Below are 144,179 nucleotides of genomic sequence, written 5' to 3'. Positions count from 1 at the left end.
CTTCCAGTACATGAACCTTTGGGGGACACACTCAAATAGTATCAACACTTTAGCAGCCCCTGTTCAGGTGCCTCATCTGTTGTCATGGACGTGCATTCTGATGGAATGCAAGCCTGTATCACTCCGTAGTCCTATTTTTTTTTTTTCAAGGAAACATGAAAGTTTAATTATTTCTTATTGTGATAAAATATACATATTCCACTACATACTTCATTCCCTAGGATTTGAACTTGTCATTAGGTGATTGGTTTCTAAGACTGTAACTTAATATGTGCTGGCCTCTTTTAAAGGGGGATTTAAAAACTTGGGCACAGTTTGCCTACCATACGTGGGCTAAATTTTGGGGGAAAAAACAGATTACAGAACAAGAATAGTAATGTAAATAAAGATTGTGGACCATAAATAAGAATATCATGATTCCCTGATATATTTCTTCTTCCTGTTATAATTGATTTCTGATGCTTGACTATTTGGCCAATAGTTTCTTTAAATCCCCAGTATAAAGACTTTTTTCCCCTTAAAAATATATATAACAAAAAATTTATGATTTTAACTTTTTTTTTTTTTGTACCTGGGATTGAACCTGGGGTACTTGACCACTGAGCCACATCTCCAACCCTATTTTGTATTTTATTTAGAGAAAGTGTCTCACTGAGTTGCTTAGCACCTTGCCAGTTGCTGAGGCTGGTTTGAACTTGAGATCCTCAGTCTCCTGAACTGCTGGGATTATAGGCATGTGCCACCATGACTGGCTGCATTTTAACAATTTTAAGAGTATAATTGAGTGGCATTAAGGACATTGACACTGGCCTAAACACATCAATCAAAAGACATAAACTGCAGATTGGATTAAAAACAAAGACCCAACAATATGCTGACTTCAAGAGACTCATCTCATAGAAAAAGATACACACAGACTAAAGGTGAAAGGATGGGAAAAAACACACCACGCACACGGACTCAGTAAAGAAGCAGGGGTTTCCATCCTCATATCAGATAAAGCGGACTTCAAGCCAAAGTTAGTTAGAAGGGATAAAGAAGAATATTTCATACTGATTAAGGGAAGCATAAATCAGCAAGACATAACAATCATAAATATTTATGCTCTAAACAATGGCACATCCATGTACGTCAAACTTATCTTTCTCCATTCCAGGAACCAAACAGACCACAACACAATAATACTAGGTGACTTTAACACACCTGTCTCACCATTGGACAGATCTTCAAACAAAATTTGAACAAAAAAACCATAGAACTCAATAACATAATCAATAATTTAGACTTAACGGACATATATAGAATATTCCATCCATCAAGGAGCAGATACACTTTCTTCTCAGCAGCACATGGATCCTTCTCTAAAATAGACAATAGGTTATGCCACAAAGCAGCCAATAGTAAATCCAAAAACATAGAGATGCTACCTTGTATTCTATCAGATCATAATGGATCAGTATAAAATTAAAAATAGAATCTACTCCAACACCTGGAGACTAAATAATACGCTATTGAATGATATATGGATAACACAAGACATCAGGGAGGAGATAAAAAAAACTTTTAGAGGTAACCAGAACAATGATACAACATATCAAAATCTCTCCAATGTTAGGAAAGCAGTACTAAGAAGAAAATTCATTTCATGGAGCAGTTCAAAAAAAAGAGAAAAAGTCAACAAATAAATGACCTAACATTACACCTCAAAGCCCTAGAAAAAGAAGAACAAGTCAACACCAAAAGTAGCAGAAGACAGGAAATAATTAAAATCAGAACTGAAATCAATGAAATCGAAACAAAAGAAACAATTCAAAAAATTGACAAAACAAAAAGTCGGTTCCTTGAAAAAATAAACAAAATTGATAAACCCTAGCCACACTAATGAAGAGAAGGAGGGAGAAAACTCAAATTAGTAAAATTCATTATGAAAAAGGAAATATCATGACAGACACTATTGAAATACAAAACATAATTAGAAGCTATTTTGAAAATCTATACTCCAACAAAATAGAAAATCTTGAAGACATAAACAGGTACCTCTAGAGAAATATGATCCACCCAAACTGGATCTGGAGGACCTACACAATTTTAAACAGATCAGTTTCAAGCAATGAAATAGAAGACATCATCAAAAGCCTACCAACTAAGAAAAGTCTGGGACCAGATGGATTCTCAGGCGAGTATTCCATGAAATAGAAAAGGAGAGAACCCTCCCAAACTCATTCTATGAAGCTAGTATCACCCTGATACCAAAACCAGACAAAGACACATCAAGGACAGAAAACTTCAGACCAATATCCCTAATGAACATAGATGCAAAAATTCTTAAAATTTTAGTAAATTGCATACAAATCATATTAAAAAGATAGTGCACCATGATCAAGTGGCTTTCATCCCAGGGATGCAAGGTTGGTTCAACATCTGGAAATCAATAAATGTAATTCACCACATTAACAGAATCACATGATTATTTCAATAGATGCAGAAAAAGCATTTGATTAAAAAAAAAAAAAGCACCCTTTCATGCTCTAAACACTAAAAAAAAAGAAAAAAAAATAGGGATAGTAGGAACATACCTCAACATTGTAAAGGCTATCTATGCTAAGCCCACAGCCAACATCATTCTAAATGGAGAAAAACTGAAAGCATTTCCCCTAAAAACTGGAACAAGGCAGGGATGCCCTCTTTCACCACTTCTATTCAACACCATCCTTGAAACTCCAGTCAGAGCAACTAGACAGACCAAAGAAATTAAAGGGATAATGCACAGGAAAAGAACTCAAACTATCATTATATACCAATGACATGATTCTATATTTAGAAGATCCAAAAAATTCCACCAGAAAACTTCTAGAACTCATAAATGAATTCAGCATAGTAGGATATTAAATCAGCACTCATAAGTCTAATGCATTTTTATTCATAAGTGATGAATCCTCTGAAAGAAAAATTAGAAAAACTACCCCATTCACAATAGCCTCAAAAAAAAAAAAAAAAAAAAAAAAAAAAACTTGGGAATCAATCTAACAAAAGAGGTGAAAGACCTCTACAATGAAAACTACAGAACACTAAAGAAAGAAATTAAAGAAAACCTTAAAAGATGAAAGATCTCCCATGTTTTTGGATAGGCAGAATTAATATCGTCAAAATGGTCATACTAACAAAAGGACTCTACAAATTCAATGCAATATCAGTTAAAAATCCCAATGATGTACCTCAAAGAAATAGAGAAAGCAACCATGAAATTCATTTGGAAAAATAAGAGACCCAGAATAGCCAAAGCAATCCTTAGTAAGAAGAGCGAAGCAGGTGGTATCACAATACCAGATCTTCAACTATACTACAGAGTCATAGTAACAAAAACCACATGGTATTGGCACCAAAATAGACAGGTAGACCAATGACTCAGAATAGAGGACACAGAGACAAGCCCACATAAATACATTTATCTCATAATAGACAAAGGTACCAAAAACATACAATGGAGAAAAGATAGCCTCTTCAACAAATGGTGCTGGGAAAACTGGAAATCCAAATGCAACAAAATGAAACAACTCCTATCTCTCACCCTGCAGAAAACTCAACTCAAAATGTATCAAAGACCTAAGAATTAGATCAGAGACCCTTTGCCTAAGAGAAGAAAAAGGAGGTCCAAAAGTTCATCATGTCAGTTTAGGACCAGAATTCCTTAACATGACTCCCAAAGCACAAGAAATAAAAGCAAGAATCAAGAAATGGGATAGATTCAAACTAAAAAAAACCTTTTCTCAGCAAAGGAAACAATCAACAATGTGAAGAGAGAGTCTACAGAGGGGAGAAAATCTTTGCCACACACACACCTCTGATAGAGCACTCATTTCCAAAATTTATAAAGAACTCAAAAAACTGTACACCAAGATTACAAATAACCCAGTCAAAAAATGGGCTAAGGAAATGAGTAGACACTTCACAGAAGAAGATCTGCAAACAATCGATAGATATATGAAAAAATGTTCAACATCTCTAGTAAAAAGAAAAATGCAAATCAAAACTACCCTAAGATTTCATCTCACCCCAATTAGAATGTCTATTATCAAGAATACAAGCAACAATAGGTGTTGGCAAGGATGTAGAGAAAAAGGTACACTCATACATTGCTGGTGGGATTGCCAATTTCTGCAGCCATTCTGAAAAGCAGCATGGTGATTCCTCAGAAAATTGGAATGGAACTACCATTTGACCTAGCTATCCCACTCCTTACTATATATCCAAAGGACTTAAAATCAGCATAGTACATTGATGTGGCCACATCAATGTTTATAGTTACTCAATTCACAATAGCTGGATTGTGAAACCAACCTAGATGCCCTTCAATAGATGAATGGATAAAGAAACTGTGGTATATATAGACAATGGAATACTAGTCATAAAGAAGAATAAAATTATGGTATTTGCAGGTAAATGGATGGAATTGGAGAATATGCTAAGTGAAATAAGCCAATCCCCAAAAACCAAAGGCCCAGTGATTTCTCTGATAAATGGATGATGAGACATAATGGGGGATGCAAGAATGGAGGAAGGATGGATTTTATAGAGGAAAATGAGGGGTGGGGAGGGGGCGGGGGGAAAGAAAGATAGAAGAATGAGACAAACATCATTATCCTGTATACGTGTATGATTACACAAACGGTGTGACTCTACTTCGTGTACAACCAGAGAAACGAAAGTTGTACCCCATTTGTGTACAATGAATCTAAATTAAAACAAAAACAACAAAAAAGTACATTAACACTGTGGTGCAACCATCACTAATATCCACCTCCAGAACTTTTTCATCTTTCCTAACTGATACTCTTTACACATTAAACAGTAACTTCTCATTCTTCCTCCTTGGGCCAATAGTAACCACCAATCTACTTTCTGTTTCCATGAATTTGCCTCTTCTAAGAACCTCACATAAATTAAGTCATGGAATATCTATCTCTTAATGACTGACTTTTTTCACTTAGCATGTGTTCAAGGATCACATTTCAGAATTTTCTTTTTTAAAGCTAAATAATATTCTATTGTATGCATATACCACATTTTGTTTATCTATTGATAGACATGAGTTGCTTACACCTTCTGGCATTTGTGTATAATGCTGCTGTGAACATGGGTGTACTCATATCTGAGTCCCTGCTCTCAATTCTTGTGTGTATATATTGAGAAGTGGAATTTCCAATAATTGCCCATTTCAATTTTTTTTTTTTTTTTTTGGTACTGGGAATTGAACCCAGTGGTGCTTAACCACTGAACCATATCCCCAGCCCTTTTAATTTATTTATTTTTATTTTGAGATCAGGTCTCGCTAATTGCTTAGGGTCTTGCTAAATTTCTTAGGCCGACTTTGATAATTCTATTTTTAACTCCCAGTGACATTTTACATTCCCATCAATAATGCAGTATTCAAAGAGCTTCACATCTTTACAAATGTTATCTTTTATTTTTTGCTTTTGTTTTTGTTTTGTTTTTTCCTCTAATGATTAGTAATGTTGAGCATTTTTTCATGTGCTAATTGGCGATTTATGTATCCATTTTGGATATGTCTCTATAAGTGCTCTGTTCATTTTTTTTTACATTTTAAATTTTTTAATTTGCTCTTTTTAGATCATCTCTGCTCATTTTTAAATTGCGGTGTCTTTTGTTGTTGACTTGGTCCAGAAATCGGAATTTTGATAATGGTCTTTCCCGAATGTTAAATATTGGTTACTAATTAAAATTTTAAAAAATACAGTGGTGGAGAAACACTGGGGAAGTCAAACAAAGCACAACAGCTGGATTGCTCTGGCCTGAGTGCTGCCAGTTCACCCCATCTTTCTTAGGTACTGACGTGAGTTGTTCAGAAAAGCAAGCATGGTGGGACAGACCAATGATGGGTATTTGCACTGTGATCTTCCCTGTTTAACATCTGTGTCACTTTCTCATGTCCTATTTTCTTCCCCTTTAATATCAAAACCCAAATCCAAATACCTAAGCTGTGCTTTAGCAATGGAAGCAAATAACATATTTGGCTCTATTTAAGGGAGCGTGTCCCCTGGTAGCAGGGCTTCAGAGAAAACTTGAGAGATTTTGAGCCCTTTGCCCCCACTGTACAACTTTTCACCAAAGAGTATTCCTTTGCAAGACATCCATCGATTCACTCAACTTACAGGAAGAGAAAGTAACACACTGATGCAGAAGTATATTAACTAGATAATTCAAGGAGACAGCAACTGACCTTCACGCTGATCCCTTCCAGTTCTGTTGGGAAATGGGCTTCAAGTGGACACAGTGGAAACATCCTGATCGGAAGGGCCTAAGGTTGATTTCCTCCCCTGCTCCTATATTGCTGTGCAAAATTACTGCTCTGAGCTTTGTTTTATGTCCCATAAAATAGGTTTAATAATGCTTCCCTTGTGGGTGTTATGGCAGGAGTAAGATTTTCTTTTTCGATAGTGGAATGGGTTTTAAATGCAATGTTCTCTGCAGCATTGGTCAGCCCTAATTTTCACAGGTCCTCCTAGTCCTGGGGCAAACATGGGAGGTGACATTTGTAATGGAATTTGGTCTGAGTGTGAGTGTCATACTGAAACTCTGAGCTCCTCTCCCTCTGCCCTGATCTTGCCCTCTGAAGGCTGATGAAGCTTTTTCCCCCCTGCTCTAACCATTGTCCTTGACATCCTTCGCTTGGCAGCTTGTGCACCTCCTCCTGGTGCCTCAACCCACCCCTGGCATAGGGGCTCCTGTGGTTAGCCAGGGTGGCCCCTGTCCTTTGTGCTCCACACCACAGCAAGTCCAGTTCTTTCTCACAAAGTTCCTTTATGCACCTGTTCATGGTAAATGTGGGTATTTCCCACACCTGAGTCCTGTTCTCCAGGTCAGAGGCCCAGAAACTCAAGTAGAGGCTCTTTAAAGGAGAACATTATCACAGACCTTAAGAATATGTTTGAAGGTTTTCAGGAATCTTTGCATCCTAGCTTAGGGAATGGTGTTCATTCTAGAGCACTCTTCTGGATGTTCAGATCTTTGACAGCAAATAGATGGAGAAAAGTTCAAAGGGTAGGGTTATGAAGGCTTTCCCAGGTGCAAGCCAAAGCCTAAGGTGCAGCCTGAACATTCTTCCTCTCTGAGGTGCTCGGAACCATTCAAAGTCAGGCCATTTATTTTTCTGATTCTTGTGAGCCTGAAGATCTGTGTAGCACGGAGGTGTGAGCACCATGTTTGCTACCACATGTGTGTAACTGCCTGAAAATAAAGCTAACAGAAAAGTGAGGCTGAAAGAGAGAGGAGGAGAGAGGGAGAGAAAGCAGGGAAGGTTCAGGGAGAGAGAGAGAGAGAGAGAGAGAGAGAGAGAATCCTGACAATATTTTGCTCAGTTTCTGGAGGCAGGCAAGACTGGGTTTTTCAGTTACATTTTTCTCTTGAGCTGGCTGGGTTTCTGTTATTTGCAAATAAGAGAACTGAAAATCCACTGTCTTGTGGGCTGTCGGTGTCACTAGGTGAGGGCTGTACCTGTCTGTGCTTTGCATGGCTGGCACTTAGGACGATGCCTGCCACATCATAGATGCTTAATAAATATTTATTGGATAAACCCACCCACCACTCATGTTGATCCCATTTCTTCTCATCTCTTTGTTCCTATGTTTTAAGTCTCTCCCTTTCTCAGGTAACATAATTGCTCGAGTCCCTAAGAACAGAAACAAGTAAATGACAACAAAACGAAAATCTGTCCTTATGGCCATTCTTTCCAGCACCCTGTCCTACTTTCCCATCTTGTCTGATTTTTCAAAAGCATATTCTTAACCCACTGCCACTGGCTTTTGTCCCAACTCTTTCAACATTGTCGCTGTTTTCCTGACATGACTGGCATGAAAGCACATAGCACTCTCTGACAGCCACTGCTCTTACTATCTGTACCACTAACCCTTTTTCTCACAGGAGGCAGGATGCCCTTCAGAATTTTCCAGACTCTTGTCTCCCACCACCATATGGGGAATTGAACCCAGGGGTGCTCTGCCACTGAGCTACCTTTCCTGTCCTTTTTGCTTTTCATAATGAAATGGGGTCTCTAAGCTTTTCAGGCTGATCCTCCTGCCTCAGCTTCCTTAGCAGCTAGAATTACAGGTGTGTACCATTGCGCGAGCCCATAACTCTTCCTTTTATCTGAAAGTTCGGCTGAGAATTCTAGCCTTCCATTAACACAGGAATTCTTTGCCTGCATTGGGACTGCAGCAGCACAATACCCTCTCCTTGGCCTTGGTAATTTGTTAAGTGGAAAAGAAGACCAGTGTTATGATCTGGATATGAGGTGTCCCCCCAGAAGCTCACATGTGAGACAATGCAAGAAGGTTTGGAGGAGAAATGATTGGGTTATAACTTTAACCTAATCAGTGAATCAATCCCCTGATAGGAATTAACTGAGTGGTAACTGAAGTGGGATGGTGTGACTGGAGGAGGTGGGAAGTGGGGTGTGGCTTTGGGTATATATTTGTAACTGGCCAAAGTTACAAAGAGAGACTTTGTAAGTCTCTTCTCTGTTTCTCATCATGATGTGAGCTGCGTCCCTCTGCCACACTTTTCCGCCATGATGTTCTGCCTCACCTTGAGCACAGAGGAAAGGAGCCAGCCTTCTATGGACTAAGACCTCAGAACCCGAGAGCCCTCAAAAAACTTTTCCTCCCCTAAAATTGTTCTAGTCAGATCTTTTAGTCACAGCAGCAGAAAAGCTGACTAAAACAATCAGGCCTCCATCTACCATGTCTGTGGCCCTACAAATGTCAAGTTTTGCACATGCTAAGTTGAGGATGGCTGCTGTGGATCGGACTCCCCCAGAGTTGTTCACTTAGCTCCTCAGGTATCAGAGAGCAGTCTCTGAGGTTAGCTCAGAACTGGGAAAATTCTTTGCAGCATTCAAGATTAGGAGAGGTGGATTTCATTTTATCTGGGCCAAAGGCAACTTCAGGAATGGAACTGCAAATGGAGGTGACTTGTCACACTGATCCAAGAACTGCTCTGGGGATTACTCCTGGCTGACTCTGTTAAGTTGACAAGCAGCAGAGGATTCTAGGCATCTAAGCAGAAATTTAGAACCCCACCCATATAACAAATTGATGTGAATAAGTAACCAGAATTATTTAATTTGCAGAGGCTTTAGAGAGAAATGATCTCTGCTCATTCTGTTAGCTTTGGAAAACAAAAGAGTCCTCAAGTAGCTTTATTAATTGTATTTATATATTCAGCAAATATTTAGCAAGAATCTACAACCTGCAGTTTATTATCTACATAGGCACAAAAATCATGTAGATAAATAACTTTAATATAATGTGGTCATTAAATTCGAAATGGAATTTCTTCTGTTAAATAGCTGTATGGAGCCTTAAAAGTAAGAGTTAAGTCAACAAGCATGAAGTACACATTAACTCATAAGAAACCAGGTCATTTTATTCACCCATGGCCAAACCTGGTACATAGCAGAACCTAGAGCAGTAGTTTGGGGCAAACCCTGGAAATTAGACTTTCCGACAGTGTTCTTGAGTGATTCTGACGAGACCCTAGGTTTTGTCATTGATATAGCCATCCTTTGACTTCTCAATGCACTCCACACCTCATTGATGGCAAATGATGACTTCTCCTCCTTAAAAATGGGTCACATTGTGATTCTTTAACGGCATTTCTCCTGGTTCTCTCCTCTCTCTGGTTTTTCTCAGTCTCTTCCCCTGGCTACTCCTTTTCTTTCAGCCAGGTATTATTTTTCTATGGGTGCTCCAACACCCACATCTATCTGAAGTGTACAAGCATATTATCTTATAATTTGTGGGTTGGAGGGTCTCATAGGATAAGGTCAATGTGTTGTCAGGGTTGCATTCCTTCCTGGAGGCCTCTTTTCCAGCTTCTGGATGCTGCCCACTCTCTGGCTCATTCTCTGGCTCATCCTGTTCCATCCTCACAGACTATAATGGCCAGTTGAGTGTCTCTCACATGGCATGGCTCTGACCATCTTTCTCAGTCACATCTCTCTTTCCCCTTCTGCCTTCCTCCATTTTGAACACTGTGCCATTCCTCCGTGTTAAAAGCCAGCAGCCCTGGGCCCATCCCTCTTAGGCTGCACCATTCCCACCTCTCCAGTCTCCCTCATCTACTTTTATAGACTTTTGTGATGGTATGGGGTCCACCTGGGTAGCCTCCACCTTAAGGTCAGCTGAGGAGCAATTACAATTCCATCTGCTACCTTCATTTCCTTTTACCATTTATCATCAGCTATTTGCAGGTTCCAGGGATTTGGACATCTTTGTGGGCTATTCTGTTATGGCAGGTCTCTTTATTGTTGTTGCTTTCTAATCTTTGCAAATGCAGGCTGTCAGGGACCAAATAGTGTAAGACAGTGAAGCTGGACAGTAAGATGAAAGTCTTGAACTGGATGCTGCCTTTTAACGGTGCAGTGACTGATCAGTCCTGACCAATTGTTGCTATGTGAAGCTATGGGCCCAGTATTGACAGATTGTTGCTGGCTCTTTGCGGTTCCAAAATCCATGGATATTTGTCACTGCCTGCAGCAACAACTTGCACAGGTCTTATGGGTGGTGGAGTGGAAACTGAGGCATTTCTATCTTTCTCTTTAGTGCACTGCTTTCTTGCTTGTTTATAGAGGATAGAGGAAATGAGGTTTACTTGCTTTGAGAGGAGAGAGAGAGACCCTGCTTATCAGAGAGAAAGAAACTTTGCTTAAGAGAGAAACTTTGAAAGAAAGACAGGCTTTTCTCCGTTCCACGATCTGCCTTCCGCCGCTGCCCCTACTCGCTGCTGTGTTCTTTCTTCTGGCTTTTTTGCTAATGGCTGCCGTGGCGTGTCTTCTCTGGCTACTGCCGTGCCGCGTGTCTTCTGCTACTGCTTTTCTTCTGCTAATGGCTGCTGTCCGTGTTTTTCCCTCTGGCTGCTTCTAATGGCTGCTGTTGTGTGTGTCCCTACTAGCTACTGCCGTGTGTTTTTCCCTCTGGCTGCTGCCGCACGTGTGTCCTTCTTCTCCTGCTTTTCTGCTAATGGCTGCTACGCCTGTCTCGCTCCGCGAATGCTTATATCACCTCCAGGAGGCGGAGAGCAGGGCCATGCCTCTTACGCAAAGATTAGGCAAGTCGCTCTGAGCAGGCAATTAGTGCTCGAGAACACATGCGCATACATTGTGTGCGTGGACGAGAAAATCACCTGAGTGTGCTTATGTCAATTAACCTCCTTGCTGCCAATGTGATCAGGCGCCATCCCGGCGCTGTCAACATGGCACGGCCCCCAACAACAGATCACCTGAATATTTTCAAAAAAGCCAGAACTTCAGATTTTCTTTGAAACATGCTCCAACTTTTAAATGTTGGCAATGAAATTGAATATTTCAAAGAATTATGCAAGTCAAACCAAACATCTGCTGCTGTATTTGACCTGGGCTGTTCATTTTTAACCTCTGTTCTGTATATTCCCCCTTGAAAATGACCTCATTATGTCTGAGGAGTCCACTATTACCTGTGCATGATGACTTGAGAATATATCTGTCTGCTTCTCTCATGAGCTGAGAACAACATCCTCCACTGCACTCTGGACAGCTACACCACCTCATAATCTCCTCACACATATCTGGTTCTCAAGCCTGAAAGCTTCACTTTCTAATCCAGTAGTCATTCAGCCCTGCAATCTGTCCTCTCATATACACTTAATTTCAAGCATTGATCACCTCTTTCCTCAATTAGTATAACACTCATAACTCATCCTGAGGATCCATTCTTCTATCCTATGTCAGCCTGTCTCAATCAGTACAGGTGCTATCAAAAGATACCTTACTAGGTGACTTAAAAGTAATTAAAATTTATTTCTCATGGTTGTGGAAGCTGGAAGTCTGAGATCAGGGCGCCTGCATGTTTGGGTTCTGGTAAGGGCCCCCTTCCTGGTTGTGGACTTGCTGACATGTGGCAGAAGAGAGAGCCAGCAGGCTCTTAGGACATTCCTTATAAGGGAACTGCCTTTACAATCTACTCTCAAGGACCTGAATTCTAGATATCATCACATTGGAGTTTAAATTTGAACATATCAATTTTTGGGAAACACAAGCAATTCAGTCATAAAGAACCTAATCTCTAAAATGCAAAGTAGATCATTTCATGTCTCTCTTCTACACAACATACTTCAATGTTTCCAACAAACGACAGGATGAAGTCCAAAGTCTTTAGTATAACATTCCATGACCCTCATGATAAGAATCTGATTGAATTAAGTTCCAACCTCATTTCTTACACTTTCTCATTGCTATCTAGTTTTCCAGTTTTAAGAACATTAATTGTAGCTCCCTGTACACAATGGTGTTTAACAATTGTTCCCTCTGACTGGAATGCCCTTCCCTATTGGCATACATGGAAACCTACTGACCCTTAAACCAAAGTCCAGGTTTTACACTGCAAAATGTTCTCCAACTCCTTCCCCCTTGCCCCTCACAACCCTCCCAGATATCACTGTGCTTCACTTACGCATTTTCTTTAATTGCAGCTACCTCAATGACTAATTTTGTTCACAAGCATGTCTCCTCTCTTTTTTCATATCATATTTGTATCACAAGTACTTAGCACAGGGACCTTGCAAAATACACATGTAATGTTTCTGAATGAATAAATGAATGAATGAAGGAGTCAGGCTAGACAGATGGCATCTGTTCTATTTATGATTGAAATTACCCCAGGGAGGTGTAATTCTTTGATGAGTTTCTCATTCCTCTCCTCAAATAAGTTGCTATCTTCCGCCAGCTGCAGAAGCTCTTTGAATGGTTTAAAATGCAGAATTCAAAACTGGCTGCCAAGAAATACCACTTCATTTCCTTTCTAGAATAACGTGATTTTCCTCATGACCCAGATGAAACAATAACCCTTAGCTAAAGTTTCATAAAAAGGGGCTTTTCTCAGGGGCATAGAAGAGTTCACAGGAATGGAGTTTAGTTTTGCTTATTCCTTCTGTGTTCCCTAGGTATTCCCCAGGTCCTCCTGTGCAGATGTGACCACCCCTCTCCATAGTGCACAGGGGCAGGCCAGTCCAGGTTAGACTTTTAGTTTCATAGTGACGCCATCTCAGGAAGAGCCAGAACCCTGTGAAACTCTAGATCTGGGCAAGGACCACAATTTACAAAGCATTGCTCTCTCCGATGGAAAGAAGATTAGTCATCTTTCTAAAAATGGGGTAACAGACACAAAGGGGCACTTGTCTTCACAGGGAGCCAGGCTGGCAGAGCTTCTAGACCTACTGGAAGAGTTGGGCTGAAGATGGCCTCAAGAGCAATCCTACAGCCACTTACAGTCAGCCCAGCTGTAGGGCAGACACCAGGTGCAAAAAGTAATAATTTCTGGGCCCAGTTACCAAGCATCACTTTTGTGATGTGGGAGGTTTTCTCTTTGTGTCCCTAGGCACTCTGTCTATCTATCTTCCTTGAGGGAAAGAGTGTAGGGGAAAGAATGAACATCCACTGCATATCTAGCTTGAGCGAGGACATGTGTTCCATGATTTAGTTGCTTTTTCTTTTTAAACCTGCTCGAATTTTCTATGTATTTTTAAGCTCTATTTTACAAGTGAGAAGCCTGGGAGTCAGCAAGTCTAAGTCACTTGCTTAGTTCTATGCAACCAGTACATAATAGGACTGAAACATTACACTGAGTAGATGTTATTTTGAAATCCAGGCTTATTTTATTTATGCTGCTTCTGATACAGAAAAAAAATACTGTAAAATAATAATCTTTGTGTTAGTCCATCCATTTATGGCCAATAGGGCCAATGCATTCAATGCGTTCTCAGCCCAGCATTTGGGCAATCAATCAATACACACTATGTGAAGGGACTGCCAGGTTGGTACAGAGAGGCTTAAGATCCTGCCCCTGCCAGGACTACATTCTGTCTGGTGAGATGAAGCCAGTGAGGAATAATGCAGGAGCTGTATAAAAATACCATAGCTGTCTTGAGTAAGCATATCAGCAAGTCTGCACATGTCTACCATGACTCATATGATGGTGATGATCTTGTATGTGACACAGTCCCCTGGGAATTTGTGGGGACATAGCTGTCACTCTTTTGCCCTCTCACAAAAGTGTGTTAGAATACAAGTACTTGGGAGTCTGTTATAAAAAGAACTCAAATCTGCTCTAACGTTAAATCAAAATAAATCAATAGGGAGCTTTGATAGTTTAGTTTTTAGAGACTAAATACCAGCTGCTATCTTACAACAGATGATAGTTCATCCATGTGGTCAGAACGGTTGTGCCTGGGAATCACTGCATGGGGCAGCCAAATGTCTAGTGTGGACAAAAGCTGTTGCGATCTGAGAGGAGGTGGAACTTGAGGAGGCTAGAGTAGACGGGCATGTCTTGTGGGAAGGGGTGATGGCTAAGACCCGTGCCTTGCAGGGCCTGACATGGGGAGGAGTTTAACAAAAGAACTGAATTGAAAAAAATGTAAGGCATACATGGGCTTCCTGCCAAAGAGCAGCAGATGCTGGTCACTCATACCCAGAGTCCACCAGGAAAGACACTCTTTCCTCAGTATAATAAGCACCCCCTCCTTGCCCTACCTGTAGACGTATTATCTCAGGTGGAGAGTCACATGAAAAGGGTACTCTCTGAAATGCTTACTATTATCTAAAGTAATTGCTTGACTTATCAGACTTGATTATGCTTGACAATAGCATAAAAATAAATTATTTCCTCCCTTGACCAAATAGTCGAAGGTTTTCTGGGGGAGAAAACCAGATCAATAAGAGATAAAGGAGCATTATTTTTTACTGTGAGTAAAATAAGAGATTATTATTTTTTTCACTAAATTACATTTATTGTGCTATTTGCTGAATTTTAAACTTTAGGCATTATTTTATAATCTCATCCCTTTCTTGTTCTTTATCTTAATTCGTGATGGTTATTAATATTTTTGTTAGTTCTCCTGCTGATACCTCTGTGTTACTTTAAACTATATTTATGTAAATGCCTCTTTCTTGTTCAATCCACCTTCACATCTCAACAATGTCTCTGAGCTCTCGCTTTGCAAGATAAGGACACTCTTCCATCTGCTACTCCTTCCACATTAATGTTTATCTTCTTTTCTGTAATAAAATTTAGTCTTATTTTACGTTATATGTAGGTTGGCTCTAAAAAGTTGAGAACCAAAAATAAATTTATGCTATTTAATAGTGTGGAAATATTTTTCATGGCAGAGCCACATGTCGGTAATCTGACTCCTGCTTCCCTTGGTTTACAGTTGCTGCTGTAACAAATCACTACAGACTTACCGCCCTCAAATTGCACAAATCTGCTTTAGTTCTGGGAGTCATTATTCTGCCATGGGGTTCATTGGGCTAAAATCAAGGTGTTATGGTTTGGATATGAGGTGTCCCCCTAAATTTCACAGGTGAGACAATGCAAGAAGGTTCAGAGGAAAAATGATTGAGTTGTGAGAGTCTTAACCCAATCAGTGAATTAATCCCTGACAGTGTGGTAACAGGAGGCAGGTCAGGTGTGGCTGGACGAAGTGGTTCACTGAGGGCGTGGCTATGGGGTATATTTCTTATCTGGAGAGTAGGGCCTTTCCCTCTGCTTCCTGGTCATCATGTGAGCTGCTTCTTTCTGCCACATGCTCTGCCATGATGTTCAACCTCAACTTGAGCCCTGATGAATGGAGCCTGCTGTCCATGGACCGAGACCTCTGAAACAGTGAGCCCCCTGAATAAACATTTTTCTCCCCTAGGTTTGTTCTGGTCAGATCTTTTAGTCACAGCAGTGAAAAAGCTGACTAAAACACAAGGTGTTAGCAGATCTAATCCCTTCTGGTATTTCTAGGAGAGAATTTGTTTCCTTGCCTTTTTCAGCTACTAAAACTCACCTACATTTCTTTTCTCATGATCTCCTTATTCCATCTTCAAAATAAAAAGTATTGCATCCCTCTGACTCTTCTCCCATCATATCTTTCTGTTACCGTAGACTGGAAAGATTCTGTTATTTAGGACTCATGTGATTCAATTGGGCTACCTGGAAAATCCAGGATAATGTCCATCTCAGATTTTATAACCTTAACCACATCTGCATATTCCCTTTTGTAGTGTAAGGTAATATATTTATTCTCAGGTTCAAGGATTAGGGCAAGGGCATCTTTGAGGAGTCATTATTCTGCCTCCCATAAAAAATAAAATGTTCCTGGTACTGAGAAAGAAAAAAGGATTCTCCTTCTTATCAACTCAACTCAACTCAAAGAAGAGTTCACCAAGGAAAATTATAACCAAACTATCAAAAATCAAAGACAAATCCAAAAAAGAAAGGAGGAGGAGGAGGAAAGCAAAAGCAAGCAACAAGAGAAAATCATATCACATACAGGAGAACTCTAACAAAACTAACAACAGAATTCTTAGCAAAAAACTTGTAGGCCAGAAGAGAGTGGAATAATATAGTCAAAGTGCTAAAAGAAAAAACCTGTCACCCCAAAATACTTTGCCTAGCAAAACTGTCCTCCAGAATAAGATTTTGCCAGACAAACAAAAGCTGAAGGATTTTATTACCATTCAACCTGCCTTAAACCATAAACTTAAAATTTATGAATCAAAACAATCCACCAATAAAAATTTAAGATGAATAAAGCTCTGGAAGAAAATATTGTAATATGTATTATAATTAGCATAATAATTAGCATCACAATTAGTGAAATACATATTATAATAAGTATACAATTTTTGTATAGATTAATTTTCACTATACATAAAATAGCTCTAGCAAAAGACAACCTAAATATGAATTAGATAAAATAACTTCTACATTTCAAAGAAAAAATCTAAATGACAAATTTTAAAAAAAAGTTCAATTAGGAATCAGACTCAAGGAAATGTATGTGAATACAAAAGGATGAAACACTATGACGGTACTAATTTTTTGCTTAGTTGCTTTGGTGATTGGGGAAAAAATATGTTTGTGTGTGTGTGCACACAGTGAAGGAAAAAATGTTGGGAACAAATCCCAGGTGGAAACAGCAGCAGCAGTATTGAAAGCATTTTATACTATAAGTCTCAAGCTGTTTTCCACATTTTTCATTTCTCTTTGCTGTGTCTCAAGTTTTTCATTCAGTTCTTTTTGGCTATGTATAGGTTAATTTGCAATAGTCTTCTGTAACCTCCCAATAGTTACATGTTTTGTTTCTAAAGTTTCCATTTGTTTTTTTCCCAATCTTCCTATCCTCTTAAAATTTATTTTTCTGAGGACATTTTACTGCATTTTGCTGTTTTGTTTGATTACCCAAATTCTAGAAGTGCTGATTTCCTGGTTTGTTTTATTTGCTAAAGCTCTCTCAGAGCACTTGATTTACTTATAATTATAGTTACTTATTATAATTCACTTATAATTTTTTAACACCACTTTTTTTAGACTTTTTTTTCAGGGAAAAATACTGAGTTGTAGAAGTTTTGTCATCATATTGTTTTACAGTGACATCTAACATAGGAGTTTAGTCTCAGACAAGATTCTATGTCATTTTCTCTGTTTGAGGTCTCATGGAACACATTCAATCCTATGGTACATGTGAGTTCTAGGCTAGATGTGGTTTCTCAAAATGTTTTTTGTTTTCCTGCAAAATGACAAAGTTTCTTTCCTCTCAACTGGCAAGGATGGTGGTTGGAGTTTACCTAGTATCTTTTTCATAGATGTTTAGTGTTCAAGCTCTACGTTTAATGCAGAAGTACCTGTTACTCTCTGTGCATGTGCCTAAGGTCATATCTCCTGACTTTAGCAGGCAATATAGAAGTGAAAAGTTGTATCCCATTTGTGTTCAATGAATCAAACTGCAGTCCATAAATATAAAATTTGTTTTAAAAAATTAAAAAACAAAACAACAACAACAAAGAACTCCAAGGGCCAGTCCCGAGTTCTTGTAAATAAGTCCACTATTCTCCCAGTCACACATCTGTTGACTCCAGCTTTCACCATGGCTTTGAATTCACTTTTCATTTACACTTGAAATCTTTTAATTTTGTCTTGAAATCTGAGCTTTTGAGCTGTTGTTCTACTTTCCTCAGCATTTCTATGTGTTTATTGGGGAGAGAGGCATTTCTACATTGGCTTAGTCCAGAAGTGTCATTGCATAAATTTAATACGTATACTTGGTTAAGATTTTCCCAGAATACTTGCGATAGTTTTTACTGTTTTCACTAATTATTATGGAATAGTTAAGACATAGAAAAATGTATACAAATATAACGAACACTCATGTATGTGTCCTATGGATTAAGACAGAAAACCATTGATAATACAACAGAAGTTCCCTGAGTCCTTTTCCTGAGTTTCATCTCCATCCCTTTTCTCCCCCCACCCCCCAGGGGTAACCATTATTTTGAATTTGCCATTTGTCATTTCCATGAACTACTTTTAATTTTATTAATAATAATACTAGCCAAATGAGCCCTTACAATGTTTCAGGTACTTTTTTAAGGTCTTTAAAAGTTCTATATCTTTATAAAATCTTCCATGATATATTATTATCCTTATTTTGCCGATGAGGAAACTGAAGTGTAAAAAGGTTACCTGATTCTCCCACACACACATGGTTGGTGTGTATTTGTGTAATTTGAATCCAGTTGGTCTGGTTGCATAATATTTGCTAATAATCACTATGCGAACATATAAATATATACACATATATATATTTAGATTTATATTTAGTAATAGTAGTCTTATTTTACGTAATATTTAACTTTGTGTAAGTTGTATCATATTTAAAATGTTCTAAAATTATCCTTTTTCTACTCAGCATTATACTTCTGGGACTCATCCAGGTTGATTATTTGTTGCACTGATTCATTCCTCTCTCCTGCATAGGCTTTAATCACATGAATTTACCTCTATTTACTTATTCATTTTCATTTTGTTAGTATCTCAGTCTATTTTGTATTGCTACAACAAAATATTAGAAATTGAATAATTTATAAAGGGGTTTATTTGACTTGAAATTTAAGTTGCCAGAGTGTTCAGACAGCATGGTGCTGATATCCTGACAGGAACCCCTGGCTGCATCACAACATGGCAAAAAAGTGAAAAAGGAATTGGTTTTGTGCAGCAGGGCTAAGTGGGATAGCCTTGCTTTATAATAACTCATTATCATGAGAATCCCTTCTAAGAGACACCATCTAACTGTGAGAGCAGCATTAATCCATTCATAAGTGTGAATACCCTAGGACTTAATTACCTTTCACTAGGTCCCACCTATTCTTCCCATCAATTTTGCCATATAGGGAATAAAGTTTCCTATACACCAACCTTTGAAGATAAGCCACATCCAAACCAGAGCAGATGGATATTTAGATTGCTTCCAGATTTTTCTTATAACAAATACTTTTGCAACAATCATTATTTTTATGCAATGTCTCCCAACAAAAAAAAGAATATCTCTGTGGTTATACTCCTCTGAGTGAAACTGATGATCACAGGACATATACATTGACAATACACTAGATCTCTTTTAAAATGGTTGATCAATACACATGCCCATGGAATATTTGCTGAGAATGTTCTGTAGTGCCAGCTTTCTTTTTGTAAATTCTTTTAGCTTTTGTTTATCACGGAGGGATTTTTTTCCGTCGTCAAATCTGAAGGTAAGTTTTGCTGGGTATAAGATTCTTGGTTGGCAACCATTTTCTTTCAGAGTTTGAAAAATGTTGTTCCAGGCCCTTCTAGCTCTTAGGGTCTGGGTTGAAAAATCTGCTGATATCTGTATTGGTTTCTCCCTGAATGTAATTTGTTTTTTTTTCTCTCGCAGCCTTTAAAATTCTGTCTTTATTTTGTATGTTAGGTATTTTCATAATAATGTGCCTTGGTGTGGGTCTGTTGTAATTTTGTATATTTGGAGTCCTCAACCATAAAGAATAATAAAATTATGGCATTTGCAGGCAATGGATGAAATTGGAGAATATCATGTTAAGTGAGATAAGCCAATCTCAAAAAACCAAAGGACGAATAATCTTGCTGATAAGCAGATGGTGATACATAATGAGGGGTGGGAGGGAGGCAAGAATGGAGGAAGGAGGGACTGTATAGAGGGAACAGAGGGGTTCAAGGGGTGGCGGGGGGAGGAAAAAAATAACAGAATGAATCAAACACCATTACCCAATGTAAATGAATGATTACACAAATGGTACACCTCTACTTCATGTATAACCAGAGAAACAAGTTGTACCCCATTTGTTTACAATAAAAAAAATATGACTACCTTTGACCAACCAATTTCACTTCTGGGACTTTATTGTAAGAAAGCAGAAAACTATGTAATAATGTATGTACCAGGATGCTTACCAAAATTCTATTGTAATAGCAAAATGGAAAAAAAATAGGGATTGGTTAAATTAAAGTATACCAATACAAGTGGAAAAAAAAATACACATGCCCAATGAAAACTTCAATTGCTCCACATCTTTGCCATAATTAGATCATTAGGTTGTTCAGTTTTTCCTAGTTTATGTGTAGACAAAATAACCTTATTTTGATTTTACTCATTATATTCTTAACAGTTGGGCATTCTTGTTTCATTTGTCTAATGCTGCAGAAGAATTACCCCCAAATTTGTCCTGTTAAAACAATGAGTTTATTCTGAACTTTCATGGATCATGAATCCAAACAGGTAAGAGCAGAAATGTTTTATCTCTGCCCCTAGATGTCTGAGACCTCACCTAGAAACATTAAACATCTGTGAGTAAATGAAGGGAATGGATATCATCCAGGGGACTCTTTTCATATCTGGTGGATGATGTTGGCGATTGGCTCAGACCACAGATGAGGATGCTAATGCACGTATCCATCTGCAGCATGGCACCGCAGGTAAGTTGAACTTCTACGGTGGCCCAGGCCTCTAAGTTAGAACATCTCAGTAAAACAAGTTGAATCTGCATTGTTCTTTTGTGATCTAATGTTGGAGTTACACACTGACTTTTATACTGTACTATCAGTTAGGAGCAAATCACTATGGTAAGCACATGTTTAAGGAGAGGAAGAATGTAGACCTCATTTCTCAATGGGAGGAATGTCAAAGAATCTGTAGACAGGTTTAGAAATGCCATCATGTCCCACTGGCCTATTTGTTCTTTTTCCTTAATGTAGTTACCTGAGTGGTTTGTTTTGAATGATATCTTATATTAATTACATATTTTTGTTAAAGTTCACATTTTATATTTTAAAAAATGTCTCCAAGAATTAGACTAAATGATAATGGTAGTGATGAAAATGACAAAGTAAATACTTTACCTCATAATTTTTAAATCCTAAAAAATGAAGTGGATTCTATTGGGAATATTAATTATAAACTTATCTATTGGGAAAAATAAATATCTGAGTTTGATTATTTTCCTTGAGCAGAATAGTTACAGTGAGAGAGCCGGGCACAGTGGCACATACCCAGTGGCTTGGGAGGCTGAGGTAGGAGGATCATGAGTTCAAAGCCAGCCTCGGCAACTTAGCAAAATACTTAGCAACTCAGCGAGACCATGTCTCAAAATGAAATATAAAAAAGGGCTGAGGGTGTGGCTCAGTGGTTAAGCACCCCTGAGTTCAATCCTCAGCATAAAAAAAAAAAAAAAAAAAAAAAGCAAGAGAGAGGGAAAACCTCAAATCTTCCAATAAAGAATTCTGGAAGATTGGCCAATCATTTGTCCTTCTTGCCCATGATGTTGTTTATTAGGCTAATTTCTTAATAAGCAGTGGAGTTTCAGTGAAGTTTTACATTCATCACACAAGTAAACCCATACATCTTTTCTGGAACAATAGAAAATAATTTTTTATTGTATTTTTCTACACAAAATTATAGGGTTTTGTTTTTGACGACACAGTAGAGACTTTAGTGAACATCATCAGCTTCTTCCTGTCTGGCTGGCACATCTTTTTCTGGAGAATACTCCCCTCCCAACCCACACAGTTCTCTTTAGGCCATCAAACACGTTTCCGTGATCAGGTACAGAAGGAGTCCCGGACCCTGGCTGGGCAGACAGAGCTCCTTTTGGGGTGACAAAGTATAGACACCTCCTTCTCCTTTGGGGTGACAAAGTGTAGACACCTCCTTCTCCTTTGGGGTGACAAAGTGTAGACACCTCCTTCTCCTTTGGGGTGACAAAGTGTAGACACCTCCTTCTCCTTTGGGGTGACAAAGTGTAGACACCTCCTTCTCCTTTGGGGTGACAAAGTGTAGACACCTCCTTCTCCTTTGGGGTGACAAAGTGTAGACACCTCCTTCTCCTTTGTCTGGAGCCTCAACTCTTTTGAAAGTGTGGGCCTGGAGTGGCTGATGGCTTCATTTTCTGCCCAGGGAGAGTGTCCATCAAAGATGGCGTCAGTTGCACCTTGTTTCTTCTGCTCCTCTTTCTCCCTCTCAAGTCAAGAAACTAGAACCCTGCTACCCCCCAAAAAAACCAAACATAAAACCTAGAAATTATGAGCCGCCTTTCTGCGTACAAGCTGGCCATAAAGAAATTCTCTGCCCTATCTTGTCTGATAGTAGGTCATAGACACTCGTCCCGGGGGCTTTCCTCTATGCCCAGGAGGAAGACATGCTGCAGGGTCCTAGAAGCTCTGAACAGACAGGCCTTTCTAAGTTTCCCTTTTAGTCCAATAAAATCATACTCTTTTTGTTCAGTCACATTTTTTACACAGCTGTCCATTCTTTGCTGACTCTAAGCATAAAAGTGACAGTGTTTCTTGGTCTTTGGGTCTTCACTTCTGAAAACTCCCTCTTGTGACGTGTACAATTTTGATTAAATAAATATAACATTTTCTTCTGTTAAAAAACAAAAACAAAAACAAAAACAAAAAAACCAGAGTCAGTTGCAATGGAGTCCCCTGCCAAGAAGAGACAGAGAGCTCCTGAAATAAGTGGATCTTTTACATCTTGTTTTTTTTATAGAAGCCCTCCCTCAGACTTCCTGGTGATGTGAGTTGACTGCTTTCCTTTCCTTCTCTTGCTGAGGCCAGGTGTATGGTGGTCACTGGCTAGTGAGACCATCTTAACTTCCATCAATTCCGGGAAGTACAAAAGCCAGATTCCCTCTGTAGGGTGACAATTATAAAGAACACAAAGGATTCAGCAAAGTATGGAGGCGAAATAGCTTCAAATCCCATACCTTCAGTCACATTATTGCAATCTTCTCTGTGTACAGATAGAGACAGGAGGGTAGGGACAGATATGTTTTAGCAGAAAGTATTTAACTTAATTATACTATAAATTTCAATTACCCAGAAGAAACCAAAATGAAAATAAATGTAATTGAATTTAACGCAAGAAAAAAAAGCTGAAGTGAAAATGAAAATTGCTGGTAAGGTTTCCTTCCCCACAGAAGATTTACAGAATCATAAAAAAAGAGGTTAGAGTCACTATCTTAACCACATGCACTAATTTTAGACTTTATTAGTTGACTTCCTGCCATAATGAGTAAGGAAATTAGAAGGCTCCTATCTTCTCTTACTTCCTTCTTTCCGTACCTTCTAATTTTGTTAGTTACATTATTCTTAGTTGCCAAGGTTTGAAACACTCACATTTGCTTCTATAATTGTAATTACCACAGTTGTTTATAATTAGTACTTCATTTAGACAGACTCAGTGTTTACCATGGGCTTTATGTCACTATTTCTCCATTACTAAGTTCTTTATTTTGACTCAGGTCCAGCTGATGTGAAGAGCTATTAAATTTTCTATTCTGCTCTTTAGTTATTAAAAGAAATCTTTCTGTCTTGTGCCTTTAAATTAAATGCAACTTATCTGGGTATTATACTTTTGGCCCATCCTTTCCTTTCCTTAGACCTTTCTATAGCCATTGTCTAATTATCTTCTGGCATTGAATATTGTTGTGAAGGGTCTCAGCCTGATTTCCTCCTCCCTCCTCCTTACTTGGGGGAGGCTTGACTTTTTGCATACAATTTTAGTTGTTGGGATTTCAAAACCTTCAGGATATAGCTTGGTGTTGAAAGTTCTATGTCAATTTCTCCTGAAAAACAGTGTTCTTTCAACATGTAAATTTAGTTCTTCCTTCAGTTTAGGGAAAAGTTTTTGTATGACACATTTGAATACTTCTTCTATTTCATTCATTACTTTCTTAATTCAGGAATGTCTACAGTAGATCATCCTTGTTCTCAATATCCATTAACATCTCTGAAATTTTATTTAACCTCCTTATTTTTTCTTCTGTATTATAGTGTTCTCACTGCAAGAAAAATCTTCTCTGTATGTCAGTAAGTCTGGCTTCAGCCTTCATTTATCACTATGTATGTCTACTCTGTATCTGGTCTGGGGAGATGTTTATCTTGTTTTCAGTACAATGTATGTTCTTAAAGATATCTAAAAACACACGTCATCATTGATATGTGTTTAGGGAGAGATAGTGGAAAAAGAGAAGGTGGGCTCGTGTGTGTTTGATTCATCAACCTGTCCAGAATTCTCTTCTAACTTTTAAAAGTGCCTGGGACTAGAGATCCTGCACTTGGCAATGGAACAATAGTTATCTAGGCAAATGATGCTAAATAAAACCCAAAATTGAAAAGAAAACAAAAACAAAAAACAAAACACAACATCAAGAACTTTGAATACATTAGTTTTTTTAAAAAATTTTTAGACTTCTGGTGTTTCCTGTAAATAAGAAATGATTCTTTTGAAGATAATGCTTCACCCTCCCCTAGAAGCTAATTAGGACTTTGTTGCAGAAATTTTAAGAGGATACTTGTAGCTGTGTTTATGTGAGAATATATGTTTTTTTTTTAATCCTGCTTGGCAATTTATGGCAATTCTATGTAATTAGAAGACTTGAGTCTTTCTTCATCTCAGAGATACACCCTCTGGAAATTCTGTACTTCCTTTTCATTTTCTCTCATTCCTCCTCTTAGAACTATTGGATTGTTATCTTGTCTCTCAAAGTGAAACTCCCATTTTTTAAATTTTTTCTCTCGTACTTTTCTACCTTTAAGATATTCATTCTGAGAGATTTTCTAGTCCATACCCTCTAGTTTACTAATCTTCTATTATAAACGTATGTAGTCTAAAATTTATTTTCTTTTCAAAATTGCTTCTTTTAACCATTCTTACTGAGGTATGACGTGCTAATTTTAAGTGTACAATGAGTCCTGACAAATATGTACAACTAAGCATGCTTTTCAGATTATTCATGTTGTCACTTGTTTCCAAGCTTTGTCCTTTTCTCTTGGTGAAAAGTATTCCATTATGCAGATATGCTGCCATTTGTTGATCTGTTCACTGGTTGCCAGTCACTTGGATTGTTTTCAGAGTGGGGTTGTTTTAAAGCTCCTATGAACATTCATATGTTTGTATAGACACATGTTTTCATGACCTTGGGTAAATACCTAAAAGTAGAATGGTTGGACATATGGTAAGTGAATGTTTAACTTTAAGACAAACCACCAAACTGTTCCAAAGTGGTTGTCCCACTTTACATTCCCTTTAGCAATGCATGGAATTCTAGTTGATCTATGTCCTCACCAACACATGATATTGCAGTCTACTTTTAGCCTTTTGATTGAGTTCAGAGTGGCATTTAATTGTGGTTTTAATTCGCATTTTAGTGACTGTGGAGCGAGTTTGCTAATTACCAATCCCAAGGGAGGATTCCTGCTGCACTGAGGATCATCACTATGCTAGTCACCAGGAACTGGAGTCTAAACACTGCCCGCTGCATCTTGGACTGCAGTTTTACCAGTTGCCTGAATACAGCAAGACTGCACGTGCTCAAACACACACGAGTTATATGAAGCAGGTTTTTTTAATCTACAAATAAGCAGTAAAGTGCAGCAGTCTTGGATCCATTGTAAGTCAGTCACTCAAGACTAGAGAAAGCTGCTTGGGACAGATGAAGTCTCCACTGAGCATGCCACACTTGTGCTGCAGCTGAGAGATCATGGCAAGTAGCCCACACTGGGTTATATTCCCTGGGGGGCAACATAATGCACTGGCAAAGCTTTGAAGAACATCCTGCTTCCAGGGTTGGAGGACCAAGGTCTGGACCTCCTGAACCTGAGATATTACATTTTCCAGAAGGAATAGGAGTAAGGTCTGGGTTGTTTCAGGTAGTTCAAATTTACATCAAGATTTTGCATTCTCAGAATATTCTCTATTTATTCCAAGATCTGTATGCAGGAAAGGGCAGTGGGGAATGGGTCAGTCCAAGGCCACCTGGAAACATTTCCTGCACTGATGAATAGTGATGTTTATCATTTTTATGGTACCAGGAACTGACATTGTTACTTATTAAGTTTTATAACAATGTACTTGAATATTCACAGTATGCTAAGCATTATGCTTCAGAAAAATCTCAATTTAAGCCTTTTCTCTTTGAATTGTGAAAGATTGTCTATATTTCCATCTTTCAAATAATTGCATTTCTATCTAAACTAACAATATTAAGTGTAGTAGGCAGAATAATGCCTCCTTCCTTCCTCTAAGATGTCCATGTCCTAATCTAGAACCTGTGAATATGTTAGGTTATATTGCAAAGGAGAATTAAAGTAGCAGATGGAATTAAAATTTCTTATCAGCAGATTTTAAAATAGGGACATTTGCCTGGATTATTTAGGTGTACCTAATAAAATCACAAGGATCTTGAAAAGTGAGATAGAGAAACAGAAGAGGAGGTAAGATTGATACAGCATGAGGACCTGGCCCAGCGTTGCTGGCTTTGAGGATGGAGCAGTGGTGTCTCGAGTCAAGGAAAGTAGACCCTGGAAGCTGGCAAAGGCAAGGAACCAGAATCTGCTGAGCTTCCAGAAAGGTATGCAGCCCTGTGACATCCCAATCTTAATCCAGTGAGACTTATTGTGGATGTTACACTTCCAGAACTGTAATAATAAATTTGTTGGCTTAAGCCACTTAGTTTGTGGAGATTTGTTAGAGCAGCCTTAGAAAAGGTAATCATTTACTGTGAGCATTACTAACCACCAAAAACTCAGGATATGATGATCCAACTAGGGTTTCCTGGTCAACCTTTTATTCCCATTCCCACTTTCCTTTTGGTTATTTTGGTATCACCATTAATAGATAGTAGACTCCAAACTCAATGAACCTGGTGCTCAGTTTTATGTTGCATCACTACTTTGAGAGGACAACTTGGTGACAAGGGTCAGTCTGTCCAGGGGTTAGTTGCAGTTTGAGTTCCCCATGCTTTCTCCTATTCTCAATATCTCAGTAGCGGCTATGTACTGCTTCTTACTTGTGTTCCAGGACAGAATAGAAACAAGATAGCAGGTGCATTTGTAACCACACTGACAACATTTTCTTTTTTTGTGTGTGTGTGTTTTTTTTCCCTACTATAAATTAGTTCACTTTGGGGCAAGCATAAAGCACTTGAAGGAAGATTAATATAAGCTTCTCACCAGTTCTTTAAGACTCTCATAACAAAGCATGACAGATCGGGTGGCTTCAACAACTGAAATAAATTTTCTTGCAGTTCTGGAGGCTGGCAGTTAAGATATGCACAGTGGCCTGTCTCCTTGGCTTACAGAAGGGCATCTTCTCCCTAGTCATCATCTGGTCTTCCATTTGCCTGTGTACTCCTGTGTCCTAATCTCTTACGTTTTTAAGGGCACTCATCATTTTAGATGAGGGTCCACCTGTATGACCTCATTTTACCTTAATTACCTCTTTGAAGGCCCTACCTCCAACTATAATCACAGTTTGAGGCACTGGGAATTAGGACTTCAACATTTCAATTTTGTTCAAAACAAAAGTCACATTTCAGTCCCTAACAGTGGGCACAAAAGCTACTGAATAAACATACAGAAATTCTTCAGAAAAACTAACATGAAAATAATTAACTTCACATCCAATATTTGTGCATAAAGAGAAAACTAAATGGATTTTAAATGATGATAGTTCTGGAGTAAAGACATCCTTAGAGTTTTATAATTAGTTTTATAAGAAAATGAGAAAACTGGAATTTATATTAAGTCCTGATAATGATAAAATGAAGCAAGTGCTAGTATAAAAGGAGTACCATACTATGAAATGCATCAATATTTATAAATGTTTGCAATAACAATCTAACAAAATAAGCCATTAAAATAATTATCTGAAAATAATTTATTTCTTGAAGTAAAGGACAACTGGAGAAATGTATACTAATAAAATGGGAAGAGGTAGTGTGAAGCTCTAAAGCACTCCTAAAAAAATGTATAAGTTTTAGTTTGAATCCCTCCCATTTATTGATTCTTGATTTTACTTCTTGTGCTTTAGGACTCTTGTTAAGGAAGTTAGACCTTAAGCTGACATGGTGAAGATTTGGGCCTACTTTTTATTTCTATTAAGTACAGGGGTCTCTGGTCTAGTGCCTAAGTCTTTGATCTACTTTGAGTTCCTTGCAGGGTGAGAGATAGGGGTTTAAATCATTTTGTTACATGTGGATTTCCAATTTTTCCCAGCATCATTTATTAATTAGGCTATCTTTTCTCCAGTGAATATTTTCGGTGCCTTTGTCTAGTATGAGATAACTGTATTTATGTGAGTTTGTTTCTTGTGTCTTCTATTTTGTACCATTGGTCTCCATGTCTGCTTTGGTGCCAATACCATGCCACTTTTGTTATTATAGCTCTGCAAATCAAAACTAAGATTTCATCTCACCCCAGTCAGAATGGCAATTATCAAGAATACAAACAACAATAAATGTTGATGAGGATGTGGGGAAAAGGGTACACTCATACATTCCTGATGGGAATGCAAATTGGTGTAACCATCATGGAAAGTGGTATGGAGATTCCTCAGAAAACTTGGAGTGGAACCACCACTTGACCCAGCTATCCCACTTCTTGGCTTAAACTCAAAGGATTTAAAATCAGCATACTAGAGTGATTTGGCCACATCAATGTTTATAGAAGCCCAATTCACAATAGCCAAACTATGGAACTAACCTAGATGCCCTTCAATAAATGAATGGATATAAAAAGTTATATATATGTATACAACATATATATATATGATGGAATATTACTCAGCCTTGAAGAAGAATGAAACTATGGCATGTGCTGGTAAATGGATGGAGCTGGAGAATATCATGCTAAATGAAATAAGCCAACCGCCCTAAACCAACAGCCAAATATTTCCTCTGAAATGCAGATGCTAATTCACAATGGGGGTGGTGGCTAGGGAAGAACAGAGTCGCTTTATATTAGGTAGAGGTGAGTGAAGGAAGGGAGAGGACATGGAGATGGGAAGGGCAGTAGAATGAAGCAGACATTATTATCCAATGTACACATACAACTATACCACTGGTAGGATTCTATATCATGTATAGCCAGAAAAAGAAGAAATTATACTCCATTATATATGATGTATCAAAGTGCATTCTACTGTCATGTATAACTAGTTGAAACAAGTAAAATATACAAAAAATAAAAAAAGAACAAAATTGAAAAAAAGTATACATTTATGGTTCATTGTTTCAATACAAGGATGAGAGCTCATACAGTAGCTTATAAATCCTATAAATATGAACATTTCCAACACTGTGTTAGGAGTAATTTGAACCAGTATGAGAATATGAGGAAGAAATGGAAACACTTTTAGAAACTGTGGAATGAGTCTAGCAATTTCTTAGCAAAGATCTAGTTTGAACAGATTGGTGGATATTCCTCCTCCTATTGATCTGCTTCCACTACAAAAGTATCAACCCAAATATGAAATGATTTAGGAATCTTTAAGCATCTGTAATAGCAGCAGGACATAAATCAGAAGATAAGGACATTAAAATAGAACACAAGACTCAACAGTTTTATCCTTTGAAGATACTTTAATTTTGCAGTTATTGATTAATTAAAAAACACGGTTTTCAGCATTTCCTAGCTATGGTAGTGATAGGAAATTCCATTCTAAACGAAGAAGTAATTAATGAAATAACAATACACCTTTACATTTTACATTGATAGCTTACAGTTTACAAGGTGCTTTCACATACATTATTTCATTTGATTCTTACAACAAGCAGGAAAAAACAGTTAGTGGGAAAGAAAAATGATTTTTTTTTCCAGGCCTAAAATGAATATTTCCAGGCCAGTGAGCAGTCAGTACAAGAACATACCAAAAACAAGACAGCAATACCCATAAGCCACAGTATTTTTTTTTGGTAGTTGACAGTTTGATAGCAACTGTGTATTTAGCATTGGTGAATGATTAAGGAGTCATAAGGACATACACAAGGTTCTCATGATATTCAAATAATTGTAAGAATACTGTCAAAGATAAGAAGAAAGATGCCCAAAAGTACATCACCTTACTGAGACTTACTTGAAAGCATAATATCCCTTCAAAATATCAGGGAGAGGAAGAGGGAGAGGGAGAGGGAGAGGGAGAGGGAGAGGGAGAGGGAGAGGGAGAGGGAGAGAGAGGGAATATATATATCTTGTCATAACATGGCAAAATTAGAAGGGACCTCAGAAAGTACCTAATCCAATCCTCCTGTTCTACAGGTTGGAGAACAGAGACCAGGGTCATTCTGATAATTTTCTGGCCTCAAATACAGATGTCTTGACTTTAAGTTTAGGGCTCCTTCCTTTACAATGTCATCTCAATTATTCCCTGGATAAAAACACAATTTTTTTCTGTTCCACATAATGTAATTTTAGGCTAATTACTGTTTTTTTGACACTTTTTTTTTTTTTTTATTCAAGTGTATATCTTGTTCTTGGTTACATTGTGGCTGAAATTGAGAACTTTATATACTTTAAAAATATTTTAATTCAGTGTACTTGGTTGGTTAGAAATAGATTCCCATGACATATTTGACAGCTTGCTCATAGTTTTCAAATAGTAAAATGGAATGGCTGAATAGCCTTCAGAAACCAATGTATACCTAGGGGTCTTCTACTTGGGTAGATTCTATAGTTGGACACTAATAATTTCATAGAAAAAAATATTTTTAGAATTTATAGAAATCTTTTCGATTACTGAAAACTAAATTGTAATAATCAAAGCATCATCCCCATGATTTATTGAAATAATTTTACAATAATATACAACCAAGCTACCATAGAATTTGTAGCATATATATAGAATGCAATGATCAGCATGTTCTTGGTTCTAAATGAAATACAAAAAAATTAAAATATTTTATACAAATGATGTTTTAAATCTATTAACATGATGACATATCTTTGTTACATAAAACTTGCTATGGCAAAGTGTTTCAAATTTCACTTGCACATTTAAATATAGGTAAACCAACTGAAATCAGTATCAGCCTTATGTGACACTACCATGCAGAAACACTTGACACTGAAAAGACATACAGATTGGCGGAAAGAACATCTCAGACAGGATTGTTCACTGTCTTCAGAGGTTTTATGAGGGGCAGTGTAGAGGAGAAGCAATGTCAGTGACCTACCTGCACCAATAAGGAAGCAAACAGAACAGTGACATATGATAAGATCAGCTGCACTAAAACCAGTTCATCTTTGATGCACATAAATTGATCATTAAAAAACGAACACAGTTTATTTTAAACTATTTTGGTGTGTTGTTTTAAGATAGGTCACTGAGAAACAGATAAAACCAGATAGGGAAAATTAAAAGCAAAGGAGAGATACAGTAAAAAAGAAAAAAGAAAAAAAAGAAAAAAAAAAAAAAAACTGAGTTAAGCCATGGATTCTCAACCAAAACTGAACTAAATGTGCAAAAGTGCTTGAAATTTCCATGACGGTAACATTGTTAAGTCGGTTGGCAAAAAAGTATAAAAATAACTAAACTCAAATACTTAAATTGTATCTGCATGATCATATAGTCTCTTTACCGGGAGGAAAGAGGTTAGAAATGATGACTTATCTAAAAATATCACACCCCCAAATTAAAATACAAATGTGGCAATTTTATGAACTTTGTCCCCTTTCCTCATTCCTGAGGCACGGGATGAAAGCAGAAGTTGCAACAGTGCCCCTACCTTACGCTTAAAAGTACAGTACACCAGAACAATAAGCAAATAACAATTTCTTTTGTTCTTAACTAATATAAAGCAAGACAAAGAAAAACCTAATTTAAATAGGAGTGTATACTGTTTGCAAGAATTAAGTCATTTGTTTGATTTAGCAAAGTATTTATCCAAACCAATATTCTTTCAGTTTGCTTCTTTTCCTTTAAAAAGTTTATAGTGAGGACTGAGAAATTTACATTTGCCACCTGTAATAATCACGTTCTCTTAGAATACTGGCTTTAACCCTCATGGAAGAGTTAAGGTTAAGAAACCTTATAACTCTTCTCTAATACCTACAGAAATGTTGGTACCAAGTGAGAAAGTCTGGGCCATGATCCATATCTGTATTTTTTTCTTGTGGAATGAGACTCATCTGTTAAGCTGTACAGACTGTCATTCAATTATTCAAGGGAAGGAAGTAGAGGGGGAAAAGAACCTCGAATCTATAGGAAGTTCTATAGGAATCCAGGAATCCAAATTGCTGTGTTTAGCTACGCTAATTTCATTGCCAGAATAATGAATTCCAAGAATGTTTTTGTCTTAATTTGTGTAAATTTCCTTTGGTGATAAGGCATTTGATCTTCTGAAAAGTTAGGAGTTTTGGCAAAACTGAGTCTGAGCTACTAAAAGTAAAAAAAAAAAAAATAATCATTAACAAGTTTGTCTTGAAGCCATTGGTCAACAAAATATTGGCAAAAACCACTAAAAGCAACGCTTATCCTTTCTTTCAAATATCACATGACCATAACACTGCCCATCTAAGATACCAACAAAATAAAATGGAGCACTGTTTAGAGAAAAATAAGGAAAAGGAAGAAATGGATGTAGGAGCGGGGAGAAATACAACCCCAAAAGTAGGGAAGTGGTCTCTACTGTGTCATGGCACAGACAATGCTTGCTTAGCGGTGCCTTGTTACAGACGTGGATGCAGAGAGCACACATGGGTGACGGCAATAAAGACCTCACTCAATTGCTGGAATGAAGGAATAGGTAACTGCTTCAATAAGGACGGTCTCGGCTCCACCTTATATCTCAACAGAGCACAGAGACTGAGTGTGAGCCCTGGCGGTTTCTTGTTCCTCTCTAAAATTCACAAAATTCCTTTGCACATTTTTCTGTTATAGAGACACGGATATCTTCTTCTTCATAGTCGTCAAAGTTGCTGGTATCTCCAGAGCCTCTAAACTTTGGTATGAATGGAGCTTCAACCTACAAATGGAGAGAGAGAGAGAGAGAGAGAGAGAGAGAGAGAGAGAGGAGGAAAAACAAATTCCTGAAAAATCTCAAACACTAAGGAAAATAAATTCCCCTTATTACTACCCAGTGGCATCCTTAATACCATTCAAGTCCCTCAAATAAAATACCATTAGAAGAAAAAAACCAATAGTAGGTGAGCCAATAATCTCAACATTTTCACTCAAGGAACAATGCAAGTCAACACAATACTTATGAAATTTCTAGGATAATTAGCTGCTGGCATTCATATGCTGGCTTATAAAATTAAAAGACTCTACTTTTTCTTTTATCAGTTTCTTATTTCCAAAGTCTTTATTTTTTCTATCCTCTCTTTCTAAAAATTCCTTCTCCTGAGGTTAAATAAATCTTGAACCTACTTTAAATCTCCTTCCCTTTTTAATTCCCAAATTTATTTTGTGTAAAATATCTAACTTCTGGGAAGTTGGAAAAAAACATATCTTTTTTTTTTTTTTTTTTTTTAGAATTATAGAATTGTCTAATTTTTATACATTTTTTCCTCTTTGGCCCAATTTGAAATAGGATGTTTTGTGAAGATTACATAGGGTATTGAATATATGTGAGGAAAAGATCTTAAGAGCTGAAAAACTACTGCAATTCACATAGTACTTTTAGAATTTACAATTACACACAATTGTTTCATTTTTTTCCCTCAACATAAAACATGGACCAAAGTCACATGACAATAAATGGCTAAAACAGGTCTCAAAGTCATGATTCTCCATTTCTTATCCAGAGTTCTTTCTACTATTACCAGTGATCTCAAAAGCTTTGTAATTTATACACCTTTCAGTAAAATATTTTTAGTATACATCACAAGCATATGTATATTTATTTATAAGTTACTTACATGCATAACTATACTAATATAAGATATACACACAAATAAGATATTTAAAAAGAATGAGGTAAAAAATAAGTTGGAATGGAAATTCTAATATTATCTTTTCACTTCCCACATAGTTGTCTTGCATGCCCTGCTTTGGGGACTGCTGTTACCCATTGTAGAGAAGAAAGAGCTAAGCAGTCACCTCATTTTCAGCCAGACAGCAATTTAGAATCACATCTACGGGGCTACCATCTCTACAGAATTAATGTACAGTTTGAGTTGTCCAGGCCACTTCCCTCTTCTTTTTTTCTTTCTGACACACACACACACACACACACACATACACACACACACATATAAAATATATATATTATATAATATAATTTATTTATATATGTACATATATATCTCAAGAAAGAATTAGACTTCTGATACATACCAGAAAAATTATATATATATATAAAATCATCAAAAAATTCAGTACATGATATAGATAGATTTTTGTTTGCTGAATAATACCAGACGTTTTTACTTAATATAAATACAAAAATGATTAAAAATACATCATGAATCTTTAAAATACTAATAAAATGGACAAACATCAATCATTTAAAAATATACCTAATATAGCATTAATAATCAATTTAACAGTAAAGATAACAAACAGTAAAAAGTGTAAATGAATATAGTTGATTTTAGAAGAAAATATAAATTTCTAAAACTGATGAAAGAAGACTCAATATGTTTTTTGTCAAAATTACAAGGAAAAGATAATTCTGCGTTCCTGAATTTAAAAACATGGAAAATTACCAAACTCATTTTATGACTCCTGCATAATCTCAACTTCAGAAAAACAAAAAATACAGATCAATAACACCTACGACTATGGAAGTAAAAATTCTAAATCAAAATTTTACGAACTGTTTTCAGACAAATATTAAAATAAAAATACCCCATGATTAAAGGGTATTCAAGGATGGGAAGGTAGCATGATAATATAATGCATCACGCTAACATGTCAAAGAAGATATTTGAGGAATCAAGGTTATCTCCTTAATCTGATATAGAATAGCAGTCTTAGCAAAATAGTCACTTTCATATTTGTTAGTGAAAGATGAAAGGCATTTCCATTCAAAGTAGGAACAACACAAGAAAACACAATAGTCTACTGCTTTAACATATCAGTCTAGATATTTTAGCATATTTAATAAAACAAAATGGAAATAAGAGATGTAAATATTGACAAAGAAAAGGTAAAATGATACCCCTGCTCCTCGTGAATGTTAATAAAAATCCAAAGGAATTATAGAAAAACCTATGCGAATCCATAACAGATATAGTAAGATGATTAATGATAATATAAACACAGAAATCATATGCCTCACCCATATGCTACTATAATGAGAAATTAAATATTCACAATACCAACAAAAATACGAATTTTGGGAATAATTTTAAGACAAATAAATTTGAACTGTTTGGGGGAGGGGAATGTCAGAAAAATAAGAATAAATGCAGAAGTACAGTAACTTCATTATGGTAAATTCTCAAGGTTCAGGTTTTTTCTTACTAATATGTAACTTTAATACTAATTAAAATCCCAAAATAAAACATATATCTTTAGAAAGACCAATAAAATAGACAATTCACTGGCAAATCTAATTTTTTTTATAAAAAGGGAAATATATGAGTAGGCAAGATGATTTTCTAGAAAATATAATAGTATATTTATTTATAAATATTTACTAATATTCACATTAAGAGAACAGAAAATTTGGGATGGGAATAGAAAAACTAGATACTAGATCCTTTAATATCAAAGCACATTATAAAGTGACATAAAATGGTGTAGAAAACAAGAATCAACAGGGGACTCGAATATTCAGAGGACAGTGGATAATCATTACACAATAATAAAAAAGAAGTTAGATTTCAAAAAGTATTAGGAGAAAATACAGGTTAAATAGCACATTAAAGGTGGAGCAAACTATTTAAAAATGATTGTGTAATGTGGCAGCAAATCACTTGAATGGAACTGCATAGTAAGTAGTAGGTGTGATAGAAAGGACTCAAGTAGAGGAAAAAGTTCAGGGTTGGAAGGAAAGCTCAGGGAGGAAGTAGATCTTAGGTGGTCACTGAAGTCATGGAATGAACTACTACAATGGAGAACAGAAAAAAAGAGTGCAAAGACATATGTCAAATGCCAAGAGGTCCTATCTGGATGGTGGAATTTTGATGCTTTCAAATTCATTTACTAAACAAATTCCCTGATTATAACTATTCCCTATTGTAACTGAAGTGTATCTCAATCAGGAAGAAACATAGAGCCTGGACCAATCTACCTCATCTTTTTTTCTATGCTACTCTTCCTTTTGTATTCTCTCTTTTTTTTTAAAATTGTTTTAATTAGTTATATGTGACAATAGAATGAATTTTGACATATACATAAATGGAGTATAACTTCTCATTCTGCTATTCTCTGTCTTAATCCAAATTTTAAGGATGGTAAAACTGATGCTTTATAGAGGTTGAATAATTTGTTCAAAATCATACTGAAGTGGTTGGTTGATCTGGCAATCAGATGCCTATCTAACCCCAGAATTCATGTCTTTCTTTGCTGCCTTTTGAGACAAAGTTTGCCTCCCCTCTCAAAGCACAGAAGTTACACAGATGATATATAAAATCTGTGAAGATCTTATAAAACAATTCACTGTTCAATGCTTTGGGGCTTCACATTAATAATCATGCTAAAATAACTTTAAAAGGAGTTAATGTGATCCTGGAATTGAGAATCTGAAAAACCAGGAATCAAATAAAGGCATTATTTGGCAGCTGTAAGACTATGTTTAAGTTAGCCTGTCTGAGCTAATTTCCTTACCAGTAAAATGGGGAAATACCACTGCCTTTTTCATAGGATATTTCAAAGACTAAAATAAGAAGTTACAGAGAGTTGCTTAAAAATATGAAATGCTTTTTTTGAGATCTAAAATGTTGTTAATCATTATAGAGTTTATGGTGATTAGTCACATAACACACCTATTTGAGATGATGATGCTAACAGCTCTGTTTCATGAACTAGATGGTTTTGGGACCTCTCTTGTGAGATATGGAGCCTGTGCTGCCCTCACACTATTTTTACTTTGCTATAGTTCCTATTTGCTGCATTTAAATTCTTTTGTTCCTTTGTTTTTACAATCTCTTAAAAATTTGTAAAAAAAAAAAAAAAAAAAATTGTGAATTAGAAAAACTGTGCTTTTAATATGTAGTTAGAACATTAGGTATTTCCCCCCTAAGGAAACCCACTCCTGTGGTTGCACAGTACTATAAACACGGCAAGTCTCTCAAACACTACATGTTTTGGTTTTATGAAAAATATGAAGGAAAAAAATCAGGTATGTTCAGGATGAAAACGCTTCATGAAAATTATTTTTAACTTGGCATTTAAGACGCAAAGGGGGAGATAAGGTAATTCATCACTGCAAAATCTTAAATTTCTCAGTTTATTACAAAGATGAAGTGATAACTTACCACAGCTATTTCACCGGTAACCTGGGTTATAAAATCCTAGTTTCTTTTAAATATGCTACTTGTCAGCTAGGGGTTGTCTTCTGCTTTGCTGTGGTGGGATATTAATGCTAGAGATTTATTTGGTTTATATTTGTATTCAAATCTTCAAGTTGCCTGAATTTCTAACACTTCAGAATCCCTTTAGCAAGCAAGAAGCAAAACAAACAAACAAAACCAAACAAAAAACCACCACCAACAACAAAAAACAAGCAAAACCCCCAAACAAACAAAAGCCCTCAAAAATCTCGGGTACAAAATTATTCTTTCTGCATTCCCTTTATTAATGTGACCATCTGATCAAACTCTCCATCCACTGAAACTATCAGCTTCATATGGGCTGGAATAAAGGTTGCTTTTGCTCATCACTGTATTCTCAGTAACTCACAGAATACCTAGCATAAACACAGGCATACAACAACAATTTGGAGAAACAGTATGTGAAAATGTCTGCTGAAAGACAAAATGTAATAGTTTCAGATCTCTTTTGACCTTTCGAAGAATACTCATTAAAACTCCTATTTCCATGATGCATGTTCGAATTGGTTTTCAAACTGATAAAGTTGTATCTTAAGAAAGACTGATGCTCAAAGAGTGATTCAGCAAATATTTAGTGAGCTCATACCAAGGGCTCTTGGCCAGATGACAGGAATATAAAAATGAGTGACATAAGGTTCCTGTTCTCAATGAAATATTTTAAAACAATAGTAACTACATAAAATACCAAGGAAAAATTTCCTACAGAGAAAATATCACATTAGAGATAACATTTTAGTTAACTATTAAAGTATTAATAAAGTATGTCAAATACACAAATGGGAAAAAGCATTCAGAGTAAAGGGGAGAACTTTTACAAGGGCACGGTGTGTGAAATGCACGGTCTTTTTGGGAACCATTACATGAAGCATAAGGAACCCTGATAAACAACCACAGAGAAGTCAGAGTGAAGACTGAAGAATGTCTCCAGAAAATAAAGCAATTAAATGTAACCTCAGCCTGCATGCCGGTTCTGAATAGGAGACCTTATTTGTTTATGTTGTCTTTTCAATGGGGCTTCACATTAGTTTTGAAATATAAACCCTTAGGATATTGTTTATAATTTCCACACTATTGTGAAGAGTGTGGGGCATGGGCAGGAAAAATTTAATGAAAACACTGTAGACTAATGGTCAAAACAGAATACAGTCTTTCTCTTTTATATAAGGGAACATTAATTTTTAAAGTTGTGAGCTGTAAGGTACTTCAGATCCTGTTTAGGATTGATTTAAAAAGTAAGAACATTACAATCACATGTTAAGTTGAAAATATCTCTACTACATATAATTTAAACCCCAACTTTTAAAAAGCTTTTATATTGGAAAAAAAAAGAAAAAGAATCTCACCTTCCTCTGGTAAATGGCAATCCAATCTGTTGTGGCAAACCACTTGTGAGTTTTTATATCACTCACACCGTTCTTTAAATTTCCGAATCGCTTTGTCAGATCCACCTGCAGCAGGTTCCTTAGAAGGTCCTTGAGATCGGAACTGAAGTGGGATGGGAATCGGACCTGTGCAAACACAGTGGGTGGGAAAACACACATTCCAAGACTCATGTTTTGATTTCGTAAATGTTTTTTGTTAAGGTGACAGGTCATTATGTAAACAAAAATATTTAGTGATGCTGTTCAAAGACCTTTTAACTACATACTACAGTCCCCAGAGCAGTCTTAAAGACTGAGAATGATTTAGGTGAACAAACTAAAACTGTTCTCTTTTGGACTTATTTTAGTTATGAACTCTTTTAAGAATGTAGACCAGTCTCCAGAAACTAAATGTGCACACATACAAAACTTTTCCAACAATATTAGAAAGCTCACCCATCTTCAAGAGATCCTCTGGTATCTCACATTATAAACCTCTGTCTCAGAGATGTATAAATTTAACTTTCAATATAAACAGAACTAACGGTATATGAAAAAAAATCAGTATGCACATTTTCAGAGATCTATCAAAATGTAAGTCTAAAAATGTCTGTAAAAACCCACGCTGCCTTTCCCGGCACAGGAAACGACTTTTCATTTATTAGTAGCTGGCTTTTAAGCATAGTTCTGCTATTATTCAGCAGTATAAAAGTGAGTAGAATAAACTTGGAGACAAAAATGATAAAAAATGCCGATTCCTGGGGCTGAGGTATGATTATTGTGCCCACATTATAGTGTGAGTGAAGCTACTGAGAACTACAATGATTAAGTAAGTTGCCCAAGATTATAGAGTTAGTAAGTGGTAGAGCCATAGTTCCAAGTATATGACTCCAGAGTATATACTTCTAATTATTCTGTACTGCTGCTTCCATGATTCAATAATCTAAAAATAGTCATTATCTGAAACCTTCTAACAGACTGAATTTTTCATCTTCTTATACTTTTCTGCATTTCTCCTCATTTATCCTCTTTGGAGTAATAAGTGGGGAATAAGAGGGTTTTCTGTTTGTTTGCTTTTGGGGGAGTAATAGGGATTGTACTCAAGCACATTTGACCACTGAGTCACATCCCCAGCCCAATTTTATGTTTTATTTAGAGTCAGGGTCTCACTGAGTTGCTTAGCACTTCATTTTGCTGAGGCTGGCTTTAGACTGGCAATCCTCCTGCCTCAGTCTCCCAAGCCAGTGGGATTACAGGCGTGTGGATAGTCAAAAGGCACACTGTCTTCTGTAAAAATAACATATTTTTTTCAGTGGTTATATTAGCTCAGAGCTTTTCTTGTGGTACATCCAAACTTTGTTGTAATTCCAAAGAAATAACTTATTTGAAGTAGATCTGTCCTAGCTTAGAAAAGAATTTGTGTGAGCTGTTCAATAGTAATGTGCTAGTTATCCCCTTCATGATGTTCAGAATTGTAGACAGTAATCAACTATACATAAATTATGTTCTAAATTTAGGTCATGTGCAGTGCAATGCTTTAAGATATAAGCACCTAAATGAAGTTGTTCTTTAATTTGGAATACAGATAAAATCGTGGTCTGGAATTTGTGTGTGTGTGTGCGTGCATGTGTGTGTGTTTGTTTCATCTTTGGAAAAATGATTCTCAAATGGGGAGTAGGGCTGGCTTGTGATGGCTGATATCAGCTTCACTTGGAAACCTTTTCCAATTATTTTCCTATTCTTCTTCCTGCCATATCATACTTCCTCCTCCTCTAGAGATTTTTGACAGGTAGGCCTCACTCTCCTAATGGTCCATGTTAGTGGTGGAAATTTCTCATATTTTAAAAATATATTGGGGGAGAAATAATGAAAGTCATTGTGAAAGTTTTTTCCTCTGTTCCAAGATGTTATTGTAAATGTAATTTGTTGATCAAATTTTCTAACATGTTGAGTCATTGAACTGAAATTAGCAAAGTACAGAAAATAACCTAAACAAAACTGTGTTTAAGACCTTTATTTGCAGTACATTAACTTGGAGACACCACCAACTTCTATGATAGAAAGAGTTTTTGATTTTTCCTTCAAAACTGTACAAAGAAGGATATTATTTTTATTATTATCAATTATGACTAAGCAGTGAAATCAGAATCATAGAATATTGGAACTAGAGGGAGCTTAGTTTAATTTGGTCTACACTTTTACTTTAAAAATAAGGAACCTGAGCTCTAGCAGGCTACCAACTTCAGCAGTAGGAATTATTGGGAAAATAACTTAGTTCTCCTGACTTTTGTATTTGTAAGCACTCTGTCTATAAAGAGTCAGGTAGAGAAATAAGAAACACAGTCTAAGCCCATTAAACCATAATTTCCAAGAGATAAGGTTACTGGAAACTGGTATCATTTAACTGGTCTGACATATTCTTTGAGTTTAGTGTATTTAATGAATGCATGAATTCAATAAACATTGATTCAACAAACTACTGTGTGTGGCACTGATGTGACTGGGATATACTTGTAAACAAAATAAGAAAAAGATTCTGGTCTTCATGAAGTTTTCACTCTAGTGAGGATGATAAACAGTAACAGCAAATAAAATATCATCGTTTCACTCATAAAATGTTAACACTTTAAGATCTTTTCATTTTTACTCTGAAGAAAATGGGGAATCATTGCAAGTCTTCTTTGTTCTCCCCTGCACACACACACAATGCAAGGTTTTGAAAGGAGAAACAGGATGACCTAAAACTTTTAAAGAACCACTCTAGTAACTCAGATGACTGGTGGCAGTGGAAATGGGAAAAAGTGGAACAGTTTCCCTGTGCAGTAGACATGGGATGAGGACTTCAGGTGTTTCAGCCTCACCAATTGAAAGAACAGAGTTCCCATCAACTGAGACAGAAAAGTCTGTGCGAGGTATAGATTTGCTAGAGGGAATAAGCTCCTGTCAGTTGCATTTAACTTATCTATTAGATATCCAAGTGCGGAGTAAGAAATTGGATGCAGGAGTCAAGTATAAATTGGAAAAATAAATTTGGAAATTGTCAGCTGGCATTTGAAGACATAAGGCTGGGTGAGAACACAAATAGAGAAAAAGAAGAGGACCGAGCCAATGAGTTTGAGAAGGAAAGCTAATGAATGTAGAATAACACCAAGAATGTGAAGAGTCACTGAAGCCTAGTGAAGGAATAATGGATAAACCACTAAACGGGATTCTAACTTTTTGCTTTGCCATAAACAACTTTTTGTTTATCGACAATTCTGAGTCTTGTTTTACCTATACATATGATGAGGGAGTTAAACTAAATAAAATTGAGTGTCTTCATCATGTAAAAAATTCCACCAAGTTCTATCTTTTTTAGACTCCCTCCCCCACCCCCTGGGAGACAGAGTCTTGCTTCATTGGCATCAGACTCTTGGGCCATTCTTCTACCTCAGCTCTCTAGCAGCTGGGCTTACAGATGTGCACCACTCCACTCAGCCAAGCTATATTTTTATTAGAAAGAACTCATGGGTGCCAATCTCAACTCTAGTTACATACATGCTTTGTGATTTAGGGCAGACCCTTTTACCTTTTGAGTTTAAATTTTCTTATCTATAAAAATGATGAGATTATATTTTCATCTGGTTGGTATGAGAAGAAATTATGTAACATTATGAAACTACTTTGCATTATCATCACTAATATCTTATAGGCAATAATTCAATACATTTCTTAGGTTTTCAATCTTCCCATCAGAATACTGATTAAATGATCTGAAGTTGAATTTTTGAACATGGAAACAGCAAATCTATACACAATGTTTATGTTTTCAGGCTACACAAGGACAGTTGTGTTAGGAAAGTCATCTGGAATCTTTGGAAGTTTCTCCCATCTTTCTGGCTCATCTTCCACCTGTTTATTTATTGAGTGAACACTTTCACCTTTTCTTAAAGTCTTAAATTTGATAGGGCAAGAGAAAAAAAGATGACCAAAATCTTGTTTTATAAGATTGTGAACACAGCTGATATCCTAAACTACTTTATCAAATGACATTATGCAATATGTTAAACTATGAAGCTCATTCTGAATTGAGCAAACTCAATATTTGTTCTGCTTTCAGCACCAATTATAAAGTCATGTACATTTCAATTTTAGAAGTGGCTATTATTTTCTACCAATATAAGAGGAAGTTACATCCAAAAAACAAATCAGTTCATGTTGTTATGATTTAAATTCACTAACTGGTTTTACTGACTTTTTTTCTTTAGAATAAGACCAAATCAAATCTGCTACATTTAATTACATAAATTATAAAATTGATCTTTGGTTGATAGAAGTGAAAGATCTTACTGCTATTCTACAATTATTCCCAGAGGAAAGAGTTTGCACATAGCCAACAAGCAATAATATATTAGCTTCTGTTCACAAGCATGTTGGAATAAATTTTAAGAAATTATTTTCCTAAATTAGGTACAGTAAATTCTAAGCCATTAGCAATCCCAGTAAAGGATTTATCTAACAAACATGATCATATACATGAGCTAATTTTTCTAAGGGCATAACAGCTTTTTAAGGTTTTCTATAGACATGTTGCCAAGCTTTTCACTGCCTCATAGACTCCAGGGCAACTCTAATCAGCCTGGATTCTATAAATAAAAAGAGCCAAGACACTGAAAATACTGAAAATATTTATAATATTTGTACCATGTCTGTGTGTTCTCTAATCTGCTCCCTTACCTATGTATGAACAGCAATAGATGTAAAAAATATAGATGGCTGCAGAGAGCTACTACCCACCCCATCCGCATTCCCAGTGGTCAGTGTTGCAATCATTTGCCCTTTGGACCACAAGAATAAAGGGCAAAGTGTCAAAGTGTTAAGGAGAATTTTTAATGACCACAGCAAAGTGTTCAAAAAAATAGTCTTTTATGCAAATTGTAGAACTGCTTTTGCATTTTATGAAGATGACTTCTGAGTACTTTTATGTCTCTAACTATAGTCATAGACAAACAGAAAATGGTATCTAAATTTCCAAAAAAAAGTATTAATGACAGCATCTTAGAAAAAGTGTAGTTGTATACGTGCATATGTGTATGCTATTTAGGAAGCAGAATGTACACAGACAAGTTAATGCAGCAGGACTGATTTGCCATCCTTAGCAAGGACTGCTTGCAAGTTTGACAGTTGGCAGGTATTTGGGAACTTGAATGGTACTCATTCCTTACACTGTATGAAAATCTCTCTTAATGACAAGAATACCTAGTCTATTTGTATAAAGAATAAGGTCCATATTAAATATCTCTTTTCATTCTGGGAGTCTGAGAGTTTGGCATATGTTAGGTAGAGAGTGCATATATGACCAGCTCCCAAAAAAAGACATTAGGCACTGAGTCTTTCGTGAGCTTTGCTGATACCTAACATTTCATGTGTTTCACAATTTCTTATTGGAAGAATTAAGTGCATCCCTTGTGGCTCACTGGGGAAGGACTTATGAAAGCTTGTGCCTACTTTCCTCTGGACTTTGGACTGTCTTTAAAATGCTTTGCTGGTTTTGCTTTGTATCCTCCCACTGTAATAAATCTTAACTGTGACTACCAATATAAGCTGAGTGCTGTGAATCCTCACAGTTAATCACCAAACCTGGACTTTGGGAGCCATGACACAGAAGGGAATTACCATATGGCTACTAATCAATTACCTTTCACATGAATTTTTCCTTCAGGAAAAATTAACCAACTCTTTGACTATTTAGTATATGCTAATGTTCACATTTTGTGTAGTGTCTCCTTGTGCATTCATGGTGCTCATTACAAGGAACAATATTTACATTATATATAATGAAGCCAAGAAATTTTTAAATTATATGTCACAGACTCTAAAATTATGGTTTCCACAACACTGTTACTTGATTACTTTATTTGCAAGTATCGCTTTTGAACAAGATATTAACTTTTATATTTCCATGGGTAAGGCAGCCAGATAGAGTTGCTGTGAAAACCAAAACTGATTCTTGTCATAGGGTGTATGGCACTGAGGCATGAAATTTAAAGATTATACAGAAACTCAGCACATATCACTAGGACAAGGCATAGTTAGAGAAGGATTATAAATTTTCTATTAACTATGCATTTCTAAGCCTGAAACTTAATATTGCATGACTAATTTGACATTTAAATACCACCTCCTCTGTTTTTTTAAAACACAAAATATGTGTAGGACAGACCCTAACAAGCTGATTGATCATCTTTCTGTGCATTTAAAAATACCAGTTTGAGTTAAAATATTGTAACAGAGTAAGAACTTAATAATCTAACATTCAAATATAAGTATTTTAGTGATTCAATTAATACATTTTATTTTACCTTTGATAAGTCATGTATACTTATAATTTTTATAGAATGGTTTCAGAGCAGAAAATACAATGAATAACATGTTGCACAAATATATATTCTTTCAAAAATCAGAAATAGCAGTTCTGAATGAAAAAACAATATTGCACATCATTAAAACCATTAAAAATTTAAATGCAAATAGAGAATACACAAATATGAGATAAAGATTGGATTTTTAAAGATTTGAACAATTAGAAAATTTAAAAACTAGTTTCCCTTTGGCTTTTAGTTACTATACAGAGAGATAACAATAGCTTTGCAAAGTAGGTATGGTTTAGTTTGGGTGTTAGAATGGTTTTATTGGCAAAAGATGAACATGGTCTGTAATTCACATAATACAGATACTAGAAATCACATAATGACACAATTTATTCTCCATGAATAAAGAGAGCAAGGGATGGAATCAAACAAATGCAATACAGGGAAAGGTAATCTGAAATTTTTAGTTAAAAATGAAAGTACACCAAACACCCTGACATATTTCTAAATAAATGAAGGGGAAATTTTTGTATCATGATATGGTAAATTTTTATGTGGTTATTCTTCTAAACGTCTAGAATTCAAACTGTTATTATTTATTTATTTAGTTAGTTAGTTATAATTTTTATTTTTCTGTGGTCCTGGTGATTGAACTCAGTTCTCTTATCACTGAATGACACTTTACATTTTATTTTAAGATAGGGTTTGGCTAAGTTGCTGAGGCTGACCTTGAATTTCCAATCCTTCTGACTCAGCCTTAGAAGTTGCCATTGCACCCACTTTATTAATATTTTAGACCATATGCAGAAGATTGGATACAAAATATTAAAGTTTGATATGAAATGAACACTTATTCATAAACAGCTGAAAAAATTTTACCTCAAAGTAGAACAACTAAGGCCACTTCACATTTATAAAGATACATTTATTTTAATGAAAGCAATTTTTTTAAGTAAATGTCAATATAGTTAAAATAGCATCCTTTTTAAAGAATCTGATTTCTTTATTAAGTCAAAAAGGAATATAGTAGATTCCTTTAAATGACTGATTCAATTATTTGAAAATATTAGTATAATTTCTAGATTCTTAGACTTTGTATTAATAAAATTGTCTTCTCTCATTTGTGATTTTAATATATTTTGGTTCTCTCATAATCCTTCATCTGACCTTTGGTCCTATTCTTCCTTGAAATTTAAAAATTCACTTCTCAAATTCTTAAATACATCACTGCCTTCCCTGTTACTTTTTCTCAGTGTTTTATTTTGTTCATATCAAACTTTCTTTTATTATGACTTATATCCTACAAGGATATAAGGGAAAAACAATTATACAAAGATAAGAGATCTGAAGCCTAGAAGTCTACAAATGTGACAAGGACAGCAGTGATAATTATTTAAAATAATTTCTGCATTCTGTCTTTCTGTACTGCCTTTATCATTGTAAATCTTTCAGTACCTAACTTAGTTTATTCATCTATAAGAGGCACTTAATTTTTGCACTTTATACATAGTATATGTATAAGTTCTTCAGTTAGTCCCCTTATTTGTGAATACTGACATAACATGAAATCTAGTAAAATACATCCCAATTTAGGATGAAAACATAATGTGGTTCTATTTTAAACTTAAAATTTATATGTAGAAATAATGAATAAGAAATTAATAAAATATTTTACTTACTTTCCCAGAAACAATCTTTTCATAAATCTGAATTGGTTGGTCTGCGAAGAATGGCGGGTAGCCAGCTGCCATTTCATAGATTAGCACTCCTAATGCCCACCAGTCCACTGCTTTATTGTAGCCCTGAATATAAACCAACACCAGTGTCAATGATCACTTAAGTTACTCAGAGGAAAATTGAAATCACAGGTAAATTCAAAATGTTCTGGAAGCATATGAAACATTTTTTTAAGCAGTTGCTAAACAGCTATTCTGGATAGAATTTTTTAAAATAAAATATATCAGGTCAAATTTAAATTAAACAAAGGGGAGAATTTCCAGATATTGGAATTAGATTTAGGAAGGATTATTAAATATTCTTCTTATAATCATTAAGAATATTATTGACAATGAAATGTCCTGTTTCACTGGGATAATTTAGTTGCTCAATAGTAAAAAGGGAGTTAGACCAAATTACCTCGAAAGTCCATTTTAGGTCCATAATCTTACAAACTGGGTTTTGACCTCAAAGGCCCAAATTTCTGAAACAAAATAGTAGTACTGGAATGGTAAATAGTGGAATTGATTTAAAAATACTCTACATTCTTGGAGTTAGGAGGATTACTATTCTATGGACAATCATATCCATTTCATAGTATCTTGTGAAGGCTAAAAGTTTAATGTGGAATTCAATTAATACTAATATTTAAGTACTTTTGTTATCTGTTGTTTTGCTTCTCATCTCTAAAAGGTATAAAGTGAAGAAACTAAACTAGTTCACAAGATTTTGTGAGTAATATATCAAATGAAAGGAAATAATTTGTGTAAAAAGTGCTTTACAAACCAATTGCATGATTCAAAGACTGTTTAATTGGGTTTGGCTTTTTTATATTAAACTTACTAAAATTCAGATCTAGAAGTATTTATAAGAAAATAAACATTAATAACATGTTTATACTAACATGTTTATATCAAGTTTTTTTTTATAAACTTTGATCTGTGTCAACTGGCACAAGAGTATGAGAATAAAAAACCACCACCACTTGATCATGGACAGAATTAAGCTGAGTTCTTCTCAGACCTTTTATTCTGCCTTTAAATATACCCTCTAACTGCCATCATTACTCCCACATTCCACCCATTTATCAAAATATTAGCTTTATAAATGATTTTGTTTTCAAATTATTAGCTAAGATATAATGTCAATATAGAGATTTTTTTTTTCTTTTTCCTGATTCTACATGTGTATTAAAAGGAGGGGAGTGATATAATATAAATAGCACTTGATTTTACTAATAGAAATGGGCATCAGCTTTGCTCAACTCTGATTTCTATGCTTTCATTCTATTCTGTTTACAAGTAAATAGGCCAGGTACAAAAATAGCCTCCACATAAAGAATTAAAACAAATCGATAAAAGAACTACTAAACTGCAATAGATAATAGGCAAAGGACACGAACTAATAATTTATACACACACCCAAACAAATACCAAATGGTCATTAAGCATTTGAAAGAAATCTGAGAACCAAAGATATGAGAATTAAAACAATGAGACATAAGTTATTGCCTATTAAATTAGTAAATTTAAAAAAAATGAGAATACCAGTGTTGGAAAGGGTGTGGTAGAACAGGTACTCTCAAAAGACTACTGGTAGGAGTATAAACTGGTACAACTTTTTTGGAAAGCAATTTGATAATATGTATCAAGAGCCTTAAAAATGTTCATACCCTTTGACCCAGTAATTCCACTTCTGGGAATCTATCCTAAGGAAATAATGTGAAATACAGAAAAAGCTTTATGCACAAAGATGTTTATCACAATTGTATATAATAGCAAAAACCAAACAACAAAAAACACAAATGAACAACAACAACAAAAACCCATGAAAATGACAACAACAACAACAACAAACAAACAAACAAAAAAACACCTTAGTATTCATCAATTGAAGAATGGCTAAATACTTTATGGTACATTTGCATACAAGCATTAACACCACAAAGACAAAAAAGAATGATGTCTGCATGCTTGTTAACATGCAAGTAAAAAAAGCCAGACACAAAACTACACATTCACTATGATCTCAACTAGGATATCATGCATATAAAAAGTCAAAAGGCTGCCTCTGAGTAGTGAGATTATAGGCTTTGGGATTTTTTTCTTTAAATTTTTCTGTATTTTCCAAATTTTGTGCAATGAGCATTCATTACTTTTATAACACATACACACTTGTACAGTTTTGGTGCTTATTTTGTGGTTTCATTATTTGCTGAGTGCATTTTAAAATGTATTAATAGCATGATATTTAGACTATAAAAGACTAAAAAGTTACATGTGATTTAAATTATGAAAGACAATAGATTTTAATTTTAATTTATTCTAACATTTCCACAGGTTAACCAAATTTCAGTTAGTCAGTTTGTGACTAAACAAGGCCTGTGTCTGATTTCTTTCCCTGTCCTTGCTCCTATTTGTGATCAGTTTTTGTTAATTTCTCTGTTCTAGCTTTCTCCATCAATAGTGAGGAAAGGAAAAGAGAAGTTAAACCATTCTTTTAAATGTGTTTGCAGTTTCTTCTCCCACATTTCACTATTTGGAAAAGTAGAACTGCTTTCAATAGACAAACTATTCAATTGCTGTAAAATTACTATTAAACTAAAATTAAAAATAATTTTCATACATTCCTTTCATTCAATTGATAAATTTGAAACAAAGGAAGAATTGACAACTAGTATATATCACATCTAGATTTGCCTCTTGGAGAAGCCGGGAGCAAGGTTTCTTCCTTCTCCTGTTACTGGGAATAATAATGAAAAGACTATTTGGCTTCAAAACATGGATCTAGAGGTTAGATTTTTTTCACTCTATTTCTCTAAAATTTAGAATTTAGGGGATTAGTGTTAACTCTAAATAGTTATTCTTCAATAACCATGCACAAATAGATTTAAGTTCATAACTTAGATCAAATAAAAAATGTAAAATTAGATCCATAATTGTTTACACAAAAGTCCACAGTGATGCATGCCTCATATTGTTACTTCTTACAAACTGACATTATAAATATACCTTGCTGAGGATTATTTCTGGAGCCAAATACTCTGGAGTACCACATAATGTCCAAGTTCTGCCTTTAACTCTTTTGGCAAACCCAAAGTCTGTGACCTATAAGAGAGAGAGAGAAAAAAAAAAAAAAACTTGTGAAAATTTATCACCTCATAATAAATGTATTTATTGTACCTAAATTGAAAGTTAAGAATTCAGGGTAAGATGTGGCAGTGCACCCTGTAATCTCAGTGACTCAGGAGGCTGAGGAAGGAGGATCGCAAGTACAAGACCAGCCTTAGAAACTCAGGAAGATCCTGCCTTAAATAAAATACGAAAGGGCTGGGTATGTAGCTCAGTAACAGAGACCTTCTGGATTCAATCCCCAGTACTGGTGGTCCAGGATTACAATGAAAATCGTGAAGAAAAAAAAAAAAAGGGAAAAAATTAGGTCAATGTAACAGACTAATTCCTGAAGGCGATTATTTAGTGAATGAAGGTTAAAATGACTCAAATTGGAAACGCTTCTCCCTCTCAAAAAAAAAAAAAAAAGATGAAAAACAACAATAAAATTCATGTATGTTTCATATGCACCTTATTGTCACAGCCTAAAGGTAACTAAAGGTACACGATATTTCTAGTGTACCTAGAATTTGAGTATCTTTCACATGAAATTACATGTGCAATTTCTACTTGTGACTTCATTTTGGTACTCAAAAAGTTTCAGATTACAGCACTTTGGATTTTGGATTTCAGATTAGGGATATTCCTCCTGTACATGTAAACCCTTGGGATATGCCTGGCACTAATGAGTACTCACAAAGTTAGCTATTAATCATTTGCTTATGCAGGAGCCTATATTCAGTTCACAACTTTTACAGGAGATTTAAAAGGTTCCATTCTTGATGTGATTTTTTTTTTTTTTTGCTCCTGTGTAATAACAAAACTATGAACTCAATTTAAATTGTTAGAAAACAGTGATTTTCTCCCTCAAGAGAAAGTCCAACATCAATAGTTGATATAGACTTCTTGCTTAGTATTTTCTCAAATATGTTATATATAATGTGTTCAAATCATACCTGGATATAACCTTGATGGTCAATTAGGAGATTTTCAGGTTTTAGATCTCTGTAGATGAGGTCTAATGAATGGAGGTACTCAAATGTTAGCACTATCTGAGCTGCATAGAACCGCGCATGGGGTTCACTGCAAAAAAATTAAAAAAACATTGATTTTCTGTAAAATGGATAACAAGCATGAATTAATAGATTATACATAAAAATTGCTGTAACAGAATAGGGGAAAAAGCATTTTTCTCTTAAATGTATGTAAAGAATTTTGTGTTTCCAAATATTTAGTAAATTTCTAAATTGTCTTCAAATAATGTTTTGATACATTTAGGGGACATATTTTCTCTGTATCTGTAAATTTAAGACATATTCATCATCTTATATTTTTTATGTTGAAGAAAAGCATAACCTTAAAACAATCATATTATTTTAAATTATTATTTCACCCATATTATAAAGACAATAAAGTCTTGAAAATTATGTCTGAACTTAAGAAATTGGGTGAAAAGTAAATGTGCTAATTGGACTGTCTACCAGAGCCACTGCTGTAGCTAATTAGGTTCTATCTACTTTTTTCACAAATTTCAATTGCTTAAAGAATTTCACTGTACAAGCTCTTTAACTTCCTTAAGGTGACGATTAATGCCACTTTAGCCATTTTTAATAGTTTCTATTACAAAAATGACATATCCTCATTATAGAAATCACAAAATATAGCTGAAGAATAAACAGTCATAATCTTATCCAGAAACCAAATATGCAATCTTGGCAAATGAAATTTCCAAATCTTTTACTATGGATGTATACTATACATAGACATATATAATCTGTATGCCTGTCTAAATGTGCACAGTTCTTGCATACATAGATTACATCTATATATCATTGTAATTTTGACAAATCAGTATAATTTTCATGCCACAATCTGAGCTTTATTCCCAAAGGATGTACCAATTTTTAATTTGAATTTATAATTAATTTTCTAGTATATTCACTGAATTCTGTTAATCTGCCTGATAAATTCCAATGACTTTCAGATTTGTCTTTAATGAACAATTTTAACTATTAGCAGGATTTCCCACAAGATGGATGGCATGAATTTGATCTGCTTGTCATTGAATTTCCCAAGTTCTAGCTCAATTTACATCAGATGGTCCATAGATAAATGAAAGACTAAGAAAAGAAAAATGCTTTCTGGGCAACATTTCATAATACTCTTTCAGTTTCAGTCCTATGCCAACAGTGTAACAATCCATATCCTATGTCAAATGACAAAGGATGAAGGGGAAATTCTAAGAGGAAATTGGGAGACGTATCCCCAGTTATTGCAACATGTATTCTTAAACTTGGAAACATGTGACCTGAGAGGTCCCCCTTCTATTTTCTGTGTATCTGTAAATAAACTCAACATCTTATATTTATTTACTTCTACACACTGATGCTTGATTGAAGGAATACAGACAACAATTGAATTGTTGAAAGGCGATAGCAAAAGACTCTAAATGCAATTTGTTATTGGGTATTTCTACTAAATAAGGAAACGCAGGAAGATAGCAAGAAGGTTTAAAGCTGTGGCAGCTTTAAGTCTTGACATTCTCTATTTAAGCAGAGAATCAGCTGACTTCATTGGTTCTGATCAAAGACACACTAAACTATACCTCAAATTCTTATTGCCTCAAAGTTTCTAAGGTGGGAATAAGCAATATTTAGAATATGTGTGTCTTATGTGTGAAAGCTCAGAAAAGATAATGTCTCAGAGTGAATTATTTTGGTCAACTTGCTTTTGTTGTCAAGTATTTTCCAAGTCAAATATTAAAAATTGAGGTGTGTAAGGAGTTGCAAAGCAAAGCAAAGAAGTGAGCAGTTATAGAAAATGAGGAGAATACTCTCAGAAGACAGGTTTAGGTGTGGAACTTCAGTGTAAACACTGAATAATTATAGGGCAACATGACAATTCCAGGACTGCTTGGACAAGGGGTGGTAGAAGAGAGAGGTGAAAAGGAAGTGACAGTCCCTAACACATTAGGTGCCCTATATATTACTGGTCAATAAATGAAATATGGCTTAGTCCCCAGATAATGTAAATAACTAATGTTTGCCTATTATCTGATATCATTTCGTGATAGTCCAAGTCTATCATCATCCTTTTATGAATCAAATTACCATCATCAGCCCTGCTTGAGCTCATACTGATGTTTAACTTAATTCTTACATCCTGAGAGAAGTTGAACCTGCTCTTGGTTTTTGCCTCATTCTGTTATGGATTGTTAATTATCACTAGTAGCTTATGAGCTATTACACAAAGATAAAACTGTTAGTATCTATAACCAATTTTCATAACTGAGATCATATTAGTAATAACCTAATAATAAACTACAACTTTTCTTAAACCATGTATGCATTTCAAAAAACTCAACATAGCAAAAACTTTAAGAATTAAATTTGTGCACAGCACACTTTTATAATCTTATCATACCACTATTGTCATTTCTATAGTCTTTTCTCATCATCCTTATGCAAACTGTTTCAAATATGATTATCATTAAATATTATTACAGTATGTTATCTACTATGTCATTATATAATCTCATATATTGTGTGTTTAATAAATATTGGTATTTTAAAATTTAATTAACTTTATTTTCTGGAAATTCTTAAAGTAATCTCACAATATCTTCCAATGGTAGAATATTAAACTGGTTTCATATTGCTTTTATTTGAATTTTAGAAATCATGTTTGTATGGTCTCTTGTTAAAGCTTTCACCTAATACTTCATATAGCCAAACCACTGGTTAGTTAAATTGAATGAATTCTTGGCATTGGCATTAATTTAAAATTCTGATTTAAAATAAACACAAGCATATAAAGATGTGAGGAAGGAAAAAACACTAGTTACCTGAACCGTCCAATTCTTCTTAGATGTGAAAACATTTCACCCCCAGGGACATATTCCATAACCATGTATAAATTTGAATTATCCTATCAACAAAAAAAAGGAAATAAATTAAAATAGAAAATCTTGGTAGAAGTATTTTAAGATTATACCACGTCCAATAAGAAAAAGATAAAATCAAAATCCATCTGACAGGTTAATAAAACTGAAAAAAGGGGAATAAATGGAAAATCCTGTATCTTTCCTATACAGGGGCACTCGTCTTGTTTTTCTTTTTTTCCTCCTGGCATTCTTGCCACAAATTAGTCTGGAACTTTTTGTTCTTCCTGTTCTTGCAGGGAACATTTAACTCTTGAACAATTAAACACTGAGCAATAATAATAATACTATATAGCATATGCAAAGGAATAACAAAGTTAAAAAACAATTTTAAAAGCAAATAATATTTATATTTTATGTCTGAAAGATTAATGATTTTAATATCTTGACTACATAGGTTTTCGTTTAATTTAAAGAACAAAGGAGTAAAAAAGTTAAAATGATTTATGGATTCAATAGGGTAGAAAGATGCCAAGTTATCATTCCAAAGAGCTGAAAAGCTGCCAATTTAAAGAATGAACCTTTTGTACTTCATCAGACACTTGAACAGGGGAGGAAAACTTTTCTGGCTTATGCAAATGAAGAGGGTAGAATACAAATTACTAAATAAGAAAAAAATGGAGAGATGATGGTCAAAAATGTTTAAGAGAAGTAGAAAGTATGTTCTGTATATTCATTTGCAGGCGATATCATTGTTTCTAGATCACTAAATATTTAATTTTGCAATACCTTCCAATGAAAAGTTACATTGTCACTTCGAAAAGTTGCCCTGGGTAGAGTTAAAACTTTTTCATTACCTAAGTTTCTAACACAATAAGATTGTGTTACATAAAATCTAAAGATATTTCTTTTTTTGTTTACTCATGTTTTCTAGTTGTTTTATCTGGTTTAGAATTCTATTATACCTTCACATTTTTAAAAATACATCAGGTTGAAAATATCTTATTTAGATGTTACTAAAATTTACCTTGAAAGAATACTCCAGTCGAACAAGAAAAGGAAAATTCACTGCCTGCAATATTCTTTTCTCATTCAAAGTATGCTCTATTTGCTTCAGTTTAACAACCTGTAATTGAGATAAATACATTTTAGTATATTTAAACAAAATTTAAAGGATACTATCATTTCAAAAGAGAGAAGTGTTTTCCATACGATAATAAACTTGAATAAGCAAAAATTGCTGGATTTGAATAAGGAAGGTAATAATTATCAAATGGGTTGATGACTTTCAAATGAAAAAACCTAATAAAGGATTTCAACCTTGGTCTTAAGAAGGTAAACTATGAAGTAAGTGAAAAAATAAGAGCTAAGTGGAAACAAGAAAGAGACCCATAAAAAACACTAAAAATTAATTTGTAAAAATTCTTGGTTCCTAATGACTTATAGTCAAATCACCTTATCACTTCAATAAGTAGATAATGATTTTTAAATACTTGAGAAGGAAAGATGGTGGAATGTGACGAACATCATTACCCTATGTACATGTAAGATTACATGAATGGTGTAACTCTACATCATGTACAACAAGAGAAATGAAAAGTTGTACTCCATTTGTGTACAATTAATCAAAATGCATTCTGCTGTCATTTATAACTAAATAGAACAAACAATAAAAAAGAAAGATCAGTAAGGAAATTAAGGACTAAGGAAAAATAAAAAATTGAAAAATATTGGGTAAAATTAATAATCTATTCGCTTTCTAATAACTGAAAAATACAGGCACAAATTCTAAAAATTCAATTTACAAAGTCACAAATGACATCACAGACAAAATTAGCAAGAAAATACTATGTCTTCATGAAAAAGAAGCCATTTAGGATTAATCAAACTTTCTCTGGATTGTCTATTCAAAAGAAGGGAAAAGCAATTTATCCTGACCTCTTGGAGATTGTGTTCTATTCCATTCGGAATTCTATTTTGAATTAAAGAAAAGGTGATCTTAGAATCAACATGTATCCCATTTGTTTACGACAAAAAAAAATTTTAAAAATTAATTAGAAAAAAAAGAAAAGGTGACCTTATGAGGGCATAAATATGTGTCTTTTATTTGTGTAAATCATTAGAAAGTGGCATTCTTTCTTGTTAGAGGCTTATTAGCAATATGTGGATAGTCACAGAAATCACCCAACTAAACATGAATATGAAGGGTATTTAAAGATCATCACCCAGTTATTGGTATACTATATAAAATTATGAATACACAAATAATACTGAGCAAAGAATAATTGAATAGGAGTCAGAAGATCTGTGTTCTAACTGAGGTCTTTTATTCAGTCCACTTTGTAAATTGGAGATGTTATTTCAAGTCTTTGAGCCTCAGTTTTCAAATCTGTGACATGAAGTGGTTGGGTCACTACTGTCTACATGCCAATGAGTTATAACTCATGAGTTATAACCAATTAGTCCATAAATATCACAATAAATTATATAACATCAGCTGGAGAATAATTTGCTTTGTGTTTATTTTTGTATATTACAATATAGCAGGTTTTCAATTGGGCACGAACAATGTGTTGGCTTGTGAAATAAATAATGAAAATTACAACAGAGGCTTTCTGTATTAGAGCCCTAAGCCAACTATGTATATGTGAGACACAATACAAATAAAATAGAAATGAATTCAAGACATATAAACTGCCAAAGCATATATGCTTAGCTAATTTTAAAATTAGTTAAAAAATTCACCAGTTATAATTAATTGAATTTACTTTTAAATGTGTGTATCTACAACATATAAGGTATAATAGGTGTTACAGAGATAGGCACAGGAGAATCTCTGCATTCATGCTGCATAAAACCCACCTGAAACTAAGATGTATGAATATGTGAATACTAACATATGAATGATTGCCAAATTAGAGTTCTAGTAAGTTGTCAAAGGACAAAACATTTATTTGAGGACAAGTACATAACCTCTTCTGAGTCCCAGATTCTTCACCTGTAAAATGCTGATAATACTACCTACTTTAAAAGCGGAGATGTGGCATAATGCATCTCAAGTTATTAATACAGTACTGGCACACAGTATAAGCTCAATAAATGCCACTTCTTATTATAATCTATTTTTAAAAGGCAGAGGTTGAGCTGAGTCTTTTAAGATGGATGGATAATAAAGGTAAGAGAATGAAAGAAGAAAGTTCAGTCATGGTCAGTGTCCAGAACCAATACCTGAGGAGGAAAACATACAATGGTAAACCTTGAATGGTAGTTCCATTTGAGTATAGCTCGGGGGAGTGTTCCTCAAAATTTGGTAGCAAAATGTTCTTAAATGGCAGAGGAAAATTAACAAGTATCCTTAGGGATGCAGCTCATATTTTATGTTCAAAATTAATATAAATTTATATTTACTTCTTAATAGTTCTGTTAGTTTAAACGCATAAATTTAAAAAATGACTTGTTACCAGATGATTTTTTTAAGCCAAATGCTTAAGGAGTTATTAACAAGGAAGACAGGCTACCATTCCCTGCCCCACCCAGAACAGCATTACATGATCCTGATGGTCAAGTTTCAATTCAGGGAAGTGGAGCATAGAGTTTGCATAGGGAATAGTACAAGAGACTACAAAGAAGTTTGGATGAAGTTTGGAAGACAACTATGAAGGGTTTTTTTTTTTTTTCTTGGTACCAAGAACTGAACTCAGGGGCTCTCAGCTACTGAGCCACATCTCCAGCCTTGCTTTATATTTTATTTAGAGACAGGGTCTCACTGAGTTGCTCAACACCTCGTTTTTGCTGAGACTGGCTTTGAACAGGCAATTCTCCTGCCTCTGCCCCGTGCTGCTGGGACTTCAGGCGTGTGCCTCCATGCATGGCCTATGAAGGGTTTGAAAGTAAGCCATGTTAAGCAGCCTGAGTATGGACTTCTTTTAATGAACATCATGAAACTTTGATGGGTAAGGGAAATGATATGATATCATTTAAGAAAACTTTGTTGATAGTGAGGAAGATAAATTAGAGGTGAAAAGTCTGGAGTTGTGGAAATTATATTACTGTAAAAGACCAGTCGAAGTTAATTAGGGACCAGACTAGGTGGTGGTAGAAAGGATCTTAAAATAACAAATACATTTCAAAGGAAAAAGTAACAAGGAAAAATGGCATAGAACTCAGAAAAATGTAGAACAGATTCCTGCTTCAATTTACTAGCTATTTGAAAAGATTATTAAATAGCGAGGTTACTGGCATAAAAGGGAGATTAATGTCACATAAAGCTATGACTCATCACTGATAAAACACTTTTAAAAGGTGCTTAGCAATGCTTGATACACAGCATGAATTGAAGAAATATGATTTCCTTAATTCCTGCACTGATTTTTTTTCCCTTTCGCCCCATATACTCTAAGATGAGAGAAGCCAGACTGATTTAATTGGAAGATCTGTGTGATTTCATTTACCGAAAAAGGGGTTAATGGAGTGCTATTTTATTACTCAGCTTTAGTAAATTAAATAAACTTGAAAATTTTCAGAATAGAAAGTCTTTTGTCCTAATTATTCATGGACTCATAACATTGAAGTAATAGAAATGATATAAAATGGCAGTTATTCTTCTGGGAAATACTTGTTGGTCATAATTTATCCATGAGGTAACTGGCTCAATAATTTATTCAATAAGTTGCTGCCTTAGTAAAAGGCGGAATTAAAAACTTCTCCCCTAAATACTTAAAAGCATAGATGGCACAGTTTGTTATCCTTTTAATATTTTGTTAGTAAAGCCCATTCTATAAATTCCTTAAGTATTATAACAATATACAAGAGACTATCCAGACAATAACATTTTACTGATGTATTAATAAAAAAAGATAATTCTAAAGCATTTTATTGTTGTGCTACCAACACAAGTATATAAGTAAGTTGCTCACCCTCTCTGAAACCCCATAAGCTCAGTTAGAAAAGGAGAGCAGGAGCTAAAACATCTCTGGGAGATCCAGATTTAGATTGTACTAAACAAGATCAGAGAATTTAAGAGTTGAGCCTCTGACTGGATGCTGTGGCACACACCTGTAATCCCAGCAGCACGGGAGGCTGAGGCAGGAGGACTGCCAGTTCAAAACCAGCCTCAGCAAAAGTGAGACACTAAGTAACTCAGTGAGACCCTGTCTCTAAATAAAATACAAAATAGAACTGGGGATGTGGCTCAGTGACCAAGTGCCCTGAATTCAATCCCTGGTACTCTCTGCGCCACCACGGCCCCACCATGCCAAAAAAAAAGAGCTGAGCCTATTGGAGAATAGATAGGGAGAGAGTAGAGGATAAGCAGAAAGGAAGAGGAAATAGTTCAGAGCTTAGGAACTTATTTGCTATCTTTAAAGAACAGAACAGAGAAAAAAATTTATTTGTTTTTTGGTTTTTGGTTTTTTTTTTTCTTGGGTACTGGGGATTGAACCCAGTGGTATTTTACCAATGACCTACTCCCCGGCCTTTCCATTTTTTATTCTGATACAGGATCTTGTTAAGTTGCTGAGACTGGCCTTGAACTTGTGATCCTCCTGACACAGCCTCCTGAGTTGCTGGGATTTCAGGCATGAGCAACTGCACCAAGTTCAGACAGAGGAAACAATGAAACGAAACAGAAACAGGAAAAGGGACAAAAAAGGAAGACCCAAGAGAGGAGAAGATGTGATCAGAAGAGCATGAAATTTTAGAAGTTGGGAGGAGGTAGTTTCAAGGGAGTGATCAGCACAGTCACATGCTCTAAAAATGTCAAATAAGATGAGCAAAAAGAGTCTACTGGGCTTGGTGATTCAGTCACTGGATTGGTGACACTTGGCAGGGCCATTTTAGTAGAATAGTAAGAGTCAGGATATGAACAAGGAAGCAAGTAAACTGTTGTGTGTGGATTGAAGACTAATAAGAAGTGAGTTAGTGGACAGAGTGATTAAACTATTTTGTCAAGAAGCATGGTTAGAAAAGATATGTAAATGAAGGCAGTAGACATAAATGTACAATTAAATGTGTACATGGGTATATTTAATTTTAGAGAGACTTGAGCCATTACCTCTTCCCATGTTAGAAATCAGTTTAATTTTCATTAAAGTAGAGATTTGACTGAAACTTCAGCCCAGTCTAATGCTAGGCTGTCCAAACAGTAGGCACGAGCCACATGTGGTTATTTAACACTCAAAATGTGACTAATCTGATTTGAGAAGTACTCTAAGTGTAAGAGTTTGAAGACTTAGTATGAAAGAATGTAAAATATCTCAATTTTTAATTATGTCTTTGATACTGGACTAGTAAATAGAATATATTATTAAAATTAATTTCAACTTTTACTTTTTAAATATGGTTATTGGAAAATTTTACATTATATGTATGGCTCACATTGCATGTCTATTGGATAGCATAAGTCGAGCTGCTGTGAATTTCTACTCCATTACTGTTCCTTCGACTTTCCTACTGGTATCCTAATAAGCTAAAAAGTCATTCTTGGAAATATAATAACTTTAAGGTAATATATCCCAATTTAGTATTATTCTTTTTTCCTTCCCTTAATTGTTGATTATTAGGAAAGTGGAAGTTTAATATTTAAAGCATGAAGACTTCTGATATCCTGATTCATTAGATACATCAATTGATGATAATTAAAAATTGCTTTTTATAGTATGCAGGTCTTAATATTTTCCCCTGGTATGACAGACATTTTAATTTACCAAACACAATCACATTAAATAAGAGAGCTTCTACCATAAATTAACATGTCAAATAATTAAATTTTTAAATTTGTTATGTCAATTTAAGGATTAAATAATTGTTTCCTACATTTTTCCGCAAGGTAATATGTAGTAGAGATGCTGGTTCTTTACATGTTGACATTACATATTTTGTTGTTAAATATAAACATGCATTATGCATAAATAACTACTGAAATAATAATGTACCTTCATATACTAAAAATTTTAACTATGCATCATATAGTCACAATTTAAGAATAAAAATTGAATGAAACAATAAAAGTATCTGAAGATGTCAACAAATGTTAATGCTAATGCTAATACAACTGAAGGTTAACCTGTACGTAAATGATTAGGAGCACCAACCTTCTGCTTGTCTAAGATCTTCATGGCATAATACTGTTCAGTGGCTTTATGTTTCACCAGCATGACTCTTCCAAATGAACCTGTTCCAAGGGTTTTTTTCCTTTCAAAATCCTCGAGTCCAGCATTATTCTGCAAATGCATGAAAAATAAAACAAACTTTAAAACTTGAAATTCTCATAAGACTATGACAATTATAATCACTTTAGTAACGTATAACCAGAATGATGAGCTGGTTTATAACTACTAATTTAGAAATAATACAAAAATACTATTCAGGTTCCAGGTTATTGGTTCTACTTTCTCTTTTGAATAAGAAAGGATCTAATAACAGGAGAGAATTATATTGCAAAATAGAGTATATTAATAATGGGAGGAAATAAGTCTCAGCTGAATCAGTAAAGGTCATTTTCTAATATAATTCCTAGTACTGGATTTCTCATAAAGATTTCTAATAAATCATTTCTGTCTGTTAATAATTACAAACTGACCATAAGTATACCAAAGAAGAGTCATGTAAGCCATAAAATCTTAGTGCACTAGATTTACCTCTGAAGAAGCACTGTCACACTTCATTTGCATCTTTATTCAAGCTTACAGCACTAAAGAACAGCAGGAGAAAAAGCCACTAGGCTTTCTCTCTTTGGTGCTATAATAACCCAGTATTACCTAAAACAGTAACAATAAGGAAAGAAGAGTTCCTCATTCCACAAAGAACCAAAAGCTAGAGTCTCAGAACAATAATCAGACTCTTTTTTTTCCTTGAATAGATGTTTTGTTACAAGCAAACATCTTTGTTTGGCTTTGACTGCAGCACAGAAGCAAAGAATTGGAGGCATCAATCTATTGAATTTGTTGCTGCCACAACAAAATGAAAATTACTAGGAACAAATTATGTGCTAAACAGCAACAAGTAGTAATTGCAGACCCAATTGTTTAATAATTTTAATCACAAAGATATCCGTGAAAATCATTGAAAATATTTCCAAGGCTCAGTCTGTAGAGACTTTAGCTTGAGGAAAAATATGGTGCAACATGATTCCTGTCTATGTGATAAATCTGGATAGAAACTGGAGTTCAATGTTGTTGAATTTAGTCTCCATTGTAAACAAAACTCAGCTTGTTAAGCAACATCAGGTTGGATTATTACAGAGCAGGAAATCAACCTTGTTTTACCTATGAATTTTGTTTTTATCAAATTTTAATTTTACACTCAGATTCTTTATCAATGCAGAAAAAAGTTCTTAAAATTCCCAACCGAATTAATTTTATGGGTTAATAGTTGATTTTTTATTTTATTGATATAAATGGATTGAAAGGTTTAATATAATCCCAACTAAATAATGGAAACAAACTCTATTAATACACAACAGAACATCTGTTTACACTAGTCATAGCTTTTCTTATATAATAAAATATATGCCATCTCCCTTACCTCCCTTCATGTTTCATATTATGTAGTGTTTACCATTTTATAATCCAAAATTCACCTTTGGTATATGCTTGTAACAAGGACAACATTCAAAATTAAAATGAGATTAGAAAACACCAAGATGGACTAGTATCAAAATCTATATTTAGGTATTATGTTAGAAATTATTTTCTTCTTCAGTTTAGACATACATAAAATTATTAATTAATAAATTAAAACATATCATGTGGCATAATTCCCATTTTAAATTCATGCTTACTAATGACACTTGAAACCTAAAATATCTGGAGGAGTAATTACTTAGGCAAGAATCATGATTTTTACTTAACACAGAAATTTTAATTGTAGAAAAGTATAAATATTTCTTACCGGGGGCGGATTCTCCCATTTTTTCAGAAAGTCTTCTTTGGCTTTGGCTAGAAATTCCTTCACTGAAAATATATATGAAAAAAGATTTTTGTCTTGTAGGAATATTTACATTACATATTTATATTATATGTATTTACATTACATATAAATATTCTTACTTAAAAAACAGGAAATGTGCATTCACTGTGTACACCAGAGAACTAGTTAGTATCTCTAAACAAGAAGCAAACACTTCCTTAGATTTCTAAGAACCTCCAATATTTTTCTATATGGAGGTTGCTTTGATAATTTCAAATCTAATAACAATAACATTTCTAAAAACATACCTGAAAGTAATGTAAAAATTAGAAATCAATCTAGGAAAAAATAGTGGCACAAATAAATATGCCATAGAGACTTTAGACACATGAACTGAAAATATCTGAGAACATGAATCTTTTGATCTGTGGAGTCAACAATAATTGGTTTTGAAAAAAGGACTGTTCTCAGGTATGGGAATTTATGTTATTAGATTTGTATTCTCACTACTGATAAGTAGAGAGAAAAGGAGAAACCACAGACTAACAAACATGTAAAAGATATTCACAGAGGCTTGAAAACAAAAGAGAACAAAACATGAACAAATCTAAACCACTTTAAAATCTCATTCTAAATTTGGAGTAAAAACTACATATCTGAATGACTACTTTAAAACTTACACTAAAGCAATTCAAAACCAGATGCTTATATACTGATCAATAATAACCACATATTTTATAAAGTTGCAGTTTAGTTTCAAATTTGTTAATTAAATGACCAATTATAAGTATCCCCTGCTTATCTGTCTTCCCACAGATAAAATGTCATTGACAAGATGTGCTCATGTTCTTGTGGTTAGGAATGAGAATAAAACCTGAATACACAGGAAATAATTATTTTGATGTTTGTTGTTCAGAAATTTCCCAATATTTATCTATCTCCAATCTATAAATAAAGAAAATGACAAAAATGGGATCCAAATAATGTTGAAATAGTAAAAAGTTGGAGAAGACAAAGTGAAATTTGATTGGCATGTTGGCATTTATTTCAGAAATACTGAGTGATGATCATGATGATGAAGACAAAATTAAAAGGGGAAGTAAGGACTCAAATTCTTTAAGATCCCTAATTATGCAATTGTTTTAAAGTGAGGCATTTTGAAATGCACATTATTATTGCCCTCTTTATCTTTAATGTAATATCTTTGGAAAAGATCTTACTGTATCACTGTGACTAACCAAGAAGACTGTTGGCATTCTAAAATGTTTTGCAATTTCAAATGATGATGACAGGTATCAGAAGCAAATCTTAGTTTTTAAGTAATACTAGAGTATGCATTCTGAACACATTATTTTATTACTTTCTATAAACCAGCATTAATATAAAATGCTTTCAAAAACTATTTTAGAAAATTAATTTTAAAAATCAGAATCTTCTCATTGTATAAAAAGTCTCATGCACCAAAACAATTGATCAAATAGTTACATATAATTATCCAAATATGATCGAATTCCTCTCAGGGATGGAAAATTCTTACATATAGGGCAATTCGAGTTCTTTTCTAAAAGCTAATGTACTATTCACAATTGAAGAAGAGTTTTTTACAAGTAAGTTGGGTTTAAGGTTGTTTGTATGTTGGGTTTTTGTGTTTTTTGTTTTGTTTTTGCCTGGAACAGACTTATCTGCACGTGGCCTTCATTTGGAAATGCCAGCTATAAAATAAATTGAAAATTAATTGCAAAATGTAACAGTGGCTCTTAAGAAATCACAACTTGTGAAACTCAAAATATACCTCTAATTTCTTTTGAAAAATATTTTGTTTTCTCTTATATATAGAACTTGCACATCAAGTTGAAGTATAAATTCTCCAGATGCCTGCATGAGAATTTGGAGACAAGGAAGAGAATCAAAGAAAAATGTCTCATATCCTATTTCAGCTTCTCTTGTCATTTTATGCCAAGAGGATCTGGAGTTAAGAAAAAATAACTGATCAAAGAAAGGAATGGCAGTCTTTATACCAAAGATGGAAAAAAAAATTCCTTTTACAGGCCTGGTGATAAGCTATCAGGGATTTCTTAATTTTATTTGCTAAGAGGATATTTGGGAAATTCTTTGAAATATTCTCTATACTCATCAATATTCTGACTTTACTGCCAAGTAGCACTGTAGAAAGTAAACAACATCTCACTCATATAGGTCTTATGTAGAAAATTATTTAAAATGTATATTAATCAAAGATATTAAATTTTGTGAATTTTTTCAACATATAAGGAGATTCCCTTTTAGAGTAAGGATGGCCATTAATTATGTCATTAAATAATTCCATGAAGAAAACTGTTCCTGAAACGTTTTAGTCATATAAATATATATACAAACATGAAATATCTAATATATATTCTCTATTTAGAAGCAAAGATAAACATAATCAACTTTTTGTAAAAATAAGTTGATTGAAACATACATCTTATAAATATAATAAAATAAAAACACCAAAAGGAAAATATTTCACAATACACTGGATTATGAATAATCCTAAAACAATAGACAATTAAGAACCACATGGTTTGCTGTAAATGTTATTATTTTTAGACATCGGTGAATTTAATTTCTAAGTGCTTTTCTTTGGTTATTTTTTAAAATTTCTATTCAAGGATACAAGATGTTAGCAGTTAATTAATAAAACAAGAGATGGGAGAGACAGCCAGACTCAAACACTACATCACAATTAATCCAGAGTTCCTTAAAAAGCATATACTTTGAAGTTCTCAATATTTTAATTTTTTTATGTTCTAATATATAAATCTTACTATATTTAATCAATTAAACCACTGTGATTGTCTGAAACAGCCACAGTTTTTTGAGATATAGTTAGAATATTGTTTCTAATATTCATCTGTGTGATCATGGGTACCTATCAAAAAGCATCTTACCGATATTAATAATTCTCCTTAGAAAAAAATACCTCGAAGAAAGATTTTTCTGCAAATATATTTTGTTCTGTATTGGTTAATAATGGGACAATCTAGGTATTACAAAATAAGGACACACCAAAAATTAATTCAATTTATTGTTTTTGCATTTATAATTGTAATTGTTTTCCAAATAAATTAATTTTCAGTTTGCATCATTGAATTCTGAAAGTGATGAGGTTGCCAAAGAAGTTATATGTTCCAGGAACATTCACCCATATGCATGAGGTGAAGGAAGAAGAAACAGAACTATTTACAACGTTTCCACAAAGTCCAAACACCACAACTTAATTCTTACCTCTCTTTGCCTCTCCCAATATTTTTGTATGTTTATACAGGTCATAGTTTAAAAGTGAAATTACAAAGTTCATTCTTTTTGTTTTTATTTATTTATTTATTTGGACTGGGGATTGAATCCAGGGGTGCTTTACAGCTAAGCACTTTTTATTTCTTTTTTGAGCCAGGGTCTCACTAAGTTGATGAGATTGTGAATTGACTGAACCTGCAATCCTCCTGAGGCCTTGGGATTACAGTTGTCATTGAGCCTAGCTTACAAAGTTCATCTTTTTTTTTTTGGCTGTGCTGAGGATTGAACCCAGGGTCCTATGCTTGTGAGGCAAGCACTCTACCAACTGAGCTATCTCCCCAGCCCCGAAGTTCATTTTAAACATTAAGAAAATTGACTAAAAATTCAAGTGTGGTAAAACTTTATTCCTTGAAATTCAGGTAATTCTACAATGAATAATAATGTTTCACTAATAACATTCAGCAAACTTATTAGTCATTTTGCAATGCTGCACTAGGTAAGTTAGATAATTTCTTATCAAAACAAGAATATGTAGTGAGTTATAGGGTGCCATTATTCAACTCTTAAAAGAGGTTATCTTTTATATATGAAGAATTTATAAGTGTATTACTATACAGATGACAACTACTCTAGATGTTGAGGGTTCCAGTCTCTTAGTAATGTGATAAATTTTACTTCCCTCTTTATGGCCTTTTTATAGTAAAAGCACAACACTATTCAACTTTTATTCAACATATGTCAGGAAACAAACAGAAAATTGGGGGAAAAAAAAGAATAAAAACTTCCTAAGGCAAATCCCAATTAAAATGTTAGTTGTTTCACTCAAAAATTTATAATAGTATATGGACATTTTTTAAAAAACCACTCATTAGCCTGGGTAATCTCACTGACTAAGTGGTGTCTATAAATCTGCTACTTAGTATAACTTCCTCTGCTTCATGGTACTATACTTATCATTTATAAAACATCACCACACAAAAAACTATAATACCTGTATGATTATATAAAACCCAACATTAGACAAAGCATTTCCCTTAACAACGAAAGTATTTTATTAACAATATGCTAAATAAAAATATAACTTTAAGAAGAGAATAAAAACTTGCAAACAACCAAACAAAAAGTTTTAAAGGTAACATTCGTTTTATTAAAAAGTAGTTGCCTACCAGATATTTCTGAAGAGGAGGAAGCTGTGTCCAGAAAATAAATTAAACAATGATTAAATTACACTCGTAAAAATGACATATTAGCATGAAGTCACTGATACACATTTTCCCAGAATAATATTTGCAGAAATAAAATGTTAAGGTGGAAACTCAATTATTTGCATGTTTTCAAGTAGGACATTTTAGAATTAAATGAAAAATAAAACTAACAACTACTGTTTTATGTCAAAATCAACAACATTCTTCTGATTTTCCTTGAAACGAAAATTTTAATTCCTTACTGCAATAGAGCTAATAATATCAAGAAGCAAATATCAAAATACACATCCTATAACTTTTGTAAAACCATCTCTGGACTTCTGTTATTCATTCAAACTCTTCTGCAGGAAAGACATTTGTTATACTCTTTTGAAAGACATGTCTTTGAAGGTATTCCACATCTTTTGTGCTGGTTTATTGAGCACCTGTTAGTTCTCTGATACTGATGGAGACTTTGAACACTCCAAAGAATAAATATAATTCTGTCATTAAGGAAACAAGAAACTAAGTGGGGGCGGGGGATTATAAAGCAATGTGACCAGGACTAAAGGCAGTTACAAGGTGCTATGAGAGTTAACAAGAAGAAATTCTTCCATAGTAGTATAAGCATAATAGAGGACACAGCATTTGTATGGCAACTTGAAAAATAAAGGGTTCCTCTGGCAGATAAAGATACAAAATAAGACATTCTAGATGAGGTGATCTGTATAAAACACATGGGGGAAGAGCATGGCTTAACTGGGAAATGGCAGCTGACTTGTGGAAGATGAGGCATAGGTTATGAGTGCACACAACAGTGGGAGGAGTAGTGCCAACAGGTACCCAATCATGGAGGTACTTGCCTGTCATGGTGATGGTTTTCAGTGTGTGAGAAGGAAGGGGAGCAATCTGTTAATTCACAGTTACTAGACTTCCATTTCTTCTGGGATATAGAAGGTAAGAACACTTGCTAAGAAAGGGGTGCCAGATGGAGTAACACAGGAATGATGAGGGTAACAGCTCTGCCTAAATATTTTATTTTATTTTATTGTAGTGCTGAGCATTGAACGCAGGGCCTCACACATGCTGGGCAAGCCCTCTACCACTGAGCTATAGCCTGGGGCCTAAATATTTTTAACTTTGATTGCTAATGCAGGAATTAAGGGAAAGGACCACTCCTCTAAAATTTCCTATTACGGAAAAAGCAAGTACTACAAACTATTACTGTGTGTTTTTAATGGTATCTTTTTACAGTAAGAGTTTAAAAATTTATCACTAAACTCTTATAACCTTTGTGCCCCTTGCTCTCTGTAATTAAATTATTTTCTCCTTCACTCATGTTATTAAAAGCGCTGTTCTATTTAAGAGTTATTTAGTGTATGCCAGAAAGCACAAAACAGAATGGAAACTGAAGGAAGTTACCTATGAAAATACCAAATTCTATTAACAAACAACAGAAGAGGACAATCTCTTCCAAATTCTCTGGAAAGTATAATCTAATGGAATATATTAGTTTGTCTTCTGCCACCCATCCTTCAAATATCGAACTCTTTAGAGTTCTCTATTTGGTATATTTCTGAGAATACCTATCCCTTCCCCACATGTACACAGTGTGCTAAAAATCTTTTCAGCAAATAGAACTCATGAAAAAACTAAATATAAAATATTCTGATTGCCACAAAATACTTCATAAAAATGCAACTTATATCAATCAAAGTAATAGGATTATTCTGTAAAAAAGTGATTTCCTACCAGATGCATCTGATGATTTGCGTGCTTGATCAAAAAGAATAAATAAATTTAAGATTAAATAACATATAAAATAACATCCACAATACGTTACCCATCCATATGTTTGCTAGTATATTACACAAAGAAATAAAATATAAAAATACTTGAGCACAGACATCAAAAAAAATGTTTTATATAAGGATTACAAGAAATTCTTTGGAGAGATACATATTAACCAACAAAAACCCTACTCTGGAAATGTGTTAACAAATTACAACATTCTGTCCATGAAATCTGAAGGATAATTGTACTCACTTTGCTAAGGGGTGCTTTGTTTGCCTCACCATATTCAACCATGTTCATTAAAAGCAAATTCACAAAAAAAAAAGAAGCAAATCCACTATAATCTTAAAAATAATAGTGGGTAAAAGGTAACTTTAATGCTGCAGTTATATTTGTGCGGTTTAATGGATGGCACCACGTTTACTTTTGATTTCTAAGATATCAGTCTTTCTATAAAGATTAAAGTCAAGCATGACTGAGCATTCAGAAATTTAGTAAAAAATAAAAGCTGTATTTCTATGCTAATGTCTATTTCACTCTTCTGCTTTCCTATTAGTTGATTCTTTATCAAGTCTTGGTTACAAGTGAACAGTATAATTGACTGACTCACTAAACCATGAAGAAAGTCCTTTATTTAGTTTGTATATGGAAAAATCCAAAACCTTTATGAGACATGTATTTAAATACATACTAAATATATTTGACATAAATAAATTCTAGAAAACTGCATTAACTTATTTGGTTAGCATTTAAAAGAACAGATGAATACACTAATCTGCATAGTATATTTATTCACAACTTAGCATACGTATGTGCTTTCTCTCTCAACCTGCTCTCTACCAGGGGATGCCATCAATCTAGGCCATCCAAGACATTAAAATGAAGGATCTTACTATAGGATTTTGTAATGAAAGTTTATACTTTACTCAGTCATAAAACTAATGACCCAGGAAATATGTGAAATGCAGTTTTTATCCTTGCTTACTGAGATTTTTCTCACAGAAATATATCTACCACAATTACATGCCAAAGATTTTCCTGACAGTGATCTGAATTCAAATATTCTTCCTTGTTGCCCAACATTGAAAAATTAGGACTATACATCTAGGGGATGGGGGATGCACATTATCAACTTAGTAACCAATGGCTCAATAAATTGTTGTGTTAATTTATATTCCCACATCTTTGATGTTTCATCTCTTCAACAAAACATGTTAACATCAGACTTTCCAATTTTTACTAATCTAATGGGCATGATGACAAATTTTGTAACACTAAATAAATATCTCAGAAAAATTAGCCAATTTTTCCCTTAAGGAACTTGTTACTTTTTTAATAGATTTATTCCCAGTTTCTTTAGAGTTTGGACTGCTATTATTAAAGGGACATTTTTTGTTGTAATTGTCTTTTCTGTTTGTTGCTGATGTATAGAACACAAATGGTGTTTACACACTGATCTTTTATCTGGCAGTCTTGCCACATTCGTTTCAGTGCTAAAAATCACACTGGAAGATTCCCCTGAATTTTCTGTGTAGACAATCACACATCATCTATGATAATGACAATCTTGTTCTCTCCATCTTTTTCTTGTCTTACTGTTCAGGATCTGACCAACAGTTCAACGATGTAGAAACAATGACAGTATTTCTCACTTCAGAGAAAATGTTTTTAAACTAAGTTGCTTTTCCTGTACTTTACTTATAATACTATATCAGACTCAATAAATGAATTTTAAGAATATTTCTTCTTTTCTCAATTCTCTGGAAGACTGCACAAAACTGAAATTTTTGTTCCTTACTATTTCCTAGAACTTTGTCATAGCACTGTCTGGTTCTAACTTTGTTATGTTTTGAATAAAACTTCAACTATGATTCAATTTTTTTAAACAGGTATGGTTCTAATCAGTTCTTTTAAAAGCATTCTCCATGAATTAACCTTTGGCTCTTTATTTTCTATTCCACTGATCTTTGCTCAGTCTTATGTCTTTTCATCAGTTTTTCTTATTTTGATTAACCATCCTATGCTTTTCCTAACTTGTTTACCTGAATTCTTACATCATGAATGTCTCTCTCTTTTCCGAAGTTAAACATTTAAAAATTTATCTCTACACTCCATAGTTTTGATAGTTTAAATTTAAATTTCTATTCTGAGTTAATACTTGACCCATGAGTTATCTGAATTTTTAAGTCTTCATATATATGCATTTATGTGTCTGTTAATTAGTCTTTTATTATAGAGTGTAGCTAATTGCTTTGTGCTCAAAAGACTGTGACCTGTATATCAATTCTTTGCAATTTGTTGAATATGTTTAGTTATATAATCAACTTTGTAAGTGCTCCCCAATTGCTTGGGTAGAAATTATATATATATATATATATATATATATATATATATATATATATGTCTTACATTTTCTAATTTCTTCTTCTAAGTGGGTCCATTTCATTTTATATATTTTGAGGCTCTATTACAGATATATAAAACTTCTTTTTATGTCATTAATTTTAAATGGTAGTCTGCCTATGACAATTCTACTGACAATCTTCTGAGGGTCTAATACTATTGTGTCTGAATATCTTATATAGTCAATTTATATGTTTGTCTCTTTTATTTCTGAACTGTGAACTTAAAGTTCAGTGGAGCTTTATCTGTGGAAAAACCTGAAAGGCTTGAATGAGGATTTGTTCCAGTACAGGATTTTGTACTAGCTTCTGTCTGGCATACAGCATATATTACCTACCTGAATCTGTTCTGATGATATACTTTTATTGGTGCTTCCTAGACCACACAATTAATACAGATTAAAACCTGAAACCCACTTGAGGGGAAGCAGATGATTATGAATTCTCAGGAGAGACATTCCACATCCACATATACATATCCCTCCCCTGCCCCAGGAACACAAGCTAAGAAATACAAGCTTCCCTTTTGCCCTGTGTTTGCAGAGGTTGTATTTTCTACTATGTGATTTCACTGAGGTCATGATCCTTTCAGGACACTGGCTTTATAGAGCAGTCTAAGAAATCCCAAACTGTATCATCCAAAGAACTTGCATTTTGTCTTTGTGAGATCATTTAAAATGAAAGCCCTTTGGCTAACAAGGGATGAAAATCTGAAGGCAAAGTATGCTCCCCTTATAGCTGTGGTTTTTCATCAACCACTTCCTTTTTTGCACATGGGATTTATTTTAATTCTTGTTAATTCAGGGATTCATTTAAAGGGATGCTCGCTATAGCTTATTCAGCATGTCAAGGTGCTGGTGCATTTCATTAATTTTTTTTCCCTAGAAAGATTTTTAAATTATCTTGTCTCCAATCTTGGATTTTTTTTTTTTAATAAGACAAGTTTCATGTTAAGCTGTAAGATGCAAAGACCTAATGTTTGTGGAATTCATGTATTATCCTTGAAATTCCAAAATTTCTCCAAGATATGCTTAAGTGTTGGGGTCTTTGTTAATTTGTGAAAACACAATGAGAATTTTTAATCTACAGATAGAGGTTTTTCTTCTTTTAGGAGGTTTTCCTGTGCTTAGTGTATATCTTAGTGATAGAGCACATGCTTAGTATGCTCAAGGCCCTGGGTTCAATTCTCAGTACCAAAAAAAAACAAACAAACAAAAACAGTTTTCTGAAGTTATGTTTTTGTTTTGTTTTATTTTGTTTTTTGTACTGGGAATTGAACCCAGGGGTGTTTTACCACTGAACTACATCCCCAGCATTTTATTTTATTTTATTTTTTAATATTTTGAGACAGGGTTTCACTGAGTTTCTTAGGGTCTCACTAAATTGCTGAGGGTAGTCTCAAATGTGTGATACCCCCTGCTTCAGCTTCCTGAGCTTCCAGGTAAAATCTTTTGTTGTTGTTGTTGTTTGGTTTGGTTTGATTTGGTACCAGGAGTTGAACCCAGGGACACTCAACTGCTGAGCCACATCCCTATCCCTTTTTAAAATATTTTGTTTAGAGACAGGGTCTCACTGGATTGCTTAGGGCCTCACTAAGTTGCTGAGGTTGACTTTGACCTCATGATCCTCCTGCCTCAGCCTTCCAAGTCCCTGGAATTACAGGTATGAGCCACCATGCCCAGCTAAAGTTTGTTGTTTTATCCACATCTGTTTTATGAGGATGTTATTCAATTTGTAGAATGACCTATGCTTATCTAACACACTTTTCACTTCATAATTTTTATTTTGTCCATTTCCCCTATTTCTGGAAGGCTTCAGGATAGTTCTTTCTATCATTAATTTACTTTCCTACAGAGACTAAAGTGCTCTTTACTCTCTTTAATGCAGCTTTATATTCTGCACATACCAGGTTTACTGCCATCACAGTAAGCCTTTCACATCATTATGCTTCTTTTCCATTCCTGCCTGATTCTCAGCTCTTTTCATCCTGGTCTTGTTTTATCCCTTCTATCATGTGTTATTTTACAGATTCCATGTTTGCTTGAAATCCAGATACTATCTGTAATATTATATGTTTAGACCCTTCCACAGAAATATTTTTAAAACATTGCTTATTCCCCTCCTTTTGCAGGTCCCAATTTTTATCCTTTAATGGGGTATAACCTCTTTTATAGGCTACATAGAGTTGCTTTTCTCATTTTTACTTTCATGAAGAATGAGAAGTTTTGCAAACCTTGAGTAGTAATAAGGTAGGTGAGAGTAGCTCAGTAGTAGTACCTAGCATGCACAAGGCCCTGGGTTCTATCCCCAGTACTGGAAAAAATCCTCACAAATAAAGTAGGTGAATTTTCTTTGGATACTTTCACTTCCTATTTAGGTACTGGTAGAATCAATTCATCCAATCTTTCAGTTTATACATATTTACATTATCAGCTGAATAATCCAGTGACCTTCGGCACTGAGGCACTGAGAAGGTAGCAGGACTATAGGGTTCCTTGCTGGTGGTGAAATGCATCAAATCAAGGTGGAGCCCTGTCATAGCTGGAAAAGGTCAAGTCATGTTACTGACTTGAAATAACTAATAAATTCTTAATTGTCCCAATATAACTGTTTAAGAGTGAAAGTAATTAGCAGTGTTGGGTCTTTTACTCACTTTTCCCACAGTCCTTTTTTTTTTTTTTTTTTTTTTTAAGCCTCATCTCTCTGAATTAGTGAGGGTGAAACAATTATTTCTCTTTTCCATAAGGGCAAACTACTCAAAGTAAAACTGTTAGTTAGGCTTTGGTAGTTGATCATCTATCTGATCCTGTACATTTCTGGGCAAATCTGCCCCCCACCCCACACACTTTAATTCCAGGATGTGGTTTTCTCAGTTTTGTGATTTATATTTTCAGTCAAGATCTGCACAGTGGACTTAATTGCTTGTGCTCAAGTCTGGAACATTCCTGAGATTCACAGTAGATTAATGTCTTCTTCAGAGAGCTGCCCTCAATTATAGCTGGACCAGAGTTCTCACCTAGGATTTTTTTTTTAATTGACTCATAAAAGCTGTCCACATTGATGGGACACCATATGTTTTGATATATGGATACACTGTAGAATGTTCAAATCAGGCTAAGCAAATCTATCTCCTCAAATTTTTATTATTTTTTTATAGTAAGAACATTAAAAATCCTTTCCTCTTGCTTTTTAAAAAAGTATTCAATACATTACCATTTTCTATAATCACCCAAATTCTCCTAACTATAATGTAGTACCAGTTGACTACCCTTTCTCCATCTCTCCCTCCCTGCTATTCTTCACCTAGGATTTTGATATACTGATGGTAGTTATGTTGATAAGCCAGGAGCACACATGAACTCTGAATCTGTCAGATGACTGAGCTCCATCTTGTACAAGCAGCAGAGAAACCTATTCTACACTGTGAAAATAATAAGACAGATACAAGGAGAAAATAAAGTAGTCATGTGATCTCTGAAAGAAAAACCGAGAAAGGTGCTGCTGTGATTCCAGGCACTTTTCCAAATTCCATTTCTAGTATTGGTAAAACTCAACTCTACTTTATGCCTTTGAGCTGCGTGAGATAACTATGTAGTCTGATAATACCTGCATTTTTGTCTGTTTTAGCCTATTCGAGTAACTGATAATTCCTCTAATCAAAATGGCCTTAAGACAATTCAACTGATTTTTAGAGGTGTTTTGTATATTTCTTGACAAAACTTGCTTTCTTAACAAGAGCAAAAGCTTCACAAAAAGGGGTATTAGCAAGAAAGAAAATTTAGACAGGAAAGGTGAAAGCTCTTTTTAGACTTTCAAGTCATATTTTAAGTACGAGGAAGATAAAAGTTCTGATTGGTACAATTTAGTTTCTTAATCATTTTTATCTTACTTCATGCTACAAAGATGATGCTGGAATAAGGAAACGTTATGATTATTGTATTTCCTGAAACAAAACACAAACTGATAGTTTTCAATGATAACACAATATGTATTCTTTTTTATAAAAAAATGAATACTATTTAGTCATTCATTTATTTTACAGTATTTATGGCATCCTTATAATGTAGGAAATAACAAGGTAGCCACTGAAAACACACAGATAAACAAGGCACTGGCCTTGGCTTAACAAGTTCAAAATTTAGAGATTAGACACCAAATTATAAATATATAATTTCAATATAATACAATAATAATACAATAAATTATAGTTTATAAGCTGCTTTGAGAGTATAAGGAAATCACCTAATTCCACAGGATCAATAATGGAGGCACTCCAAAGCATAGTGGTTCTCAGAATTCTTATGATAAAAAATATAAACATGGAAAGGTGGCAAGGATTTATATATGATAAAGTAGGGCCAGGTTAAAATTTATGAGACAGATGCAAATAAAGTAATTGGAAAGTTTTCATTTTGGGTTAAGAAATGGGCACATCAGCAATCTAAAAACTGTAGTGTGAAAAATGACCTGGAGGGAGATAAAACTGGAAGCTGGGAGAACAGTGAGACAGTTATTGCAACAGGGTTGAGAAGAGGTATAGAATGTCTGATCTAGAAACATTTTCATTGTTAGATTGAAGAAAAATGGAGTGATTTTTGAGACATTTCTGATATACGATCAATAGAACTTAATGACTAAGTGTATGTCTGGGAGTTAGAAACAAGGTTTCTGTTTTTACTTCCTTCATGGACAATGAGATCACTAACAGAAATTAAAATCGATGATAAAGCAACAAATTTGGGGATGGGAAGACAAAATCCACTTTTGAACTGAATGTTCAGGTAGTGACTGAAGATATAGGCATGGATGAGATCATTCAGAGAGAACGTAGCATTAAAAGAAGGCCAAAGATAGATTCCCGGAGAAAACTAACCTTCAATTATCAGAAAAAAGGAATAGCTTTATAACTAGAAAAAAGTACTACATACATTTAAAACCAGAGGCACATTTATAGACTTAGAAAAAAAGGTCTAGCATTTGCTTATTTCTACAAATAAAACCACACCTCACTTGTAATTTTCCATATTTTGAAATGGCTAGGACATTTAACCACTTACAACGTAAGTGAAATTAGTTGAAATTGAACAATCTTGAAAAACTGAGTATCTATTTTTTATCACCACCATTCTTGTGGTAGAAAAAGGCTGTAAGGAAAGGCCACGATATAAAATACTATCTCTAATCCATAGCTTTAAAATGAAGCAATACAGAAGCAACAACAATTCTCTTCACCTAAAACCAATACATCAGACTATAAAACCTCCAGAACATCATACTGGTTACCTAAAAATTCTAGGTTATATGCCCAGCTTTCAAAGAGAAAACACACATTGAACTGATTTGAACAAGCAGCATGATCAGGTAGCCTCGGTTTTCGTATTATAGAAATTATGCTCACATGTTGATTTTATAATATTAGTTTAGATTTAAAACACTGTATCAGAAGGTCTACTTCGAAAACAGGAAAATAATAATCTAGGCAACTCTTAGTATTATACATGTAAAAAACGTCCCTTTAGCATATGATATCACTTGTAAACAAACATATAACAACAGTGAAGTGGTTCATGTTGTACTGCAGCAGGATAAAGAATGTGCATTGGTAATAATGAAGTGATTTCCAGTTATGGAAGAAAAGGTTCCTTGACTGAATTTTATCATTAAACAGCAAAAATCCAAATCTTCTAGGTCAAAATTCCAATTCTAAATCTTTTCAAAATAAATTACAGAACCATTATGTTATCAGAGAAATCATATATCACTTCTAAAAATGACATCTGAATCAGAGATTAACTTCTAAACAGCTTCTTTTTTAGTTAAGCGAAAAGATGCTAATGAATTATGCTCTGAGCAAACATTTCTCACTCTAACAACAGGATATCTATTTTTAGCAGCAGGTTTGGCTTGAAAGGAACAGCTTTTGCCCTAAGATAAGCTGCAGTATATACTGTAGTATATTTTTTCAAAAAAAAAAAAAAAAAAAAAAAGACTTTTGGACATGTTTAAAAAAATAAATCATATTATAATAACAAAAGGAGACTAGTTATCACAATGTACTTATTCTAATAAGTTATTTCCCCAATAAAGTATTTCTTAAAAATTGTAACAAAGCCTCCAAAACCAAAATCCCTATTTCTCCATGAACTGTAGTTAAAAGCAACAACAAAAAAAATCAACAAAATTTTAGCAGCATTTTATTTTCAAGATTAGTATTTTTTAAAATATAGTCAAAGAAGAAGCTAACAAAAATTAGTGTTAGGATAACAAAGCTAATCAAAGGAAAGTTAAACTATCTTGAGGATCCGATATTAAAATCAAATTCTCATTATGGATCTTCTATTATTCAATATGTAACAATTAATAATACTGCCAAATGAATACAGTAAATCAAACCATAAAGAAAACTGAAACTGGTTATTAATATACTACTAATAGTGGTATTGTTCACAGTTCTTAGTGGCTTTTAAAAGCAGTTTACTATAATACCTACTTGCAAAAGCATCAACACAAAATGTAATAATTCATTGCAGTCCTGACTTTTTAACTGTCTCTTTAAAAAATATTTTTCTTCTTAGATTAATTTAAAAAATACATATATAGATAGCTGAAGAGTCTCAGAGAGCATACTTACCACTCATGATGAAAATCAACCCTTCCAAAACATATTGCTCAAAACAACAATCCAACAGCAAAGGGAGTTATGCTAATCTCTAGAGGTAGAAGAACCGATGGTGTAAACACATACACTGGAACATGCAGCACACAGAAAATGAGAAGAGCTTTCTTTTGTTTTAAAAAGAAAAGCCCCTAGAAGCAAAGCATAACTGCCCAGCATGAGATAACACCAGTAAACATCAGATTAATGCCAACGGTGTGTATAACTAGATTTAATTTCTTTCAAGCTAGTTCTCCTAGCCTCCTTCATATACCTCCAGAACAACTCAAAATGGCAGGGAGAAAATGTTCGAGCCAGGATGTATAAGATGTTCTCAATTATATCAGCATGAGTTGTTACCACGGCAACATTAGACCAGAATTATCGGTTCACTTGTAACCAAGGAGTAGCTTTTCTAAAGCTTTAATCAACCCAAACAAATAAAATACCTTTTTCTTTTAGAGCCACATGATTTTAAAATTACCACGTTCTTTAAATTTAAGCACTGATTTACCCTTTTTACATCTTCTAAAGATACAAAAAAATCGCTGTTTTCTTCAAATACTCACACAATCCCATGTTGAATCTGGCAAGGAACAAACAGCAGAATGATTGCACCTAAACGTCTTTCAATTACACCAGCTCTTACTGCTAGCTGTGGACCTCACTGATATTAAAATGCTGTGTGCTGTTGCTAGTGACTATTGGCGATGAATCTTATTGCCCAGATCGCTGATAGCTTTCATTTTTCATGAGCCAGAAAGCTATACTGCAGCACAAATGTTAACCATTTAAACATTCTGTATTATGGCACAGACAAAATGTAATAATACACACACACACACACACACACACACACAAACACACATATATATATACATTTATAAAAGAGGAACCATTTATTTATAAACTTCCATTAAATTCAGCATTACAAACAGGATCAGATGCCATCCATAAACTACTCCAAAAAAGACAATACTCAAAAAAAAGTTACCAGTAGTTATTGTTTAAGTATGAAATTCCTCACATCAAACAAGAATAAGATGACAGTTTCTATAGCAAGGTGGGCAAACTGGATGGCAAGATGGACAGGTTGTTCCAATCCCAGAGACCCCAAATTTGTACCAAAATGGTACAAAGGACCTAGAGAATGGTGCCTTGTTAGGTGGAACTTCAGAAACCAAATTTACCAACTTTAAAAGTTGCCAGGTCAAATGAACCAGGACATTTTTCAAAATAAAAACTTCATTTGGCCAACAAAATATGTGAAACAATGTTCAACATCTTTAGTAATCAAGAACATGCAAATCCAAACTACACTGATATCATCTCACTCCAGTTACAATGGCAGCATCAAGAATACAAGTAATAATAAAATCTGATAAATGTAGGGAAAAGGGAATTTTTATGCTTATTTGCTGTTGTTAGGATTGTAAGTTAGTATAATCACTTTGGAAATCTGCATGAAGTTTCCTCAAAAGACTTAAGAATGGAGCCATCATATGACCCAGCTGTCCTATTCCTTGGTATTTTTCAGAAGAATTAGTACGCTACAGCATTACATGAAAATCTATGTTTATAGCAGTGAATTTACAATAGCCAAGTAAAGGAACAGCCCAGGTTCTGTCAACAAATGAATGGATAAAGAAAATATGGTATATATACACAATGGTATTTTATTCAGTCATAAAGAACAAAATTATGACATTTGCAGGAAAATGGATAGAACTGGAGAACAACATGTTCAACAAAATAATTTAGACTAAGAAAGTCAAGGGTCTTATGTTTTCTCTCATATGTGTAAATTAGAGAGAAGAATAAATATATATAAAGAAGGTGGTGGACCCATGAAAATAGAAAGGAGATGGGGGAGGGAAAAAGAGAGGGAAAAGAAAGGTTGTGGGAAATTATGTGCATGTAGGAATATGTAACAATGAAACTCACTATTAATATAATCAAAATGCACTAATTAAACGATAGGGGGGCTACCAGGTGAGGCAAGACTTCTGAAATTCCAGAGACAGTACTTCAGAAAATCTTCCCCTAGAAACACACTGAAGCTAAACAAAATTGTCAAAAACAATGGTTTCATTGTCCTGGTAATCAAGCAAATTGAAAGTATTTCATGAAATATTACTGAACTTTGCATTAGAACACCGGGAGTCTGTGATGTTCTTGTCTGTAGCTATTCATATTTCTTCACAGTTCAGTTAGTATAATGCTTCTATAAGAGTAGAGCTGGTCATGAAAACTATAGTTTCACTGCCAAAGGAAGTTGACATGATTTGGACTGAAGACCCCAAACTCTACATTAGTAATACTATTGTCAATTAAAAAAAAAAAAAAAAAAGTAAAGAATTATTGGGGAAGTGCCCAGATTCACTATTCTAAGGTTATGGGCTTTCGAGAAGTATGCAGCAGACTGGTGAACTAACAAGAAATTTACCAGAGAAAATGAAATGAGAGAGAGGTTAAGATTATCCACATGTCACTGGCTGACTAGGAAGCTGTGACATGCACATGGGAGACCCAAGAGGGTCCAGTGGAAAGCTAAATCTGGTACAGATCTAAAAATTGCCTGAACAATAAATGTGCTCCCCAATCCACACACAGTTCCATGAGTACAGACTGGTTCAAAGTTTGAGCACAACCTCTGATTGATGATTATACAACTAAGCTCTGGAGACACAGGGAAACCCCTATGAAGCCAGGTTAAAAAATAAAACTCAGAATAAGGCAGGGGAAAAAAAGACCAAAAACAGAACAGAGAAATCAGTAGTCACACATCTGGGGCACACAGATTCCATAGATTAAGACAAAGATGTTATTAAAACAAAATAAAATATACACAAAAGTAACCTGCGGAGAAGAAAAAAATAATCAGAATTCAAAGCTGCTACAAATACATGATTTTATTTAAGTATTTTACACAAACTGTGTGATCCCTAATGAGGAGAAAAAGCAAATCAGTAGAAAATGCTCCTGGATGGACTCAGATGTAGAATTTAGCAAAGATTTCAAAATATCTATTATATATAGGTCAAAATAATTAAAAGGATACTGTGTTTAAAGAATTACAGGAAAAATACAATGGCAATTATATAACAAATGGAGAATTTCAATCCATAAAGAGAAACTATTAAAAAATAAACATAAGACTTGAAAAGTCAATAATGAAAAATTTAAAACTTATTATAGGCTCAATAGCAGATTTGAGGAAGCAAAAAGATCAAAACAATGAACTTGAGGATAGATCAACAGAAATAATCTGGCATGAAGGACATAAAGAAAAAAGAAGAAAAAAGAACAGAACCTTAGAAATCTGTGGAATATCAAGGATGCTAACATACATATAATAGGAATTAGGAGAGGAGGGCACAAACGGTGAAGAAAAAAACACTTGAAAAATGTAATGATTGAATATGTCCCAATTTGAGAGAAAAAATAATAATCTACAAAACCCAGCAGTTTAGTGCCTACTAGTACAAATACAAAGAGATCCGTACCTAGACACATCATAGGTAAGTTGCTGAAAGATAAAGACAAGGAGAAAGTCTAAAAAGCAGAAAAAGCAAAATCATGTACAGGGGAAAAGCAACATCCTTAATGATGACTTTTGCTAGAAGTAAGAGAATGGAAGGCAACAAAATGACATGCTCGAAGTGCTAAAGAAAAAAGAAACAAAAATGTCCACTAGCCATTCTCTATCCAGGAAAACTATCCTCCCAAAACAAAGCTGAAATAGAACATTCACAGAGAAATAACAACTAACGTACATGTTGAAAGCTGAAATGCATAATGAAGTCCTTGGGGTTGAAAAGAAATGGCACTAAATGATAACTCAAGTTGATAGGGAAAGATCAAGAGCACTAGAAATGGTAAACTATAAGAAACATACTTTATATCTATATACACACATACACATACATATCTGGTGGGGGGATAAAACACAGGACCTTGTACTTTATGGGTTTATAAAATATATAAAAATAATATATGTGAAAATCATAACAAATATGAAGAAGAAATTGAATTATATTGGATCATAGTAGATCTATTATACTAGAATTGTCAGTACTACCATGAAGTGGATTGTGATAAAATAAAATGCACATTATAACCAACAAAGCAACTATTAAAAATATTTTAAAATTTAGTTAAAAAACCAACAGAGGAATTCAAATGGAACAATTTACATTTGCTTAATACAATAGCATTAAAAAGAGAACCAACAATAAAAACAACAAAAACTATGAGATGTATAGAAAACAATAGTAAAATGGATGATGTATATCCAATTTTATCAATAATTACATTAAATGCAATGGAAGAAACAAATCAAAAGCAGAAATTATCAGGCTGGATTTTAAAAAGAAGGCCCAACTACATGCTGCCTATAAGCAATACACTTTAAGTTCAGAGCTATAAATAAGCTGAAAGTAAAAGGAAGGAGAAAGATAAACTATGCAAACAGTAACTATAATACACCTAGACTAATATCTCAATATCTGAAAAAACAGATTTATAGTTGAGAAAAACTACAAGAAATAAACTGGACATTTCATGATGACTAAAAGGTCAATACATCTGGGAAATTTAACAGTTAGAAATGTATATGCTTTGAACACAAGAGCCTGCACAATACTAAAATAAAAACTGACAGTAGTCAATAATTCAAAAATTACAGTCATGCACTGCTTAACAACATTTCTCATACTATTATGAGAAATATGTCATTAGGCAATTTCATTGTTGTGCAAACACAGAATGTAGTTACACAAACTTAGATGATGTAGCCTACTATACACTAGGTTATACGGCATAGCCTACTGCTCTGCCAGATTGCTCTTGTCAGATTTGGTCTGGTAAGTAATTTTCCTCTACAATGAGCTTATATAGAGTTTCTAAAAATTCTTCAGCTGCCTTCCCATCAGCACTCAGACTCACCATTCATTTTCACATATAATGAACAATGATTCATGAATCCTTTAAACTACCCAGAGCTAGCAGTAAATTCATCATACTAAAGTCCAGTGTTTTCTTGCAAGCTTGCATATAATCATTTTGCTTTGGCCATGATCATCATGGTGCTAAGAGGGATACCTTCTGTGCTATTGAAGTCATTAGAAGTGTCTCCATAAGCAATATAGTTTTTTCTTACATTTTTGTTAGTCTCATTGACTTTAATGAAGCAGATCCTTTAACTATTTGTCACTTTGTTCTTGTTCTTCAAGCTCCCTGCTATGGTGGAATGGGACAGGTCTGACTAGTGAGCAATAACCATCACTGATTTTCAACTTAAGTAGTCCCTCATCACTTTATATTTCCAGGTCAGACATGTGACTTGGCCTCTTAGTGGCAAAATTAGCAAGGGATTTCATGCTTAGTGGCCATGATGAATAAAATAACATGAAATTAAATCAAGTACAAGAGAAAATTATGCAATCAACAGATTCAATAAGGGGGATGCAGTGATACACATGAGTAATCCCAGCTACTGGGAGGCTGAAGTGGGAGGATCACAAGTGTGAGGTCAGCCTGGGCAAATTAAGGAGATCCTGACTCAAAAAAAAGTGTTTGTAGTGGGGTGAGGAGGGTGAGTAAGGAAGTAGCTTAGTGGTATAGTATCCCAAGTTTCAACCCCCAGCACTGAGGGGAAAAAAGAAAAGAAAGAGATGCTATAAACAGAATAACATGATATGTATGAGACTGCTGCTGGTTTTATAACCTGGCATGTTTTACAGCAAATTTTTTAAATATATATAAGCAGAAGAAATACATTCTAAAATAATGAAAAAGTACAATATAGGAAATATATAAACCAGTTAATAGCTGTTTATTATCAAGTATAGTGTACTACAAGTAATTGTGTTTATTATATTTTTATATGAATGGTAGATTTGTTTACACTAGCATTATCACAAAGATGTGAATAATGCATTGCACTATGAAAATATGATGGTTACAACATCAGTAGGTGATAGGAATTTTTCAGTTCCATTATAATTTTATGGGTTCACCATTATATATGCATTCCATCACTCACTGGACCTTTGTAATGTAGAACCCGACAACAGTTGGAGATTTTATGCTGCCTTCTCTATAACTGATACTGAAAGCAGACAGAAAATTAACAAGTATACATAAAATTTGAATAAAACCATTAAAACTTGACATAATAAAATACAGAATCTGACATCAACATAATGCACTCTTTTAAAGTACACATGAAAATTATATTCTTGACAATATAATAAGATGCAATTAATTTGAAAGGATTGTTAAATCTTTTAAAATATACTCTGTGATCAAGCATAATTAAATAAGAATCAGCAACAGAGAAATTTTGGAAGTCCCCAAATACATAGATATTAAATCACAAAGATATCCCAAAAGAAAACAGAAAATACTTTGAACTTAATGGAAAAAACCCTACAATGTATCAACATTTATGGGATGCAGATAAAAGAAAGATTGGAGGGAAATTCATAGCTTTAATCATTTAGTGAAGAAAAGAAGGAAGGTCCCAAATCAATAATTTAAGTTTCTGCCTTAAAAAAATAAAACATAGAAGAGCAAATCAAATCAAAAAGAAAAAGAAAATCAGGAGTCAATTAAATTGAAAATAGGAAAATGTAGAGAAAAATTCACAAGACCAAAAGTCTTATTGATAAAACTTTAGCAAAAAGGAACCACAATTAAAACAAAATAAGACAAAAGACACTAATCACCAAAATCAAGAATGAAAAGATGCCAGGATGTGTTGGCACATGCTTGTAATTTCTGTGGTTCAGGAGGCTGAGGCAGAGAGACTGCAAGTTTGAGGCCATCCTCAGCAACTTAGTGAGACCCTCATCAATTTATCAAGATTCTGTCTCAAAAGAAAAAAATAATAATAAAAACTGGGGATACAGCTCAGTGGTAAAGAGCCCCAGTGTTCAATCCCCATTACCAGAACAAATAAACAACAACAACGTTATCACCAATGATGCTAGAGAACTTATTATAAGGGAATACTATAAACAACTTTATGTCAATCACATAAGACAACTTAAATGAAATGGTAAATTCCTACAAAGACACAAAGTACAAAGACTAACAAGAAGAAAAAGTCTGAATGTTAAATTAATAGTTACACTTAAAGAAAAGCTTGGGTTCAAATAGCTTCCCTGGAGGATTCTATGAAGTTTTAAAACATAATACTTAACCCTAATCAAAATCAGAATTCAAAACAAGAAACACTTCCTGACTCATTCTTTGAGACCTGATACCAAAGCTATAGAGATAAGAAAACTACAGACCAATATTCATCACAAACACTGTTGCAAAAATCTCTATCAAAATACTAGCAAACATAAGTCATAAGTATATAAAATGGATTATATACCACAGTCGTGTAGGATTTATTTCAAGAGGGCATGATTGGTTCAACTTTGAAAAATAATTAACCAGAACATACTCTATTAATAGAATAAAGGACAAAAATCACATAATCACCTCAACATATGCAGAAGCAGCATTCCATAAACTAAGCCATGATAAAATAAGACCAGAAAAAACTCCCTTAGACAGATAAAAGACATGAAGAGAGTGAAAAACCACAGTAGCTCACATATTTAATGGTAAAATATGGAATATGTTCCCCTTAAGACTGAGCATAAGACCCTCCCATTTGTATGCTACTTTGCACTGGAGGTTTTAGCCAGTTCACCACAACAAGGAAAAAAAAAAAAAAAAAAAAAGATACTAAAAACATACAGATTAATAGGAAATAAAATTTTATGTAAAGTTAACATTACTTCATCTTTAAAAAAATCTAAGAAATCTACAAAGAAACCTACTAGAATTAAAAAATTATTGAGCAATAATAAACAACCCAAAAATGAAATTAAGGAACAAATTCATTCACAATAGTATCAACAGAAATAAAATGCTTAGAAAATAATTTAAGATTTATACACTACAGAAATGAAAGAGCATCTAAATAAACGGAGAGACATTTCACAATCATGGATTGGAAGACTCGATATTGTTAAGATGGCAATTTCCTACAAATCAATTTGTAGATTTTACATACTATCTATGGAAATTCCAGCAGGCTTTTCTTTAGAAACTAATGAGCTAATCCTAAAATTTATTTAGAAATACAAAATTCAGAATAGCCAAACAAACAAACAAAAAACCAAAAAACTTGATAAAAGAAGAACAAAGTTGGAGGACTTAGACATCTTGACTTCACAACCTATTTTATAGTTACAGTAATCAAGACACTTTGGAACAAGCATAAAGATAGACATAGTTCACTGGGACAGAATTGAGAATTCTGAAATGAACCCATACACGTATGGCAAATTGTTTTTTGACAAAGATATTTGTCAAATGGAGAAAAGAAAGTCTTGCCAACAAATGAAGCAGTAAAAATTAGATATACATATAAAAAAGAAGTTTGATTCATATCTAACACCATATAAAAATTTAACTAAAAAAATGGACTACAGGAGAAAGCACAGATTAAAAATATTCATTCCTTTGGGTTAGAGAAAGATTTCTTAAGTTCATTAATAATCCACAAAGGGAAAAAGATAAACTGGACTTCACTGAAATTACAAACTTTTCAAAAATATTATTTTACAAAACAATAAGACAAGCTATAGACTGGGAGGGAATATCTGCAAAATAAATATATTCTTATCCTGAACTTATATTCAGAATAAATAATTTTTGAGACTTGATAAAAAGAAGACAAACAACTCAATTTTGAAAGTGGACAAAAGATTTGGAAAAAACATTCCTCCAAAATTGATACATAAATAGCTTCTAAAAGCATGAATTATGCTCAACATCTTCAGTTGTTAAGGAAATACAAACTGAAACCACAATTGTGAAATACCATTTCATACCCAAAGAATGACAATAATAAAAAAGATTGATTATATCAAGAATAAAGAAATAAAGAAACTGAAATCCACTTACATTACTGTAGGAATGTAAGATGGTACAGCCACTTTGGAAAGCAGTTTGGTAGTTTCTTGAGAATGTAAATATAAATTTTTATGACCCAATAGTTCCCCTTTCAGATAACCATCCAAGAGAAATAAAAACACATGTTCACAGAGACTTGTTTTTAAATGTGTATAGTAACATCCCAATAGCACAAAATGGAGAACAATTCTCTTGTTTATCAGTTAAAGAATGAATAGAGAAAATGTGCTATAGCCATACAACATGGTCTACTTCAACAAGGAACTAATTATTTATTTGTTCTACAACAAAGATGAACCACAGAAGTATTCAAAGTGAAAGAAGTCAGAAACAATAGATTACATAGTATATGATTCCAATTACATAAAATGTCTGGAAAAGGAAATTTAGAGGCAGAAAAATAGACCAGTGTTTATCTGAGGTTGGGGTGAAGTGGAGATTGGTTGCACCTGGGTACCAACAAATGTTTTGGAGTGACAGAAATTTTCTAAAGCAATTGTGGCAATGGTTGTACAACCCTATATATTTACTAATTAACATTGAACTTTACACTTATAATGAGGGTGTTTTATGCCATGAAAATTATATCTCGTTTGTTTTTGTTTTTTTTTAAAGTGTTTCTCTACGTAGGTATGAAGTCAGTCTTCATTACTGTGGGAAGAATCATTTTAGTGGACAACTTAATTATGGCTTAATTAAGGATAATATGCAGGGTAAAACAAAACTTATCTGCAAGCTATATTTGGGTCACAGACCATTAGTTTGCTATCCCTGATCAAGAAAGGAGGGTAGATTCTGGTACAGTGTAGAAACGGTCTAAAAGCACCTTCTCACATACCTAACCTAGCAAGGAAGTCAGATGACTAAGGAGGTGAACATAAATTACGGAAACAAAGTCCTGTGATACAGGCCTTGAATGAGCACAATACTAGAAAGAGTTTATTATCCTCTCATTCAGAATCACTAAGGTCAGTGGCATCACATCAAAAAGAGTAAGAACACATCAAATTTGTTGGGACCAGTTTTGAATTATGAAACCATGCAACAGTGACAAAATCAGTAGTAGCTCAGACGAGATCCAATTACCCATCTCTTTCTTCACCTAACATTTGGAAAGCTTAGTCTCTTCAGAATGAACAGACACCCAGAAGTTTACTTAAAGTGGACTAAAAGAAGGCCCCAAGCAAAGAACTACTTGAATATCCCGCTAGTTTGAGTAAATGGGTATGTCAGTGATTAATTTGAATATTTAAAAGATGAGACCTTATTTGTATCCCAAATGGGCCATACTTTTTAAATAGCATTACTGGACCCCAGAGCTAAAAACAGACACCATTTTAGGACTTGCAAGTAATATTCAAACTCTATAGAATATATCATTCTTCCAGGTTCAATTTATTACCTCCTCCTAGAAAATGTCTTATTTTCAAAGTCTGCATGCATATCTAGTGAAAGGATGTTGAAATTTGCCAAATGCTTTTAAACCATCTATTGAAATGATTGTAAAGCTTTTATTATTAATTTTATGTTGTATCACATTTATTGATTCACATAACTTGAACTAAACTTGCATTTCAGGGATAAAACACACTTGATCATGGTGTATAATCCTGTAAATGTGCTGCTGAATTTAGTGGCTAGTTTTTCGTTAAGACTTTTGGGGGCTGGGGATATAGCTCAGTTGGTAGAGTGCTTGCCTCGCATGCACAAGGCTCTGGGTTCGGACTTTTGGACCTATGCTCATTAGAAATATTGTCCTGAAATTTCCTTTTCTCATAGTGTCCTTGTCTGGCTTTGATATTAGGGTACTGCTGGCCTTGTAAAATTAATTTGGAAGCCTTCCATCCTCTTTAGTTTTCTTGGAAGAGTTTGAAAACTAGCATTAAATCTTTTATAATGAAACCAGGAAGTGCTGGGATTTTTTTTAATTAGAAGTTTTTTTTTTTTTTTAATACTAATTTAATCTCTTTATTTGTTGTTGATCTGCTCAGATTTTCTATTTCTGCATGATTCAGTCTTGGTAAATTATATGTTTCTAGGAATTTATGTATTTCTTCTAGGTTATCCTAGAACAAAACTGGAACCATCACACTACTTCATTTCAAAGTATACTACAAACTTAGAGTAATCAATCAAAGCAGCATGGTACTTACATAAAAACAAGCATGAAGACTAATGGCATACAGTAGAGAGTCCAGAAATAAATTCATACATTTACTGTCAATTATCTTTGATAAAGGTGCCAAGCACAATTGAAAAGGACCATCTGCTCAATGAAGTGTTTGGAAAACTGGATATTGACACACAAAAGATTAAGTCAGACCCTTACTGCAAGTTATTAAAAAAAAAAAAAAAAAAAAAAAAAACTCAAAATGGATTAAAGCCTTAAATGTAAGACCAGAAATTATAGAACTACTAGAAGAAAATATGAGAAAAAAGCTTCTTGATATTGGTTTGTGCAATCAATTTTTAGATATGACCCCAAAATATAAGCAATGAAAATAAAAACAGACAAATGGGACTGCATCAAAGCAAGAAGCTTCTCTACACAGCAAAGGAAACAACCAACAGTGAAGAAACAACCTATGGTATGGGAGAAAATATTAGCAAACTACCCCATCTGATAAGGGGTTAGTATCCAAAACATATAAGGAATTCAAATAACTCTAAAAGCAAGAAAATAATCTGATGAAAAAATGGGCAAAGGACCTGAGAAAAAATTTCACAGAAGAAAACATGCAAATATATAAAAAAAGATGTTCAACATCACTAATTATCAAGGAAATGCAAATTAGAACCCCAAGGAGATGTTACTTCACACCTGTTAAATGGCTATTATCAAAAAGACAAAAGGTAACATATATTGGAGAAGATATGGAAAAAGGGGAATACTTGTATCCTGTTGGTGAGAATGTAAATTAATATAGCCATTATGGAAAATGATATGGAGATTCCTCAAAAACTTAAATACAGAACTATCATATGATCTAGCAATCCTACTTCAATCCTACTTCAGGGTACACAGTCAAAGGAAAGGAAGTTAGATGCGGAATAGATATCCACACTCCCAGGTGCATTAAAGCATTATTCATAATAGCCAATATATGTAATCAATCTAAGTATCCATTGAGAGATTAATGGATTCTTTAAATTTGTCCCATAAAACATAAAGATAATCTGGAATATACATAAAGATTTAGTTATAAGGACGTTTATCACAACATCTTTAAGATAATAGCAAAAAGTTAAAAACACAAAAATACTAATGGTGGTTATCTTTTGGCAGGATTGTGTGTGATTTTTGGTTGTCTTTGCTTTTCTATATGGTTTCCTAATTTTCTCCTGAAGATATATTATTTATAAATAAGATTCAAATGTTATTAGGGAATAAGTGCTTTTCAAACTTTAATATGTATATGAATCACCCGGGGAATCTTATTGAATGTAGATTATGACTACAGGATAATTAGAGATACACAGGTAACAAGCATTTTAACAAACTCTCAGGCAATGCTAATGATGCTGGGTCAAGGCCACACTTGGAGGCACTATCTAGAGCATATAGGTAATCTGCCTTTTCTAACACTGTTCTATGGCTATTTTTACAAAGTATGATGAAGTAAGACCATCTCATTACGTTAGTTACTTGACATACTACTTGATATTGCTAAAAGTCTGTGGAAATATTTTCAAATTTCAAATCATTTAATATTCCAATCAATTCAGCTTTACAATAAAGTCTGTTGAATGCTCCAATTATTAATTATAAAGTCATGGTAAAAAATACACAGGTAACACAGAAGTTTCAGTATCTTGAATGTGGTACTTACCAGGATCAGGTCAGCATTTTGCTGCTTTCAATGAATGCCTACAGGCCTTTAATATAAATTGCTGGCCAGTTGCAGTGGCTAACTTCTGTAATCCCAGTGACTCAGGAGGCACAGGTAAGAGGATCCCAAATTAGAGGCCAGCCTTAGTAACTTGTAAAGCTCTAGACACTTTGACCCTGTGTCAAATTTTTAAAAAGGGGGTTGGTGATATGGCTCAGTGGTTAATGGCCCCTGGGTTCAATTCTCAGCACCAAATAAATAATAAATAAATAGCAAAGATCATAATAGAAAAAAATCAGAGGCAGTTGATCAGCATAAGTATATTAAATGCTAATCAACCAACAACTCAACATTTATTGAGAACTGTGCTGGCAATACCAAAATAAAATGACAAGTTCTAGACTTTCACAGAGTTTAAAATCAGAGGGGAGAGAGACAACATAAGACTAAAAGTAAAAATAATTTTACCACTATAAAATAAGTCATATTAACAGTAAGTAGAAGATAATAGGATAACATAAAGAAGGAGATCATGAATTCTAATCAGGATGAAGGACAGAGGAGTAGGATTCCTTGGTGATATTTGAGAGGAGCATTAACTATGAGCAAAACTTACCACTGGTAGAAGTAGGAAAAGGAAATTCCAGACAAAAGTATCTTGCACAAGCATTATTACAAAGGGAATCCATTATCTGACTATTTATTGCCATGGTCATTGTAGTGTCAAAAGTGCTAGTTGTAAGGGTCCAGCATAAACAGAAAACAAATGATACCTATGTGTATTTCCCTAAAGTAGAATAAGCAGGTTAACTTATCCTGTATTATGCTAATTAAAATTCTTCAGACTTTTCATATTAAGGTTGCATTATATTATTTTCCACTTTCAAAAACTGCATTGGCTCCTCACTAATAATAGCATGTAGCCTGAAATATTAATATCAAAATGCCTTCAATATTATCGTGTTTATATGTTTGCTCTTCCTACTCTTATTCTGGGGAGTAAGAATTGAATCTTATTTTCTCCCAAACCTTGTTCACAGACTATGGTAGGTTTACCAAATGCATAGAAATTGATTACTATTGATAAACTTATAAACTTGCAAATGGAAAAAGTAGATGAAAAGATGAAGTGTAAAGTCCTCTAATTTAGAAGTTACAATGATACAGATTCATTGGGTTATTTAGAAAGTAAATTGTGTAAAAGAATGCAAAAACTTCAGAAAGCTCATATTGACAAGATAGTCTATTATAATCACTTTAGCTATCTAACTGTACCTGAAAAATTCATATTTGAAATTGCTTATTTGTTCAATGTAGTATTCACACCAAAGATTCACTAATATGGATTTGTATCTATAAGAGAAATAGCCTGTCAATTCATGGTAGGGAAGGACAAGTAGAGTGCTTGATAGTATTGACCTATTTACTTCTTAAAATGGTGCAGTTAGACATTCATTAAATATATAAAATCAGACTTAAATCACAAAACTTCTATTAATTTCAGCATCATATAACTCACCAGACTACTTATGATCAAAGGAAGATTCACAAGCTAACCATAATAAGTTTTCTAGAAAGAACTCAATAATGTCAATTCTTCCATTCGTTCTGAGTCAAAATGAAAAGAATTCCTCTATGCTTTTCCTTTGAACTTCATGCACTTCTATGTGCATCAGAATTTCATTATATATTTATATTATCAAACATGAATTTCTGTTATTTAATTTAATAATAAGAGATAAAACACCTAGAAATCAGTGTGTGGCCTTTGTTCTATATTTCTTCCCATATATGTCACTGGAGAAGAACCTTGGATTAAAGTTAGTTACATTTCCTATATACCTAAATTGGTAATTGATCTTTACTCAATAGTTCATGAAACTAATTTTTTAAAAATGACATGCTGCTTTTGCACTTAGTTATTTCCTTTTTTAAAACTTGTTTCTTAAAATAGCACTTTGAAACAAGTATATCTAGAGTATCATCAGGAGATATTACATGTCTTTTTCTTGTCAAACAAGTCATACAAGTAAACTGCTTTAAGTAGCTTTGAACAATGTGTTTTGTACGAAAACTTCATATAGTCAAAACTTCTTCCCTAACTCACAGAACAAATGAATAAAAATTTGTTTTCATCACAAAAATAAACTCATAATTTTGAAATGAAAGGATTTCTGTTTCTGCTGCTACCAGTGTTTTCTCCTCCATAGCAATACAATCCATAAGAACAAACTAGAGCTTCATGCTTACCATACTCTTCCTTACAAATAAAATGATTTTGTCCATTATATTTTTGGGATATGAAAAAGAGAGGAGAAAGGAGGACTAGTTAGTTAATGAACATTCAGTTGCTCTTTAAATATTTCTTATATTATGACTATCATTCTTACTGAACTACAAGATTTGTTCTTAACTGTATTTGTACACAATGATTCCATTTGTCTTATTTTTTGACTTCACAAGAGAGAACCATATTAACAACATTTTATCAGTCTGTTTTTCTAAAAGAAATCATGGTTCATGATATTAATTTCCATTTCTAGACTTTAAAAGATATTTCAGAAAACATATAGGGTCCATATAGCTTAAAAACAGTGAGAATATAGTTCAAACATTATTAAAATCCCATGACATTCATCAAAGATACACTTACTAAACACCTACTAGGTGGAATAGGTGAAACAAAAATTAATTCAATTCTATCCTCATTCCTCATCTAACTTTAAAAATCTTTAAAATGCATAAAAACAATTTTCAAAAGGACTTATTTACGAGACTGTAATTTAACAGAACAGGACAAATAGAAGGAATTAAAAGCTTTTGTCACACAGAAAATTTTAATAATGTACTAATATTTTAATACTTGATAGTTCATGAAATTTCTCACCTGTCAATTTGCCATGTAGTAAAGACCAACTATAATCAAAATCTTTTCAGTGAAAAATTTTTGCACAAATAATATTCTTCCTTTCTTTTTTAAAAAAACAGTTCAACAAAGTTTAGAAAATTCTAATGTAGTAAAAGAACAAATCAAATAAGTTCCACAGAAGTATCCAGGTGCTATAAAAACCACAGAGTAAATTTTATAAACTTTTTTTTTTTTTAACTGAGTTTTCTTCCTTAACTTGCCTCTATAATCTAAAGGGGGTAAACCCTAGTACTATTTGATGATCAAACACACACACACAAAAGGGCAATAATGCCAAGGGTAATTCTGTTCTTTTAATCAAAGTGACAAATTACCTTGGGAAGGGTCCAAGGTAATATATGGAATGGTGGCACTGATATTGTTGATATGTTAAACTTACTTTTTAAAGTGGATGTTACCAAAAATGGTTTAGCATACCAGTAAGTCCAAACATTTTAACATGCCTGGAAAGAATGTATTGAACAAATTTTCCCCCCTGACCCTATTTATAAATAACATAAAATACAATTATAAAAGCTTTTGGTATACATAATGTTATAAGTTTAAGAACTTACATAAAATAATTATAATCTACTTTTAGAAAGTCTTCCTTGTAAAAACTGAAATAACTTTTACACATACATTTAAAATAAAAGATGGCAAACATAATAGAAATTTAATTATAAATCCAAAAGCCTTTTTGCCTTTCAAATTTTAAAGCTTATAAATACAAGACATTTAAAAAAGAAAACAGATCATTTTTAAGTTTTTCATATTTATGTAAGATCAATAAAAGAGCAGAGTAACATAGTAGAAATAATATAAGAACATTGTAGAAATTTTTCTCATTGATATTCAACTTATGTAATTATATGTAAAACAAAACAATGAACTACATGTTTCAATTCAACTTATAATCAAGTTTTTGTGGAATTCTTTCAACTTCATCTTACAAATTGTCCTTGTACAAATCATAAAAAGACAAACAAAACATGGTTCTTTATGTTTGATTCTAAAACTCTAGTTAGTACTTTAGCTACTAGTTGTAATGTATCATTTAAAATTTTTTAAAAACTTACTTGATCTGTCCCATAAGGCAGTATGTTCAGAGAAATGAAAGCTGTCATTTTCCAGAGCTGTTTTCTGATCATGTGCAGTACCTTTAGAGTGTCTATGAAATAATCGGCTAGCAAAACCTTCCAACTTCTGAAGAGCAGTAGATGTACCTGTACACTGGTTACAGGGTAGATCTCTATAAGCTGCCATTCATGTGCATTTACACTTCACTTAAAATAACTGAAAATATTTCCAGAAGGAGCTCAACAACTTCTTATACAGAAGCTAAGAGCTATGCATGTGTCAAACTTCCTGTTTGCAGGGTATTCAAACCACTACTGCTGTTCTGTTTCCTGTTAATATAAAACAGCACATTACTGAGCTTTTCTTAGCAAAACTTTTCATCTCAGCTACAGAAGGGGATTTTAACAGCTTGCAATATCTGCCTAAAAGGGTCTATGTATATTTTCATATTAACATACAGGTTAATAAAAGCATTAAATATAAAGTTATATAAATATACATAGCAGGCTGAAAAAATATTTTTTAAAAAGGGAAACTAGTTAAACATGTATTACAACTCTATGCAAACAACTGAAGGCCAAATCACCCTCCAAATATAACATGTGAAAAAGACAGGCTATATTTTCCCAGGAAACGGGCTAATATACATATTTTATGAATCCTTACAAGCAATTAACTTTTCATCAAAAATTAGTATGGAATAGATATGACAAGACTCTTACAAAATAAGATAGTATGCAAGTTATAACTCAGAAAAAAATCTGAGCTAGCAATTTAAAAAAAGATTTCAATGTTGAGAACTCATTGACTTAAGTCTAATATATACAGGAACCACAGAACATAGCTTATCAACTGACATGTGTCTGCCTACAGGTAGTATATTTTAAAACATTCTAAAATTTGATATGTTAATTTCAAACCCTTAACACAGAAGACTGCTGCTTACCTGACCCACTGCTTTAGTGATCTCACTTAGTATGCCCTTCAATTAAATGCCAATAAAATTTGCTATCACCACTTTTGCCTATAAAGGATGAAAAATTTCAGTGTTTCTCTTTGGAAGCTCTAAATAATAGGAGAGAAGAAAAAGAAAAAGAAGGAAAGGAAAAGAAAAGGATCTTAAAAACTCTTCCTAAAAAAATATTTTAGTCCAGATTTCCTGCCAACCATTTGGCAAATATAATAAATAGGAACAATAATAATATCAAATTGTAGCAATACACACAAAAACACAAAAGTTCACTAAGAAACACTGACAAGTGAATTTTGCCATATAGCAGCTCATTTGTGTACTTCGTTTTGTGTAATAAAATTAGTATCAATCTAAACAAATGGGCAACAGTATCTATAAGACTAAACTTTTTAAATTGGTTATCTTTAATATAAATATCATGTGTAATAGAAATCTTTAATATAAATATCATGTGTATTACCATCTGACAGTGCCTTACAAAAAACAGACACTGAATAAGTGTTTGTAATGTTTAATAGAAAAAAGTCTCTGTAGTGTTTAATAAGAATTCACAGAGCATGGACTGATTCTGTATGGGAAGAAGTGCATAAAATTCTTTTGACTTGCTCTCCTAACAGAAATTCTGTTCATCTTCAAGGCTCACTACAAATGCTACCTATTCAGTCTCCCACATACTTAGGAAAATAAACTGCTCTCTCCTATTTCCATTGCACTTATGATTTTATGTTAAAATTGTTTATGAATGTGTTCCTAAATTGAGTTACTTGAATTCATAAGTGCAATGTATGCTATTACATATTCAGTAAATATATGGTAAATAAAGTATTTATTCATTTTACCAATTTAAAGGTCTGAGTAGAATCATCAAATACTGGAAAGCATTTTGATTTTATTTATGATAGGACCATCATTTTAAACAATTCAATAAGCACCAAGTTGCTTATTTTTAGAGACAAAAGTAATAGAAATAACATTATTAAACTTCTTTTTCACTATATTTAGTTACTAAGTTTTATTCATTCTTGAGTTCCACTTTCACTCAGTCAAATGTTCATTTCTAAAATAACCCCTGTTCCAGTCACCACCAGAAATCATTCAGCTCTCTGACATATTAGTCTCCCCAAAATATTACAATCATGGTATTCCCTTGCCAAAGATAAAAGTTAATTCCCACAGATAAGCCTGATTGTATTAATTTTTAACATATCTATAGCCAGATTTATCTGCATTCAACATTGCTTAAATATGGAAATTCCAGATTCCCAAGTACAACACTGAGATTAATTTATTTAAAACAATGCATAAGCTCTAAAACAAAATCACCATGGGAAAAAAGTAAATTCCACAGAGTATCTTGAAAAGAACTACAGTTAAAATCTGTCTTTATTCAATAAAACTGTTTGCATTTGTCAGAGTACTTATAGAAAGCTGACTATTTAATAATAAGAGCAATGTTTCTATATATGGTAATGTGACCAGGGAGCTGTTGCTATGGAACTGCTTGGGTAATTTTATTTTTATTTAAAAAAAAAAAAAAAAAGAAAGAAAAAAGAACTCTACTGGCATCTACTGCTAGAAAGAAACAACTACAGTATTAACTATAATGATGAATTCCTTCATAAATCAAATTAATCCTAGAAAGTATATTATTTGTTATTCTTCCTGATTTATTTTCAGAATTTTAATTCATACTATAACATCTAGTCACATGCCCAAAATTTGCCATAACGTCATAACTTGTAATGAAATAATGTTAGATTTTAAAACTCAATAATCAATTATATCAGGTTATAAAGCCCTTACTTGTTTTCTACATTATTTTTAGGAATAAGTAGCAATTTTTAGAGTAGAACTTGCTTTAACTGTCATAAGATACCACAAAATACGAGTGTATTTCTTATATTTAGTAAAAATTTGCCAAGCAATTTTCAACATATAAAATAATTTGCATTGTAAGATCATTGTGAAATTATTGCAAAGTTCATGAAATCCTTACCAATGAAGTAGGCAGCCCAGATAATATTATCCCTATTTTAAGATGAGAAAACAAACATGAACATTAAGTGACTTGCCCAAAGTCACCTATGTCTTCTAACTCCCAGATCAGGGTTCCTTATACTGCATGACCCTGATTTCTCCCAAAGAAGCAAACTTTTTTTCAAGAGCAGTATTTTTCAAACAAGGGTGAAGAAGTCAGGGTGAAACGAGAGTGGCAAGTGGGACTGGTTCTTGGACATACTGTCCAGAATCTGTGAACATGTTTTCATTCAGACAGTCACATTATAGCCTTTCAGTTTCATTGTCCACATTAATGTTTACAATCCTGTTGGGGCCAAGTAGAACCATGTACTGCAGAAGTCAGAAGGTTAAAGGAAAAAAAAAAAAAAATGGAAGCATATTTAATATGTAAGTGATGTATTTACTCCATGTGTGAGGCAAGTGACGTGACACTGACCTTGTTACTTAAATAAAGGTTTTAGAATAATAGCTTTTTCTTTTCTAGAATGTTATATAAAATGATTCCTACTGTATATAATCTTTTAAGACTGGTTCATTTCATTTAGCATAGCATTGCAATTAAGATTTATCCATGTCCTGAGTCTAATATTTCTGTTATTTTTATAGTTTAATAAGTACTCCATGTACAGATTTACCACAATTATACATCCACTCACAAGTAAATTTATTTTAGACTTGTCAAAAATCAATTGACCACATTTGTGTGTGTCTATTTCTGGACTCTATTTTGTTCCACTAACTTATGTGTCAAATTTTTTACCAATACCATACTGTCTTGGTTACTGCACCTGATAGTGTAAATCTTCCAAATTTACACTATTTTCATTTGTTAATTTTCTAAGTTGTTTTGGATACTAGAGTTTCATTCATTCATTCATTCATTCAATCACTGGTGTTGGGAATGGAACCCAGGGCCAAATTGGCTTGGCCCTGTTTACAAAAATGATCTTTCTGGGATTTTGTAAGAATTATGGTCATTGGGATAAGTACCTTCTTCACTATATTCAGTCTGTCAATTCATGATCCTAGTGTACTCCCTTCATTTACTTGAGTCTTTGATTTCTTTCATCAATGTCTTTCACTGTTTTCAACATGCAGATCTTACACATATTTTGTTAGATTTATACCCAAGTTTTTTTTTAATTTAAAATTTATTTTTAACTGACACATAAAAGCACAAAATTATACATATTTATAAGGGTACTAAAGTATTGCATAGTACTCCGATTTTAAACTGAGTCACTGTAAATGGTACTAAAAAAATGTTTTACAGTTGTTCATTGTTGGTATATAGACATATGACTTGTTTTATATATTGATATTGTATATTGTAACCTTGATAAATGCACTTATTTGTTTTCATAATCTTTTTCTTTTTGTAGGTTTCTTGGGATTTTTAACATAGGGAATCATGCGATCTTTGAATAGATGGTTTTGCTGTTTGTTATTTTAGTAATTTTTATGCCTCTTATTTATTTTTCTGGTCATACTGTGTTAGATAAAACTTTCAATACAATGTTGAACAAGAGTAGTAAGAGTGGATAACCCTGCCATATTCTGTCTTAGAAAGAAAGTATTCAGTTGCTTGTTTTTTGTATTTGTTTTGTTTTTTCATTAACTATAATGTTTGTGTTAAGTATTTTTTGCAGATCTTCCTTATTAAGATAATGAGGTTTTTGTCTATTGTTTATTAGCTGTGAATTTTACCTTGGAGGGATATTTAATTTAATGCTTTTTAAGCATCTTTTGATATGATCACATCATTTTACTTCTTTAGTTTGCTAATATGATGGATTATATTGATTAATTTCCAAATACTGAAACTGCCTTGAATTCCCAGAAGAAACATCTCTTGGTCTTGATGTACTATTGTTTTTGTATATTTCTGGATTCAATTTGTAAGCATTTTGTGGAGGATTTTTTGTGTTTACAAGAGATATTGTCTCATAGTTTTATTTCATATACTGTGTCTCATAGTTTTATTGCATATACTATTTTTGCATTTTTTTGGTGGCAGGTTAAGATTTACATCATAAAATAAGTTGGGAAGTACTTTATCACCTATTTTCTAGAAGAGGTTGTGAGAAATGGTAATCATTTTTTCTTTAAATGTTTGGTATAATTTGCCAGAAAAACTATTTGGGACAAGAGGGTTTTTTTTTTCAAAAGATTACAAATATTTTTAGAAGTTCTTAGTACAATTGAGATACCTTTGTAATCTTGAATGAGTAGTTATGGTAGTTTGTGTCTTTCAAGAACTATTCTATTTCCACTAAGTCAAATGTATGGGAATAGAGTCATATCTAACACCTATCACTTATCTACTGCTTTAATGTATGTGGCATCTGTAGTAATTATCCCCTCTTTCATTCTTGATAATTCGTAATTTGTATCCTCTTTTTTCTTGGTCAGTCTGGCTAAGGATTTCAGTTTTGTTGATATTTTCAAAGATCTATCTTTTGTTTTCATTGATTTTCTCCATCAGTTTTCTGCTTTTGAGTATTTTGATTACTGTTCTTAACTTTATTTCTTTCCTCTATTATCTTCAGTGTTATTTTTCTCCCCCACACCCCAGTTTCATGACATGGAAGCTTACATCCCTATATTAAAAATTTTCTAATATATAAATTCAATCCTATACATTTTCCTCTGAAAAATGCTTTGGGTGCATCTGACAAATTTTGGTGTATTTTTATTTTCATTCAGTTCAAAATATTTTCAAATTTTCCTGAAGACCATGGATTATTTAGAAGTGTGATATTTAAATTTCTTTCTTTTCTCTTGTTTTTGGTAGCTGAGATTGAACTCAGGGATATTTGACCACTGAGCCACATCCAAGTCCTATTTTGTATTTTATTTAGAGATAAGGTCTCACTGAGTTGCTTAGCACCTTGCTGTTGCTGAGGTTGGCATTGAACTCTTGATCCTCCTGCCTCAGCCTCAGGAGCTGCTGGGATTACAGGTGACTGCGCCCAGCTAAATTTCTAAGTATTTGAGGATTTTCCTAATATCTTTCTGTTCTTGAAATTTAAATTAATTCCATCATGGTCAGAAAACATTTCGTATGATTTTTAATTCTTTAAGTTTGTTATGGTTTTTTTTTTTTTTTTTAATGACCCAGCATATGGTCTTTCATGGTGAATGTTCCGTATGCATATGTAAAAAGTGTTTTCCACTACTGTTAAGTATAAATTTAACTGTAGATGTTAAGTTAATTTGGTTAATGTTGTTTTTCTTAGGTCTTCCATATTCTGCATTTTCTAATTAATTATTCAACAGATTACTGAGAGATGGTTCCAGAAGACTTCAATTTTGAAGATTAGATTTTTCTGTTTCTTCCTCTGTCAAATTTTGCTTCCTGTATTTTGAAGCTCTATAATTAGGTGCATACACATTTAGAATTTTTCTGTCTTCCTAATGCCTTGACACTTTTATCATTATATCTGTCTGTCTTAATCCTAGCTGTTTCTTTTTCTGAAGTTCTTTGTATGATATTAATCAGTCACTGACATAGCTTTTATTTGATAGTGTTGTATAGTGTATCTTTTCCCCCAAGTCTTTTGCTTTTAAACAATTTACATGAAAATATTGAATGTATAAGAGCATAGCACATAGCTGGGTCTTGTTTAGATCACTTATGTTTAATGTAATTATTGGTATAACTGGACTTAAGTCTACAATCTCTCTTCTGTCTGCCCCCCCCATTTTTAAAGCTTTAATGAATATAGCTGAAATGCTATAAACTGTACATATTTGAAGTTAATACATTATAGAGTTTAATAAGTCTTGATTTAAAATACAACTCTGAGATCATAACCAAAATCAAGATAATGAACACATCCATTATCCCTATAACTTTTCTCATGCTTCTTTGTAATTTATCCCTCCTGTCATTCCATATTTCCACACATCTGATGCTTTTTGACAATAGATAATTTGCATTTTCTAGACTTATTATATAAATAGAACTTTTTGTTAAAATAAACATTTTATTTTATAACTAATTATTTAAAACAAAAAAAGAAAGGACACCAGTGAAACAGGAGAGTAGTCAGGGAAAGGGAGGAAGGGAGGGAAAGGGGAGTTACTGGAGAATGAGATTGATCAAATTATATTATGTGCATGTACAAATATCACAATGAATCCCACTATTATGTACAATTACAATGTACCAACAGAGACCATAAAGTTTTATATTTGTAAAAAAATTGCAAAGATTTTAAGTACAGAGATTTGCCATATAATTCATACCCAGTTTCCACAAGTATTAATACTTTACTTTTTTATGGTAGATTTTTTTAGAATTCATCCATCTTTATTGATACACTATGATTAGTTTATTCAGATTTTCTTAGTTTTTATCTGGTATTCTTTTTCTGTTCCAGATGCCATCCATGATACCATATTACATTTAGTACTCGTATCTTTCCTTCAGTTTTTCAGCTATGACAGTCTTTCAGATGTTCCTTGTTTTTGATCATCTTGAGAAATTTAGGGAGCATTGGTCAGCTATGTCATAGAAGGTCCTTCAATAGGAATATGAATGCTTTTCTTCATGTTTAGCCTAGGGTGATGGCTTAGTAACAGGAAGACCACAGAGGTAAAGTGACACATATCAAGGGTTTATGCTATCAACATGACTTTTACTGTAGATGGTGACTTTGATTGTCAGAAGGAGGTGGCTTTCGTCAGATGTTTCCACTGTAGGCACTCTTTTCCCCTCTTTCCATACTGTACTATTTTGGGAGGAAGTCTCTACACACAGTACACATTTAAGGAGTTATACTCCACTTTCTGAGGGCATTGTAGAATTCTGCATGGGCAATGTGTCTCTTCCCCGGTTTATTTATTTAATCATTTATCTACATAAGTATGCACTTTTGTATATTTATTTCATACTTTGGGCTAAAATCTAATACTGTTATTTATTCAAGCTTTGATCACTGGAAGCTATTTCAGTTGCCTCCTGAAACCCATCTTTTGTGTGTGTGTTATGTTTATGCACGTGTATATGAGTGTTTGAGCAGTTACTTACTTCCTAGCACCCCAAGATATTCCATGCTCATGTTGCATATTTCCTATCCTAATCCTAGAATCAGCAATTTCTCCAAGGAGCCTTTTTCCCTTTTATTGGAGAATGGTATTAGAAATCAAAATCTGAGAACCAGGTTTTTTCATTGCTACTGGAAGGTGCCACTGGAGGTAAGAGAACAAGGAAATATATGTATGTACTAACACATGTATATTCCCCTATCTCCAAGTATTTCTATACATAACTCTGTTTATAAGCTAAACGTAAGTTCATCCTGGTATCCCCAATGGTAATTCCTTATTGCATGATTTCATCTAGCTTCCTCCCCTTTCTTATCTGTAAATTCCCACTCTGATAGTAAAAAACTTGGCTTCCACAATTCATCATCCATTTACTTATATATTTGATTTTGACATAAACAGATGGCAATCTCAGAATGTTAACTTGGTAAGTTATCAACTTTATCCATAAGGAAAACAACTTTATCGACTAGAGTATGATGTTATGTATACTTTCATTTTGCTTGTAGTCTTACAGATGTCCCTTATTTCTAGTTACTTAGGTCAGCACCTTTTACCCCTAATCCCTTCCCATACATTTGTAACAGATTATTTTGTCACAAACTGCATCCCATGTTAGGATTCATCAACCTTTTAAAAGATTATTCTAAATGTTGCATACATTTAGGCTTACTCTTTGTGAAGTAAGTGTTATGGGTTTGGACAAAGGCATAGTTATGTATCCACAATTATAGCACCATACAGAATAATTTACCATTCTAATGAATCCCCTGTGCTTCCCTGATCCTTGACACTTAACGATCTTTTTTTACATTTTGCTAACCATTGCCAGAGTTTTGCCTTTTCCAGAACGTAATATAATTGAAATTACACAGTATTATAATTTCTGCTCTAATTTTTTATCATTTTTTTCTTCCTCCCTCCCTCCCTACCTATCTCCCTCCCTCCCTCCCTCCCTCCCTCCCTCCCTCCCTACCTCCCTCCCTTCCTTCCTTCCTTCCTTCCCCCTCCCTCTTTCCTTCCTTATTTTCACTGGGCTTCAATTGTTTTTCTTTCTCTAATTTCCTCAGGGAACTTTGTCTTCATCTTGAAGTCATTCTTCCTTTTTAGTGTATGCATTTATGGCTATCAATTGCCCTCTAAGTACTGCTTTTGCTAAATCCCAAACATTTTGATAAAATGTATTTTAATTATTACTTAAGATATTTTAAAATTCCTGATACTTCTTTTTTGACCCATGTGCTATTTAGAAATGAGTTTCTTAATTAATTTCCAAATATTTAGGGACTGTCCAGTTCTCTTACTTTCATAGATTTCCAGTTTAATTCCACCATGATCTGAGAATATACTTTCTATGACTTCTTTTTTAAAAAATTTGTTAAGGTGTAGTTTGCAGCCTAAAATATGGTTTAATCTGGTGAGTGAATATTCCATATAAGCTGGAGAAAAATGTGTATTTTGCTACTGTTTAATGTAATATTATGCAAATGTCATGTAGATCTTACTAGCACTGTTCAGGTTAACTACATACTTGCTGATTTTCTGCCTGCTTGATCAATCAATTATTAAGAGAAGTGGTATAGCCTCCAACTATAAGAGTGCAGTTCTATGAGCTTTTGCTTCATGTATTTTGACCCTCTGTTGTTAAGTGTATGTGTACAGGATTATTAGGTCTTTTGAAAATTGACCACCAAATAAATATAAAATATACCTTTTTAACCCTGATAATTCTCATTGTTCTGAGGTCTGCTCTTTCTGAAATTACTGGAGCTACTCTAGTTTCCTTTCTGTTAATGATATTATATATTATAGTATGTTTTTATATACAGTATATATTATAGTATATTTTTCTCCATCCTTTTTTATTTATTTGATTCTTTATGTTCAATGTGGACTTCTTACAGACAATGAATAGCTAGATCTTAGTTTTTGTTTTTTTAATGTCTTGCTTTTATATACTCTGAAAATCTCTTTTAATTGGTATATTTACATCATTCTTAAAAGTGACTATTTACATAGACTAATATCCACTGTGTTACTCAGCTTTTTGCTGCTGTGACCAGAATACCTGATAGAAACAACTTAGAGGAGGAAAGTTTGTTTTGGGCTCAGTTAGAGGTTCAATTCATGGTCAGCCAGACAACATTGTTCTGGGCATGAGGTGAGGCAGAACATCATGGTTAAAAGGCATGTGGAGGAAAGCTGCTCAGATCTTGGTAGCCAGGAAGCAAAGAGAGAGCACAAGATGCAGGGACAAGATATATAATCGCCTAAAACTGGATTACCATCCAGTAATCCATTCAAATTATTAATCCATCGAATGAATTAAACTACTGATGAGGTTATGGCTCTCAAAATTTAATCATTTCACCTTTGATTATTCCTGCATTGTCTCACACATGAAATTTCAGGGGATACCTGAAAAACAAACCATAACATCCACCATGTTTGTAACTATTTCTACTTACATTTATTTTTTTCTTTTTCCCCTACTTTTATACCTCCTCTTGTTTTGACTCAACATTTTATGACTCCAGTTAGTTTCCTCTCTTAACATATCAATGATTCAAGAAATATTTTTTACTGTAAAACATTGACAAAGTCCACTTTCCAATAGCATTATACTACTTCCTTGTAGTGCAGGTACTTTTTAACACATTATTCCCAAATTGTTTTTCCTATTCCCTTACACAATATCACTAATTTAACTTGTCTATTATCACATAATGTGTTGCCATTATCACATTGTCAATACAAAGTTACTATTAATACATTAAATAGTTATATTTTAAATCAATGAAAAATAAGAATAAAAGATTTTGTTTTTACCATCTTTTGTTTCCAGATTATATTTCTTTATGTAGATCTGAGTTTCTAGCCTATTTCATTTTTCTTCTCTCTGGAAAAACTTCTTTTATCATATTTGTCAGAACAGATCTGCTGGCAATAAATAACCTTAGTTTTTGTTTGTCTGAAAAAGTCTTTATTTGTTCTTCACTTCTGAAGGATAATTTTACTGGATATAGAATTCTAGGTGAGTGGGGATTTTTTTCCTTTCAATTCTTTAAATATTTTACTTCACTCTCTTCTTGCTTGCATAATGATATGGAGTCTATTACAATATGGAGTCCATTACTATCCTGTTTCTCTATAGGGAAGGAATATTTTTCTTCCCCCTTATTTAAGAATATGCTGTACACCGTTATGTTATTTTGGTATACATTTTGCTTGGTGATTTCTGAAGTTCCTAGGCCTATCTTTTGAAGTCTGTCATTAATTCCATTACATTCTCAGCACTTATTCCTTTAAACATTTATCGTGATTCGTTTCTCATCTGTCTCCTCTTGGTATTCCAATTATTCATGTTATACTTTTTTAAAACTGTCGCACAGTTCATGGATTTCATATATTTGTTCATTGTTCATTGATTTTTCCTCGATGCATTTCAGTTTAGTAAGTTTCTACTGACCTACATTCAACTTCTTTGATTCTTCCCTCATCCATGTCCATTATAAATGATGACCCTATAAAAAGCAAACTTCATTTCTATTATAGTTTTTTCATATCTAGGATTTCCTTGTCTTTAAGTTTCTGTTTACATTACTCATTCTTGCATGTTACCCAGCCTTTTCATTAGAGTTCTTAACATATTAATCATGATAATCGTGATAGATTAGTAATGATATGATTACAACATCAGTAATATGAGTCTGATATTTACTTGCTTCTTCTATTTACATTATTCACTCTTTCCTTTGGGAATGCCTTCTAGTTTTCTGTTGAAAATTCACCATGTTGCACGGGGTAATAAGAACAGAAGTAAATGAGAATTTACTGTATAGATTTATTAAGCTGGCCAGAAGGCAGGCTGTATTTGATGTTTGCTATAGATGTTAGAAGCTTCAAGTTCCCTTACTATCCTTGCTCTTTGCCTCCCCTATTGACTTTGGATTTCCCCCAATATACCTTCTCAGAGACAGGTCCATGCCTTGTAGCTCTTTCCATTGTAAAACATTATTATACTGTAGCCATGTTGGCATGGTGGTAAGGTATGGGAGATGGAAAACACAATATTTGGATTCAAGATCAATATTTAACTTTACCTCCTTTCCTGGGCTATGATCTTCAAAAGTATTTCTGTGGTGTATCTACCTCCCCATTCAATTGTGGAAGACTAAAGGAACCTGGAATGGGAAGAATGCTCTCCCCAAATTGGGTTATGAATGTGGTAGGGTTTTTTTCCCTCTACAGAGTAGACTTTGCTGGAGAATGCTATGGGCATATTTCATTATTATTATACTCCCTCTTTCTCCAAGATCCATAAGGGGGCCTTCCCCAGGATCTTCACCTTGAAAGCCTGATGGGAATTCCTAGAGCTAAAATCCATGAAAATATAGGGGCTTCCCTAAGACTGCTGCACTAGGAGTTTCATACTCTCATGCTAGTTCACACTTAGCCTTCAATAATTTGTTAGATTATCATTTAAATGTCCCCACCAATTTATGGCTCTAGTGGCTTCTACGTAAGCAGATCTCATCGTGGTCCTTTAGATTTTCTTATAGCTCTGCAATTCAGGTTGGTAGTAGCCCTACAATCTTATTTCTCTGATTAGTCTAGAAAAATCACAAATTCTCAGTGCATTTAGCTTTTTCTTCTTATAAGAAAAGGTGAGATAAATTGTAGGATCTTTCCTAAAAATTTCTAGGATCATTTCAATGCTAATCCTGAGTCTCTTCTATTTTTAATTCCTCTGTTTTAAATTCCTTCCTTCTTTTGGATTACTTGAATATCTGTATATTGCATAGTTGATTTTCTTTTTTTGGTTTTCTAGAGATCTGGTTTTGTTTCTTTTTTGATGTTGTTCTAGATATTTTAATATGTATACTTTGCCTTTATAATCTATTTAGAATCAAAACTATACTGCTTCAAGGGAAATTTATAAACTGCACAAAATACTGGAAACCTACCAATGTTGTTATTTTTATTTCCACTATTATACATATCTTAATGAACCAAAGAGAAGAAAAAGTCTGTAATATTTACCCAGATACTTATCATTTCTGTTGATCTTCTTTCATTCATGAAGTTCCAAATATCTCTCTGGTATCATTTCTTTTCTGACTGAGAGCTTCCTTCATTTAGCATTTCTTTTAAACAAGAGTACTAATGATTCATGCACAGTGCAGTGGTGTATACCTATATTCCCACCAGCTCCGGAGGCTGAGAAAGGAGGATCAAGAGTTCAAAGCCAGCCTCAGCAAAAGCAAGGCACTAAGCAACTCAGTGAGCCCTGTCTCTAAATTTAAAAACTGCCAAATAGGGCTGGTGATGTGGCTCAGTGGCTGAGTGCCCAGGAGTTCAATTCCCAGTGCCAAAAAATAAATAAATTAAAAAAAAAAAAAAAAAAAAAAAAGAGTACTGGTGATGAATTATCTTTGTTTTTCGAAAATATGAACATGATGGGTCTTGACATTCACTAAGCTTCTTGAATCTGTAAATTCATACCTTTTGCCAAATTTGGGAAACTTTCAGCTATTAAAGTCTTTAAGATGTTGATGTTTCCTCTCCTATATTGGCCGATAGCCTGTTAAGACATTTCTATGTTGAATCACAGGTTCTTAACACTCTTCCTTTTTTCAATTGTTTTTCCATTGTTTACAACAGAAAATTTCTTGTATTCTAATTCACTGTTAATCTTGTATTCTAATTCCTTTCTGTGTCATCTCCATTCTCTTTTAGTTCTAGACACCTGTGCAGTCACTTGGCTATCACCGCTATTCCAAGAGTGCAGTGTAGTAGTGTGTCTGTTTGAGCAAGGATCAGGGGAAAAATCAAATAAATGGGATTTCCTTTACTTATCCTTTCTGTAGGGATTTCCCTTCCAGGTTCTCTCTTCAAAATGAGACAGTTTCTTCTGGAGAATTTTCTCTCCGAATCCATTGCACACTTTCAGGATTCAGACAGCTTGAGTCTAAACTGGGAGATGTGGGAGGAATTTTATTAAGCCATGAAGTTCACTACCATAAATATCTCTTTTCAAATTTTGAATTCACTTCCCAATCTGCCTGCTATTATTTACTTTTTAAAGTTTTCCCTAGCTACTTTATGTCTTCTTCTTAAGGATTGTAGGTGCAATCAATGGAAGAGATAGGGTAACATGTACTTACTTCCTTTTAATTGAATCTAGAAGACAGTCCCATCATGTCTGATTTTAATAATTTAATAATAGATTTAGAACTAAAAATTTTAAAAGATGCAGCTTGACTTTCAATAGGCTCCACCTTGATCATGTGAAATTAACATATGCTCCTCTAAATAAATCATCAAGTTATAGTCCTTTTGTCACAAAATTTTAAAAAAGTTAGATTTTATATAAACTTTTACCTAATGACAAAGATGATACCATTATTAATACAGAATTGACTGTTTCACAATTGCAAAACTGATGTATTTTCAATTACCTAAACAATTTTTCATAATCACACTATATTTTTCATCTGTGGACTCTCCGTAATGCCTAAAATAACACATAGTAATAAATCTCAAAAATTCAGCAATCTTAAAAAATTTATAATCTTGCTAAGCCTTACAACATTCCAAAGCAAAACAAACTCAAATGACTTCTCATGGACTATAAAATACAAACCTTTAGCACAATAATCAAGCACCTTTACACCAGCCTTAGTGTCATTTTACTCATTTACATCTTGCAATAGTACTAACTTAACTACCATTTCTTGAAGACATGTCCCTTCTTAACTCCATAGTGTTTTTTTTTTCCAGTACTGAGGATTGAACTCAGGTGCATGTTACTGCTGAGCAAGATCCCCAGCCTTTCTTATTCTTTATTTTGAGACAAGATCTCACTAAGTTGCTGAGCTGGCCTCAAACTTGGTATTGTCTTGACTCGGCCTCCTGTAGTCACTGGGATTTTAGGTGTACATCACTGTGCCCAGATTAACTTCAAACTTTTGCACATATAATCTTCCACTTCAATTCAAAACCATACTTGAGAATTAAACACATTTCTGCTAAGCTGAATGCTACCCTCTTCCCATTAATTCTATGCATTCCTGGAACCTGTGAATATGTTTTGATTCATGACCAAATGGACTTTGTGGATGTATTTAAGGCTACTAATTAATGCCCTTAAAACAGACTCTCCTGGATTACTCAGGGTGGACTCAAACTAATTACATCACTCTTTAAAGTGGCACACTTTCTCCACCAGGAAGCAAAAGGGAGACATGGCAAGAAGTCATCAGATTCCAAGCATGAGAAGAATTCAAAGTACCTTGCTGGCTCTGAGCTAGTCAGGCCCATGACCAAGCATCAATGAAAGGCCTGTAGGAGCTAAAAACAGTTTTCAAATGACGACCAGCAAAGAAACAGACATCTCAGTCCTACAACTAAAAGGAACTAGATTTGGTCAAAAATGTAGAATTGGAAGTAGATTATTTCCCAGAAATTCCAGGTAAGTGCCTGAAATTCTAACCTTTGGAACTGTGAGATAATAAAGGAGTTGATTGTTGTTTTAAACCACTAAGTTTATGGTAATTTCTTCTGGTAACAACAGAAAACAAATACAAGACTTAAATGTAATAAAATGAGAGGGGTAGGGAAACTGAGATTCTATTTCCAGAATACTACATGAAATATGGAAATAAGGAAGACTAAATCATGTTTGATGCAGGGACTGTCTTTCTCTAACATTCAAAGCCCTTCCCATTGATGAGAACTTTTGCATTAATACACGATTCGCTAGCCGTGATGGTGGCCAGACAGCCCACTTTAAATCACCATGGAGGAGCTCTCTAAATACCTGAAACTGAAGTGAAGAAGAAGAAACTTCTTTCCATCCCTACTACCTGTACACAAATGAAGCAGGGAACTACACAGTCACTCCTGTCACTCACAGGAAAGCCCTCAACAGTGTGCAGTAGAGTAAGTTTCAGACCTCAGGTATTTGACTGCCAGTGTAGCTAGTCTAAACTTACAGAATAAGGACAGTGAAGGTAGGGATCTATAAGCTCAGATATCATGTACAAATGTCCTTCCAGAAAAACACATTTTACTTTCATCTTAACTAGCATGATATAAGTTTGGTCTTCTCCACTAAATTTAATTTACTTGAAAACTTCATCCTTCAGGAGATATATGGAAAGTATTCTGGATGTGAAAGCCTATGTAGTAGTGCCAGTATGAGATGTGAGAAAATACAGATAAATCAGTAGTCAAAAACCAAGCATAAAAGTTCTATTCATATGAACTTCTCTTTCAAATTCCCATTTGGCACTCAGTCTAGTTCAATGTTATTTTCTGTGTTCTAGCTCCTAAAATATATTAATACCAACATTATTGTACTGACCACACTTTATAATAATTACATGTTTTAACTTCTCTTTTGTGAGCTTTTCACATAATTTTCTACCTCTGGAATATAATGATATTAATTATATGTTCTTCACATTTCATTTGACCGTTTACAATGGATCTGTTTATCTCTGCATTCCTGGTATCTGCTGTGTAGAACACAATGTAACACATTGTGTGGAACACAATGATAATCACATAGCCTTCAATAAATGTTTTTTAATTGATTGATTTCATAGAGACACCGTAACTCTTCTATGTGAGTTTTAGGAATCTCAAGTCAAAAATAAGTCACAGACAAGAAGAAAGGACCTTTATTAGGCCCCAGCATTTGACATATATTTCTATACTACAGGAGCTATATATTTCCACTATTCTCTATTTCAGTTTAGTTTTAGATATACAACAGCAATAAAATATAAAATTCATTGTATAAAATATTCTGGAATCTACACAAATATATTAGACTATTTAATACATTCTCAATGTTGTAAGATTGTTGATAATGCTAACTTATTATATGTCAAACATTATTCTAAGTGATTTACACAAAGTAAATAACAAATTTATTCCTCATAACAACCCACCTTTAGCTTAGGTATTGTTATTTCATTTTCCAGAGGTACAAAGGTTAAGTATGTTGCAAAAAGTCAAAAAACTAGCAGGGTGCATGCCTGTAGTCCCAGTGGCTCTGCTCAGTTGGGCTCAGGGGATGAGAAAGGAGAATCAGAGTTCAAAGTCAGCCTCAGCAATTTAGTGAGGCCCTAAGCAACTCAGTGAGACCTTATTTCTAAATAAAACATAAAGAAGGGGCTGGGGATGTGGTTTGGTTAAGCCAGGGTTAAGCACCTGCCCCTGGGTTCATTCCCAGTATCAAAAAAAAAAAGTCACAAAACTGAAATATTCCAAAGTATTCTATTTTAATACCTTCTTCCTACCTCCCCTCATGAGGTTTATCAAACTTATTTCTCAAAATCACATTTTGAAAGTTATAAGCCTTTTCCAAAATCATTTTATAGATAACTGGGAAATACAGAAATAAACTGAAGCATCACATAATATAAAGTACTAAGGTTTTGTTTAATATGATGTGGATTGTCCTTTTATTTTAGAATTCAGTATTGGTTACTGAACCCAGCATTAGTTTTGTTACTGAAAGTTTGGTCCACACCCCCATGTCAATTCAAAAACAAGGACCTAGTTTTGAAAAAAGAAAATTTTATTGCTTTGCCGGCAAAGGAGGAACAGGGAACTCCTGTCCTAGATGCAGCAATTCTGCCCACCAGAAGTAACAAAGGATTTTTAAAGAGGGGATTCAAAGATTACATTCCAAGTGTGCCCTGGGGGTAGGGGGGGGTGTCTTAATTCATTTGCTAATTTGGGAGCTGGAGAATAGAAAAAACTTGTTTATTTTAAAAAAAGCCTCAGTGACAGAGCAGCAAGGGCTATATTCAAACCATGAAATGGACCACTGTTAGTTTCTCTATGAGAATTTGACAGTGATTTCAGTAGCTTTCATTTCTATATCATTCTCCAAATAATTTTCTTGTTGTGATTGTAATAAATAGCTAACAAACTTGATTTGTTGTTGTTGCTGGGGTTTTTTTGTTTGTTTGTTTGTTTTGTTTCATTTTGTTTTGGCACTGGGGAGTGAACCCAGGGGCACTTTACCACTAAGTCACATCTGCAGTCCATTTTATTTACTTTGAGACAGGGTCTCACTAAATTGCTTAGGGTCTCAAATTTGTGATCCTCCTGTGTCAGCTTCCCAAATTGTTGGGATTACAGGCGTAAGCCACTGCACCCTCCTTGATACCATTTTAATATCAAGTAATACTTGAAAACTCTTTTGTATTGTGGAAAAGGCAAAAGTAGTTATAACTACATACTCTAGGGGAAACTTCCCACATATCACCATGTGATGTCCTGGTCTGAAACTAACACATTTTAGACCTGAGAAATAAATATGACATAGCACTACAACTATGATATCGCTTAAACTGATCCCACTGGAAATCTCTAAGAGTCCCCAAATAAATGATCTGGTGACAAGGATGGCAGGAAGTTAGGTGACACTTGGCTCCCAGCAGTACAAAATATGGGCTTAGCCAGAAGGTGGCAGAATAGTGCCATTCAAGCTTCACATACAGATCCAGAAAAATCTTTTATTGTCCTTATCTTAGTTTGGAGTATATAAAACACAATTTTAGATCCTTATACTAATAATGTGATATACTAGAAATATGCAAAAACATTATTTCATGTATACAAATCAAACTATAAAATTCTCACACAGATTACCACATCTGAAGACTAATCCCCATTCTCTCTCTCTCATAAATCCATTCACAAAGATCTATGAAAAAATAAAGGCCTCCAAATCATTTCTATATTGCATTCGATTTCAATAACAATTTAATGAAGAATTACTAGTACATGTTGCATTTAATTTAATTTTATTTAATGTTGCATTTAATGTATTTAATTTGGTAAAATCCATAGTAGTTACTATATAATGGCAAGGTGAAAATTTTTTTAATAAAATTTCATAAAACTATTAAGAAAACAGTTACTTTATATTATTTGTTTAAGATAATTTAGTCACTATGGTTTAATTTGGCAGATTCATTATATTATTCTTCCCATTTCATTTGATCCATTTATAATGGATCTGTTATCTCTGTAGTCCTGGTACCTCCTATTGGGACCTAAAATGCATAAACCCTAAAATAATTCTTTTAAATGAATATAAGATTTCAAGGAGAAAACTGAAGACTGAAAGCAATTAAGCAAATACCTAAGATTGTAAGCTGTATTAAAATAGTTCTCTTTATTTTTCTCTCAAGTGACCAGCCCTCCCTAGTAAAAAACAATAGGTTTTTCTTAAATTTTTTATTTTTACAGACTGCATTTTGATTCACTGTACACAAATGGGGTACAACTTTTTCTTTCTATGGTTTTACATAATGCAGATTCACACCATTTGTGTAATCATACATGTACATATGGTAATGTCTGTCCCATTCCACCATCTTTCATACTACCTACGCCCCCTCCCTCCATTTCCCTCTATGTAATCCAAAGTTCCTCCATTCTTTTCTCATCCCCCACCCCCATTATGTATCATCATCCACTTATGGGGAAAACATTTGGTCTTTGGTTTTTTGGTATTGGCTTATTTCACTTAGCATGATATTCTCCAATTCCTTGCAAATAATTGGTGCAGTCATTCTGGAAAGCAGTGTGGAGATTCCTCAGAAAACTTGGAATGAACCCATCTTTTGACCCAGTTATCCCACTCTTTAGTTAATACCCAAAGGACTTTAAATCAGCATACTACAGTGATGCAGCCACATCAATGTTCATAGCAGCTCAATTCACAATAGCTAGATTGTGGAACCAACCTAGATGCCCTTCAACAGATGAATGGATAAAGAAAATATGATATATATATATATATATATATCATATACACACACACAATGGAATATTATTCAGCCATAAATAAGAATAAAATTATGACATTTGCAGGTAACAATAGATTTTCATTGCCCTTAGATAGAGACTGATAAGGACTAGGTCATCTAGAGAGACAAACTAAGAGATTATAAAACCAGATTTGCTAGCTTTAGTCAATTTACATCAGGAGGAGAGGTTGAAGAGTTCCTGGAGAGAAACTATTGTGGAGCAAGTTGTGAGGTCTACAAAATTGTCTGGGAGAGATGTTTCACCCTTCTCTCAGAGTAAGTGTGGGGCTTCAAGAGAACCATTCGCTCAAGAGACCTGACACATACCCTATTCTCTAGAGTTCAGAGGAGAAAGGGGTTGTGTGGAGGGACTTAAATGCACCAGATGTCAAGGTACTAAATGGAGGATAAAGCCAAACCCCCCCGCCCCCCCCCCCCCCCCCGCAGCCCCCTCTGCCCAGCAGCAAAGGGAATAGAGTTGTAATGGCAGGGAAAACTCCACTTCTAACAGCAGGGAAAATGCATTTATGTCTCAAGAAGTGTAGAAAAGGAATGTGATCACGCAGAGGAAAGGGGCTCCCGCACAAAGGGAACTGAACATGAGGTCCACAGAAGATTTTCTGTGAAACTAAACAAGTTTCAGGACACCTCAAGTGGTAATGGAACCTTCTAACACCCTGGGAAGAGATTCTAGCACTGTGTTCACAAGGACCTGTGCCTTTCACTCTTCACCCCAAGTTCCCCCACTAGACTTTCCATTCTATCAGGTGCTAATAGAGTGGTTGCAGGCATTTTTGGAGATTTTGCTAAGTGGAAATTGAGATGAGATTAGATCATTTTAGCTATATTTGGGATTTTTCAATAAAAAAGTATAAAATTACTGATTCTTCAATGTGTATGAGGAATACTCAATTTACATATTAAGAAATCAAAATAAAAATTTAGATAAATCCGTAATGGAATATGATTATAAAAATAAGTCATAAAGTCAATAAAAATAATCTTATACAGAAAACTGAATCATAACAAAACAATAGGTCATACATAAAAAGCAATAATTTATAAAAACAAAAAATTCCAAAAATATAGTAGACAGTTTGTTTCATAATCTAATTAATGAAGAGAATATGAACATGTTAGAAAAAGATTTTTAAATCTTTTGCTTATTGACACAAAATAGTAACAATGTCAAAGATACAGAAAGCTCATAATGGCCACTAGAAAAAACAACAAAGAAAGACAAATGATTAATAAATATTGCTAATTCAAACATTATTCAAGATTAGTCACTGCGGAGAAAACTTGAAAGGCCCTGAAATGTTATAGCTCATATATGAAAGAAATTTGGCCAGGGACCACTATATAATGTTGTTTCTTCAAATATAAATGTATATCTGGGAACCAGAGGGTGGATATATAAGTGGTAGATCTCAGTACTCTATTTCCCTGAATCCAATAATATCAATTTAAGAATTATAATTAGATCATTACCACCAAGAAAGAATAATGTCCAGAAATTAAACTATATGCTTTATTAATTATAATTTTTATTTTTCTTTAAGAAAACCATTTTAGATTTAGACATAACTTTTTATGTCACCCTTGTACATACAAAAATGAAAAAAAATGGTAAGAAACTTCTATAACTCCCTCTCATTCAGAATCTAATTTTTCCAGATTTTTTTTTTTTTTTTTTTGCGGTGCTGGGGATCGAACCCAGGGCCTTGTGCATGCAAGGCAAGCACTCTACCGACTGAGTACCTCCCCAGCCCCCCAATTTTTTTTTTTTTTATGGTACTGAGGATTGAACCCAGGGCCTCATGTTTGCAAGGCAAGCACTCTACCAACTGAGCTAAATCCCCAGCCCCCAAATTATTTTTTAATTCAAGTCATTATTGAGTTTTCATATAATCATCTATTATGATATCAGGAATATGACAGATATCCAATACCCAAGTAATTTTTGAAGTGCTTTGCTACCACTTCTACATTTTCTTGCAAGCTGCCAATATCTATTTCCAAGTTTGTGCATGCAATAATGACAAGTATATAAGAATGGCCTGATTTGCCACAACTAAATGATACCACTAAATTTAGGAGGTATCCTAATATCAGACATTAGAAGGTTAAAATATGTATGTGAGAATTAATGAAATCAGTATCATATTTAATTATCCAATGAAAAAAATTTCTATTTCCTGTCACCACAGCTTTGGACTCTGATGGTTCAGAAATCTTAGTACCCATGGAAGGGATGCTGCTACCAAGGTGATGTAACAATGAATCACTTGAACTGGAACCATTTTCCTCATTTCACTGAAATAACAGGTCAAAAAGGGGGAGTTATTATTTCTGTTTGGGTGATTAATCCTGGGTATCAGTGAGACACAGCTTCCTGTCATAAAATGGAGGTAGGGAGGAATATGTCTGGATCCCAAGAGACTTTGAGATACCTCCTTGTAATTTCCATATCGAGTGGTTAAAACAAATACATGCTTCAGCAATTCAATACAGATCCTCCTCAACTTAGCATAGTTCAAATTAATGATTTTTCAACTTTACAATGGTGTGAAAACAATACATACTCAATAGAAGCCAAACTATAAATTTTGAATTTACATCTATTCCCAGGCTAGCAATACATAGTAGGATACTCTCCTGAGATCCTGGGCAGTGGCAGTAAGAGGCAGCTCCCAAATGGTCACATAATAATAATGAGAGTAAATAAACAATATAGTACACTGTGTATCTAAGCTATGATATTTGGTAGATTAGGTGTGTTAAATGCATTTTGAAATTACAATATTGAAAATATTTTCAATTTACAAAGGTTTTGTCTGGATGTAACCCCATCATAAGTCAACATGTGTACAGAAAACTTAAGCAAGGTCTCAAAGACTTAAGAATGACGGTCAGAGCTACCACCATGAAAAAATATCCCTTTTAGCTTATTTGCTGGTGGTAGGAACACGGAGTTTGCAATAAAGTTACAAATATAATAGCAACTCCCAATCAGAACAATGGCTGCTTCATACACCCATTCACATTACCTTGTGCTGCTATATGTATGCTTATGTGTGTATCTATATATCTATAAACACATCAATATATATGTTGTTTATACACATACACACACATTAATTTCCTTCTCCCTTTCTCTCAATAGTTTTATGTAAGGTATGATGGTATGATTGTGGACATTATATTTATGTGATACTGACATGAGTGAATCTCATCCAGAGATTGACACAGGAAGTAATGGAATTTTGGTTCTCTCTTTTTGCTTAAAAGTTTAACATGTTTTTATTTATATGCAAGACTGTAACATTAACTTAGGTACAGCATATTGTGACTATCCTTGTCACTTGGAACCATCAGTAGAAGGGTGTAAATAGGTAATGAGTGACTGAAAGAGTGAACCATGCTGGATGCTACAAATTGGTTCACTCAAAACCCTTCTTCCCATTCTCTTTCTACAATAGTAGGAGAGGCTAGAAAGCTATATTTCCTGGACTTCCTGTTTCTAAAGTTTTGGATGCAAATAAAATTCTCCTGTGATATTTGCAATGTATATTTGTTATGGTAAACATGGCCATGGAAATAAGGCTCCCCAGAAGTGATACTCCAGTGCCTTCAAGCTCCAGCTTCTCAACAATGAAACAAATTATACCACTACTATATGACATAAAAAGAGATGACAGAGGCAGAGAAAGAAAGAAAAAGAGGAAGAGACATAAATAATGACATAGATTGAGGTCCTGGATATTGCCGTGTTTAAAGTTCATTTCACTACTTGAATTTTCAAATTAATTTAGAAAATTATTTACCTTCCTAAATTAATTAGTTTGGATTAGATTTCTGCCTATTGAAACTCAATAAATATACATGCCAAAAACAAAAATAATTTTCAAATTGTCTTTACTTTTTAACATGTATCAACCACTTTCTATACATAAACTTATTTTTAAGAGCTGCTAAGTAATGAAAAAAGTGATTTCCATTTTCCTTCACTGAAAAAGTGAATACTATTAGAGATGATTTGAAAAACAGTCAAATTTTATAAGTAGATTACTATTATCAAATAAGTAGAGGATGGAAAGTGTGGCATATGTAGCTACAAAATATTCTAAATTATTATACTCTAGTCTTTCAAATAACATTATAGCCCTCACAAATGAAATACAATGATTCCTAAGACTTTTTTCTCTCTAGGTCAATCCTAGGTTTTCCTACTCTAGTGACAGATGCTATCTTAAAAAGTCAGTGACCATGATGGACAGCTGTTGTTCCATTCTTGCTGTTTTCCTCAGCTCTGGTTTGAGCACACAGAGTTATCAATGTCATTTTTGGGTTTTTTGCTCACTCTTCATTTTCCCTAGCCAGAAATACCATTATTGATTTTGGGAAATATTTGCTTTAGTTCATATCTGTTTATACATTTAAAAATTATACAATTTTGAATAAAGTATCTATTTGGAAATTGGAATATTACAAATAACACCAAAGGCCTTCCTTATGCTCACTGTGATTCCTCTTTTGGGCTCCCTAGAAGCAAACACTATTCTAAATTAGTTTGTTGTAGCCTTCAATTTTTTTTTTTTTTAATACTTGTACATACATGTTTACACAGAAAACATACATACCACTCTTTCTGAAAAAATATACTCCTGGATGGTGTCATGCTCTATATATCCTTTTTCAAATTACTTTTTGCAAAGGTAGCATATTTTATCTGTTTCTCTATTGATGGAGTTTTAACTATTTCCAGTTTCCATTATTACAAATAATGTGATATAATTTAATAATGCATATCCCCCCTCTCATTTCCATTTTCATTATTTCTCCTAATATCATGGTGTACTTCTAGCCATGATTTCTTCCAGCTGTCTTTCATGCAAGTGTTGCCCTAGCATCTCAGACTACAAAATATTTTTAAAGTACCTAGTCAGTTATCATTTCAAAGAGTTTCATTAAGCTATAATTTATGTACCATAAAATGCACCTGTTTTAAAGTACATAATTTAGTGGTTTTTAGTAAATTATAAAACTGTGCAATCATTACCACTACTTGAGAACATTTTTCCCATCACCCCAAAGAGAAACCTCAGGCCCATTTGTAGCACACCCCATTCCCATCTCCTTCAGCAACCACTAATCCACTTTTTGTCTGTACAAATTTGCCTTTCCTTTTTTGTAAGTAAAGTCACACAATATATGGTCTTTTGTATCTAAATTCCTTCATTTAAGCATGTTTTTGAGGCTTACCCATGTTGTAATATGTTTAAATACTTTGCTCCTTTTTATTGTTGGTTGAATAGTATTCTCTTATGTTGGGTATATTACATGCTGTTTCCTATTTGCCAGTTGAATTGTTTCAACTTTATAACTATTATGAATGATACTTCTATGAACATTAATTCACAAAATTTTGTGTGGACATTGTTTTTATTTTCTTGAATATATTCCTAAAAGTAAAAATGCTGGATATGATCATTTGATGCTTTACATTTTGAGAAACTTCTATTTCCAAAGTAGCTGTGCCATTTCATATTTCCACCAGCAACATACAAAGTTTTCAATTTCTTAATATTCTCACCAGCATTTATCTTTTTATTTTAATACATATTTCTTTTCTTACATGTATAAGCCTTTCTATTCAGAAGATGCCTAAAATGCATCTTGGGTCACATTTTATACCCATTTTCAATTTTAATTGATATAACCACTTTGTCTCAGGAGTAGCTAATCCAATTCTCATTCAACATACTTGTCATACATAATTTTGTGTAACTTTTTCATCTGGTGAACAAAAATGGCACTTCTTTTTAAATCACAATTCACTGATTACAATTGCAGTACATTATCTTCCCATATATCAATTAATCAACTGAATTTTGTGATTTATCTATTCATATCTTTTGCTATGCTTTTCTTTCCTTTTTCTTCTTTGTCTCCATTGACTTATAAAACATTCTTTATTCTGGATATTAATCCTCTGTTCATTTTATACAATGAAACTATTTCCTGCCAATATCCTTTCTTAAGGAATTCTTAACATGTCTTTCAGAGTACTTCCATGCAAAAACATTTCTCTGTACTATCAATCAAAGTCATAGGTTTCTTGATTCCTCTGCCTTAAAGATTACCCATCCAAGAGTACTTTTCATTGGTTTCCCGGGAATGCTACCAGACATGCATGCAAAGACACACCATAAAAATGATTTTAATCAGGGCGTAATCACATCGGGTTTGGAAGATGAACTAGAAAAACTGAAGGCAAGAAGACTGGTTAGGAAGCTACTATAGATATCCTAGAAATGAATGATAAAGACCACTAAGTTAGAAGTAATGAAATTAGAAAACAAGTGACAAGTTGTTGTAAGTCACAGTTATTGGTGAGTGGTGGAAGGGAAGTAAACAAATTGAAGATGAATCCTAGATTTCTGGCTTATCTGACTATGGAGGTTCACCATTTTCATCAAAATGGGAAATAGATCCAGTAAAAAACAGGCCTAGAACCAGAAGAGAGGTATGTGTTAGTCACAAAAACAAGAAGCAACAGGAAGTGGTAGTACCTGAGGTAACTAGTGAATACAGGGTAGGGAAACTATTATAGAGTTAAGGATTAAAAACTCATAACAAAGACTCCAGTGTTACTCATGATGCTTGCCAAAACAGGTAGGAACAGAAATCAAACTATGAGGATCTGAAGTATAAACAACACTATCATTTAACTAGTTATGTGATCAAATTTTTCTTCTCTCTGCCTTGGTGCTCTTACTAAAATAAATGATGACAACAGTAAATACTTAAGGGATTATTGTAGAAATAATATAGAATAAACTAAGCCTAAAGTTAGCAGAAGAAAGGAAATAACAAAGATCAGAGCAGAAATAAATGAAAACGAGACTAGAAAAAAAGGAAAGTTTAAAGAAGCTAAGAGTTGGTCTTTTGAGAAGCTAAATAAATCTGACAAGCCCTTAGCTAGACTAAGAATAAAAGAGAGAACACTCAAATAAAATCAGAAATGAAAAAGGAGACATTATGATCAGTAGCATAAATATGAAGGATCCTAAAGAAGTTCTATAATCAAAAGGCAACAAAATGGATAAGGTCAAAATAATGGGTAAAATCCTAGAAATATAAAATCTACCAAGACTTAACCATAAAGAAATTAGAAATCTGAACAGATCAGTAATGAGTAAGGAATTTAAATCAGTTATTAAAAGTTTCTCATGAAAGTAAAGCTCAGGACCACACGGTTTCCTGCCTGAAATCTACCAAACATGTACACATTTAATACCAATCCTTCTCAAATTCTTCCAAAGCCAAACATCATAATCACCTTGTGCATACTTTCATCATTTGCCCCTCTTTCTTTTGTCCATCTTGCTTAGCAAAATCATAACCTTGGTGAAAATCTTTCTACCTACACTGTGCCTACCCTAGTAAGGTGGGTATTAGTGTTAGAAATACAAAATTTTAGCATTGAAATCGATAGCCAGAAACCTCAAGTGTATCTTCATTGATGTCTGGCAATCATACTATATACCCCTAATCCATGCAATCTCCCTCTTTCTGGATGACTTTCATACCTTCTCTTCTTTTCCAAGCCTCCAATATTTCTTCTATAATTCTTACTCTCAGCTGATATTGTTGTTTCCTACTCTCTGAGAAATGTAAGCAGATCTAAATGCAGAAGATAAAACAATAGAGTTTTAGAAGGAAGTAAGAAAATATCTTCATAAACTTTGAGTAGGCAAAGATTTCTTACAGGGAAACAAACTGTGCTAACCATAAAGGAAAAGAAAATTAGAACTTTGGAGCACACTGAGATTAAGAACTTGGGTTTGTCAAAAGATTACATTGAGAAATAAAAATGCAACACACAAGTAGAGAACACACACACACACACACACACACACACACACACACACACAGCTGTATGTATAACATTTCTGCACAATAACTCCTACTTTCTTTTCTTAATAGAAAAATAGGCAAAAGACTCAAAGAGATACCATAACTAAAAAGGATATCCAAGTAACCAATAAGCACAAAGAGCTCAATATCAGTCATTAGGGAAATGAAAATTAAAAGCATAATTAGTTACTAAAGTACACCCACTGTGGTAGTTAATTTTATGTGTCAACTTCAGTGGGTTAAAGGATGCCCAAATAACTGATAAAACATTATTCCTGGGTTTTCCTGTGAGGATTTCTCTGGAAGGGATTAATATTTGAATCAGTAGGCTCAGTAAAAGAAGATCCAATCTCACCAAAGTGGGGCATCCTCCAATTGTTGAAGGCCCAAACAGAACCAAAAAGTATAGGAAAGGCAAATTTGCTTTCTTTGTTTAAGCTGGGATATCCATTTTCTCCTCTCTTTCTCCTCAGTGCTACTAGTTCTAGGTCCTTCAGACTCAAATAGGGACTTACACCTTCCTCTTCCTCAGCTCTCCCAGCTGCTTCCATCCAGGTGCTCAGACCTTCTGACCTAGCCTGAATTCTTCCTGGCTCCCTACCTTGCAAATAGTCGATCACAGGACTCTTAAGTTTCCATGATTGTGTGTGTGTGTATGCACTTGCACTTTATTATGAGAATAATAAATTCTCATTTTACACACACATATGCACAACCTCCTACTGGTTCTGTTTTGCTAGAGAACCCTGACTGATACACAACCCAAATTGGCTGAAACAAAACAAAACAATACCTATCAATACCAAGGATGGTGAAGATGTGGAGCAATGGGAGTCTCCTACACTGCTGCCATGAATGTAAACTGGTACAACCTTTCTGGAAGACTGTTGAAGGTATCTATTAAACTGAACACACACTTGTGACTGAGAAATTCCATTTATAGGTGTACACCTAACAGAAATGAGTATAGATATATAAGAAAGATGCAAAAATGCTCAGTCAAGTTCATTGAAGTCTTATTCATAATAGTCCCAAACTGGAAAACAACCCAAATGTCCATTAACTGTAAAATGGAAAAATTAATTGTGGTATATTCATACAATGGAATAGTAAACATGAAAAAATAAAGTGCTGCTATGTGTAATAATATGGTTAGATTTCACATGCTTAAAGTTGAAAAAAAATTCCAGACAAAAAAGTAAAACAGATTTACTGAGGTAAAGATTAAAAACAGGTGAAATTAATCTGCCATGTACAACTGATTAAAACAAAATAATTTTTTAAAAAATAAGCTAAAACAATACCCTAATCTATAGCAACATCAGAATAGTGGTTACCTATGAGGAAACCATCAGAATAGTGGTTACCATCAGAATAGTGGTTACCTATGAGGAAAGGATGTTAATTGACTTTGGAAGGGAACAAGGAATTTCTTGAAAGTTATCACCTTGTATATTGATCCAGTTGTGGTTATGTGGATAAATTCATTTGTAAACCATCTTTAGTATGTAAGCTTAAAATTCACATCTTATGTTATAATTCATTAGTTTCACCAAAAGAAAAAAAAAAACACTAAAATGGGACTTCTGCTTTAATAATTTGGCTTATACTAGAAAAATAAAGCAAAACAAACAAAAAAATAATAATAAAACTCTTCCTGAAAATAACTATGAATGTTCAGGGGAAGGGGACAACAGTTATTTGAAAGTATTGAAGCAAACAAGGCAGTAGGTCTTGAGAAGCCAAGATCTTGGGGAAAAAAAATAAATAAGGTGGGATGTACATTCTTTACTGCCCTCCAGGTATTTCCTCAATAGGAAGACTACGCAAAAAGTTAAGGCTCAGACATTCACCAGCACACTTGACTAGAAGGACAAATTGGAATTCAGGTCTCTCAAGGCAACCAGGGCTTTAGAGGCCAAGATTCCAGAAATGAAAATCCAGTATTATGCATTAGTTTTTCTTCTTGAAGAAATTCATAGATGTCTAAGATACCTGGAGTAGGAAACTAAAAAGCATGCAGTAAGAACAGTTTTATAAGAGGCTTTTCTAGCAATCTCACAGTGGTAAGAAAACAAAAACTTAAGATTCAGGGCTAGCAAAGGAGGAAAGGTATTGATATCCTAGGTGTTATGGTTTGGTTATGAGGTGTCCTCCAAAAGCTCCTGTTAATGCAGAAATATTCAGAGGTAAATGATTAGATTTTCAGAGTTGTAACTGAGTCAGTATATCCTAGTTTGAACGGACTGAGTGGTATCTGTACGGAGGTGGGCATGGCTAGAGGAATTGGTCACTAGGGCATACCCTGGAAGGGTGCATCTTCCCTGTGGCCCCTGTCTCCCTCCTTCTCTCTGTGCTTCCAGATCCCTCCATGAGCTGAGCAGCTTTTCTGGACTGGAACCTTCCCCCATCAAATGCTGCTTCAACTTGGGCCCAGAGCAATGGAGTCAATTGTCTATGGATAGAGACATCTGAAACCGTAAGCCCCAATAAACTTTCCCTCCTCTAAGTTTTTTTAAAATATTTTTTTGTTGTAGGTGGATACAATACCTTTATATTATTATTATTTTTTTATGTGGTGCTAAGGATCAAACCCAGGGCCTCACATGTGCCAGGCAAGTGCTCCACCACTGAATGAGCCAGAACCCCAGCCTCTAAGTTGTTCTTATCAGGTATTTTGGTCACAGTGAAGCAAAAGCTAACTAAAACACTAGACTTCTTTATTTTACATACATGTGTATACATACACACACATACACACACACACACACCCTGTTTACAAACCAGGAATAGAGGGAACCTTCCTTTATCAGATAATTGGTATCTTAAAACCTTTTTTACCTAAATGCCAAAAAATTGAAAACTTTTTCAAGGAATATGTCAGAAATATGACAAGGATGCCTATGATCATTATTTCTGAGTACTATTATACAGAAGTACTAACCAATGCAATAAAGGGAAAAAAGTATGTCGGAAAGAGAAGTACACTCATAATTAGGCAACAGCATAATTTGGTTTGTGTGCATATGTATGTTATGGTTTGGATCTTAAATGTCCCCCAAAGACCTATATGCCAATAGGCCAAACATTTGGCTGCTGGCACTACGGGGAGGGGCCTTGTGGAAGGAAGTTAGGTCACTGGGGGCATGTCCTTGAAGAGGCTATTGAGACTCCAGGACCTTTCTCTGCTTCCCAGCTACCATAAAGTGAGCAGTTTTGCTCCACCACAAACTCTCACCATGATGTTCTGTCTCACCACAGATCAAAAGCAGAACCAGTAAACCACAGACTGAAATTTCTGAAACTGTCTACCTAACAACGTGGTTGAAAAGTCTTTGAAATTGGTTTGTGGGAAGAATTTGGAAAATTTCAGAGGAGTAGGATAGAGAAAGCCTAGACTGCTCTCAGTAGAGCTTGATGTGCAATTCTAGATAGGGTTCAGAAGACCAAAATGCTGATAGGAAGGAGGAGAGTAAAGGTCAGGTTTACAAAGTTTCAGATGGCAATGAAGATTCTATTGGGAAATGAACCAGACATCACACGTGTTACAATCTGGCAAAGAACTTGTCTACATTTTGTCCATGCCCTGTAATGATGGACAAATTACTCTGATGGGACAAATTTCAAGGCAGCATAGCACGGCATTCAGGCAATAGCATGGATATTGCTAGCTGCCTTGAGCTAGATTTACAGTAAGAGTCGGGAGCAAAAACCAAACCAGAAGAATTTGAAAAACTTAGTTTGGCCAGAAAAGGAGTTATGTTTAAAGTAGCAGTCAATGAGGGTGTGGTTGCTAAAAAGATTAGCACTATTTAAAAGAAGATAAGTGCTGTGCAACAGGACAATAGGAAAGATGCCTTGAGGGCATCTTAGGAATCAGCATGACCCCACCCATCACAGGCTCAGATTTTTTGTTTCAGAGGGGAGTCCCAAGGTACTCTGCTTACACCAGGCCGTATAAAGAACTATTTCCTGTTGTTCAGTCTTCCAGGCAACTGAGAGCCTTCGGTAGCCATAATTCAAGTGAGCCGTGGGCCAGCAGTATTACTTGGCATTGTCTATGTGATATTAGTTTCCTCAGAATGCAGAATGCAAGAGTTATGGGCTCAATGGAAGCTTCCACCAAGATTTCAAAGAGGATCTGGGAAGCCAGGCAGTATATGACAGGGTCAGAGTCCCTGCAAGCAGCCCGACAAGGATGATGCATACTGAAGTTACGAGACTGAAACTGAAGCTACACTGGATACCTCAGGAAGTTAGAGATGCCATTGAGTGTGGGAAATCTATGAAGCAAAGCTACAGGTAGCAAGAGAGAGGCCATGTGGCTACAGACGGCAAAGCTATAGGGACAGAGTCACCCAATCCCTTTGAAGCTTTGATCATGCCACCATGAAATAAATACATGTTGCACTGAGAGATGAGCCTTTGGGGGTTAGTGGCAACATGTTATAGTTTGGATCTTAAATGTTCCCAAAGGCCCAAATGCTAAAGGGTTTGTTACCAGCCTGTGGCACGACTGGGAAGTGGTAGAACCTTTAGGAAAGAAGGGAGGTAGAAACTTTCTAGTGGAAAGAAGTAATTGGGGACATGACCTTGAAGGAGATATTAGGACTGTGACCCCTTCTTCTCTCTTCTTCTTTGTTTCATGGCTTTCATGAAGTAAGCAGCTTTGCTCTACCACATGCTCCCTGCTATGATGTTCTGCTTTACTACATGCTCAAAGCAACACAGCTAGCCAACCATGGACTGAAATGGGGAGCCAAAATAAATCTTTCCACCTTACAAGTTGGTTTATTCAGGTATTTTGTCATAGCAACAGAAATCTGACTAATAATTATTAAACAGTATGAACAAAAGAAACTGTTAGAGTGAAAGTAATAAAACAAGAGAAGACATCTGCAATATATAATTCTGGGAAAAGAACCTGTATCCATAATAAAGAACTTCAAAAAATCAGTTTTAAAAAGAGATAATACTCCAAAAAGAGGGAAAAGGATAATTGAAAGAGCATTTTCTTAAAATGACCAATGCAGATATGAAAAGTAATCAACACTATTAATCATCAATTATACGCAAATCAAAATCAAAAGTACAATCACAATACATAACAATTAGGAATATGAAAAACACCATGTTTGGGAAAGATACAGAATAACTAAAACCCTCAACACTGCTGGTTGGAAATAGGTTCAACCACTCTGAAAATTTATTAGGTAGCATTTACCTGTCATATACTCAGAAATCCAGCAATCAACTAAATTTCAACCTGTACATCTGCCTATCTTTCTATGCATACCCACACACATACATGCTTATACATATTATGTATTACATATGTATGTGTATATACATATATAAAAAACATTCAAATACATATTCACCAAAAATCATGCCTAAGAGTATTCACAGCATTATTCGTAAGAGACACAAACTGGAAAAAAAACCAAATAATTTCCATCAACAATAGAACAACAACAACAAAAAAAAACAATTTGCTATACTAACGTAATGGTATATAACTGTGAAAACTAATGAACTACTGCTAACCCAAATACATGGATAAATGTCACAAATATGTTGAGTCAAAGCAGCAGACACAAAGGAATACATGATGTGATATTCCATCTTTTTAGTCTAATGATTTGGAAAGGCAGGACAGAAGTTTTGGGGGTATCAGTAATATTCCATTTCTTGTTGTATTACATGGGTATTTATCAAATCCACTGATCTAATAAATTAGGATCTTTAAATACTTATCAATGTATATTATGTTTATAAAAATATTTTACTTAAAATATGACTAAGATAGTCTCACAATTCTACTTTAGAAAATATTATAAAGTAGATCCCAACAAAAACCCATAAAACCTCTTGCCCATTCTTGCCAATAGGCCCCATGGTTGTTTTCACAGAAATCACTGGAGAAAATGTTTGGAGAATTTTGGGGTCACGGATGCCTTTGAGTGTGTTAAGATTAAAGATAAAAAGTCATTCAAATGTTTGTTTCCCATGTTAAAAATGTATGAGTAATAGAATAAGAAGTTAAATCTAACCAAGAATTTGTTAGGTCAGAGACGCTAAAGGTGTTTTTGTTTTTGTTATTTAAGGGGAAAAGAAGGTTTATTACTTCGTTATCAAAAGAGAGCACACCAGGAACTCCAGTCCCAGAGGCTGTGGTTTTGTCCATCAGGTGAAATGAAGGTCTTTTTTTTTTTTTTTTTTTTTAATTCATTTTTATTGTAAACAAATGGGATACACCTTGTTTCTCTGTTTGTAAATGAAGTAGAGGCATACCATTTTTGTAATCATATATTTACCTAGGATAATAGTTTTTGATTCATTCTGTTATTTTTTTTTTCTTCCCCCCACCCCTCCCACCCCTCTTATCCCTCTATACAGTCCCTCCTTCCTCCATTCTTGTCCCCCTCCGCTAAAGGTGTTTTAAGGATAGGTCCCTTTTTGTTATGCCTATAACAGTTTGTCATTATTTAGGCTGTTACATCCTTAATACAATTTCACATGCAGTACTTCAATATTAACAGGGAACAATTTTCAAACAAGTTGCATTCTAAAAGGTGAGCTGTGTAACCCATTTGTGTACAATGAATCAAAACACAGTCTGCAAATAAAAAAACAAATAAATAAATTTTTAAAAAAAGGTGAGCTATATTAAATTTAGGTTAAATCCTCTGCATGTTGATTAAAAATAGACACAGTATAGCCAGAAAAAAAAAAAAAAAAAACACTCCCCTCTTTTTTCCCCTTGTTTCATGTTTTACCTAAAACACAGTAAAATTACCTGTGCGGTCACCAAAGTCAACTGACTAGACCACAGCGTAGGCCAGTTCACATTAGATGAAAGATGAAAAATGGAAAGAGAAAGTAGGGTAAAACAAAATAACTGATAGTTAAAGGAAAATGGGTTCGTATTTTCAAAATGAATGAGAAGTCAGTTTACATTTAAAGAGAAGAATACCCATTAACAAATGAAGGGGGGGGGGATTCCAAAGCAACCATGGAGGAATTTAGCTTTACAGAGAAAAATATACAATGTGGTAGTTAAAAAAACTAGTCCAAAAATTATATTTTGTCTCCTTCCATCACTGGGTTTAATCTACTTTACTTTCTTTTGAATATGGATTCATCTAAGTGAGTCACTTATGATGAATAGGACACAGCAGAAGTGACATTGCTTGACCCTGTACGCTTGGTCATAATAGGTAATAGGGCTTCCACCTGGCTTGCTCCTTTTTCCTTGAACTCAACCAAGCAAGTAACAAGGAGGCCCAAGCCATGTGCAGAGGTCATCATGCAGATCCTCTCAGTTAAGATTCAAACTATCTACAGCTAAAATCAAAAGGAGATTTGTGCCAGGCACAGTGGCACATGCCTGTAACCCCAGCAGCTCAGTACACTGAGGCAGGAGTATCACAAGTTCAAAGCTAGCCTCAACCACAGCAAGGAGCTAAGCAACTCAGTGAGACCCTATCTCTAAATAAAATACAAAAAAGGGCTTGGGATGTGGCTCAGTGGTTGAATGACCCTGAATTCAATTCCCAGTACCCTGCTTTCCACCCCCCCCCCCCCCCAAAAAAAAGGAGACATGTAAATAAGCAAATTTTTAGGTGATTCTAGTTCTGAGTCCTGAACTGAGCTAGCTGATGTCAAATAAAGTAGAAACTAGCTGTCTTTAATGAACTCTGTCCAAATTGCACTTTCATAAACAAATAAATGTAGTCATTGCTTTAAGCTACTAAATGCAGGAACAGAATGTGATGATTCCTCTAATATAGCAAAATAAAAGGTAAAGGTAAAATACAACAGATGTGAATGTTTGAAAGAAACTGAAGTTGTTCCCACTGATAGCTTTTATTTTCCTTTGGATAGATGAGGCAAAATCATCATTAGAGAGATAACAAGGAAGACAGAGGAGAAGAATGAAATGAAATTCATGAAGAATGGGAGACACAGTTGAACAGAGAATTGTGGTAGAATTGTCAAGTCACGTTGACAGTCCAGTTGAGAATGATGACAGTAAATCCACAGTACCCTTCCGTGTGGCTTTCCCAGCAGTGCTTAGTTCTTCATTGGAACACTAAGAAGGCAGATAGTTTATCAGAGTTGGATTTTTGTCACAAAGATATGATAAAAACACAGAAATGCAGAGGGGTTTGGGGATCATATAATCTTAACTGGTTAAAAAGACAAATCAAGTTACAGGGCTAATAGATAATGAATAAATAAGAAGTTATGATGAAGAATAATCAGAGGAAATATTTTTAAAGCAAAGAAAAAGAAGAAGACATTGTGACCAGAGGATGACCTAGTCTTGACAAGGTTCTTGATACAACTAGTTACCTGAAATGAAGTATAGAGAGGGGACTGGGAGGTCAGAAGTACAATAATTTTTTCCTAATCCAATGTCTTCCTACATGCCTGAAGCAACTCTCTATGCAAAGAAAAGTGTCAAATTTTGATTTATAAACATCAAATAAACTATTATGTGCTAAATAGAGGGAAAGCGGATGCATTCTCTTATCAAGTACATTGACTATTATTCCCTAAGAGTCAATACATTCCAGAGAAAGCTCCTCCAACTGGGGGTGGGAAGGGTGGTGGTAATGAACACTTTTAAACTAAGGTTGAACTTTTCATCCATTTAACTATCTATGATTTTAGCTTCCACCATGACATTAGCCAAGAACTTTCCTACATTCTAGGAATTAAAGCACTAAACAAGATACTGCTTCTGCCTCCACAAATCATATTGTATTGTGGAAGAAACAGCTTAAAAACCAACGTAGCATAAGATCTACACTACAGATGTAAACGTCCCTAAATAATAAATTCAAAGTAAGTTTCTATTTCTGTTTCAACCTACTTCAGAAATTCTGTACTTATTCCTATATAAACTTTTATGTTACATTTTCATTCTATTATCAATCTCGGGCAACTATATCTCACTGTATACTTTATCATAAATATCTATAAATATCTATCTCCCTGTTTAAGGAAAGAATTAAGTCTTATTTTTATCTGTATCTGTGGACTAGCAGAGTTCCTGGTACAAGGTAGCACTTAGTAAGTATAGACTGAGAATGACTCAAAGACTGAATGAATTAATGAATGACTGACAAGTAAATGAATGTCTTCTGTATCATTCTTTCTTAGTGACCTTGAAACTTTAGGCAAAAGTGGAACTTTTATTCTTCCAAATATTAACCTTTCATGATTCTACTCAAAGCTGAGCTAAGATTGGAGGATCTAAATTAACAGCATAGTTGGAATCTATAAAAGAAGTTAAGAAAGGGTGGAGATATAGCTCAGTTGGTAGAGTGCTTGCCGTGCATGCACAAGGCCCTGGGTTCAATCCCCAGCACTGGAAAAAAAAAAGAAGGCTAAGAAAAATCAGTACTAATGTTTTTTTTCAAGTTTATGGCAAACATACAGCAGTACTTCCTAATGTTATGTGGTGGTCTGCTTAAAAAGAATACAATATATTTGCTGACTGATTGTATTTCTTCTGTGAAGTGCCTGTTCAGTTCCTTTGACCATTTATTGATTGAGTTAATATTCTGGTGTTAAGTTTTTGGAGTTCTCTTTATATATCCTGGAGATTAATGCTATGAGGTGCAGGTAGCAAAGATTTTCTCCCATTCTACAGGTTCTCTTCACATTCTTCATTATTTCCTTTCTGTGAAGAAGCTTTTTCACTTGATACCATCACATCTGTTGATTCTTCATTTTACTTTTTGCACTTTAGGAGTCTTGTTAAGGAAGTTTGGTTCTTAAGCTGACATAATGTAGATGTGGGCCTACTTTTTCTTCTATTAGGTGTAGGGTCTCTGGTCTAGTGCCTCGGTCCTTGGTTCACTCTGAGTTGAGTTTTGTGCAGGGTGAGATAAGAGTTTAATTTCATGTTGCTACATATGTATTTCCAGTTTTCCCAGCACCATTTGTTTAAGAGGCTATCTCTTCTCCAGTGTATGTTTATGGTACCTTTGTTTAGTATGAAATAACTATATTTATGTGGGTTTGTGTCTATGTGTTCTAATCTGTTCCATTGGTCTTCATGTCTGTTTTGGTGCTAATACCATGCTATTTTGATTACCACAACTCTGTAGTATAATTTAAGGTTTTGTATTGTGATGGCTCCTGCTTCCCCTTCCTTCTAAGGATTGCTTTGGCTATTCTGAGTCTCTTATTTTTCCAAATAAATTTCATGATTGCTTTTTCTAGTTCTAGGAAGAAGGTCACTGGAATTTTAACAGGAATTTCATTAAATCTGTATAGCACTTTTGGTAGGATGGCCATTTTGACAATATCAATTCTGCCTATCCATGAGCCTGGCAGATCTTTCCATCTTCCGAGGTCTTCTTCAATTTCTTTCTTTAGTGTTCCATAGTTTTCATTGTGGAAGCAAATATATGAAAAAATGTTCAACATCTCTAGCAATTAGAGAAATGCAAATTAAAACTACACTGAGGTTTCATTTCACTCCAGTAAGAATGGCAATTATCAAGAATTCAAGTAACAATAAATGTTGGTGAGGATGTGGGGGAAAGGTACACGCATATAGTGCTGGTGGGACTGCAAATTGGTGCATCAACTATGGAAAGCAGTATGGAGATTCCTCAGAAAACTTGGAATGGAACCACCATTTGACCCAGTTATCCCACTCCTGTGTATATATCCAAAGGACTTAAAAATCAACATACTCAAGTGACACAGCCACATCAATGTTTATAGCAGCTCAGTTCACAATAGCTAAACTATGGAACCAGCCTAGCTGCCCTTCAAAAGATGCATGGATAAAGAAAATGTGGTATACACAATGGAATATTACTTAGCCATAAAGAGAAATTAAATTATGGAATTTGCCAGTAAATGAATGGAACTGAAGAATATCATGCTAAGTGAAATAAGTCCAATCCAAAAAAAACAAAAACAAAAACAAAAACACCAAAGGTCAAATGTTCTCTCTGATATGTGGATGCTAACTCACAATAAGGGGTTGCAGGTAGGGAAAAACAGAAATACTTTGGATTAGACATGGAAATTAAGGGAAAGGAGTGGGAATGGGAATAAGAAAGATAGCTGAATGAATCAGACATTAATTTCCTATGTTCGTATATGAATATACAACCAATCTAATTCCACATCATGTACAACCACAAGAACAAGAAGTTGTACTCTGTGTATGTATAATATGTCAAAATATATTCTACTGTCATGTATAAATAAAAAGAAAGCACTATAAAAACTGAGAACTTAATGATACTAATTAAATCTCAAGACAGTCTTTGTAATTTTTTGAGGACAAAATCCAGATGAAAAAAAATAGGTTTGTCTACAGACTTAAAGGCTTGGATTCAACAGCTGTCTTACAAGAAAACAAGTTTCAGAAGTCACCAAAAATTTACCCTGCAAATTGCAAGCAACAGTGAATATATTAATATGGCCATAAAGCCTAGGATTTACACATTGGTATAGCAAGCCAGATAAAAGATATGGCATCTACATTTGGTATTCTACAGCAGACCTAACTTCAATCATGCTTGTGCATCAACTCAATTAGTGCATTTCTGTCTTTAAAAGAATCCTAAATTTCATTCATAAAATCATTTGCTTAGATACAGAGCATTACTGAATCTAGTTTATAACCTTAAAGTGAAAACAAATTACCACAGAAAATATCCTATATTCCACTTCCTTAAAGATTGTCATATTTGTTTTTACTTATCTAAATCTCTGACTAAACTATAAGCTACATGAAGGCAACTCTTTATCCTTACCCCATATATTAACACTACACTAAAAGTAATTTAAGTTATACCTCCATATCAAGGGAAACACTATTATTTGTATAATAGTATTTCTAATATTAGCAAGAAAAAAGACCTATCTTAGGAATATTGGTGATTATTTTGGCAGTTGCAGGGAGTCCAGAGGAGTCAAAAAATTTAGAAAAAGAATAAAAACAAAAAGCATTAAATTTCTCTAGCTTTTCAAACGGTTAAAAATACTATCTGAAAAAAGAAAAATACTGCCTGAATTTAAAAGCAGATGTTTTTACCTTTAAACATAAGTGATGACTAATCAGTTAAATATATTTAATCTCTAAGCCTAGTTTATATCAAGGTTTTACTGTTACTTCCTTTTTTTGCTCTATAACTAACTTTCATAAATCTTAAAAAAACATTCATGGTTGTAGTGTTCCAGTTTAGGTGACAATCCTAGATTTTCTCTGCCTATTATACTTGATTTTATATATTCAGTCATGTAGTCATGATTTCTCCCCATAGAAGAGTTCTGTTTTTTAAAGTCTATTCTCATATAACAGATCTTCCATTTTCCTACTTATTTGATCCACCTATGATCTAAACTCTCTCTTATTTTACTACATGAAAATACCATTGCATATACTATGCTAAGGGTTTTAAGAGTAGACTATTAAAGGTTTTATTTCCAATATTCTTCCCTGATGGTCCTTTACCTGTAGTAGAATAAGAGAATAGCCTCAAAGATCAGTACAGTAATTCATAAATTTCTTAGGTCATAATTCAGAGACTATCATTCTTTAAGTATGAATTAAGAATTTCCCCTCAATATATTTCCTTCTGTTTATTTGCTCATACTGAGGTTCATTTGCCACTTCTCTATCCACACAAATTTTAAGAGCTTTCTGTAACTTATTTCCAAATCTTGCTGCCTTTCTTTTTCTTTGTGGTACAAGGAATTGAACCTACATGTTCTCTACCACTGAACTGCCCACCCCCAAGTCCTTTTTATTTTATTTTTTAAATTTTAAGAAGATCTCACTGCGTTGCTTAGGGTTTCACTGAGTTGCTGAGACTGGCCTGGAATTTGTGATGCTCCTGCGTTAGCCTCTCCAGATACTGGAATTATAGGTGTGTGCCACCATGTACGGCTCCATATCTTGCTGCATTTAAGTATACGTTTTTTCCTTTAATAAATCAATGGGAACTATTAGATTATGAAGTTGGAAGAGGCCACAATGTCCTCATCTAATCCACACATTTCAAATTTATACAACAGCTTGGAGGCATTAAAATACATCCAAGGATTGAAAATACAATTCAGTGGTAGAGTACTTGATGAGCACGCACAAGGCCTGGGTTCCACACCCCTACCATAAAAACAATCAAACAACAAAAAAAACATTTATCCAAAGTGATGTACTAGAATGTATTAGAAAACAGAATTGAAATTCTTCTTACTTTTGATTTATATTTTTAGGACTAAAATACATATGAACTTTTTAACATCTATTTTAAAGGACTCAGGAAGGAAATCTGGTATTTACTTAGTAAATAATATAGGTCAGTATAAACTTTACATGCTTTCCATTATTACAACTCAGTAGCTTCAGGTTATATACTTATATAAACAAAAAGACTAAACTTTTAACAGTTATAGTTCTTAATTTATAGAAGTTATACCAGTTGTAACCATTTTTCTAGCTTCTAAACATCTGGTATTGAAAAGAAGAATAAAAAAAGGATGAAATGTAAAGAAGGTCCTTTGATCATCCATGGTCATTTTCCCTCCATGTCTGGGAGAACAAAAGACAGCCCACATATACAATAATCAATCAAATAGTATTTCTCAGAGATGCCACAGCACCCTGAACTCAGTTTGTCCTCCCTCCTGGCCAAATACATTCTGCCCTGAATTCATTTTCTCACTCTTGTTTAAACTAAAACCCATCCAACAAGATACTGATGGTAAAAACTTAAGAATTCTTCTTTTTCTTCAACTCCTCATGTAAAATGTAAAATGTAGTCTGTTCCATTCTTCCTTTTCTTCATTCCACATATGGGTAAAATATAATGTGCTAATTTTTACTTTTCAAATTTCTCCCAATTCAGATCTTGAATGGAAATTCCTGCCTTTACCATGTGAGTTTGGGCTCTCAAAGTCCCTCATCCAAATTATTAGAGAAGTATTCTTGCCTCCACTTCATTTACTCCATAGTGATTCATCTCCACATTGCCAGCAATGTAATCTCCCTCTTTAAAACCCAAGTTTTATTATGTCTCTCCCTGATTTCAAAGTCTATGATAGTTCCATAGTATCTACGGGATAAAATTCAAACTCCCCCTTATGTGCCTCTCTGTTTCTTCAGTCTCATTTTTCAATTTACAATCTCCCTTCTTCCTACCATCAACCCCATACTATGCAATTTAGTCACAATGGAAAACTTCCTTTGTGAAGTTATGCCACAAAGGAAGTTATGCCAGATGTAAACATTTCTCTAGTTTCTAAACATCTGGCATTGGAAAAGAGGAATAAAATGAGAATGAAATGTAGAGAAGGTCCCTTGACCATCCATTTTCAACCTCTGAATCTTTGCTTACTCTGTGCTCCCTCTACTCAAAATACCTTTCCTCCAGTAATTCTTCTGGTCAACATTTTTCATGTTCAAGTTCAACTCAGGGCTCATCTCTTTGAAGTCTATTTTGAAGGTCATCCTCCTTATTCCAGTGGAAATGACCCTTCTTTCCCTTGGTTCCCACACTGAATTTGTGTGCAATCATCTGTTTGTTGTCTCTCCTTCCTTCTCTCCTTTCTAGAAGGGAAAGACTTGCTGGAATAGGTACTGTGTCCTAGTCAATCTTTATTCCTACAGTGTTGCATAGAAGAACTATACAGGATACTCTTGAAGGAATATTTTATAAAGATTAAATATTAAAAATAATATTACTATCTATGAATTTTTATCTCCCATAAATTCTACATTCTTCTACTTATTATTTTTTCATTAAAAATTTAAGATTTATACATCTGAGATTTGATCACATGTATACTAACATTTATTAACATCTGTATACAAAATTTCAAATACTATACTAATTGTTTTATTAATTCATGGAATATCAAAATTAGTTACAGTTAATTCTTAATTATCAGGATCTTAATAACTATCCTGACTTACCTAGGATCTTCAAGTGCTACTGCCACTCAATCATGGTTTACTTTTATAAACTGGCTTTCATGTCTCTTCATTATCCTACTACCAGCAATAAAAAACAATGTCTATATCCTAAGTACAGGACCCTGAGTAGAAAAATAGGAAAAATGGCTCCTGAATACAAGATAATTTTATACAGCAGAAAATCTATACAAAGAGAATCACAGAATCATAAATCTAGATGAGATCACATGTATTTATCATCAAGGTCACATAACTTTTGACTTTCTCTTTTTGTTTTTTTAACCCAAGGAAGACTCTGTCAGTATACTGAACTGGAACAATGTCTGCTACTAATTATCTTTACAAAGCAAACAGAAGGTGCAAAGACATTAGATATAAGAGATTCCTAAATTTATTCCTAATCAAAATTTAATTCTACAAAAAAGTTTTCAATACAAATATGTTCACTGAGATTCACTGTTAAAAACTATAAAATTTTAATTCTAGCGCAGCCCTCAAAAGCATTTAACTTTGCAGTTAATATTATAAATTATATACAGATTACTAAACTGTAATAATTTGTTCACTAAGCCTATAAATACTTAGAAAAAATGTTGAGGAAATAAGTTACAAGAAAATTAAGATCTAGAATTTTATCTATACATACCTGTGAGGTCCACAAATTATCAAGATTACAGAAAGACAACTAAACCTGTATTGTCTAACATACCAAACAATAAATCATGTTAAATTAAAACTTCAATCCTTTAGTGGCACTAGTCACAGTTCAAGTGCTCAAGAGCCACATGTGGCTAGAGCCATTGCTACATTGGACAGCAAAGGTGGGGAACATTTCCATCATCATAGAAATTTGGATTGGATAGCACTATAGTAAAAAGCAATATTTTAACTCCTTTAAATGGTGATACAAAGAGCCAAGTGGTGTCGTGCACACTTAAAATCCCAGCAAATTAGGAGGTTAAGGCAGGAAGATGGCAAATTTGAGGCCAGCTTCCATAATTTAGCGAGACCCTGTCTCAAAATGAAAAAATTAAAAGTGGATATAGCAAAGTAGTAAAATACCTTGGGGTTCAATCCCCTGTAGTGCAAAAAATGGTAATATAAGTTCAAATAAAAATTTGGGGGCTGGCTGTTTAACAGAAAGGGAAGGCATACATTTTCAAATAAGAAAAAAAAATGAACATCAATGATAATGAAAACTAAATTTTATATAATTAATTTGAAGTTTTACCATATTTAATCAAAAGACTTTCAAGGTAATTTAATCCTTCATTCTTGTTTTTATAGTTGATAAAAATCAATCCAGAGAACAGCACAGGAATAAACAATCTTTCTCATTTAACATATCCAAATAAAGTCATTATTGAAAGAAACCAAAATGTGCTATAACTGATAATAAATTGAAACAAGGCCTAAAGTATTGTGTGTATCTTAGAATTTGCTTTGCCATTGGATATACCACCTGTTAGGCAAAGGAGTTAGGATTTCAGGTTCTGGAACTAAGGTGCCTAAGTCTGAATCATGCTCCTTGATTTACTAAGTGTGTATCTTAAATAAGTCATTTAAGCTCTTTGAGCCTCCATTTCCTTTCTGTAAAAGGAGAAAGAAATTGCTTCACAAGGTTGGAAAGATCAAGCAGAATCATGCAAAGCACTTAGAGAACCTGATACATATGGGTCCTCAAAACATGTTAATTATTAAGAAACTGGGATTTTGTTGAACCTAATCTACAGATGACTTTAATTTCCATTCACCTTCAAGCTCTTAAGACTTAAAGATTCTCTGTAAAACATTCAAGATCATATGTAACCACTAAACTAAAGGGTGGCTTCACAACTTGGAAGTAATGGGAGAATCCACATTCAAATATTTAACAAACACTTTTCTCCCTTTGGCGTCAACGCCTTTACCATTAGTGTGTAATGCAAAGACCCATAAGCAGCCTGTAAATGTACTATTTTTTTAAATAAAATAAACAAAAACCAGTCCGAGGTTAAAAAAAGTGGCATTTGTTTTTTATGTTGGTGACTGTGCGTGAGTAAAAGATAGGAGACTAATGGTGTAAAACAATCCTAAATGATAAGAGTTAAAACATCTAAAAGAATTGTATCCCCACTTATATTTCTAAATGTTTATGCTTCTGAATATTGGCTGCTTTTAAGTAACTGTGTTCAGTTTGAAAGCACTTATTTTCAAGAGTGTTTTAAAAAAACAGAACAGGTAGGTTGAGCTCTTCTTTCATTAAATTTTGAGACATATCAACACAATTTCCTATTTCACCACAGCAGAACAACAGGTACCCAAATTAATGCTATCTCAGAAACTAGACATGAGAATGAAATCTCCCTGGCTTTCAGGTCTTCCCCTAGAAAATGTCTATTAGAGGGACAGGCTTTGATAAAATCCAACAAGCCAAAATTCTTCTCCAACATCTTTATGCCCAACTTTATTCTTCAGGAGTGTTTTTAAAACCAAGTTCTAGAATCACCTGCGTGTGTGAAGCTTGGCCTTAACCAAACCTCAACTTTTAAGCAACTTGATAATTTTCAATCAGCTCTTCACATCAAATACTTTCCTATTGGCAAGTTTCAGTGTTCTAAATTACTTCATAATATTAGTTAGCATTTACATTTTGCCTTTCAGTTAACTGTTACATATACATCTTCTCTCTCACACTGAACAGTAAAATGTTTTAAGCTTTTATTTTCAGGGTCCCCAACTGAAACTAAAATATGAGGTAAATGTTTTGTAAGTCTATGTATTCATTGATTATTTAGTGATGAAGAAGAGAGTCAAGGCATCAGAACTATTCCTTATTCTGTTGTTATTAATAGTCTGATCTCAACTCCAGGTTCTTCAGAGGTCAGGTTCTTTGGCTTTGAAATGAAATGATTGCACAGGCTGATCTCTGAGATCACTTATATTTCTAAAAGTTTATTCTATGTATCAAAGGAATTTAATAACTACATTCAGCTTTTGAAAAAAAAAATTCAAGAGTAATTCTTTTTAAAAATACACAAAACAGGTATGTAATGAGAGCAGTTATTCTTTCATTAAGTTTTAAAACAATACAATTTCTTTGTTCACTACAGTAGAATAGTAGCACATGCCTGATAACATTGCTCTACATGAAACATTTACATTGATCAATACATAAAATTTTCAAATAATTCTCTCTTGGAGACATCACCAGCTATCTTCTTTTGTCACTTCAAATTTTTTTCAAATTATTATAATGACCTTCAGTTTCCATAAATAAACTTAAATGAAAAGCTGGCTAACATACTTAATAGCTGCCACTAACACTTAAAACTTTGGAAATAATTATTCATAGAAATAATTAAAATATGTTTAGGTAAATATTTAAAGTTTCCATTCTGCCTTCTACAAATAGTCCAAAATTATGTCACATCTATGAGTTTCAAATTAACATTCTCAGGGGGGAAACTGGCTTCTAATGTAATAACAGAAATGTATAGAACACAAAGGAGTATATCATTATTATTAAAAATATAAACACTACAGGATAACTCTTGCTAATGAAAATCAGTGATATGAGTCAATTACCAAGCACACTTCTGACACAAAATTAGCATAGTTTTATCTTTAACGGAACTTCAAAGTAACAGAGAATTGACAATTTGTCAGGTACAATTCTTCATACTTTCCACATTCTTTACACTTTTATATAGTTGGTTACACATTTGTGTAATTAAAGAAAATAAGGAGTTCTACTTCTACATTGGCTACTGAAGTTTTTTATACTGCACAGTAAAGTAAGTTTGTATGGTAGTCATGAAACTTTTCTGGAGCTCCTGAAAATTAACACCAAAACCTTTTTAATGAAACAAACCATATAATATGATCTGATTATTCACATTAAATATAATGAATGACTAGATCCTTCTACTTTATTTGTACAGAAAAAAAAGCTATTTTCTTCCAGCCAAATTATAAAATTAGCCTAATTCTTCTCTTACAAACATAGAAATATTAAAAGATATTTACAAGAACTTGATTGACTAAATTACCAGGTTCATTTCAAGTGCTGATATATCATTAACTCCTGGTGATACAACAGCAAAAAAATGTTATTTATTCTGAATTATAAAAACTAATATGAATCTTATATTCTTCTTTCACAAATATTCTGCTAGGTGTGTTTATGTATAAAACCAGAGAGCCATACAGAAATTCCATATTCATGACTTTTTCCCCCGTTTGGAGTGTAGAGTTGAACGCCAGCGCTTTCAGCTCTCAGAAGACATCACCAGTGTTCTGGAAGCACGTCAACTCCGAAAGACCTTTAAGTTTTACAGGCACTGTAGCAGATTCTCGGACGTCAAAAGAAAAGGCAAACCTGTCTCGCTTTTTTCTCTAATGGATAAAGTTGCTGTTTGGTTTTATGTTTTCCATTGCTAATCTGAAGACACAAAGATCTCTGACAGGATATCCTCACCTGCGGAGCCGCACGCGCAGCCCTCACCTTGCGTTAAGATGGGGCTGGACCCAGTGATGGAGGGAAGAGAGCCAACTCTACCCCCAGCACTACCTGTAGCTCCCTCTGCCTGGGTCGGGATGTCGTCGGGGACCGAGGGGCGCGAGGACACAAGGGACTTCTTTCCCCGGACCATATTTGGGGAAGTGCTCAGTTTGTGTGCGGTCCTCCTGGCACGAGGAAGACAGGGAACCGCGGTGCCCCTGGCTCCCTCCATCCGGCCCCTGGCGCTCAGCCCTCTCCCCGGAGCTGGGGGAGGGGGCGGAGGAGGAAGGCGGCCAGTCCCCGGGGGCCCCTGGGACGGTTCCCAGCGGCCGCTGCTAGGCCCGGGCCGTGCGCGCGGCCTTGGGGACTGCGACCCGGGGGCGCTCGGTGCCCAGCGCCGGCCCGCCCCGCGGGAACCCAGACCCAGACCCAGCCATCGACTCACCGCTCTCCACCTCGCTGCCTTTCTTGGCGGTCGCCGCGTTCCCCATGACTAGGGCGATGGCAAGAAGGGGTCAGGGAGGGGAAGAGGGGCTGGGGCCGCCCCGCCGCTACACAGACCAAGGCAACTCCCGCTGGTGCACCCGTAAAAGTGACGAATGCCCGGGTCGGTGGGGCCCGGAGTCCGGGCAGGCAGACCCGGCCGGGTCTGAGGAAAGGGCTTCAGCGAACTCCCCGGCAGCAGCAGCAGCAGCAGCAGCAGCAGCGGCGGCAGCCGTAGTAGTGGCGGTGGCGGTGGTGGCGGCGGCGGCGGAGCGGCGAGCAGACACTCCCCCTTCCCCGGCCCGCCTCTCTGCGCGCCCCCGGCAGCCGCGCTCCCGGGGCTCGGCCTTGGCCCGGGTAGGTCTCCGCGGGCGCGCGCGCCGGAAGTGACGCGGTCCGGGACCCCGGGGGCGGGCGGTGGACCCCAGCGATGGTGGGCCGAGGCGGCGCGGGGTGATCTCTACGCTCTGGTTGCTCGGGCTGGCACTGGGGCGCTCATCTCGGAAAGGCGGGAAGAGGCTTCGAAACCGTTAGCTTAGAAAATGCAGATTCCCCTCCCCTACGCTCGAGGGAAGCCGCGGGGACCTTGCCGGGATGCGGTTTGCTTTCGTTGTGCCCCGCGTCTCGGAGGCTCCCCACTCAAGGGCTGCCTTCTACACAGCCCTGGGCCACCGAGAAACCTCTCTTTCGGACTGGAGAACACACGCGGGGGGAAACCTCGGGTCTTGCCCCGAGACCCTTGCGGATCCTTCTGACCCTTCTGTCAGCATCAGTCTGGGAAATGCTTGGTCTCTAATCATGCTGTGGTTGGAGCTTCCCTTTCCCTTCCACCTGTAGGTACTCGCCGAACCCACCACGTTGTTCCCCCTGGTTCTTAGGTTTCAATCACAGTCTCTCAGATGCGTTGAGCGTGATGTTCACTCGCCGTGGCCTTACCTGATTGCTCTCAAAGGTTTTGTCACGTTTCCCAGAAAAGACAAAGGAAAATATTACTATTTTTGCACAATTTCTGTTGATGTGCATCATCATATTTAGCAACCTTTGGTTAGATTGCAAAATAAATAATTTCTCATAGTTGTGTTTTTATTAATATACATCTTAGAGAATTTGCTATGAGCTCTATCAGGTCATTTACGTAGCCTTCTAGTAAATGTTTCTATATCCCTTTAAACTTTGCTCTGTGAGCATTCATTTCAAACTTAAGAGTAGAAAATTTAAGTTCTGGAGGGTTAGAGATCATATACATTTATTTTGTCTTCAGAACACCAAAAATAGTAGGTATTTTTTTTTAACCTGTTGAAGTAAATGGAGGAAATTTCTCAGAATTAAAAAATATATATATATATATATATATATCATTACT

At 34.3% G+C, this 144,179-nt stretch overlaps 1 protein-coding gene across 5 annotated transcripts; it reads right to left on the bottom strand.

Moving 5' to 3' along the window:
* Positions 1-32,293: 32,293 nt before the first annotated feature.
* On the bottom strand, positions 32,294-143,030 carry PRKACB (protein kinase cAMP-activated catalytic subunit beta). 5 transcript variants are annotated; one of them, XM_079139869.1, is made up of 10 exons: positions 142,779-143,030; positions 62,956-63,017; positions 61,158-61,286; positions 55,094-55,192; positions 54,031-54,113; positions 51,143-51,269; positions 50,088-50,183; positions 47,040-47,162; positions 38,993-39,157; positions 32,294-33,172 (listed from the first exon to the last, which is right to left on the bottom strand). In XM_079139869.1, the coding sequence occupies exons 1-10, from the start codon at positions 142,822-142,824 to the stop codon at positions 33,047-33,049; spliced, it is 1,056 nt and encodes a 351-aa protein (XP_078995995.1). In that variant the 5' UTR covers positions 142,825-143,030; the 3' UTR covers positions 32,294-33,046. The 5 variants fall into 5 exon arrangements, with proteins under 5 accessions (XP_078995995.1, XP_078995993.1, XP_078995996.1 ...); XM_079139867.1 differs by lacking the exon at positions 142,779-143,030 and adding an exon at positions 95,084-95,716; XM_079139870.1 differs by lacking the exon at positions 142,779-143,030 and adding an exon at positions 78,854-79,816.
* Positions 143,031-144,179: the final 1,149 nt, after the last annotated feature.

This window comes from Sciurus vulgaris (assembly GCF_902686455.1).
Source record: "Sciurus vulgaris genome assembly, chromosome: 1".
Lineage (NCBI taxonomy): Eukaryota > Metazoa > Chordata > Mammalia > Rodentia > Sciuridae > Sciurus > Sciurus vulgaris.
Note: the sequence above shows the minus strand (reverse complement) of the source record. Positions and strands in the feature narration are given on the sequence as shown.

Coding starts and splice junctions, on each gene's coding strand:
- PRKACB (XM_079139867.1), bottom strand. CDS start 95,270: ATGGCAGCTTATAGAGATCTACCCTGTAACCAGTGTACAGGTACATCT. Junction 55,193..61,157: donor AGATCTTAGACAAGCAGAAG/GTTGGTGCTCCT, acceptor TCTCAATTACAG/GTTGTTAAACTGAAGCAAAT. Junction 39,158..47,039: donor AAAAGATTGTTTCTGGGAAA/GTAAGTAAAATA, acceptor GTGTTTGCACAG/GTCCGATTCCCATCCCACTT.